Source organism: Balaenoptera acutorostrata, chromosome 2 (assembly GCF_949987535.1).
Source record: "Balaenoptera acutorostrata chromosome 2, mBalAcu1.1, whole genome shotgun sequence".
NCBI lineage: Eukaryota > Metazoa > Chordata > Mammalia > Artiodactyla > Balaenopteridae > Balaenoptera > Balaenoptera acutorostrata.
In genome coordinates this window covers 109762564-109906742 of record NC_080065.1, presented here as the reverse complement: position 1 = coordinate 109906742, position 144179 = coordinate 109762564, and the positions used below count along the sequence as shown (strand labels likewise).

The following is a 144179-nucleotide window of genomic DNA, read 5'->3' as shown; positions in this document are numbered from 1 at the left end:
CAAAAGAAACTATCTCTAGCCTAAAACCTTCAGTGATCACACCCTTATTTCCCACATAATGATATGAGATTAAGCAGATAGATAAAAAGGCCATAATTTATAGACAAGTATAGATGTAGGATTTGCGAACAGACAGCAGAGAGGAAAGTGCTCAGTCTTGGAATCACCTGGAATTGAGCATGTGGTCGTGGGCAAGAAACAACCTCAGTTACTTAGTTTTGGTTTCCTCAGCTGTGAAACAGCAGTAATACTAATAGGAGTTTAAAGAGACCAAGTATTGGGCTGGCCAAAAAGTTCGTTCGGGTTTTCCCTACGATGTTACAGAAAAGCCCGAATGAACTTTTTGGCCAACCCAGTACGTTAAGGGCCTAGAAAATGGGAGTTCGTGTCCTCTAAACTATAAGGTTCAGAGTGCGTTGAGGGCATCTGTCCTAGATCCCTGCCCCCTCTTTCAACACTATGAGGCGTGAGGAGTTCTGTGATGCAATGTAGCTCCCAGGGTACTCTGAGGTGGACGTGAAAGGCACGGGCTCCAAAGTCAAGCACACTTGTGTTTGAGTCCAAGGTCTACCTCTTGTTAGCTGGTAGACCTTAGGCAGGGTACTCAACATCTCTGGCCTCAGTATTAGTGTCTGTCAGCAGGGTTAATAATAGTATCCACGTCTCTGTCGAGAGTCTTAGCTTCAGCAACAGATGCCACTGTGGCTAATGTAAGCAGAAAGGGATCATGTTAAGGGTAGTGAGGAGTTGGAGACGGCCCAGGCTGCAAAGCCAGGAGCCATGTCCAAAGTCATGCCTCAAAGTGGTCCCGTGGAGATGCCACTGTGACAGCAGTGCTCACTGGCTGCTGATGCTGGAAACTTTTGCTGTTGGAACCTGGTTATGGCTCTCCTGCCCAGGACATGCCCCAGCCAATCCCTGCTCCTTTGTGGCATTAGTTCTCTGGTGGCGGTCCAGAACAGGTCCGTCTGACTGATGGAGCCTCAGGGACCCGTCCCCATCCCAGCTACACGGGAGGCTGAGAAAGTACGTTTTCAGCTTCCATAAAGGGAGGAAGGGAGTCTCTGACTCCACTTAGACCTCAGGCTGGGAAATCCTCCAAGAGAAAGGGAGTTCAGATGCTGGTTGGCCACGAAGAATGTCCACTACACCTGTCTGAAAGATTACTGTGAGGATAAAATGAGCTCATGAATATGAAACGCTCAGCATAGCACATAACAGAGTTTCAGAGCCCAGCGGGGAGGTTTAATGGCAGAAAACAGGGGTCACGCAAGCATTTGTGGAAGAAAAACAGAGCATATTCTGACCAGGAAATGGGGTAGATGTGTTAGAAAGTTCTTGTGTTCCTATTAGCCAAGTTAACAAATGTTTCCAGAGATTCTGAATTCTAAATTCACACATAAAATATGAAGGACCTTGAACAACATTGAACGAATGGAAGATTAGGGAAGAAGACAGAAAATCCTGTGTTTGGCTTTGTTTTGAAGGGGACTCACCCGTGATGAGCCAACAGAGAGAAAACCTGTTTCCCTCTGTTCCCAGGCGGATATGACGCTATGGCCTTTTTCAGCACAAGAAGCAAACCTTCTTCTTATTCCTGGGAGTTTAATTTTTAAAACGTAACTTACAAGATTTTTATGGAGCTACCTTAAGCAGAAACATGAAAACACCTGTAATTGCTCTTTTTTTTTTTTTTTTGGCGAAAGAATTGAGTTCACAGAAAAAGCCACTTTTCCTACGTCATAATGAGGCAGCAATCACAGAAGGCTTGAAGACTCATAGTGAATAATCAGGTGGAGTTTTGCAATCTTTATTAAAATCCTTCCTGCCTCGACCTATTTCTTCAGCTCTGGCCTTATTTTCTGCAAATTCTGGGACTAAGCTTTATATCAGACCATAAGCAGGTTTCAGGGAGAGGAACACAAGTTCAGTTTTCCTGTTACTTCCCACAAAAGCTGGGCAGGATCGCACTACTCCCCCAGCATTCAGCAAACATCATTAACTACAAGCAGTCCATACGCTGTATCTGGTGGGCCACCACCAGCCCCCTGTTCCCTGGGGCACAGGGAGAGCACCCTCGCCTCGTGCTATGAGAGTGGTCAGCATTGAACAGTGTTTATTAAATAGTCCTATGCATGGGGCACCGGGCTACACAAGTAAGTAGGGCCGTCGCAGTCCACACCCTTTGGGAGCTTACAGTATCCAACAGGAAATTTCTCAGAGCCTGGAGGTGCACTGGTGAGGCGCAGCACTAAAGCATTCATTCACATCACAGGGCCCGGTTTTCTCCCAGCCAGCGGTTCACTCCATCTGGCTCCCCAGGCTCTAGGCTATCATTTAGAGGCAGCTAAGCCTCAGCTCACTTAAAAGTTTCATTATTAGGAGAATTCACTGTAAATGCCTGTACTAAATCAGCCCTTGTACCAGAACCTCCTCAAGCCCGGTCACTTCCCTTCCACAAGACCCACCAAGCCCCACGTGGGTTACAAGGTGAATGTCATGCTCTCTCCTCCGTCCAGCCTGTTGCTGATCCAGAGGTGTGAGGCACCCCCAGTAACCCTGGATTATGGCAGAGGCCAGCAGGCATGATACAGCTCCCACTACACATGTCCTAATACACAATACAGAAAATGCAGATAATCACACGGAAGAGAAAACTGATCCTTCTGACTTGTGGTCATCAGAGAAGGATTCTGGAGAAGAGGGCATTTGAATTACATCTTGAAATCAGGTGAGATTCTGATGGGCAAAGACCAGGGGGGCAGGCATTGCAAACTTTGGATGGGTCCTGGAAGAGTTGGGGGAAATGATGGATTTATGGTCTGGCTGTCAAATAATTCTCTCCCACGTAAGGCGTATTTCACTTACTTTAAAAAATCCTTGGGTCTATAGGTTGGAAGCAGGATTGGGACATATGGGGCTAGGAGTCACCCCTGTTCCCCTTCTTCCTCCTGCTACCACCCATCCCCCTGTTTCAGCTAGAGACACTCCACCCCAGGAGCACAAGAATGACAAGTGGAAGAACAGCCACGACCCAAACTGCAGCAATGCCAGATGAAGGAAGACTTTGGGGATCGTCCAGAAATACAGACGCATCCAGCCATCCCTGCCATTCTAGGTCACAGTCAGAGGACTGAAGACAAGGCACTCTCATGCACTGCTGGACACGTGTGATCGTTTTCTCCCATCCCGGGAGTCAACAAAAGCATTTTGTCTGCCAGGTGTTTGGCAGTGGCTCTGACAGGGAGAGAAGCCAGTGCCAGCCTTATAGCCTTAGAGGCAAAGGGAGCTCCACAGTACCTAGCTCAGCCCGCTGCCTTTAGTCTGGGGAACACGCAAGTCATAAGGCAGAGTTGAAAATGAAATGGTTGTTTCTAACTCAGAGAGTTTCTTGAGGAGATGAGGCTTAGAAATTGATGTGTCCGGCCTGATACTGGATGCTTCCCTCTCTTGAGCGTCCTCCTACCCAGGCTACCCACTCTACTCTTCTCACTGATTTGGGGTCACACATTCAAGAGGCACCTGCCTGTCCTTCCACCCCACAATGCCACAGTTCGCAAGGAAAAAGATGGTCCTTAACCAAGGGTCATCTTCTCAGGACAGGAGGTTTCTGCTTTGCATCAAATTCCTGTTCAGTTATATCCTACAATTTCCTCTGCCTTTAGTGATCGCAAATGAAAGCATACAATCATGGATACCAAAAGAAAGTTATTATTGCCCTTTGTTTTCAAAAGAAGAAGGAAAATGATGCCTTAGTCATTTCACATCCTCATATAGAAAACCAGCCAAGTTTGAAAAAGAACATTTCAGCTACACAAACTGAGACTCCTACACAAACTTCTCCTGACATGAGAAAGGATTCATCCTTCATGTGGATGAATTACTCGAGATTCTCTCTGATTTTGCTGGAAGCTTGCAGTTTTCCCATGTACCCCTATATCTTCATCAATCTGACTCATAATTCTTTTTTAATGTGGTCACTTATTAAAACCAAATATGTTCTGCTTCTATCATGTAGTAACAGTGTGTGTTTGGATTACATTCATGCATGTTATTGAGAAAAAACTGGATAGCGTCATTACAAATGAAATTCCTCTGGAAGCTGATAACTTGTACACTGTGATTTCATCTTTCCACCTACAAATGGGACCAGTTCTAAAGATCTGTGACATTAAGTGAGGCGTTGTACAGAAATTGCTTGGGGATCATCTGGTTAATAGCAACTAGCATTTGGGGGTTTGTTTCTTTTTTTTTGTTATGATTTTATTATAATTATTTTGGCTGAATTTGTTTCTTCAGTTTATAAACTAGACACTAGATAAAGCAACCCAGACAGGAAATTCTCCACCAGTGAATGTGCAATTCAGATTCATTACCCTAGGTTTAAACTACCAATAAGATTTTTCTTCTTCCGAAAAATAAATGGGTATGTACTATTTCATCCAGGGCAGCAGGAAGAGAAGTTGGTCTTTCATCATTTTTATATAATTAATGTGGTACTCTCTAACTATAACTAAATAACAATATATGGCAGATGAGTAGTCAAAATCATTCATCCAATTTGCTTTAAGAGTTAAGTATGGGGCTTCCCTGGTGGTGCAGTGGTTAAGAATCCGCCTGCCAATGCAGGGGACACCGGTTCGAGCCCTGGTCCGGGAAGATCCCACATGCCGCGGAGCAACTAAGCCCGTGCGCCACAACGACTGAGCCTGCGCTCTAGAGCCCACGAGCCACGACTACTGAGCCCACGCACCACAACTACTGAAGCCTGCGCGCCTAGAGCCCGTGCTCTGAAACAAGAGAAGCCACCACAATGAGAAGCCCGTGCACCGCAACAAAGAGTAGCCCCCGCTCACCACAACTAGAGAAAGCCTGCGTGCAGCAACGAAGACCCAGTGCAGCCAAAAATTAAAAAAATTTTAAAAAGATTTTAAAAATTAAAAAATAAATTAATTAAAAGAAAGAAAAAGAGTCAAGTACATACATTGTTGGAGTGGAAGACAAGCTTAGGCTAAGATAATTCTTTGTTGGAAAAATAAAGTTTTTTTTTCCTTCACTGTAAACATTACATACTTTACATACTTATACAGGAAAGTAAAAGGAAAAACCACCCATAATCCAAACACCCAAAGAGCAACAAATCACAAGTGTTGGTAAATTATGTCCGTTCTTTTCTCTATTCATGGCTATTGAGTTGAATGTTTGTGGTCACACTGTATTTAAAATTTTACATTATAAGTTAACATGACAACATGACAACTTTCTAAGCATTTACTAATTCTTTGTACACCTTATTTTAAAAGGCTGCATAATATTGCATAGAGCAAATAATTAATTTAAAGGCATTAGATTGTTTTCCTCTTTTAAATAAAATTACATTGGACATCTTTGTGCATGAAGCTTTCTCCATCATTAGGATTAATTTTCACTGGATAAATTTTCAGAAGCGAAAGTACAATACCAGTATGTTTTTCATCTTTATTTATAAGACTGTTTGAGGTCTACAATTATTTTAGTTAAGTAGAATTTTTTCCCCTGCCCTAGGGAGCACTCACTTGTCTGCCATAAGAGAAGTGATCTCAAGTTTGCAATAAATAACTTCATAATTTCAGAGGATTCCCTTTTCAAAATGTCCCTGTTTTTAGGAAAATCATATCTTGATATGATCGCACTGTTTTTTTTCAAAGTCAGGATTTCAAAGCTCCGTTTTGCAAATATCTAGGGCTTGATTCAGTGCTTAGTATAGAGAAGGGAACTCATTAAAGATTGGAAGGAAAAAAAAGAGAGACAACTTCTTTTGGCAATATTAAAGTCTTATTTATGTGGCGGGACCAGACTAATTTTCTTTTGTTTTTGCACCATTATGTTATATAGTCCCTGGAAGGGTGTGACACCAGGGTATGGGAATGTCCCCACGCACACAATTCACATCTGCTTAGCCATGTGAATATCACTGTGCCAGGAGGCCGGGATGTCAGTTTGCAGCGCAGAAATCATGCTGTTGAGATTTAGTTCCTGAGCAACTGGAAGAGAGATTCCAGAGGGCCAAGTTCAAGAATGACTTAGAAATTATAGACCAGATCACACAACTGTCATAAAGCTATCATCAGTTAATAAAACAGGGTTTTCTTTTCATTAAAAAAAAATTGGCTTTTTTTCCCCCCTTTAAAAAAATTATTGATGTTGGAGGCTTTGGGAACTTTGTCTGACCTTCTTTCTGCTGACTTTTTCATTTCCTGTTTCTCTTTTTTTTTTTCTTTTTTGCATAGCGTGGAGATCTCTGAAACAAGCTCCCAATGTGTTAAAAACAAACATACATTCCCTAAAAATAATTGAGCTTCAATGTCCTCGCTCCCAGAGCCCTGCTATTCTAGGGTCCATTGCTTCTGTGAACAAAAATGCAGTCTCCCTCCCCTCCCTCTCTTATCCTCCCCTCCTCCCCTTTGCTCCCACAGAAACCAGGCTGTGCAGACATTTGTAGGAGGAAGTCCAAGAAAAAGTATGAGAATCTTCTGAATGAAAAGCAAATCTCTAGTAAGGATGAATATAAGTGTCTGTAAAATGTTTCATAGATGAGCTTGGTTTAAATTCAAATCCTTACTCATAGCTCCACAGGGGGAAAAGGAGGGCACAGATAAGCCAGAACAGAAAATCACAAACATACTCGCTCCAGTTCTGCAGTGCATCAAGTTAACTAGTAGTAAGATGGCATTCTAGGGCCTTCTCCAAAGCACTGAGACAGTGCTTCTCAAGTAGCCCCAGGCCCCTTGCTCAGCAATGGGAATAGAGCAGTCAATATGGCAGACACCATCAGCACCCTTGTGGGCCTTCCAGACACTGAACAAGCACACAGCCCAGCCAGGGAAGGAGCCGTAGAGGTGCTGCTGTGAGATCCCAGAACAATGGATCAAACCTTGTCAGGGCAGGGCAGCCTCCCTGAGGAACATGTGTTTTAGCCCAGACCTGGAGCTTGCTAAGCAGAGAGCCAGGTGGGGAGAGGGGCAAGCAAAGAACATTCTAAGCCCAGGACCCATGTATTTGGAGACTCCACACCTGGTTTACTGCAGGCAGAGAGGACTGTCCAGAGTGTCTGAGAAAAAGGAAGAGGGGGATTAGAGAAGTTGCAGGGGGTGGGGGCAGGGATGCTATCATGCAAAAGCCCCCAAGACTGTGAGATACATTTGAACTTGATGCCAAGGGCAGTAAGGAGCAATTAAGTGGGGATGCAACACAAACAGATTTGTACATGGGGCCAGAGAGTATTTTGAAATAGTAGTTTAGGCTTTTTTTCTTCTGTCCACCATTGTCTTCTTTATCTTTTTTGTTTTTAAACAAATATCTGACTGTGCTTTCCAGTATTTGGGGGAGGTGTGCTACTTGCAGGGTAGTAAGAAGATACACCATGCAAGAATTTCTGCTTTAATTTTTTTTTTTTTTTAAAGCAATGTCACCTTGAAACGGTGATTCTCAGCGTTGGATGCATATTAGAGTCACCTGGGGAGCTTTTTTTTTTTTTAATTACTCTATACTAGGTGTGCTTTATTTATTTATTAATGGCTGTGTTGGATCTTCGTTTCTGCGCGAGGGCTCTCCCCAGTTGCGGCAAGTGGGGGCCACTCCTCATCACGGTGCGCTGGCCTCTCACTATCGCGGCCTCTCCTGTTGCGGAGCACAGGCTCCAGACGCGCAGGCTCAGTAATTGTGGCTCACGGGCCCATCTGCTCCGCGGCATGTGGGATCCTCCCAGACCAGGGCCCTTACCCGTGTCCCCTGCATTGGCAGGCAGACTCCCAACCACTGCGCCACCAGGGAAGCCCTCTGCTTTAATTTTTAAAGCCTAAGCACTTAGGGAACTTGGAGATCTGCAAAGGAAGTAGGAAGGCATTGTAGGGTGAAGGAGGATGGAGATAGGGGCTTCCTTGCAGGTGAGAAAAATCGATTCCTTTGGACTTGGGGAAGAAGAGAGTGATTAGTAGGTTCTGGAATGGTGGGTGTATGGAGACAACCTCTTAGCAGCAGTGAGACACCAGGGAGCTCCTAAAAAAGAAACAGAGATGTGGGCGATGGTCATCCCAGAGGACATCTGTTGGCTGCCCCTAAACCTTGATCATACAAGAACCTGGAAGACTGACACAATTCCAGGGAGCCAGAGAAATCTCAAGAATGCCTGGGGATAACATTTCTATCGGCCTGGAAGGATTGGCCTTCAAAATTAAGAGAAGGGTGATCCATGAAAAATAAAGTCCCGTGATATTTCTTACACAGCTGACGTTGTGGGCCACGATTCATACCATTTATGCATATCGAAAGGCAAAAGGCTCAGTCTGGCTCCTGTGTGAAAAATGGATCGGAAGGAGGCAGGTGAAAGATAATAGCGGCCTGTCCTGGAGAGAAAAATGTGGGAATGAAAAGAAGTGGATAGATTTGCAAAATATTTAGGAAATAGAAGAGCAAGTACTTGGTGATGGGTCAGATGTGGCAGTGAGTGAGATGGGGGAGTCAAGGATAACTCCCAGGTTTCAGGCCTGAACAATTAGGTGGGTGGTAGAATAATATATGAGTCCATTTCCTTCAGTGACTAACTGTGCAGTGGGGCTGAAGAAGGTCTTTTGGAGATTTTATTGGGTCAGATGCAGCAATGAGATAGGGAGGACGTAACATTTTACCAATAGCGTATGAACAAAGACGTAGTAAATGCTCCCAAAGGCAGAAGATGCAGTTATTAGCTAAGGAGAAATAATCTCAGAGGTCAACACATTGCTGGAGATATCATCAATCAAAATCCTTTCTGTCCACTGTCTCAAATACAGAAAATGAAATATTAATGCTGAAAGAGGACTCAGGAGTCCTCTGGCTGGAAGTGTTCCCTAAAGCAGGAATCTTCTCTCGAAGGATTTTGACAGCAGTCTCTGCTTCTGCACTCCCAGTGCCCCAGCACTTGCTATCTTTCAAGCAAGACCACATTTGGGATTCATTCCTAATTATAAGAAAGTTCTCCTTACCTTACATGGAAAACTGCCTCATTCTCCTGCTGCTCCCAGTTTTGCCCTCTGGAGCTACGCTTAAGTCCAATTCCTCTTTTACATGACATTTGAAAGCTGTTATCATGTTTCCTCTAAATTTTCTTTACTCCAGGCTAAAACTATACATCATTTCCTTCATCTGTTATTTTCAACGGACGTGTAGTAACAGAAACAGCAACTAATATTTATTGTGTGTTGAGAATGTGGTAAGGGGTAGGAATGTCTTCCCTGCTGTAGCAGGATGTCTTTGTCTTCTGCCTGCTGAATGGAGAGGATTCTGAAGCCCAAGAGGTGGGTGGAGGCAAAAAAGAGCATGGGAGCCTGGGTGCCTGTTCGCGGACAGCCACTCCACCATGATACTTGCATTAGACTGTGATGTGAATACAAAATAAATTTTCCTGCATTAAGCCATTGAGAATATGAAGTTTCTCTGTTACAGCAACCAGTGTAACCTTAACTAATACAGAGATTTGTAGGGGAAGTCAGATGCCATAACAAAAACCTAAAATGTGTGGCAATGGCTTAGCGGCTAGTTCCAGAAGTTCTAGAAATCGTAGAAAGGGTCAGAGTGCTGGTGCAGGTTGGCTACTAGCTGGCTTTAGCAAGGTATCACAAGAAAGAGATGAGCTTGGGAAAGAATTGGCCAATTTTCAAGCAAGATTGGAATGAACAGAGAAAGTCTAGGGATCAAGGATCTTACAAGGTTGGAAAGATCAATCACTTCTGGACCCCAAAGGTTAAGAGATGAAATTGAAGAATGCTTTGGGGATAATGGCCCAGTAAGACTTCTCAGTTGAACAAAGTGACTCAGTCCTGGAGCAAAAACCAGATTAAAGGTATATCACCCTACATATAACGACCTCAAAGAAGCTGTCATTTAATTGAGAGAGATGGAGACAAGAAAGCAAAGAAATATGAATGCTGGAGAATAATATCTGACAAAGAACTTTGTGTATGGTTACTAGCACAAGGAATTCACAGAAGCAAATAGATCAGAAGGCTTCCAAGCTTCTGAGAATATTCTCTTGCCAGAGAAACCCTGAGCCTGAACCAAAACACAAAAACAAAAATTCTTTTGACTGTTTAAATGATAAACATCCTTCAGGTCCCTGAACTTACAGCATCAGAAAGCTGAACAGACTGAAAGGGACACTCCTCAATATCCAGCTTAGGTGTACTTACGGAGGATAACGGAGAAATTTTCAGAGGGTGGAGCCAGATCCTCAGGTGGAGGGCAATGGGCAGAGGGTTTCTCGTAGAGAGTAGGACCATGAGGAGCCTCTTCTAGACCTGATAGAAAGGGTTATATATTTCAGAGATCCTGGACTCTGAGCCAGATGCAGTAACTGGATGGGATTCAGAGCTGTCTCCTTCGGGAAAGAGGTAAGTGTAGAGGAAGAAGGAAGTGGGTAACTGGTGACCAGAATGCTGGACTGTGGCAGAGACTGCTGTGTGTTCACCAAAACTCATTTCCTTTCTTCTTGGGCACTTGCATTTAGTATACTGCCCAGAAACCCTTGCACTTAGGTATGGCCACAGGATTGAATTCTTGACAATGGAATGTGAGTGGAAATGATTTGTCACTTCCCTGCTGATGAGGTTAAGAAGAAAGTAGTCTCTCACCTCATCTGCAGGTACAACCATGAGATAGAAGGATCTTGGGTCCCTGAATGACCTCATGGAAGGCCATCTGATGAGAAGAACCCCATTGGACTGTGATATGGGCAAGAAATAAACTGTAATTACATTGGGTCACTGAGAAGTCAGAGTTTTTTCTGTTCCAGCAGTAGGTCTTACCTTAATAAATACAATGCATTATCTCACTTAATATCCATTTTATAGATGAAGAAATTAGAGAAGTTAAATGACGTGTTCAGGATGACTCATTTAATAAGAAGGACATCCAATGCTAGAACATCAGTCTGTCTGGTCCCAAAGCCTGTACTTTTAATCAATGTGCTATACTGTTTCCCAGGAGAGCAGGCTTCTAGATCCTGTACCCCCTGGCTCACAATCCCTGGATGTTCTGAGTTTGTCCACCTTTTTTCAGAACTGAGCACAATAATTTACGTAATAATTTAGGGGGATGTGATTTAAATTACTTCTCTCTTCTGGAATCATCATCTATGAATGAAGCCCAGGAGCCCTCTAGTTATGTTAGTGGCCAAGCCTCATCCTAGGACCACTGACTTTAATCAACCAACACTCCTAGACCTTCTCACCACTGCTAAGCCCCTGCCCCAGGTGGAACTTAAATAATTACTTTTAATCTAAGGGCAGATTTTAGAATCCATCCTGTTTAATTTCTTCTTGATAATTTCAACCCAGTGTTCTAGCCTGTCCACATTTTCCTTCAATCATCCAGATGACTATCCCATCTGGGACTATCCCATACTGGGATGGAATCAGCCCCGTGGGAGGAACAGTGTCTTAGGATTCATACTATGATGAGTCATTGTACTAAGGACTTTATGTGCTTATTTCCTTTAATTTTTTCCTCCTGTCCATTTTAGAGATGAGAAAAGCAAGTTTTAGAGAGGTTAAGGTTTCACAGTTAGTAAGTGGAGCCCATCATCAGCCCTGATCACTGAGCGATCTGAACTGGTAGTTAATATACTATAATGACTTTTTCCCCTGAAAGGGGAAGAGAACAAACATTTACTAAGCACAAACTTTGTGTAAGGTGCTTTACTCACCCTACCACACTTAATCCTCACAATGATCCATGGCATGGTGGAACTTGGAATAATTTTAAGAGATTTTAAACACAAAATAGAATTATTTGGGGAGGTTCCCTATGTAGTAAAAGAGTCTATATAAATAAATAATGGCAGCAGAAAGAAGTCACCAAGTAGATACCTTGGGACCAAGCTAGCTAGAGTGGAATTCTGTGAAAGCAGAGATTTTTTTTTCTCCTGAACACTGCCTGGCACAAAGTAAGTGCCCAATAATGTTTGTTAAAATGAATACATGAATGTGGACCTTAGTGGGCACATATAAAATTCTTCCTGAGACAAAAGCTTCACTCATACAACAATTATTTATCAGGCAGCTACTATATATGAGACAGTTTGTGGGGCGGGGGATGGCTTAGGGAAAAAAGAAATAATCCAAATACACACACACACACACACACACTCACCCTGACGCTACATAGATATTGATTATCCCTGACTAATTTCCTTGGAGGTTGTGGAGCTGAGCTATACCCAGGCCAGCAGCGTCGTGAAGTAGATATGCAGATTACTGTTCAAGAAGCCCTGCATTTAAACCCAATACAAACACCCAGACTTAGCATGGTGTTGGGTGTTGATCCTCTTAAATCAACATTGGCAGATGTTCCGTTGGATTGGAATAATGTAAGCATAACCATACCAGGGAGTGGGTCAGAAGACAATCCAGCTAGCCAGGCTTTCTCAATGCCATGGAATGTTTGAGCTCTCCAAAGTTCCCCTGAAACAGACACTAGGGGATGGATTCCACATACACCAGGCCTTGTTTGACTCTCCTAAGTGTCAGCCCTTGTCTGCAGGGGTTTTCCTCCATCCTGCTCCTATCTGTGTCCTTTCTTGTTCTGCTCCAGTCTCCTCCTCCCCACCCCCACCCCTGCTACCATTCTATTTCCTTCTTTCTGAGTCTCTTTTTCTCTTTTCTTCCTTCCCCCTTCTCCCTCCCTCTCTTCCCCACTTCCTTCCCTCCTTCCTTATTTCTTTTCTATATCTTCTTTTTTAGTCTCTTCTCTTTTCTATCACACTATTCTTTACCAGTCTCTCTCTGGAAGACACTGGAATTTAGAAGCTCCAAAGAGGAGTTAAGAACCTCCTTGTCCTTGCTTTGGAGGCTGAGATTAAAGCTGGCAGGGAACAATCAGAATGCGATTTTAGCAGCAGCCATTCACAGGCTACATCATACTTCCTGCTGAAAATCTACCAGCTGAGCTATTCACATGCTGTCATTTCAGGCAAAATTGTTTATGCATCGCATAGTGCTGGTCTATGTTGTGTCTGTTCAAGCCCTGGCCAGGGCTCTGTCCTGGATTGGGTAGTTGGACCGAGACACATGGTCCACACAAAACATGAGCGATCCATATTTGGTCATGAGTATGCCTTAAACACAAATGGAGTTTGGCACGACCGTGGCTCTGCAAATCCAGCCCACAGATCAAGTCACACATCAGGGAAAATCAAAACAGAATTAAGTTGGCCACTTTTTCTTTGCACAGACACGAGAGGTATTTTGAGTTAAGTCTGTGAAACCTTGTTTTTCATGTTCAAGTCAGCCTTTGGGCATGGCCAAATGTTATCAGTGCCCTTTCTTTATACAACTTTTTCCCATACATAGATGAAGGAGGCCTAGACCCAGACTCATAGCATGGATTCAAAAGCAGCCCATGATCAAATGGTAGTTTCTTTCTGAAAGAGTTTTGAGATAACCGGATAAACACCCATTTGCCCAGGACAGTTTGCATATGTTCCTGCTCAAGGATGGGGAATAAACAGGGTCTGGCCCATGATCCTCAGAAGTGAAAACACTTCTCAGAATAGAACACAGGTTATGGACTCTCCATTGTCCTTGGCCTAGCCTTCCATGGACCTTGACTGACATTTGGAAAATTTTTGGACTTACCTTCCATAATTCTTTTCTAGGCACTCAAAATTTCAGTCACATTGGGTAACTCTTTGTTCGCCTGATTCTCTTTCCTTCCAGGTCTTAGCTAATGTGATCCTTTCTCTTTGCACTTTCAACATTTCCAAACTGTAGTCATCCTTCAAGTCCCAGATCAAATGTTAGTTCCAAATGGAAGTAATTACTCCTCTCTGTAACCTTGTAGCACCTTATGCCTCTTTAAAGATGCTTCTCATTTTCTATGTCCAATTGTAACCTCAGAGAATTCTGGTGTCACTAGAGGGAGTGCTAGGCAAAAAGAATGGACAACTCCAGGACCTGCTGGTGACTCTGATTCCAGGGATAGGAGTTTGTGTTTCTTGGTGCTCCCAACACCCCACTCCACTCCAGCATCTACTCTGTACCTCTCTTTCGTAAAACATACATTTTTTCCTTCTTAGTATTTTGGAAGGTGGGAGAGACAAATTGCCTGAACTGCAAAGGAAAAAAAATAGCAGCAGCTCAGGAATGAAGCTACAACAGAGTTTTCCCCCTACCGTACGTTCAACGTGAGGGCTTGCCTAGTAACCAATTTAGAAAATTAAAAGATCAAGGTCACCAGTGAGGGAGAGAAGTACAGATATTAGATGAGACCAACACTGAGTCTTTAAGCATTCCAGGCAACCTAGAAAACTGGGAACTCGGCTACCCAACCACTAGTCACAGTCAATACACTGGAGGTGGTCTTGAACGAGAACCCTGGATGGGAAGACTCCCCCTCCCCGCCCCCCCCCCACCCCGCCCAGATATGGGGAACAAGGCTGATGGACACAAAGTACGAGATCTCCGGCTTCTCATGAAATCCAAAGACGTGGTGTCAGTTAAATGCATTTCTTTACCCAGTGTTAAAAGTTCACTTTGGAGGTACAGGCATGGTGATAGGAAAAAAATAGTACTCGTGCAGGTCCAATATAATAAGGAATTTGGCTAACTTTCGTTCCTGGTTCCTGGGAGGAAGCCTCTAATCCCTTAGACTTTCTGGAGTGACAGTGGTATCTTTGTTATTCACGGTGCCCCCCTTTCCCATCACAACCCTGTTTATGCCAGTGGGATGACTCAGGATGGGGCTGCTGCTGTCAGAAAGACCAACCATGTGATTCAAGGGCTGGGGCTTTGAGCCATGGGATGTCAGCACCGTCTATGAGGACGGGGACTGTGGACAGAGATTCACTCACTCATACCTGCATAACCAAACCCCAGTAACAACTCTGAACGTTGGCGCTGGGGTGAACTTCCCTGGTTGTCCTGCATCGATGCGCCAGGAAGGTGATGCTCACTGAGAGCTCAGAAGCTTTGTGTCTGGGAACCTCCCAGACCTCCTCCTGTGTGGCTTTCCTTTCTGATTCTGATGTGTATCCTTTCACCCTATGAAACTGTAATCATAAGTAAAGCAGCTTTCTCAGTTCTGTGAGTCATCCTAGTAAATTATCACACCTGAGGGGGTAGTGGGAACCCTCAAATTTGTAACCAGTTGGTCAGAAGTGCAGGTGGCCCCGGGGGCCCTGCGTTTGTGGCTGGTGTTTGAAGTGAAGGTGGTCTTGTGGAGGACTAACTGTGCCCTCAACCTGCGAAATCTAACTCTGGGGAGTTGGTGCCAGAAGTCTTTGCAGCAAGGGAGTAAATATCCACAGAACAAGATTTGTGACAGAAAGATACTATTCCTAAATCTAGAGACCTGAGTTTCCCATGCAGGAATCAGGACCCAAATAAGATCTCTATGTTAATGCATGCAAGAGGCAGGGCTGTGCCTAAACAGCCCTGTGGTTCCCTAAATAACCAGAGCAAAGTCTTAATCTGTTTGCTGAATGAAGTAAAGAAGTCTCAAAAGAATAGACTAATTCTATCACTTTCACCAATTTTAATGGGATCAAAGTTTTGTAAAAAGTCATATGCCTTCTATGCCCAGGTTAAAAACAGAGAGTGGAAGTATATGCATCAAAATGTTAACCATAGTTATTTCTGAGTAGAGGAGAGGGAATTTTCCAAAATATATATTACTTTCTGCTTGCTGGTTTGTTTGTTTACATTACGTTTTGCTTTTATAACCTATTAAATAATGTGGGTTGGGGGGTGTGTGTGGCAAGCTTCTGAGAATAGAAGGATGTCTTCCAAGGGCTAGATAAAACATTGGGTTCTTTCTAGCACTGCTGATGCAGAACCTATGTAATAACAATTTTTTCCTGTTGGTGTCACTTTGGCTCTGTGATCTTGGACAAGTCATTTCACCTCAGCTTCACCATATGTTAAATTGGGGCTTAAATAAGATGGTGGCTAATATTTCTTCCCATTCTAAAATTCGAAGTGTACATCTAAAGACTTAAGGTTATGTGCCCATAGCTCCAAAACATCCACAGATGCTGGAGATGAGGAAGAGGAGTTTCTGAATAGGTGAGCTCCACTAGGGGAATGAATATTTGCATAAAGCTGATTTAGCAAGTGAAAAATGGACTGTGACAGATTAATGCTGGGAGGCTTGATCTGCCCAGTGTCTGGCCCACACAGCCTGGGTCTGATCAGATCTTCAAAGTCACATGGTCCCTACTGGGTTTTACAATAAATAACTCAGACTTATGAGTTAGACACCAATTAATGAAATCGTCCAAGTCAGAGGAGAGCAATCCTCTTGGGCAGTCATTTTGGAAGCACAGACCATCCACTCGGTTTGCCAAGCCTGGGGCTTTTATTCCTGCCGGTGATAGAAGTGGTAGGATTCCTCTTAATTCCAGATGATCTTTGCTCTGAAATACACCATTGGTTACCATGGAGGTCCATGAGGGACTGACTCCCACAGGCTTTACTGATGATGAAAAGCCATTCTAATTCTACTCGGAGTTTGGACTCATTACTGGGAAGTACTGGGGGTCTGTATAAGAAGGACAAGAAACTTCTGATAAAACTATGTTTACTTACTTTTTTGTTTATATCCATCCTGAAAGGATATAGGAAAGACTCCAGGTAGCGTTGTCTTGGAAAGTACTGGACGCAGCGTCTTGAGGCATCATGTTTCTGGTTGAGAAAGAAAACTATTGACGTGCTCATATATATCGAGAACTAAACCCACCACGGGTCCTCAATAAATATCAAGCAATCAATCAATTCTCCAGCACAGAGAAGCTTTCTGTTCCAAACATGCAGTCATGGAAGGGAGCTTGGCCCAAGACCTATCTCTCTTTTCCAAATGATGTGGCTTCCATCTCCAGGAAAAGTTCTGGGTGTTTTTTGTTTGTTTGTTTGTTTGTTTGTTTGTTTTCGTCCCACAGCAACTGACAGCACAATCCTTGGCAGCCCTGGAAACAGTGATTTCCAGATCAAGACACCAAAGGAGTGAGATTCTGCTGTGTGTTGGTCAAACTTTTACAGCTTAATGGAAAGAGAATCTTAAATTATCACCAGGCAGCTGATTGGAAGTGGCTGTACTTGTTTTCAGAAATGTTCTAAGTAAAAATTGATGTGATTTTTATAATGGAAATCTATTGTATGGAACTCTTTAGCATGGAAAGCACTTGCTGGAAGATAGCCATAAGCTACATTTATTTGATTCAATTTTGCATCAATCAGTATGCCTCAAAGATGACATTCTGCATTTTTTATTTAATGATATGTATATTATATTATAAATTTTACCTCTAAGTGTGGGGCAAGAGAATGTTAAAAATCCACTGTAATGTTTGACAAGCTCCTAACAATTGTTAAACACTGCTACTGCAAAAACGATTACCAGTGAAGCTTGAACATTTGCAGTTACCCACTTTTCGACTTATAATACTGAGGTTTCACCAAATGTGAAATTCACTTCTGAGGGTTCCGCTTTTACATTGCCCTTTAAAATGATGCATGTTTTAATGGTTCCTTGGGCACATATGATTTGCAAGACTGTTTCAGCTGTAACTTTAGAGACCTTTTGATGGACCATTTGTCTTTGCCTTTTGGAGAAGAGAACTAAAGTTATGTGTTCATGTATGTTTTCTATTTAATAGCCATGTATCAAATCCCTACATACTTTTTAGTGTGGTGGGATAATAATTTGATATATTAACCATGTGAGACTTTTTTTGTTTGCATTTTTTTAGCACTGTGACCCCGTGAGCATCTCCCATTAGGGCCATTAGCCATATGGCCTCGACTGGAGGGCAATTTCAGAGGGGATAGGTGAACAAAGGGGTAAATCATGAGTTTTTAAATTCAAAAGCTGCTTATCCTTGAGTCTGACAGAGGAAGCGATGAGACCTAATTAATCTCTGTGGGGTTCCACAACTCACCCTCACCCAAAATAGCGATCCTGAGAGCTGGTGAGCAAAACAGAGCTGAGAGGATTTGTGATTGGCCATAAGATGGGGTGGACACTTTGCCCAGGTTGGGGGGTGAGTAATTAGATATAGAGAATTGGGCATGTTTTCCATTGTGGGTACTGAGAGGTGGCCAAGCCCCTTAGAATTCCTTTGTCATCGTGCCCCTGGAAAGCAAGCTAATGGCGTGCAGCAGTGGGAACACAGGGAAGAGAAAGGCAGTGTTCAGGAGGCCCTGAGGCCAGGGTAAGCAGCACCTGCAAAAGGAGATACGGCCTGGGGCTTCCAGCCAGGGCTCTGATGAAGCATCATTCACTGTAGCAGATGCCAGCATGGAGAGGTGAAGACCAGCTAAGACCCAAAATACATGGCATCTCTTAGCAGAAGCCAGATCTTTTGCACAGCTATGAAGAAGCCCGTGCACTTTTCACCCTCACAATCTCATGCACCCCCCTAAACTCACCCCAGACACCCTATCGCTAAGGAAGACTCTCTCAAATCAACTGAGATGATTCGTTGCTAAGGAAGACCTTCTGAACCCATAATCCCTCACAGGACAAGGAAAGAAAAAGGAAACCTTTAAGTGACTGAATCTGCCCTTAAAATTACGGATCAAATGTTAGAATGGACTAGATTGTATTCCGGCTGTCAGATGAAGGCAGAAATGAAATGTAAGGAATGGAGTCACAATTCTTATAAGTTTGTGGCCTGAGAACTCTATCTTCCACAAGTGTAGTGTGAAACAAATATTCTCCTTATCGCCTGCACGAACAGCAACAACGTACTGCGCAGAAAACAGAGAGGCCAAGTAAACTTTGACTTAGTAAGATCATAAATGAAAGTTTCCCTGGTGAGTGGAAAGTCACCAGAAGACTGGAGTTCCAGTCTCAGCCCTGCCACTCACTAGCCGTGTAAGCTTCAGTGAGTCATCTGGTCTTTCCCAGACTCTGTTTTCTCATCTGTAGAGTGGGGATAACACTGCTGTATCTCACAATGACTTGCACAGGGTCATGGTGAAGGTCAAATAAGAAAGTATGTGCCTCTTAGGCTACAAAACACTGCGTAAATGTAAGGTATCTCAACTATTTCTTTCTGAGGAACAGAAACACGGGGAGATCAGTTCCAAGAGGCAACAAGAGCATTCGGCTGCGTGTATGTAGGTCATTCAAATGGTCTGCCCTCAAGATCTAAGAAGCAAAAGCTTACTTGAGATTTTAAATAATTCTTCTTAACTGGTATATTAGGAGAATGATTGGTAGTCTGACTATTTTTCAACACTATGATTTTAATCACATCTCTATCAGGTAAGTGTGGAAAGCATTACATCTCCCTACCTGACCTTCATCCAACATGCAGGGGGAAAGCCCTTGAAATTGATTTGGTCCAAACATGTATTCCTCCTTCTTTTACAAGGCTGATTTCTGACTCCCCCTATCAGACTAGTTCTTCATATCAGAAGAATGTATTATAAAGTTAACAACTAATATGAATAAGAAACATCAATCCTCTCATGCTTCATCTCAAGGAAAGTAAATCAGATGCCAAGAAGCTACGAGATACTGCAAAGAAATGGGACCATAAAAAACAGGACTGGGTGATGGATAAACAAAGTCAGGGAGTGGCGGTCGGTGAATACAGAGGAATTATTCAGCGATGGCCCCAGTGCCTGTGTGGCCCCCACACACGGATGCCCGCGAAAGGCCATATACACACCAGGTTAACTTACAATAGCACGCCCACACATACTCAGGTGGGTCTGTCTTTTTGTGCAATTAAAAATAGTATAAAATTATTTCTTGCACAAGTAATATTTATTATATATTGCTTTACTATATAATGAAACTTTTATACATATACACTTCTGTACTTTACGTGCATTATAAGGGGTTTTCAAGGATGACTGGACTACGCACATTTCTTGCCTTAAATAATACCGACTTTGGAGTCAAATCTCCATATAAAATGGAACTTCTTTACATAGCTTAGTAGTCAATTCTTGCTAAGTTGACAAAATTTTAAACACAAAAGAATCATGCAACTCTCTAAGGCAGAGTCATCTTATCCATATTTACCTACCTTTGGAGAAACAAACTGATTCCAAATTTATTTAGAAGTGAATATCCTTACTAGATTTACAGACCTCTAGATAAGATTTGCACCTCCTCTGCTAACCTGTTTATTTCACTCCTAGCTAACCCAATTCCAGGGCTGACAATGTATTTTCAAAATCCTCAGGAATCTGGCTCCCAGAAGCACTGACTTCACAAGTGGAACAGAAGGTAGGGTGAGTAAGGCATCACATGCACAACCAAGGCTTGAGGTAGGGCAGAGATATCTGATTTGAAAACCAATCCATTTAATCACATCCCAAATTAAGAAGATGGACTTGCAATCCTCAGGAAGGGATAGTACAGGCAGGAAGTCAGAAAACAATCTTCAATGTCCTCTTTTGCTTTTGTTAACAGTCTCTGGAGATCTACATGAATTTTTGGTGAGAATATTTCTGCAGTACAATGATAGGAAATTATTATTGACCTTTTCAATAGGCAAAGTTGTGATAAAATCTGTTTTTCTGATGCCTTTCAGACTGGTTACTTCTAAACACCAGCAAAATCCAGAAGTAGAGCGTGACTGTAACAGGTATTGCCAGCCCAGGAAAGACTCAAGAGGATGGATACCCTACGTTTTTCATATCCAAGGGAGGCAAGTGGAAAATAATGGCAGCAAGCAGCATTAATTCTGTCCCTAACAGCATCATTCATGGCAAAACTAAGCCTAGAAGCTTCAGCTCCAGAAATAATGGGGCTATAAGCTTTGCCAGCCATTGCCGCTAGGGAACTGGTTTGTTGAGGATACCTGGGTCAATGCTTGCCCACTGGTTAGGTTTTAAAAATAATCACCTAAAACGCAAAATTTCACACTCTTTTCTATGGAGCCATGAGTATTTCAAGGGACAAAGAAGAGGCCAGTGGGTCCTCCTCCACCCAAAACATCTCCACTGTTTTATATTTTGGGAGTTTGTTTAAGATTTCATTTTTTTAAAGTTCCACTGTTTTTAAAAAAAAAAAAAGCTTAAAAATTACTGATCTAAACTGCGCTTCCAACTAGTAATCTTTTCTACTTCACTTGGACAGAAATGATACCCCCAGGTGATGACTTTCATAGGTTGCTGATGCATAGATGTAAAGAGTGTATCCTTGAATCAATTTTCAATGGAAGCCTTTTGACTTAATTTTAATTGAATACTGTCTGGGCCTTGAATTATGAGAGAACAAACCAGAAACACCTGTGTGACCATGCATTATTTCAATGTCTGTCATTTTTCCCCTGATATGCATCATTCTGTCCAAATACTATATACCAGTGACTTCCGATTGGTTTTCTGCATCATTTCCATAACTTTATATTTTAGTTTCCTTCTAATAAATCTTGGTAAAATGCAAAGTCAGCCTCCTACTGCTCTCCAACCCAAGAATTTCTTAGCCTTCCCTCCTCTTCTCGCTGGTCAGTCTTGCTGGTTGCAAACTTCTTTGTCAGCCCATTTCGAGATTTGAGAACAATCTTCACAGTTTTTCTAACTAAGAGTGAAACCAAAGTGTCCTCCCAAAGTCAGAGTAAAGTCCCACAGTTTTGCACTTTCCCTGGCAGCAGGAAAAGATAAAGGTTTTCCATGCATGCATACATCACTCTGACACGTGGTTACTGGAGCTCATCAATTGCTGGCCAATTTTTACACCACTTTTGGCCTTCAGCTCCTAACACATAGCTCTTTGCATATGAGGACTCATGTTCAATGCAGAGAGACTTATTGTTCTACTGAGTGACCCCATAAGAGGCAAAAATTTCATGCTTGTTTTGAGGGAAGAGCTTCATTTGGAGGAGACCAGTTCTCATCAAGGAAATGCTCTTCGGCTTTAGTGAGGGATATTTGCAGTCCCCTTGGAGCCAAGTCATTTACAAGATCCCCCACCAGCCCTGTGTGAGAAGTTTCCATGCCAACCACCACACACCTGGGCAAAGAGGCATATATAACTCCACAGCAGGTCATTCTGAAGACCCATTTTCTGAAGAGGAAAATGTAGTCGGGCAGAGAAGGAGGGGCATCTCCTTATCACAAAGCCTCCTTTGATAGAATCAAGCACACTTGACTGGCTGATGAACCCCAGGCCTCCCAGGGTAACCCTCAGCACAGACCAGCACTGATTCCCGCTCTCTGTGCATTCCTGCGCTCTGAGGAATGGTTGTCTGAGACAGCTTCACGAAGCTGGAGCTTGTAACTTCCCTCTGGAACATTCTTCTGGGGCTCTGCCAGCTAGAGCATTGCTTAGGGCCCCTGGCTCTGCAAGGGCCACAGAAGACAGGCCTCTAGAATAGCAAAGCCTCAAACAACAACAAAAAAAGGCCCCCAAGACCCAGCTTCTGACCCTGTCAGTGATGGAGCCAACCAAGCTGTTTCCACCCACCAGGCCAAACCCAGAAGAAAGGGTTTGGCTGGACATGGTATTGAGTTTTTCTGTTGGCTTCTCAGGTTGACCCACTGACCAAATATGATACCCTACCACTGCTTGGGATTTTGCAAGTTTATAATCCACATAGAAGAAACATTGTTATGTAAACCTTGCCAAGACTCTAGGCCCTTTAAATTCCCAACTAAGAAGCCGAGGAAATTTATGGCAGTGTTGCTAGATGGGGAGGCCAAGTAAACGCACAATGTTGATCTTAGGTCTGTTTAAATTTCTCTTGCCTCTGGCACTTTAAGAAGTAGTGGAAAGAAATCATTTACTCATAGGTGCATTAAGCGTTTGGAAACACAGGGGTACCGGGGAAGAGCATTAGGAATGTAACTGATGGGACACATGTGGTCCTGGCCTGCGGAGGGCAGGATTTCACTCCAACACTGTAGCCATTCCTGTCCCGGGTGGCACAAAAACCTAACAGTACCTTCATGCAATAAATAGAGTGAATTATGTGGACGCTCGGTTTTCCTACCAGTGATGTCTTGGTAATTAACCAGCCCTCCCCTGCGTCCCCATAAAAGGACACGCTGCTTGGAAATGGAGCTAGTCATCATACAAGGAAGATCCAGTTGGCCTCAAAATATAAGGTCGTGGCTTTTTCATGCAGGTTTCCTCTGCTCCTTTGTAATTAGTTCTGGGTCTCTCCTCTGTCTTTTGGGTCTGTAATGATTGCAGGATTAGTAACAGGAGTCACTCAATTTCAGGTCCTTTTAGGACTGTAGGTGGAGGAGAGTGAGTTGAACCCTAAAGAGAAAAATCAGCATTTAGCACACACGGTTCGGCCTTCATTTGCGCATTGCACGTCTTTGTGGGAGAATCTGGGATTCAATCAACAATGAATGCTTTCGGCAAAAGGCTGTGCTTCTTTCTGCATGTCTCATGGAGGAGGGTGAGGCAAAATGCCACGGAATCTCCAAGTCTTGTCCAGAGTTGGAAGTGACATGAAGGAGGCTATTTTTACATGCCAGATTACCTTGATTTAATACAAGATGAAATGCAATCTGATATGAGAACTGGTAATGGACTAACAAATGACTCAAGTAAAAAGTCATTTTAATGTAAAGTCCTGGACATGATGTATAACCTTCCCGGGAAGCCTGCTAATTGTGCGCCCCTAAGGTTCATGGCTATAGGAATTTTCTGGATGTGACGCCTAACCCTTATCTACCCTCCTCCCGCAGTCTCCACTTTAGTGCTCACTTGTGTGTAATCTGAGGATTTTATACTGGGAAAACTTGCTGGAGTTGAAAGTGGAAGAAAATATGCCTTAATAGAATTTATAATTTAACAACCCAATAAGTCAGACTAGAATTTATTGGAACAACATCTCCTAAGAATCTTCCATATCCCAACTTCCACAATCAGTGACCTAGATCTTTAAAAGAAAGAGAAAAGAAAAGCATGCCTTAGAATTTTTTTTTTCCAGCTGAAGAAAGCTGAACTTAAGTCCATAGGGTTATTTATAGATGGAGGGGATAGTGAAAGAAAGAAAGAGAAAGAAAGGAAGAAAGAAAAGAAAACAAAAGAAAACAAAACAAAACAAAGGTCTTGGTTTCTAATTTCCCTGCAGCAGGAATGACTTACTTCTGTTTTCATTCCCTCTAGTCTCCACCCTCCTCCCATTAAGTTCTCGGATTTGTGTATCTTTAGATGCAGGCACTCGAATGCTTTCTTCACTCAGGAAGTTATTCTCCTCACGCCTTGTGAGGTCTTGGAATAAAAATTAGTCGAGAGAGAAACAACCGCTGCTTCACTGTTCAGAAAAAAAAAAAAATTACATTGCATCATGTAGCTCAAAAAAGTGTGGTGGGTTGTGTTTTTTTTTTTTCTTGGTTGGGGAGGGGAGGGTGGGAAGGGGATAGCATTGAGTGGGGGGCAGGGAGGAAGGCAGAGGGGAGGAGAAGCTCATTTCCCACATGTGTAATTTTCTACTCAGGGGAACACATGAGCCAACAGTCACTGTCTGCAAACATGGTTTGTAGGGGAACAAAACGAAGAGCGTTTGGATATAACCACCTAAGTCAGAATGTGTGGTGTTTGTGCCTGTGAGGATTTGGAGTCTCTGTTTTGTCTAATTTCTTCACGTACCCCTCACTCTCGCTCCCACTAATCCCCTACCCCACCCCCAATACTAAGGCTTTTCTCAATAACAAACAAAAATATTTTACGAAAACTAGGCTTTATACTCAAAACGTTCATTGCTTGCTCCCTTAAAGGAGGAGAAACATGGTTTGGAGAGGCTTTGTTTATTGGTCTATAAATCATGATCACCATGTCTGACCCAGCTGCTGGGGTGCCTGGGGTCACCGGACCCTTTCAGAACTTAGAAGCTCTAAAGCTCCTCTTTTTGCTGGGCTCTTAATCAACCCTCCAAAGGCAGAAAGAACATCAAACAACTAAGACCTTGGAGAAGGATTGGTGATTTAAGTGACTCAGCCTCTGCTGAGAGAAAGAATTTCTTAGCGATTCGACCCCATCGTAAGTGTGTTTTCTGATTATTTGGAGGCAGATGAGGGATGGACAAGGGAGAAAGAAGAGATCATTCCAAATAATAAAAATGATTTAAAACCAAGAGCAAAGACAAAAAATATCAACCCCTCTGACTGAGTTCCCTCCTCTTGATACTAAAGATAATAGTAACTGCTTCCCAGTGACACTGAGAGGACTCAGGGGTGATGCTTGGTCCCCCAGGCAGTGTGCCCAGGTCAGATTCTGGCTCTTTGTGCCTAGATTTTTCTCATCTGTAAAATGGTGATAATTATAGTGTCTACCTTATACGGCTGTTGTGAGAATTCAGTGAGAAAAGACAGGCAATGTGTTTAGTAATAGGCTGGTATATAGTAAGTGCTCAGTGAAAGTTAGCTATTATCAGAAGACAGTCAAGCTCCTCGCGTGATATCTAGGCCCTCAACGAAAGCTGGTTTCCCTACCCACAATTCTGAATTACCGGGGCAAAATGAAGCAGCACGAAGTAATTACAAGTCATATCTGGGTTCACATCTTGATTTCTTTCACTAGCCATGTGACCTTGGACAAATTACTTTCTATGAGCCTTGGTTTTCTTCTCTAAACCAGATAACAATGCCTATCTCACTAGGTAGCTATGAGGACAAAATCAGAGGCTCCACACAGGAAAATGTTTCATTTGATGGTGAGATCTGGCTTAGAAGCTGTCAGAAACCACAGATACACGCTCAGTGTTCATGGGTCTGATGAAATAAGCACGTACTGAACTCCCACTGTGGGCAGGTGCTTCAACAATACATACTGAAGATACAAAGGTGAATATCACACAGTCCTCCCTCAAGGAACTTCAAGTCTAGGGAAGGAGACACATAAGGAAACATCATTTTAATTCTCTGTGGCTCTTGGTCTTGTCAAAGCATATTCAGAAGACCAGAAAAGACTTGATAACATACTGTTCCCTTGCCTGAGACATCTTTCTCCAACTCTTCACTGAAGTGACTCCTATTGTCCTACACTTTTAAAAAAAATATATTTATTTATTTATTTTTTATACAGCAGGTTCTTATTAGTTATCTATTTTATACATATTAGTATATATATATGTCAATCCCAACCTCCCACTGTCCTTCACTTTTAAGACTGAACTTCACTTGGTCAAGGAAGCTTTCCCGAACTCCAAGCTGCTACACAATACAAAGGCACCGCATGTTTCCCACTTTCTACACTCATCACATACATAGTGGCTTGTTCATTACACTCCCTACTACCTCAGCCTACTAGCATTTTCAGGGCTGTGTTAAACTCATTCACTTGGAAAATGCACTATAAATCTTTTACACACAAAGAACTGATATGCCCCCCCAAAGTGGCTCATGGATGAATGAACTAATTATGAGGTGAATCAACTTTCTAGGACATCCAGGGGGCCTCAGTGTCTAGCATCTGGTCTGAAGGACCTGGAAGCAATTCTGTGATCATTAACAGAATCCAATGAGTCAAGAATTACTTTGAGAATCCAGAAATAAATCCTCCCATAGATGGTCAAATAATTTTCAGCAAGGGTACCAAGACCATTCAGTGGGGAAAGGACTGTCTTTTCAACAGATGGTGTTGAGAAAACTGAATATCCCCATGTGAAAGTGTGAAGTTGGACCCTCACCTTATACCCTATATCAAAATTAAATCAAAATGGATCAAAGACCGAAATGTAAGAGCTAAAACTATAAACCTCTTAGGAGAAAATACAGGGAAAGCTTCATGACATTAGATTTGGCAATCATTTCTTGGATATGACACCAAAGGCACAGGCAACAAAGGGAAAAAATAGATAAATTGGACTTCAATGAAAATTTAAAAATTTTGTGCATCAAAACACACTATCAACAGAGTGAAAAGGCAACTCAAGGAATGGGAAAAAATATTTGCAAATCATATAATCCCTGGCTAAAGGGTTAATATCCAGAATATATTAAACCCTACAACTCAGTAACAACAACAAAAACTAACCTGATTTTAAAATGGGCAAAGACTTGAACAGACATTTCTTCAAAGAAGGTATAACAAATGGCCAATAAGCACATGAAAAGATACTCAACATCACTAATCATTAGGGAAATAAATGCAAATCAGAACCATGAGGTACTACTTCACACCACTAAGATGGCCATTATTAAACAAACAAACAAACAAAAAACAGAATATAACAACTGTTGAAGAGGATGTGAAAAATTGGAAAGCTTGTGTATTGTTGGTAGGAGTGAAAATGGTACAGCCACTACGGAAAACAGTATGACAGTTTCTCAAAAAGTTCAAACTAGAACTGCCATATGATCCAGCAATTCCAACTCTAGGAATATGCCCAAAAGAATTCAAAGCAGGATCTTGAAGAGATATTTGTACACCCATGTTCATATCAGCATTATTCACAATAGCCAAAAGGTGGAAGCAACCAAAATGTCCACTGGTGGATGAATGGATAAAGAGAACATAGTATGTACATACAGTGAATATTATTAGTCTTAAAAAGGAAGGAAATTCTGACATGATACAACATGAATGAAACTTGAAGACACTAAGCTAAGTGAAATAAGCCAGTCACAAAAGGACAAATACTGCATGATTCTATTCATGTGGGTACCGAGAACAGTCAAATTCATAGAGATAGAAAGTGGAAGAGTCTTTGCCAGGGTCCAGGGGGAGAGGAATATGGGGAGTTATTGTTTAAGGGGTATAGGGTTCCAGTTTTATTGTTTAAGGGGTATAGAGTTCCAGTTTGGGAAGATGAAAAAAGTTCTCGAGATGGATGGTAGTGATGGACGCACAACAATGTGAATGTACCTAATGCCTCTGAACTGTACAGTTAAAAATGGTTAAAATGGTAGAATACTATGTTATGTATTTTTTACGACAATTTAAAAAATAAAACATTTACTTTGAACTAAAAGCATTTTGGTAATGAAAGGAATCTGAGAATCCTACCCAAGGTTTGAAGTCTGAGGTTTTTCTCCTTATGGGTTAAGTCAGTTTCCTTTGAAAGGCTGAAGGGCAGTGTCAATTCAAGTAGACAGGTGAGAAGAGAAGGCAGGATGCAGCTTGATGGTATTTGGAAGGAGGCTGGAGTTTGGAAAATCCAAAAAACACTGATCATCCCAAGCTTCACTTCCTGCTTCTTTAGATATTCTTGTCTTTTTCAGGGAAATGGACTCCATTTGGTCTGAGTCATTAGCACTTCTTGAAATATTGCTTTGAAGAGCTTGTTGATGTGCAAGAAAACCTTAGCCTCTTCTTATCTCCTTTGTTTTTAATGAAAGAGGCTCTGTGATTGGCCAGAAGATCATAAAACCAGTAAGACTCAAATTCATATCCAAAGCTGTGGCCTGTGGAGTTTGAGCACTTCCAAAACTTGGCTCAAAGGGAAACGGTTGGAAGGAAATCCTGCAGAATGAAAGTTGCAGTAGGCTGGGTACCTGAAGAATGAGCTGGGGATGGACCCTAGCTCCTTAAGCAGGGGGAGGGCAGGAGGCCAGGACCCAGGTCTTGCCTCTTGGTTGCCTGGCTCATGTAGGCACAGCTGACAGAAGGGTAACCCACCAGGCTAACGCTCAGGAAGCACATGAAAACAACTCAATCTAGGAAAGCCATCTTAAACTGAAAAAAGGCTGGAAAGGAGGAGAAAGACCAGGGTGCTGGCAGGAAGCTCTTAACTGTGGGAAATGGTCTTTTAAAGGAAAATGAGCCAAACCTATCAGTGATTCTTCAAACCTCACCTTGTGAGACTCAAGGAACGTCCACACTGAATCCAGTGTATTTGCCTCATCAGAGGGACTGTGGCCTTTTGTTATCTGGCCTAAAGTAAATGTATCAAAGTTGCCCCCAGTGAGTAGCAATGGGAGATACTAAATATATTTGTCCCATGGACAATGTCAACTTTTAGAAAGCAAACTATTTCTAAACCTGAAAACAGAATTCATCCAGCTGTGGCTTTTGGCCTATTTCCATTAAGGATTCACCTAAGAATAATTTCTCCTAGAGCAGTTACTTTTGGGTCTGTTTTACGCGGGTGCTGCCCTCATATCTGGGACTCAGTGGATCAGGTCCCTTCCTGCTCCTAAAGAGGAGGGCCTAGTCAAGAGGCTTTTTTAAGACTCAGAGCCAGGGAAACTCTTCACGTAGGAGATGCCCATGGTGGAGTGGGCAGTGCGTGAAGGGGGACAAATGGAGCGCAGTGTGAAAAAGGGATTTTTTTTTTTTTCCAGAGTCATGTCCAAAATTTGCTTGGAGAAGCAGCAGGGCCAGGAAATAGTGATTCACTTCCCAAGCCTCAGGAAAAGTGACTTTTAGACACTGCTGAGTCAGTGTGACTTGGCCCATAAAGAGAGCTATTTAAATGCCCGTTGGTTGCAGAATAGTGAGATCTCCAAGCTCTGAGAGAGATGAGCATTGCTATGAATGACCTTCAAGGAACTTCACAGGATTCTCCTCACTCTTTCAAAGTTTTAGCTGATTTCCAAGTTCTCTTTGTCCTGGTCCTGGGCTATTTCTGTTATGAAAGTCCCAGAATCAATCTCTGTGAATGGCTCAAAGATGAAAACATTAGACCTTTAAGAAAAAATAAACTGGTATTGAATAATCTAGATATACACACTGCAGACGAATGGATCTGCAGATCTTTGATAGCTACTAGAATTCTGTTAAGTGGTCTTTTAGCAGTTTAAAATCATGGCCCGGAACTTCCCTGGTGGTGCAGTGGTTAAGAATCTGCCTGCCAGTGCAGGGGACACAGGTTCGAGCCCTGGTCCTGGAAGATCTCACATGCTGCAGAGCAACTAAGCCCGTGTGCTGCAACTACTGATCCTGAGCTCTAGAGCCCACGAGCCACAACTACCGAGCCCATGTGCCACAACTACTGAAGCCCGCGTGCCTAGACCCCATGCTCCGCAACAAGAGAAGCCACTGCAATGAGAAGCCCACACACTGCAACAAAGAGTAGCCCACGCTCGGCACAACTAGAGAAAGCCCGCACGCAGCAACGAAGATCCAACACAGCCAAAGATAAATTAATTAATTAATCTATTTATTTATAAAAAAAGAAAAAATCATGGTCCTCAAATTCTTTGGTATTCCTTGCGTAGAGAAGTGGGGGTCAATGTCTCCTCTTTTGAATCTGGGCAGGTTTGTGACAGCTTCACCCAATGGAACATGATAGAAGTGATGCTATGTGACTTCCAAGCCTGGTCCTCTTGGGATGTTCACTCTGGGGGAAGCCAGCCACCATGTAACACATTAAACTCCCCTAAGACTGCCATGCTAGGGAGGCCATGTCCAGGCACTCTTGTCAACCGCCCCAGCTGAGCTCCCAGCTGACAGCCAGCATCAACTGCCAGCCACACAAGAGAGCCATCTTGGATTGCAGCCCAGTAGAGCTCTTCACAAATGATCCAGCCCCATCCAACTGCTGGCTTGAGAGTTTCTAAACAAGAATCACCCAGCTGAGCCCTTCCTGGATTCCTTAACCACAAAATTGTGAGCAAAATAAAAAGGCTGTTTTAAGTTACTAAATTTTGGGGTAACTAGTTATGCAGCAATGGTAGTCTGAATGTGTCCCTTGGTAGTCTTAGTGGTTTCAGTGGGAACGGTGAGGAGGCAAGTTTATTTACACACATGTAACACATTTGCAATGTATGGTTGAGTAGGGTTTTTACAAAAATCCCATTCTGTTCTCAGTAACCATTATATTCTTAAGTTATACATGCACTATTAGGATTACATGGAGTCAGTTTTTCATGGCTAACTTTCAATTAACAGGCTACAGTTCTTCATTATATTTGCATGTTATTATCAACAACAGTTAAATTTGTATTTTTCATTCTTGTTATCCATACATTTTTTTGCTAGATGGAAGATATATACAAACCACTTATCTGTGCCAGATACTGTTTCAAGTGAACACATTTAATCTTCAGAATGATCCCATATGGTAGTTATTATTATTACTATTCCCATTTTATAGATGAGAGAACTGAGTCACAGAGACATTAAGTACCTAGCTCATGGTCACATAATTTTTAAGTGTTGGATTTGAAACATGACCCCAGGCAATCTAGCTTGAGTTAATAAATTTTGACCCTCTGCTGCCTCTCAATTATCAATCATTTTATTCCCAATTCACACACACATACACACACACACACACGAATTCCAAAGTGATACACTGAAATGCAAAAGAAGTAATAAAAATAGTACTAAAAATATACATCTCAGGATGATGTCATAAATGTAAATGATCACCAGAACTCAAATGCAAATATATAAAATACGTATCTACATAGGCTGGGATGAGTGAATTCTAGTATATGATATCTGAAAAATAGATTTTATAAGACCCCCTCTCCATTTACCCCTGGTCTCTAGTATGTTTTCTGTTAAAAAACTTTGTCCTGTAGTGTCATAAAGCAACTTGAGTCTTCCCCTTATTTTTAAACACAACACAACAACCTTCCTGATAAACCAACAGTTTTTCTAGAACAAGCTCAAAATAATACTTTTCAGCAAGAAATTTACAAATTATGCTGCTAAGGCATACAAGAAACCAAAAGTACAGAGGCATCATTTAAAGTGACATTCTCTACAGCAAAACAAGCCACGCTATTGCCCATAAGCTTGAAAAGCCAGCTAAATATTTACTGATTGATATCATGGTTGGCAAGAAAGCGGAACAAGCTACTGGAGAAGCTCCCTTTTCAGATGGCACTGTGGGTGCCACTTCATGACAATGACATAAAGAGGAGCAATTTCCATCATGTGTAGTGATTAAGAACATGGACTCCAGAGCCAGAATACCTCAATCCCCATAGCTACTCTGCCACTTGTTAACAGTGTGACCTTGGACAAGTTCCTTACCCCCCCCCCCCGAGCCTCAACGTCCTTGTGTATAAAACAGGACAACAATAGTACCGCCTCAGAGCTGCTAGGAGGATGAAGTAAATCAATAATGTAAAGCACTTAGGACAGTGCCTGGCACAGAGTACCTGCTATATAAATGTTTGTCAAACAAGTAAATAAAACATGTGCTAACAGACATTCCACCCTGGAGCTGGACAAAACCACTGATGTACAGTGTACACGTTCAGCATACATGAATATGAGGGAGAAACGTGTGATGACTCTTGTTCTAATTAACACTGAAATCTAATACTACAGAAGAAGAGACTTTTGGGGTTACCTTAATAATTATTTTGTGAGCTATAATAGAAAAGGTGAGTCAGTTTGAGTATTGTTGGGGTACTTAATATGCATGTACTAAGAATAAAAGAATAAAATAATTGTCAATTATTAAATAAGTGTCAATCCATAGCCAGCTTTATTCACAAAGAACAGTGGGTGGCCAAAAATCTGCCTCCAAATCTTAATTAGATGTTGAAGGAAATACTGAAAATTGTAAATATAATGGACTCACAGCCACTGATCGTCTTTTTGATGTGCTGTATGAAAAAGCAGCGGGAACACGAGCTCTCAGATCCTTTACACTGAGCTATGTTGGTTATTGTATTGATTATCTATTGCCACAGTTATTCCATGTAACTAAGAATCACCAGATCTTTGTGGCATGCAACGGTACTGCTCATGTCGTCAGAATCATTTGGGAATTCGCTTGGCAGTGCTGTTGAATTTGGTGGGGCTCACACACATCCAGGGGTTGGCTGGCTCTCAGCTTGGGGCTACTGGGGCAACGAGGCTCAGTTCCAAGGGCCTGGCATCCTCCAGCAGACAACCCCAGACATGTTCTCTTGGTAACGAAGAAATACAAGAGCGCAAGCAGAAACACACAAAACCTCTTGAGGGCTAGGCTCAGAGCTAGCCACAGTCACTTCTACAAACACTACTGACCAACAAGCTAAAAGCCAGCCCCTATTTGAGGTGTGGGGAAATAGACTCCACCTCTTCGGTAACCAAAACTACAAGCTCAACTTGGCAAAGGGAATGAATCCACAGAAGCAAAGGGAAAGACCATTTCAATGATTCAAAATGTTCTCCCCTCAAGATTTATTTTTCAGTGGAGGTATTTTTAAATTTTACCTAAAATCGGTGGGCTGTGTGTCTATGAACTGCTGACAATGTGCTCTACAGTTTGAGAGCACGCTGATTCTACAATCAGCCCTAAGATATCATGATTTTAAGTTAAAATTGTACTTTCTTATAAGACCAAACTGGAATACAAATGTCTAACTGCTAAGGGCTTTTTGATACTTGATTATTTTTATTATTTGTTGGAAAGAAATCAGTGATTTTGGACACTTTTTAAAACCATAAACAAACACTACAACAGAACTGGAAGAAATACTTTCCACAGCCATATGCAATCAGAGTGGTTTAGGAAACCATTTGCCTTTAACTCTCAGGTTGAAATTTCAAATTTCCAGCTTTGAAACAGTGTATGTTCTTCAGGGTAGACTCTGACACACAGCTGAAAGTAATTTTCAGTGATAAAATTCTCCTTAATTCCTGGGCTTGTGGCTAACCTGAATGTTGACCACTCTGAATGGACCATCAAATACCTGCTGCCATTGCCAATAATATAATTGGGAATTGTGTTTCTAAATTAAAAGAAATAAAGAAAAAGAAAAGAAACTGCCAAGCCATGGAAACAGACCTATGGCTCAAGCTGTCCCTCATGGAACCAGACCAGATTACTTTTCAGGAAGACAATTTGGGGAAAGATAATGGACGCTATCATTCCTACTGTTTACATGAAAAAAATTATGATTTATTTTTAAATGTTTTATTATTTAAAAACTTATGACAACTCTTTATACCTAAAATTGGTGGACTACACATATGTTCTTTGCCATTATATGTTCTGTAGACGATAAAAGTTTGAAAAACAAACAATGGTCAGCAAATTATAAGAAAGAGCTTGCCAACCCTGAGAATCAGCAGAATAGATTCTGTATAGATCCAGGCACTTGGAGTTAGATTCAAGAATACTTATCATTAGAGAATGTTGTCATTCTGCATTGCAAAAGTGACATGGTAAGCCTCATTGACCAACGAGGAAAAGAGCAAATGAAATCACCTTAATGGAGAAAATTTCCCAAAAGTGAATTTGACTGCCACTCACTAGTTGCAAGATGTTGGGTTATGAACTACAACGGTGCATTAGTTTCCTATAGCTGCTATAACAAATTACCACAAACTTGGAGGCTTAAAACAACAGAAGTTTATTCTCTCTCAAATCTGGAGTCTCTAGGGGTCTGAAATCATGGCGTCAGCAGGGCCATGTTCCCTCCAACGGCTCTAGGGGAAAGTCTTTTCCTCTTTCCACTTCTGATGGCTCCAGGCATTCCTTGGCTTGTGGCTGCAGCACTCCAATCTCTGTCTCCATCTTCACATGGCCTTCTCCTGTGTGTGTCTTCTCTTCTTTTGTCTCTTATAAAGACGCATCACTGGATTTAGGACCCACCTGGATAATCCAGGATCATCTCAAGATCCTTAGCTTAATTACATCTGCAATGACCGTTTCGCAAAATAAGGCATATCTACCTAGATATGCAAAATATTCTTGCATATCTGGGTGGATATGTCTACCCAGAAAGATATGTTCTGGGTAGATATATCTTTGTGTGTGTGTTGGGGGGGTGTACCATTCAACCTGCTACAAATAGGAAAGAGGATGGTAAAACTCAGAAGAGAATACAAATGGAAGCTTGAAAGTCTTGTTAAGGATGTTCAAGATAAAATGGATTGTTATCTCTTATAAAATGTGTGTGTATGTATGTGTGTGTACTAGTTACCTGAAAGCAGGGAAAATTGACAGAAAGGCCCTGTAAGATCACTCCCCATTTTATTATATGGTGAGTTTGGGACTAAAAGTTCAATTTTACCTGCTCTGATAGGTACTAAAGAATTGATTTTGGTTGTGACTGGGATTCTAAATAATTAGTATTCCCTCACAATTGTATGCATGTCATGCATAATTTCTGTACACGCAGATTTGCTTTCAATTTGGGGGTCAGAAAGGGGAATAATCCGGGATAACAGATGGGAAAAATCTCTGCCTGGCTGTGAGTTCCCCTTTTAATGAATAAGAAAATGACCTCTCTGACTTGTTGATTTGGGCTGGCTTCCTTTCTGGGTCTGTGTGGGCCTCATACTACATCATAAACAGGGAGAGAAGTTCTTGGTCTCAGAAGCAGGCACCCAGGCCTCTTGTCACTCTTGCTAGAAGAGGGAGCCAATCCACCCTGCTTGTTCTTCCTCATTGCTTAGAATCTTCATGTAGAGAATGAAGAAATGCACATCTTTTGATTAACTACTATATCTACTATTACCTATTATTTTCATTTCCATTCAAACTTTTGAAGCTCTAACTGACAACTGAAGGGCACCATTCGAAATGCAAGATCTTAGAGAGTCAGGGTTCTTTTTTTTTTTTTTAACATCTTTATTGGAGTATAATTGCTTTACAATGGTGTGTTAGTTTCTGCTGTATAACAAAGTGAATCAGCTATACGTATACATATATGCCCATATCCCCTCCCTCTTGCGCCTCCCTCCCACCCTCCCTATCCCACCCCTCTAGGTGGTCACAAAGCACGGAGCTGATCTCCCTGTGCTATGCAGCTGCTTCCCACTAGCTATCTATTTTACATTTGGTAGTGCATATATGTCAATGCCACTCTCTCACTTCGTCCCAGCTTATCCTTCGTGCTCCCTGTGTCCTCAAGTCCATTCTCTAGTAGGTCTGCGTCTTTATTCCTGTCCTGCTCCTAGGTTCTTCAGAACCATGTTTTTTTGTTTTTGTTTTTTAGATTCCATATATATGTGTTAGCATACGGTATTTGTTTTTCTCTTTCTGACTTACTTCACTCTATATGACAGACTCTAGGTCCATCCATCTCACTACAAATAACTCAATTTCATTTCTTTTTATGGCTGAGTAATATTCCATTGTATATATGTGCCACACCTTCTTTATCCATTCATCTGTCGATGGACACTTAGGTTGCTTCCATGTCCTGGCTATTGTAAATAGAGCTGCAATGAACATTGTGGTACACGACTCTTGAATCAGGGGTTCTTAAGTTGAAATCCAGGATCCCTCCCTGAAGTTCAATGTAAAGTTGGGTGTGTTTGTAAATTTTTCTGTGGAGCAGTCACATTCTCAAAGAAGTCCATCACCCCCAAAAGGTAAGAATATCTACAGCTTGACTCAATGCTATGAACCATCAGTTGGTTACTGACCTTTGGCAAGTTCTTTAGTTTCCATGTGCAAACTTATTATCCACATGGGGATGACAGCAATGATAAAATTTCAATAAAACAAAAAAACTTTGATTCAAATATAATACAAATTTCCTAGGGAAGGGCATACTGGGTAGCCTTCAACACAGGTGGCAAATTCTTCCAAAAGAGCCCACATGGACAGTTCACTGTGGTATCTATTTAGTAGGGAATACAAACACTTGTCTCTGTTCATTTCGACTCACATCTCAGAAGGCAACTCTGTGGATTTGCCTGAACTCTGCCTGCAGGGAGAACTGACTAGTCTCTCAAATCTGTCCCCACTGCTTCTTGTACAGTCTCCTACAACCTCTATATTTTACTTGATTACATGTCTTTCTCTTGCTTCCAAATTTCATCACCCACCATGTCCTAGTGATTTTTGTATTAAGCAAAATGGAATCTTAGCACATAGATTTTAAAAAATATTTGTTAAGTGGATGTATGAATGAATGGATGAATGACAAACACGAGTTGTCTAAGGACTAGACGTCTCATTAAACCTGCTTAGAACTGTACCAACCAGGAGGCTGAAAACCACAAATACCCTTCTGGCTGGCCCTGCCTTCCCTCCACCCAAGCATGGAGCCTGACCAGAGAAACAAGCTACACAGGAAAACAGTCTCATGTGTATTCCCAGAGCACCCTTTCCTTAAAGAATCTCCAGAATGAAACTCAGGTGCCTGGTGGCTGCTGAGTACTACTATTTTGAAAGTAGATCCTCACTTCTGATGTAATCTTTTACTTGAGAAATTTTTGCATGTTGTTCCTGGACAATGGGATATCCATTTGGTATGACAGGAGAAGCAACCTGAAAATTCCTTGTTTCCAGATTGGGGTTCGCTGCTGAGCTTGGCCACTCAGGAGAGTCAACAACCTTGTCAGGCAGCTGCCTGTTGGCAGGATCGTTTTCACATTTATCACGCTGGAATCATCCTGGTGCTTATGGAAAGGACAAGCAACCGAAAAATGGAGTGTCAACTCCCAAACAGAAACAGTGCATCTTCCAGTTGCTTAGACCAAAATACCTTGGAGTCATCCTCGACTCCTCCCTTTATCTAACAGCCCGCATCCGACCCATTAGCAAATCCTGACAATCTTCAAACTATGCCCAGAAGTTAACCACTTCGGGCCACCTTGACCACTTCCACCCTAGCAGAAGACATTATCATCTACATCTGTATTGAGATACCCTCCTAACCATCTCCCATCTTCAGCCCGCATTCCCCTACAGTCTATTCTCAACAAATCAGCCAGAATGAGCTTTTTCAGTCAGCCCATGCCCCATCTCTGCTCAGAGCCAGTTTTTCCCCACCTCACTCAGAGGAAACAGCCAAGTTCTCACAATGGCCACCCAGGCTCTAAATGGTCCACCCCACATAATGGACCTTGGACCATTTCCTTGGACCTTTCCATACCTCTCCAACCTCACCTCCTACAATCTCTGCGTCTTTCCACCCACTCCAGCCTCAGTGTTCTTGCTAATCCTTGATGCTCATATATTTATTTCTCAGATACAAGTGGAATTTTATTTCCTAACAGAATAAGAGATAAATCAAACAGCTGACTTTAGCTTTCCGACTGAGAGCCCCACGGCCTTGGACATTGAGAAGAGTCACAGACCCAGGTTACTCACAGAGCAAGTAAACTTCTTGAAGTTTTATGAAGGCCAGAGATCAAATATCAAATCCATTCTGCCACAGAATTGTGGCTGGGCCTCTGTGTATGAGTTTCGTTGAGAGGGGACCCAACTTGGTTTAGCAAACGAGCATGAGAGCACAGGAGTGAAGAAAAGAGCAATCTTGAATATATCTAATAAACCACAGGCATGAATTTTAACAACCTTTCTGCTAGCAAGTTCTACAAGCTTTCTCATTCCATTTTCTAGGTAATACTTTCCCCCAACGAGTTTGTTGACTGCCTGCTAGGTCCCTAAGCTGCATGCTAGAATTGAACAGTTTGCACTTGGGAAAAGGACCAATGTGGGACTAGAAAGAAACCAAGGGCAGATCAAGTCATCATAGGGATGTTTTATTAATCAAATATATTTACACTTCTTGGCCAATTATCTCTAAATGTGTGCCTGTTTTTCATTTAAACACAATCGAATCCTGGTAGATTCTATCATAAGAGTACAGCTGCATGCATCATCACATTGGTTCTTTGTGGTTTTTTTAAGATGTGAGTTTAATAAGTTAAAAAAACATAAGCAAGTTGTTTACCATTCTAATTGCAGAATACTTGTTCTTGTCACATCAGTGGTCTTTACAGCAAGGGATCCTCACTACCCACGGTGAGATTCTCCTCATTCTCTTGACTGACTTATTTAAACTTTCCAAACCTCAAAAATCAAGAACAGAAACTGAGCCCTAACTCTAGCCATTTTCTTTGTGGGGAAGTTGAAGAGAGACATATTTCTATTTCAATGGGGAACATTTACAGTAAATTTTAAATTAGCATATGAGGGAAATTTATACAGTGCCTTGATAGCATCTAAATATCACATTTCTATTAGCATATTACAAAGCTGGATGCCCTCCCCTTGATATAACAAAATAAATTAAGGGGACATCAGGTTTCCAAACTAATTTTGCTGATCTAAGCCAAAGTTTTCCTCGATATCTGAGTCACCAACTTGGCATTTGCATTCGTACCAGGGGAAACCTCTTTCATAGAGTACTTAGAACTTCCCAGGAGAGAAATTTTGCCTGTTCTTTGCTATTTTATTCTCTCCAAGTTGGGAGAAGCTTGAGTATGTGTACTATTCAGAGAAAGTGAGTCTACCAGGGTTGATTTTTAGCGCTAGACAACGCTTGAATGGGGATCAACAGGGACGGTACGCTGGTGGACACTTGGTCTGAAACGGCCGCTCTCCCCAACATGCGGGGATCACCTATCATCTGTGGTGATAGGAGCTTTTAAAAACATGAATGAGTCGTGCTATAGAAAAATATCTCCAAGTTGTTGAAGTCTATATCAAGATTGTTTTCAGTCAGGAGTGAGGTGCCAAGCTTTGGGGAGAAAAGCAGCAACAGGGATGTTTTGCAAGGCAGGAAACAGGAAATACCAACTGGAGCCCACCGTGTTTGACTGACGGGGAAAACACGTTCATCGTTTTGACAACCATTGCGCCTGTTAGAATCCATATTTGGAAAAAAGTAACATAGATTGTAATTTCAGGACCATGGTAAAGAACTGCCCTGTAATTAAGTCAGTTTATGAAGAAGTTTTGTAAACTTCCTTCTTGAATACCTCTCACAAATAGTCTCATCTAGATTGTTTCTAAGAACTTGAACTGGTTCCTTGAGTACCTCACGCATAGAACTACATTATCTGTGCCTTTGACAAACCAAACCTGTAATGACGCCAGTCTTTCTACCTCAGTGCTTTAAATCAACAGCCTAACCACAGAAGCTCATATTCTTAATGGACACAAGTGCATAATTACTCCATTGACGCCTGAAAAGTAACTCACTTAGCATTTAGTCGGAACAAAGAAAGAAAACTAGATTTCACTTAGCCCCGTTCAGGATGTGCTTTCACTTGTCAATAGTGTTCAAGCCTAGTTCTTTTTTGGCCAGTGTCCAACATAACCTGCCTTCCTGCCCGTTGCCATTTGTCCTAATGTGTATCACACACTTGAGAGGATTTTTTTTCTTTTACTGTGGAATTTTAGTTGCATGTTTAGGAAAATAAAACAATACCTGCCAGCAGCGGGATATTTGAAATTCTGCTGTCCAGAGGCACAGATTTAGAGATACAAAGTCAGCAACTATAATAATGCATATTTTGAGAATATTTTAGCATTGTTTCCACAAATGCATTTGATAAATAAACTATACTTGTGTTTGCTTATTTTAAAAAGCTCATATGCTTAAAAAGAGTTTGAATTAAGAGATATTTTCCCTTTTAAAAAATTACTGTCATGTGGTTTTGGAGGGTGAAAATGTAAAGCTGCTAAGATAAGATTAAGTATATAGGAGAAAAGGATAATGATAGTATCTATGTTACAAGGATTAAATCAGATAATCCATGTTGAGCAGTTAGAACAGTGCCTGACAGTGATTGCACAATATAAATTGTTATCATTATTATTATTCCCGTCGACATCTGAGGGAATAAGCTCAGATTTTATTTTTCCATTAAAATATACACAGCAGATTCTTTCGTAATCCTAAGTACAATGGTACCATCTCAGTATACAGGGCAGACAATTCAATGGTTTTATGTCTTTGCCCTGTTTTATGGCATATTTTTGGTTTTTTTTATCATTTTTCATATTGATTTGATGAAACATCTGACATACATTACTTAAAAGAATAAATCAAATAAATATTTTAAATGTTAAACACAACCGTGGATTACAGGCTTCCATAGATAAAGCAATATTCTTTTCAGTTTGGCTCTCTTTGGCCAGTTGTATGTGACAGGTGATTGCTGGGTTTGTAGAATTTAATCTTGAGAAGGCTTGAAATATGTGGCTTTTCCTGGGACTCTGTTGTTATTTTGTGGTAGTTCAGATAAGTGCTAGTGATGGGGAAAGCCTCAAACTCTTGGGTGGATAAGGACCTAAACATCTTGTCACTTCATAAAATGTCCCCGAACCTCTTCACCTTGCAAGGAACTTGACAAATGAGTGACATTTCTGAAACCTATTGTTATCACTTAAAGAAGCATATCTCTTAGTATCTTTCAGGATTTGGTGTCAGGAATTGGTAAAGGCTATGGGAAATAAAATTAAATTCACGTCAAGGAAGGAAAATTGAAACCAACTTTTTTGAAAATGTGTTTATTTAGTTTATTTGTTGTTCCTGGCCTGGTTTCTGTAGACATATGTAGCCTTAATATGAGAATGATGGATTTGCTTCTCAACACAGGCTCCTGGGCCTGCTCGGAGGACCCATGACCCCATGCTGTTCCGGAAATGCCCTGCTTTGTGAGCTGCGCCACGTTTCCCATTTTAAACGACTCAACAGACACTTGCATTTGATTTTTAAAATCAGTGCAGAACAAATAACAGTAATGATGCTACTTCTGCTATGAAAAGCAATGAAACATCAGTTTCTTAAATGCACAACTCAGAGCCAATTATTAGCAATTAGTTCTGCGATGATGTGCCAGGTACCTGGGGCCTTGGAGGCGGCGCCACTGAAGAGGGAGACCCTCCAGCTTTAGCGCATAAAGAGCTCGACAGTGAGGTTCGAAAACAAACTTAACCAAGCAACTGCTACCTTTCAACCAGCAGTGAATATCCACCCTGATGGTGCTCTCTGAAACCTCTCAGAGCGCCACAGCCCACACACTGGGGACAAGGGCTGCATTGCCAAGGCTTGACACTCACAAGGCCACTCAGACCCACACAGGGTCTGCAGAGCTCCTGCCCTGAGTAACTCCAGCCCTGTCCCCATTTGTTACCTTATCACTGGAATAGGGTCATAAAAATCTTAAGACCCAGACCCTAATCCTGGTATCTGGAGATTGTTGCTAAGAACCAACAGCCGGGTTGATCAGCCAAAGACATCCAAGTTGTGTATCTTAATTTGTTTTGAAATTTGCTACCTTCTGGTCCCCAGCTGAGTTTACATCTCTCTGATTCTCCCAGTTGTAGCAATCGCTGTAACTTCACTGAGACAATGGTCTAAAGGCCTAAAAGGCCCATGCTATTAGCCAGACGCTTAGGAGGAGAATATTATTTTCTCACCAATATTCAATTAAGTAAAACTCCTTACGGTGAACACCTAAAATGGGGTCTTTATACAAAATAAGAGTTCAATAAATACTTGATGAATAAATGAATGAAACAATGAACCAATCAATTGACACAAAAATTTGATGACTTGGTAAATGTTAGTAAATCTTTGTTTATCTCGACTAGAATGAACTTTTCCCAAAGTACGATCCGATAAATTGTAAGCCCTGTGAGGACACTAGTGTACCATAAGCCTTCTCTATTATACACAGTTTTCCCCCATAAGGCTACACGTGAATGGATGTTCAATAAATATTCACTAATTGAATCAAATTATATAAATTACACAAGATTTAGTTTTATAGTTTTAACTATCCACACAACTCTATAAAAGCATATCTCTTCCAAAAAAAAGTCATTTTAAAAGATAAAGACAACCAAAACGCAAAGCTTATCTTAAAAATATTTATGCACATTTCCTGGGGAAAATATTCAGCTTTACCTAAAGTTACTGAGATTTTTCTAGAAATATGATGTCTGCACACCCACCTGGAATCACTCCCATTAGCTTAGGCTCTTAGCTAGACAACGGGCATGTGCTAGGATGGCATGTCTTATTCTGGGAAAAAAAAAAAAAAAAAAATTCAGTCCCCACTGATAGAAAGGGGCAAAAAAGGATTGCTCCAAAAGCCAAACACTGATTCAGCTCTTAGAGTCTCCCTTTCTCATCTTAGATATCCTCCCCTCTCCTCAATGACTCAAGAGTTTTTCTTTTTTTCTTTTTATACCATGATTAATTAGGAAGTTGCTAATAAAGAAAACTGACAGATCATTTTTTTTTTTTTTAACTGACAGATCTTGATGACTGCAGTGTTTACCACCCATTTGCAGTGTCCCTAGGAAATATCTGTCAATTTTAAATAGAAAAGGCTAAAGCAATTGTTGGGAGGTTTTAAGGAGAACCGCCCCCCCCCCCCCACCTCCAGCTTCAGTTAAGAGCATTTGGGACCCAAGCGATGGCGGTACCCGCTTCAGGGCTCCAAGTCAATTGGCAGGTATAGGCCTATCTTACCAGTAGACTGATGGCCAAGGCCGGTCTGCTGTAAGTCAGCAATGGCTCAGCAATGTGAAAATTTTGAATGTCCCCAATTTTCTATTTGTTCAGTAGCAAATATTTTCAGACCAAATTTGGTAGAAAAGACATGCTAAAAGTTTCCCTTACAAATAAAGGAGAAAAAGGGACTTAAATGAGCAGAAGACTAGAAGAATCTTTCAGTATAGAGGTTACCGCCATATTAAGTGGGACTTTGTGATCAGCTGGCAAAGCCACTAGAGTGGTAGAGACCATTGTTACGGAGACTCTGCCCACGCGGGGTATCAAGGGAGGAGTGAAGGCTTCTCATACTCGTGTGGGAGCTCATGAGCACAGGGTGGGATGTGCTGTGTAAAACTGTGAAATGAGGCAAAAGGCAGAACTGGTTTTTCTCACTGAAAACAGTATTAGAAACATACAGATGAGTCCCTTATCATTTTGAAAAAGTACAACCAAATGTTTCAACTTGAATAAATGCAGCAGCTTGCTCATCTGTATAGCCAGTCTGTCACTTTCGTGCAGATTTGGGCAGCTACATATTCTTTCCACCCTTCTTGGGCAGATTTTTGCAGCTACATATTCTTTCCACCCTTCCCAATGGCTCACACTTTTGTCAAACGTCTCTATCACTTAGGGCAAGAAACTATAAAAGCACAACACATTCCAGTCTACCAAAGAAAATATTTTCCATCAGAAACAGTTACACAGCAGCACAGATTGCTTACTACTTCCATGACAAGGAGACAGCAAGAAATGGGGGAAAATCCGAACGACTTCAGATTGGGCAACGGAGGTCAGAATTAGCCAGATTCCTCTGTGAGACATTATTTTGAGACATATATAAATAAGTTACAAACACAGTTAGTGAGGCCCCGTTTCACTCCATTTTAAATGTGGCAGATGGGTGCTAAGGGATGAGGAAGTGAAATGAAAAGAAGAGGAAGATTTCTGAGAACAAAATACATGATGGTAGATTAAACCAAACCATGGCTATCCTTGCCTTTCAGCGGCCAGTTCAGTTACGTGTCTCACATTTTTGCTAAGAGAAGACAATGGCAAGGCTAAAAAGACAAGGAGTTCCTTAAAGGGCTGTGTCCTGCTATCAGGTGACCAAGAAATCTACAAACAAGAGATGGCTGCTGGTAAGTGCTCTAAACTGTTCAGATTTACACCGGCCATCAAGGTAGACTCGGTCTTCGTGATGCTGCTGGGAGTTACCGGCTAATATGCAAGAGCCGTCAGTTCTTCCTGATGTGGGATTATTGTGTGGAATGCGACACAATTTGATTGAGCACCATTGCTGAATTGCCCAAAGGGTAGCTGAAGTGACACCCATTTTCCTGGCACTCAATCAAAGATCAGTGAAACTGTGTACATACTCCTTTCTCTTTCAGTGGATCAGTGTTGAAAGAAGAATATTATCAAGGGCCAGAGGGGATGAGAAGGTAACTCCTCTTGATAAAATTAGCTGTTCAGGGCGGTCTTTTCTAACCACAACCTCTCCGTGGCCCCTCCTCTCAAGGTTTCCTTGTCTGGGCTATTTTCACCTATTTTTGCAGAAATGCCCCACACTCAGGAGGGCCTCCCAGGCTTCCCCTGGAGGTACGAGGAAGGAAGATGAAAGTGCCTAGAATGGTCTTGACAGTGGGGCTTGGCACTGTTTTTGCTCACATATTCAACACTTTCATAGACACAACAAAAAATTACTGGAAGCCTAATACCTTATATTCAGCCTCATACTGAAGAACTTTATTTTCGTGTTTGTTTTTTTTTTTAAGCTAAAATGTTATTGAAAACAAAACTTTCTCACTAGCTGCTTCAGAACAATATACTGTATTATGAAGCTCCGCACATTTTAAATGTTTTTGAAATCTTGACAGGACACAGTAAGTCCCCATTTTTTTTTTCCCCCTTGAATTTTGAATTTTAAACCATCTTCTTCCACTTCCAGGCTCTTCTGCATCAAGACCAGGCTGCTGGACGGAAGGAGCCGTGAGAAAAGTGCATGAGAAATAGTAAGTGTGGAAAACACAGAAATGGAGCACCCGTGGGGCTGAAGATGTCCTGGACTCAGCGAAGGCTCTGGCTCCCGAATCTGTGGTCCCTGCTGGGCAGCCTGAGGCAGGCCAGGCCAAACTGAAACAGCAGGAAGAGGGCTGTACAATGGGTCCCCTTGAATCATGCTACTAAAAAAGGTGCAACGAGAAACAAGTCCCTGTGCATTCTTAGTCACAACTGTGGGTAGAAGAACTCATCTGATTCCTCCCTTTGGTATTAAATAACAGTTTAAAAAAGCTTTTTAGAAACAAAGCAAATACACGGTGGGACTGGAAATGTGAGCCATCCCAGGTGAGTTGTCCACTGAAATGAGTCTCATCCCTAGTCATAAATAAATAATCTCTCTCCTGGTCTGACTTCCATGCCAGGATCAATAGCTCTTAACATCTTACTTATTTTATTACTGCTTTTGGTTTTCCGGGACTGATTGAAAGTTGCTCAGAGGAAATCTTTGGTTTTGCTTAAGTGTCCGTGACATTTAATCATGACTTTCCTTGAAGTTTAATTCCAACCAGTCAATCAGTTAATCCACTTCGATTGATTCTGGGCTCTCGGTTATTGGCTTGCACTCATTGGGCATCCGCTGGTGTCGGCTCAGCTGGGTGGCCTGCGTGAAGCTCCTCTCACACCTCTCGCACCTGGTGGAGGCAAGAGAGAAAATTGAGACCAGGGAGCGGGGCCTGCAGGTTGATGGACTTCCTCTCATCCTGCCTAATCAGAACAGACACTCCAAAGTGGCTTCAGATTTTACCGGCTCAAGAGGTTTAATTGGTGGCTCCTTCCAAGGCCTGGATGCCTGCGATGGGACAAAGCCCGGCTGACGCAGAACAGAGGGATCTGTCAATAGGCAGAGGGAAGGTGATTTCTCCAGAGAGCCCTGTCCTGCTGCAGCTCTGATCACTGTCAGTTCAAATAGATGAAGAACAAAAAGAGATTTTTAGGAGTGAGCCATCAAAGCAGCAGCTTGTCTGCAGTTTTCTGCTCCGTAACCCCAAAGAGAAATTGATGACAAATAGAATTTCACCTGCTGCTAATTTAAGATCGGGAATTCTACTCCCCTCAGCACAGCAGCCAGAGAGCCATCGTCTTTGAATTTGGAAACTGGAAGAAGCAGTGCATTCGTTTTCAGTGACTGTGGCGGGTGGGTGTGGGTGACCGCTTTGGGGCAAAAGCTAGAGTATCACAGCTCCACCAAAGTTAGGGTTAAAAAACGTTTGCATTGGGATAGGGGACTCGGAAAAACCTGAAATCAACCAATGTTTTGTGTGCTTCAAATTCACCTCTACAAGGTACAGCAGGAAGAATGTACCCGTGGGCCGTAATTAAGGGTTGGTGTGTCTGATAAGGAGAAAACTGGCATCGCACTTCAGGAATATCTCCTCCTCTCCTTAACTTAAAAAAAAATGCTAACCTAGAGACCCTGGGCCTAAGCCATCTTCCCTGTAACACACACCGACTAGCTTGATGGCTACACAACCTTCAAAACACACACACACACACACACACACACACGCACACACGCACACGCACATTGCTGCAGCAGGCTGGGCATGGACAGTGGCTTCCCTGTCACTATGCCACTTGTCTGGGCCGCCTGGAGCACTGGCCAAACACCCATCAGGGCACGGCAGTCACCTCAGCGCTCCCCCTAATGTCCTCTCCTGAAACCTTAAAAGGAAAAGATATTCAGGAGAGCTGCAGACAGTTGTTCTTCTTTTAAATAGTGCAACCTTCGGTCTCAGGTCCCTGCACTAGTAGGGCTGTGGTAAAGCCATCTGAAGAAAATCCGCACACGCCCAATCCGATGCCACGTGCCCCACTACCCGGTAGGCAGCCTTGTCTTTTTCCTTTTGAGTAAATTATACAAAGTGCCTCACCAGGGAAATAATTACCTATAAAAATAAAACACATCTATCCCAACTAGGGAGTCTTGCGTATGTTTTATCGTTGGGAGGCTGGAGCTTGACTATCACGCTTGGACTTTTCAGGGCTCCTGCACCAGCTGAATGTGTCAGCATGAGGCAGTTGTGTTTCTCTCACTGTCTTTCGGGGGATATTTTTAGCAGCCTGTTCCACTGTTAAAAACTGCACTGTGATCTTGACAAATGTATAATGTCAGCTTTAATGTATCAGACCTATCAGCTCAATGAAAATAACTCAGAAGTATTGATCAGCTAATGATTTTTGGTGTATTCATTAACATCCATGGGCAGCTCATCCCCTCTCCAGAGCTCCTGAAGTGCTGATGACATGCTAGTGAATTGCTGATTGTTTATTAGAAACTGATTAGTTCCTAGATTAGTGTGTCAAAATATACTACCTTTCACTGCTTGACAAACTTTCAAATTATTATATTCCTTTTTTAAAATTTTGAAGCTCTAGTATCAATTTCAACGACAGCAGAATAGTTCCAAAAATTGTAAGTTAAGACTAGTTACCTAGGTCATGTTTTTGCACCTTTGATCTTGTGTATCAGAATATAAAGAATTCAGAAGTGGGAAGTGTAGTGCTTCGTATAAGGCAAATGTGTATGTCTACATGTAATATTAAACACCCAGATTGGGCAGAGACAGTAAGAGGGAAGTTAACATTTTTCTCCTGTGTTTGCCTAACTGCCTCACAGATATTTACACTCGTGGAACCATGTGCTGTCATAGTCAGGAAATGTACTAAGTCTATAGGGCTCTCCTGAGATCATCACTGAAAAATCATCTCTAGGGCCATCTGCTCACCAAGTGTGAGTAAAAACACATGCAGATGTGTAGAAAATTACCTTAACTTGGATCGTTTTCCTAGGAATCTCCCCTTCTTGAGGAAAGTGGGCTACTAGAAATAATACCTACGTGTGTTAGTAATTATAAGAATGTAATTTGTATAATTAAGGATGTAAAGAGAACATGACATAAAAATATTTTTAAATAAGGGGAGAGCCTCAGTTTTATGTTCATCATCTTTAATTTTAGAACAAAAATCCCTTCACAAATCATTTACATGGCTTAATGGAACACATCAGAAGGACAGACTCAATGCAAATACTTAGGTTCTGGCAGGTCAGAGTTGGACTTCAGCTGTGTTGGCACTGAATTAACCCTGAACTACAATCCCAGCCAAGTGACTGGCCATGGGCACCTCCAAGCCTGGATTTCATGTGGTTTAGCAGAATAAGAAAGAAAGAAAGATGCGGGTAATGATCCAGGAGACTAAAACTGCTCTGGCACCCAGGGTCTTCCTCTCAGTGCTGACGTCACAGCCTTTAAGGAAACATTGCAGGAACAGTGAAGTGGAAAGCCATCCAAATATCTCAGCAAAGAGAAATTCCCCAACTTTCTGCCAGTGTGGGCACCTTAATTAGACTTGAGTTCCTTTTAGATTTGAGATCATTCTTTACTTAATGTGATAGTTGACTGGCTTATAGGTACAGAGGGAGCTTAACAATTGTCATCTGAAACTGACAGATGTGCAAAACGATGTCAAGTTCTGTTCACAGAAAACCTACAGGAAGCTTTCTTTCTGGTCCTCTATAGCCTGTCACCAAATATTTCCTGAATTAAACCAAATTGCTTCGTACGTATGATGTGCTTAATGCATTTTACTGATGTGTTTTTTTTTGGTTTGCTTTGATTTTGCCTAGATCTTGTTAAAATATCAGATGCTCTTTGGAATATCCTTTGATTATATTTTATACTAAGCCAAACTGTCTTCACTTAAGGCAAAAACTTAGTGGTATTTTCCCCTGCTTCTAATGAAGAGGAAGAAAAGAAACTCTCCTATGGAAAGTCCTGGTCTTCCCAGGCGCAGGGCCCAGGCATCAAGCAGCTCACATGGACCCCGGGCAGAGTGGCCTCTCTGAGATCTTGAGAGATTATGTTTAGTAACAGAGAAGGAGGAGGGGTTCTCACTGTAAAGAGTAAGTTTGAGACTGACAACTTCCTTCCTTCCCTCCTTCCTTCTTTCCTCTTTTCGATAAAGTGCTTGGCAATTGCTGTAAGATGAAATGATGTCTTGATTTTGTTCCTTGTTCTCCACAACTTCCAGTCTCACAGTACAAACGGAAAGTACAAACTTCAATATGATCCTTTCATATGTGCTTTTCCTATGATCTCCTTCACCTTATAAATTCTGCATCCACAGCCTAGGTTAGCTGCTGACAAACCCATGATCTACCTAGAGCATGGGGGATGGAGTCTTTCAGTGGCATTTCAGCCAATCAGATTGTGAGACAAAGCCTGGAGTGAAACTCTCATCTCTTACTGCCAAATCTTCTCCAGGCTTCTTGTATGGCAATAATCTTGATCTGTCTTGAAAAATCACTTTTCAGCAGAAGATTTTAGAAGCTAGAAAAGGCTTTCCCCTGTTGTGGCCTGGGCCCTAAGAATCTTGCGAAGGCATCCCAGGCCCTGGGTGGGTAGGACAATGTGGGGACTGAGCCATTTGGGGCATGGGTTGTGTATCTTTACAAGATTCTTTTCTTTCTTTGCAACATTGTTTCAGCCAATACCCATTAGTTGAAGTAGTAAAATTAACCATTGTGGCAAAATCCATTTTATTGACTAATCTGCAACAAACTTTTTTTGAATGTTTGTTTTATAGGCTTGTAAAAGGATATCCTCATAATATTTACAAACGTCCATGGGATGGATATCCATGAGCTATGGTTGGAAGATTCCCAAAATTCCCCTGGGGTAGTTCAATCCTGAATGATCTGCTTGTATACACTGAAGGATTTAGCTTTCCATTTCCTAGAAGACGTTTAAATCTTGCACTTATAAAATAAGCGTACACTCAGTTCTCCCCTGGCAATATGTTTAACATTTGATAAATTAAAAAAACAAACCCTACAGCATATGGCTATCTTAATATGAGAAGAAGCAGGAGGAACTAAAACAGGCGCAGTGAATCTAATCCAACCAACTCTGGTGTTTCCTTTTTTGTTTTTCCAGATGAAATTAGGTTATGGTCCCCAAAAATACTTTGAGAAAGGAAAAACATGCAAGTACCAAAGCCCTTCAAATATTAATCTGATGAATTAAAATTAAGTTAAAATGGCACCTCTATTGGAAACAGGACAAAAACAGGATGTTAAAGAAAAAAAAAATGACTGGGGTCAACGAGGTTATACTTAAGTAACACCTTAACATTAATAGAAATCTATTTCCCATTCTGACCCTGAAACCTCTTCAATTAATTACTAAAATCTATTCACACAGCAACAAGATAAAAATCAATCTGATTCCTGGCACTGTATCCATCTGGCTACCCTCTCTCATATAAGGGGCCAGGAGGATTGTCAGTCCTCCTGCATCTCTGATTTTGAAGAGCTCTCTTGCTCAAAGGCACAGGGAATGTGCCACTGCCATCTTCTACATCTAGAACAGTGGTGAAGCCAGAATCTGTGACCCCCCGAGGGCCTGGGGGAAATGACAGAGCCCACTGTGCAGACACAGACACCTGCCATAGGGAACTCGAGGACTGTGCTAACCTACCCGGCCCTTAAGGGTGGATTTAGAAAAAGGGCCCCTTGGGGCTATGGCAGCCCCAGAGGGCACAGCTTGGCTGGCGTAGTGCAGGCTGGATTTTTAGACCCCATCCAGTGCCCTCAGCCAGATGCCTTTATGCAGTAAATAAGCCCCACCTGTGTACACAGACAAAAATTAAAACTTTTCATTATTAGTTAATATCATAAATTAAACCACAATGGAAAACAGTTAAGAATAATGAATAAAGGTAACTAATTCATGGGGAGGTGGGTAAAGATGACAGCCTTTTGTGAGCCTCTCCCTCGCCTGGCAGACACCGAGGCAGGCAGGGCCCAGACCAGCAGGACTCTGCCACCCCAAGCTGAGCCCAGCCTCAGGCCGAGCACCATGGCAACTGCATGCTACGCCGGCAGGTCCAGAGGGAAAAGCATGGGTAATGAGACTCTGGGAAGACTCCTTGGCTGAGACCAAGAAAGGGGATTCATCTCCTACTGCCTGAATCATTTCCTTTCTTGCTTGATCTTGTCCTACAGAAGGTAAATAGGCCATTCATCCATGCCCTTTTCATGTTCCTCCTTAATCAAGGAAAGTCATTATGGCAAATGAGGAAAGAGAGATATAAGAGGGTTGAACCAAAAAGAGTCTATCACACAGACAGTAAAATCTGCTCTGAGATGACCAACCACTCACACAAGCTGGCTCACCCTCCCAAGCCTTTCCATGTCCCACATGGGCTACCAGAAAGCCTCCTTTCCTTTGTATGTCTGGAAAACTCCTACTCATCATTCAAAACACATCTTAAACATCATCTTCTCCAGATAGCATTGATTACTCCACTTTCGTGCTACCCCGAAACACTGTACATACATGCCTTATTGTTTTTCACTTTTGCACCCTTCACCCTATGTGGTAATACTTGCTTATTAATTGGGCTTCCCCATAAACTATGAGGTCTTCAAAGACTAGGGGGCTGAGTTTCATTCACCTTTATATCTCTTGTGCCTAGCAGGGTGCCTAGTACAAAAGAAGGTGTTCAATAAATATTTGCTGAATGAATGAACACATATATACATGAATGAATGAATGAGTGAGCGAGTGAATGAATAGCCCATCTTGCAGGATTCAGATGTCCACCGTTTTCATGACTGTGCTATATCTAGAAAACATAGTCTCTCGCTCAGGTGCCCTTACCTTGCCAAAGCCCTTGGAATTCCGTTCTCTTTCCACATTCCCTGAATCCTCAAGGACTCAGACATGCCCTATGTTTGGTTTGGTTTTTCTTTTTTTCATTAACATGATAAGTCTGAGATCCAAAGGGCATGCTGAAAAGCTACCAATTGGCTGCTATAATAGATTCAACCCCCCCTTAACAAATATAAAAGTGGAGGAAATCGTTCATCAGAATCCTAAAGGGTTCACATTTCCCAAGAGACGATTCACTCAGCTGTCCTCGATTGTGGCCACCTTGCTGATGGTCAGGGGACTTGCTTGCTGATGGCCAGAGATGGCATTCTGCATGCCTCCTAGCTCAAATTCTAGAAGCACAGACCCTCAGAAACCAGAAAGAATCTTAAAATTACTTACTCCTACTTCCTGATTTTACTGGTGAGAAAACAGACCACGAAGAACGTCTCACGTCCAAGGTTGCACAGCTCAACACAGGATCAGTGTGTACATTTCCTGACTTCATTTTCCCAGCATCGACCACTAAACAAGCGGGGCCCTTCTGCAGCCTGGACGCTGACTTTCTAAACAGCTTTCTCCACCAGCGGGCTGAGCCAGGCAGTGCTGGGGCCACCTTGTCTGCCGGCTCTCGGGAAAGGCTCAGAGAGAGAAGGGGTACAGTGCGAGCCGCTACTTACTTGAAGGGCTTTTCTCCAGTGTGGGTTCGGATGTGGTTGTTGAGTGTGGTGGCCCCGGCAAAGGCACGACCACAGTAGCCACATTTGAAAGGCCGGTCACTGGAGTGAGTGACCACGTGGTTCCTCAGTTCTGAAGGCTGGGAAAAGGACTGGGAGCAGTGGCCGCATTGGTATGGTCTGAAACAAACGAAGACACTGCCTGGTCATTACGTTCCATGTCAGTCAGTAGACGTCAGCATCATGAGGCAAGGGCCAAAACGTTTTGGTGACGTTCTCTCAGTTTCTGGAACAAAGCATAGCGCTGGGGCTGCTAGGTTCTCATTACTATACGTGTTGCCACACGAACAAACTTACAGAGCTGATGAGACCCGTTCATATTCCCCAAAGAATATTCCTTTCCGGTATCAGCCATACCATTTCAAGAACTCCTATTTCTTGTTTTGAGCCACCCCCGGGCAAATACTGGAGCGTTGAGAGTACAGACTTGATGAAGCAGAATAGTACAAGAGAAGATATGTAATTGTCTCTCGTAATTCTGTGGCCCTTTAACTTTTCAAAGGGCTTTAACATCAATTATCTAGTTTAATCTTTACAATAATCCTCTCAGGGAAAGCAGATGTTATGATCTCTGTCAGTTCAGAAAAGTGAGGATAAACTGTCCTCCAAGGAAATAAGCTCTTGATGCCAAGATCACTCTAGGGTGACTGGACCTTATTCTAAGTCCCAGGTAAAGATGCAGGCAAGCCAGCAAGCTGCATGTGTGTTTTAATAGATACTAGACTGTCCTGGGGTCTGTCTATAGCACATCCCCAACTTGGGGTTGTCTGATAGTGCACAGACCAACACAGGCATGCACCCAGGTTTGTTTCTTTGTAAAAGAAATCCTGACTTCTACTTACTCTCTCCCCGCCCCAACCTATCCACTGGGTCTTTTTTCGTGAACTTCGGCTCCCCAGTTTAATCTGGTAGCAAGCAATGATTTATAGCAGCACAGAAATGACAGGATGTCACTATGTTTGCAGGAGGAGTACTGGGATGCAAAAGCAAATGGAAGGAAGTTGTGACAAATACCTGATAATTAGCAAGATTATCAGAGAGCATTCTTTTCAGCTCATGAGAAGGAAATCAATTTTTGGTTTTCATAAAATAAATTAAAATTCTGTCCTCTCTACAGAAGTTCTTCTGCTTACTTAAGCAGAATCTGGTGAGTGATATAAAACCTGGGGAGTTTTCCCTATTCGAGGCTATTTCATATCATTCCTTGACAGGGCTCTAATTTGTTTATCAAAATTTTTCTTGAGAAAATTAATAATCTGTCATGAGCGATATCAACAGAGCTCAGGAAGCCTTGGTTTGTGGCTCAGACATTTCTGGCTGCGTTTAGAAAGCCAATGACAAAAGCAGACTTAATTGCTCTACCTTTAGCAAATGCATAAGCTCCAATGACCAGAAACCAAAATGAAGGGCTAGGAAACAATGGTGACCGAGCATGTACAACAATTCAATTACGTGCAAAATAAAGTGTACCCTCTCATTTGTCAAGTGAAGTGCTTAATTGTGGCTACTTGCCTCACTGAACACAAATACGATTATTTTACCAGGCTTCAGCGCACTGAGCACTGATTGTAGAATTTTTTAGCTTGATTAATAGTCTGGGATTGGTCAATAACTCAATACTATACAATTTTAATTACTTACATTTAGAAATCTATCTAACTGCTCTCAAACAAGTTTCAAAGAAATATATAAGAGTCCTTGGTAAGGACTTTATCAAACTTGACAAATTGCACATGCATTCTATTACAATCATGAAATAAAGCTTTGAAGCCATTAAAATCATATGTAGATGAAAATATCCTTTTGCCAAATTTATTCTTTGTAGTAACCATTAACCTTAAAGGGGTCCTCAAGAAATCATTCTCTCAGGGGTGAATTTTTTAAATGTATTGAAGATTATAAACAAAATAATATATTAATATATGCTATATCCACTGACAATTGATTTTTCTAATAGTGAAGGACCATTAACATTTATTAGCCTCTGGTTATCTATTTTTAATAGCTATCACAATAAACAATAAGCCACTAAATAAAACCAATTAATCTTTTTTTTTTCCTAACTCTGCTGTCAAAAGTTGGGGTGATTTATTTCCTATAGTCAGAAGTCATTCCATCCTTTTTATGCTAATAGTCAAGGTGGCAAAGATTTACACACAAAAGAGATGACCACAAAGAGGCTTATGCTGAATTCTTATATCAAGGTAACACCAATGAAAGGCAAATCAGATTATAAAAAATCACCTTGGCCAGTACCAGTCTGAGCGGTATTTGCTAGGTATCCCGTGACCTACGGCACAGCTTTTAAAACTTTGCAGAATTCAGCTGACTGAATGGAACAGCCTCGAATGGGCAAGATGGGAGAGGTGAGTTCTGCTTCAGCCTCTGACCCCAATCAGCTGTGGGACTTGACAAGTCGCCCAACGTCCCTGACTCTCCATCTCCTCATCTCTCTGGTAAGCAGGATGGACTGAACTAGATGCCCTCTCGCATCCCATCATGTTCTGCTCCTGCTTTCAGATAATCAACAAGCACATGCCACCTAAGGATCTGTCCAAGGCACGGCCTCACAGTAGACAGCATTGACGATGCGACCTCCCTCCTCCATCGTGTGTACCAGCCAGTGCCCTGCAGGGAGAGCTTTCCACGGTTTTGTGTGTCTAGTCATGCTAACTAGAATATAGACCATTTAAACTTACTTGGTAAACAGTTGAGAATTCAGAGCAAGAAGAAAATCTAGTACCAAAATATAGGACCCAACTTTAGTTGATCTCAAAAAACAAAGTGATATCCCTTTAAGTCTGGTACCTTAAAGAGTAAGATTTTAGAGCATATGGTCATATTCACCATTGCAGAAACTGATTTCATGTAGAATTTAGAACTAAAATGTGTACTCTATTTGCCACTGTGTTAACAGATTCTCTCTCTCAGCCTAGAAATATATGGAAAGTTAGCCGTCAGAAAATACAGACAAGATACTGCTTTCCCTAGATTTTCAATATTTCCTAAAAATGAATAAAAGGAAATGATCAAAAAGTAATTTTAACATTAATTGTATCCTAGAGTTCATCTAAGGGCATAGGAATACATTCAAGACAGAATGAAATCTTCAAGCCCAAGAGCAGGGCTTACTTAGAAATCATCATCATCACCACAGAATCTCAGACATCACACCTTCTTTTGGGACAACTGACCACAGGATTTAAGACTCTGTATGGATGCTTTTAGTAGCACACCCTGACTCCTCACCTCTCAGATTACAGCTAAAGGGTTTTGGGGGCACAGAATCAGTTGCCATTACTCAGCTTTTTATTGTGATGACTAACATTCCCATTAACTTTTCAAGGTCTGGTCAAAGGGGCAATACCGTGGTGGGGGAGTGGCAGGTACAAACTACTGGGTGTGAGATAGGCTCCAGGATGCACTGTACAACACGGGGAACAGAGCCAATATTTTGTAATAACTGTAAACGGAGTGTAACCTTTAAAAATTGGATATTAAAAAAAAGACTCATAGAATAAAGGGTGGGGTTTGAAAAGTTCTACAAATACTAAAGGGATAAAAAAGTGAAAAAAAGAAAAGAAAAGAAAATATCATCATCGACCAAAAATAATTAAAAGGTAAGCCTTAACTTATTAAACTTTTGGATACAATCAGTTTCGAATCCCAAGTTCTGCTCCCTTTGATGTGTCATACCAGAAGCGGCCCAGGAGGACTGGCATAGTCAAGTGCTGTGTTCAGCTTCACTCTTCGTAGGATCTCCTGTCATTCAGCAGCTAAATGGGACTCTCCTTTCTAAGGCACTTTGATTCTTTCCAAGTCATCATACACACACAGCATTTTATTATTCTCAAAACAAATGCAATGAGCATTCTTCACAAAGAGATAACATTTCGTAACCAGTAAAAGCTGTTGGCGGTTTTTTTTTTTTTTTTTTTTTTTTTTTTTTTTTTTTTTAACACTACTTGAGACATCCAGCAGTGCTGTCAATGACGGAAGTGTTCTATATCTACGCTATCCAATACGGGAACCACTAGCCACAAGCAGCTACTGAGCACTGGAAATGCGGCTAGGGTGACTGAGAAACTGAAGTATTATTTTACTTAACTTTGATTAATTTAAATTTAAATAGCCTTGTGTGGCTTGTTCCAACACAGAAATATCAAGCTTCATGAAAAACTAGAATGTGCTCTGTCCTCAACAATGAAATATTTAAAAGACAGACAAAGCCTGGGTCGATTTAGTTAGCGTATATCAATGCCGGTAGATTTTTAAGCAAAAAGAAAGCAGCAAGACAATTTTGTATGTCCCCTGGCATTCTCTGCAACTGGCGGCTCCTCTGCTAAAGATGACTCCAGTAAAATGTGCAATTCATTTACTTTGAGTCTGTAATTGGTTTGTTGCACACATAGGAAAAGGATGAAACATTTAACAAAATTAAGTGTGGTTTGGTTTAGAATATTATTAATCCTTCTTTGATTTTTCTTTCATGGCATGAAAGCCTCCAGGACAAAAGTTGTTCAGTTGGGCCCACAACTGAACAACAAGCAAGGAATGTCTCCTTGCTCCCCGTCAGTCAAGCCCAAGTGCACATCGCCCAAGACTTCATACGGGGCGCTACTTAGGTCACTGCTAGCTGTGTGGAGTGAGAAAAGAACTAAGCTCTATGTAAGGAGAAAAAGATTTCAGGAAAGTGGCTTAAGTATGGAGCCGAAACCCTGGGAGAACATGGAAAGAAGGTAACCTTCACACTTGGGGGAGGGGGAAACAATGGAACACGAGAACACTGACACATTCCAAAGAAACTATTATGGTGATGGATTATCTCCAGGCTCCTCCCACCAAACAGCTCCTCCTAGAGTTATCTTCCCCTCTGGTACCACCACACCCAATTATAAACAAGGATACTCAAAACATAAATGTGAACGGCTGACGGTATGCCCAGGAGGCTAAAGGCAAACTTTCCCCAGGTAGCACAATCAGAAAGTAAGGAAAAGGATGCAAAATAAAGATAAGCACTAAAAAGACATTCTGCAGAAAATAAAAGAGAACATATTAATCAGAAAATAATCCACTATGATTGAAGGCATTGCTTACCCCTTTCTGGACTCCCCCTGCCCCCAAATGGGACTGTTGAAACTTTCTGTAGTGGAAAAACAGAAGAGAAAACGGATTTCTAATTCCTGTTTCAGGCACAAGTCAGTCAAGCTGCCCTGGCCCAGGTAATAAGCTTATGCCAAACCTCAAATGTTTATGAGGTCCCTAAGTCCCTAGTCCTTAGTCTAGATCTAGATTCCCACAGCTTCTTCCCTTTGAATTCACTCAGGAAAGAAAAAGTCAGTAGCTTGAGAAAAAAGAAGAAGAGACTTTTGGTTTTGTATGTTTAATATTAACAGAATAAAATAAAGAAATAACAATTCTGTGGCTCCTGGGCCCTCATACGGGTGTATTTTTATCTTGAATGCTAATTCCTACTATGAAAGGTCAAACGGAATTTTTTTCTGCGTTCAATGTAAATAACACGGTAGTGAAAAATGGTAATGCTGACAGCCCCGGGTATCCTCGGATCTCCTTCCTTTATATCAAGGCATAGACTTACTGATGGTCCCTCACATGAAAAAGCTCACAAATAAAGACACACACAGTCTCTTTCATGAAGGTTCAAATGTCTTGGGTTTCATGGCCAAATATTCAGTGTGTTGAGTGAAAAATCTTTTGGACCTAAGATTTGGGGGCCTGTTTCAAATTTGGACGTGTTTGAAACTCTAACCTGTTTACTTTCTGACTTTGTCTTCTGTGTCTCCCTTTCTTGCCTCTAGTTCTAGCAAGATTTTCCTATCAAAATAAAACGTTTGAGTTTTTCAAATAGAAGGGAAATGGTTTCTCACTGGCACATTCTAAGCTTTTTCACTGTATATGGCTGAACGGGCACAAACTGCCAAAGACTAAAAGCCACCTAATTTACGGAGTCAATCACTAAAGAAAATATGTATATTCAGCAGTTGTAAGTCTCCACATGGAAAATAAGAGGAAAGACTCCAAATTTCACAACCGTGCACAAATTGATGTTCCATTTTAGTTCTGCATATTTCTCCTCTTTAGCAATTCACCTGTGTGGTTAAGAATTAGGGAGAGTATCTTCTACTTCAAAACTTGCCGGTACCAGGAGAGCATGCTAGGTTCTAGAACACCATACAGAACCTATATGCTGAAAGCAAATTATGTACCTCAATGAAATTATGTATCTCAGTGAAACTAGTGGGTCAAAGAGACTGGGCATCTCTATTTCCCTTATCTCCAATAATCATCTCAGATGTGATGGAGTAATTCAAGCATCTCCCCATTACTAGTAAGAAACATTGTACTTTCTTACTTTGCCTATAAAGGGACTAATTCTTTGAACTCATAATTCTTAGTTTTAACTTATTCATGAATGATGGTGAATCATACCACCTCTCAAGTCTTCACCAACAAAGCACAGGGAAGAGAGAAGTAGGAACCCACTGCTTTAATAATTTGATTTCCACCCTGGTGATCTACCTGAATATCAAGCACATTACTTCACCTTATCTGGGAACCCGGCCCAACGACACCTGGGCATCTGCATCAAATAAGCCCACCAGGGTCTCGCACTGGATGGGAGTCTCAAGCCACCTGGATTTTTGCCAGTAACTCTAGATTAGCTTGGAATCAGCAATGACCTAACAGTCTCTCGTGGAAGTCTATTTTGTACATGTAAGTTTTCTAATTTGTAGGGCACTTTTCTGACAGATTACATAGATGCCTTACAAATTCTGACACTATTATTTGACAGAACAGACTTCATAGGGACTTAAACCATAATCCACATACGGTTTTCAAAGCGTAACTGGCGTCAGACAAAACAGTCTGTTTTGCTAACTTTCTATTTACCAAGACATATTTTCATTGTTTTATATGACATTCAGCATGAAAACTGTATCATACCCAAAGCTAAGCTTTCAGTTCCTGTATCCAGAAACTTTCAACTATCATTTCATCTTACCTTGTATGTTCAGTTATTACGACCACAATGAACCTGTGCATATAACAGATCCATACACCTAAACTCATTCAATTCAAAAAGCAAGTTTATAATAACAAGATTTTAATGCATTTTTATATTTAAAAAAATAAAATGCTTTGCAAACTCTGAATAGATGTATCTTGAGGCTATCTGTATACTTGCAAGGAAGGCAGACTTTAAAAAAAAACCCTGTTGGAGTAAGGAAAACATTTTCAAAACTTTTGTGTCCCCTCTAAAGCCAGTAGTACTAAGATATGCAGAAGTCTGTGGATATTTTCACCAGGGGGCTCTCCTATTGAAGGTAAAAGATTATAAAGACACAGCCGCCTTAACAGCTGTAATACAAATGCTTCAACATCAGTCGGTCACAGCAATGCTTGATGCCAAGCAAGTGGTTTCTAGAATGGCGCAAATAAAAATATATACACATGTAAATGTGCACATGTACCCTAAAATGGATCATTATTATTTCTGAAAAGATTCACCCCCTCTCCACCACACTTCTATCCTCCCTGCCTGCTTGGGTTCGAGTACACTGTCGTATCCTGCAGAGCTGGGAGGGGAGAGTTGGGTGTGTATCATAAGGCAAGGAGAGCTGAGTGGCTTAAGGTTAATCATCGGTGGCCAAATTAAGAAAATAATTCCGGAGTCCTGCTTTCGAGTCTCCTATCCTACTTCCAAAATTTACTTTCTGCTTTTATATTCAAAATATTCTTAGATATTTGGGGTTTAATCAAATTTTCATAGGATGTGAAGGGGAGATAAAACACTGTCCTTTCTTACTGAATTAATTTGATTTCTGTCTTTTGCACTCCCAGCTATCAAGACTGTCGAATAAACCAGTTTTGATTCATAAATAATAGTTCCATTATATCTACTGTGCCACTCGTCAGAGTACCTGAAATTTTAATTCACTTGTTCAGCTAAATTTCATCCTCAGTTCATGGCCATAAAATTCTTTATTGACAAACTTTCAAAGCAACTTTGACTCTGAGGTATCTAGTCAACATTTTTCTTCTGTGTGGATATTAGTTTATTGAATAAGTGGCATCTGTTTTCCTCCACATCACTAGCAGAGTAGGTATTTCCTTTTGACAGCTTTGCAGGATTTATGGGTTTGCATGCTCTGAAGAAAAATAGTACTAAGCAAAAAATTCCAATTCATTACCTCTTAGTACTTAATTAAGTTCATACCCACGGCACACTGGAGGTGAACCCTGAGACGACTGAACAGCAGCAGAGCGGCCAGCTATATTATCTTTGGAAGACAGAGAGGATTCTAATTATCCTGACCTCATTTTTCCATCTATGATATTCATCAATGTGCCTTCTATTTTGCCTCCCGTTAGACCCGGGCAGAGCTGTTTGGAAAGCGACAGCAGATCCCTTTCTGCAGCCACTGTTCATGCAGCCCTTCTACACAATAAAGCCAAAGAGGGGCCCAACATTACTCTCTGACCTTCCAGAATGCAGACCTCTGATCACAGAGTTTTCCCCGAGGTGTGACTGGAGGAGGCGACAGGAAGGCAAGCAGTGAGTCTCAGAAGCAAACACAGCCGGCGAGCAACGAGAGGTGGGGTTACCTGTCGGGGTTCTGTGTGCACACGTGCATCTGTAACAGGATCCTCTGTGTGAAAGTCTTAAAGCACTGCCCGCACTTCCAAAGATGCCAGTCACTGAACTCCGAGTGCAGCTGGCTGGTGGAGGTCGGGCTTGCAAGGACTCGCTGGTTTTTCACGTTGATTTGATTAAATCCTGATTCCATGGGCCCAGACTTATCCAGGAGGGAGAAGTTCCTGCCGCACGGAGTCTGTGGGAAGACGACGGAGCGCTGCTGGGTGGCAGGGGAGAGTTTGCTGCTCTTGTTGAAGGGCTGCAGGGGGTCCTGTCTGCACATGGCTTCCATGACCGTCGAGGGGACATTTACTGGGAGAACAGCAAGGGGTTGAGAAGATCAGTTTTATTAGCCCTTCAAATAAGCATGATAACACACACTTCTAAAAAATTCCTATAAGTCAACAGTTTAAAAATTGGTTTTTCTGGACTCAGAATGGACATAGAGCAGACAATTTGATTTAAGGGGGCAAGCACAATTACCACAAATGAACTCATTCAATGCCTGTATTTATTAAGCACCTATTTTCTGCTTGAGATTTTTCATACATGGTCTTTGCCCTCACAGAGCTCACTTATGACTTGAGATAAAATGACTCCATAACGAGGCTCCACGCTGCAGCCTAGATTTGGGGGTTCTCAGATGGGAGGTACAGCAAGAGACAGGGAGAGAAAGGTGGAGCTCCCCAGAGAGGGTGGCCTTGAGCAGAGAAGGTAGATTCAGGCCTTCAGGATTTCAGGCCTTCCATCCAACCCTGTCAGCACAAAACAGGTTTTCAAGAAAAACTGGCTGAAGAGATGAAGGCAACCCTATGAAAGATGCCTGGAGACAGAAGTCTGGCACGCTGGTGGGATGGCACGGGAATTGAGCTGACTGAGCACAGCATGGGCTTTCGGGGAGCAGATCTCAGAGGGCCTTTAATGTCCAAATAAATAAACAGAAGACTTCAGGCCTAAGAAATAGACACTGACCGTTTCTGACCAGAGGAACAGCAAGAAAAGAATCAGTGTTCAGGAAGGGCCCGAGTGAGGCACGATGCACAGACAGGGTGTGGTGTGTAAGGTAAGAGTGGGAGGCGACAGAGTGTGCAATCTTGGAGCGTGGTGCTTGACACTTGGGCTTTGGAATCAGAAAGATCTATGTTCAAATCCTGACTCTGCCTTTTATCAGCTTGGTGACCTCAGGCAAGTTATGCAATCTCCCTGTGCCTTTGTTTCCTCACCTGTAAAATGAGGACAATGGAAGTAATCATCTTAACAGTAATAGCAGCATGGCTTAGCGGTCGAGATGGCCTAAATTTAAACTCCACTATTCACAGCTGTCCCTTCGTATCCAATGGGGGTTGGTTCCAGGACCCTCGCAGATACCAAAATCTGTAGATGCTCAAGTCCCCTATATAAAATGGCACGGTATTTGCATATAATCTACTCATATCTTGCCAGATACTTTAAATCATCTCTAGATCAGTTATAATACCTAATACCACGTAAATGCTATGTAAATAGTTGCCAGCATGCAGCAAATTCAAGTTTTGCTTTGTGGCACTTTCTGGAATTTTTTTCCCAAATATTTTCCATCTGTGGTTGGTTGAATCTGCGGATGCAGACCCTTGCATACAGAAGGCTGACTGTAATACCTTTGTGACTGTGGGCAAATATAGAACATCTGAATCCACAATTTAGTCCTTGGTAAAATGTAAAGTGGTTACTGGAAGGATTGGGTGCGATAATGCATAGACAGCTGCTTGTAAATGCTATGGTTGCCACTCGGTAGATGTTGAGCTCTAGGAGCCCTGGCTTCCTTATCTTTAAACCCCCTTTTATGAGGTTTAAATGAGATACGGAAAGTACTCATCACAGGGCCTACCATCAACAACAGCCACCATTCTTATTCTAGAAGAAGAGTCTGGAATGAAGGGAGATGGATTCAAGCACGGGTGGTGGCAGTGGGAGTGGGGAAAGAATTAAAAGAAACATTTTTGAGGAGGGAAACCTAATATACTTGAAGTTTTTCTTTCTTTCTTTTTTTTAAGTTGTCCTTGTGTTAATAATATATATCATGTATTCACTGGTCAACCCACAGGTTCAGAGGTAATTAGAACCTAATATGCTTAAAAACTGTTATTCTTTTTTTAAGTAACCACTCTGTCAATAAAATGTATTTCTTGGTATTTCAGAGATCACAGAGATGAAAGGTTACAGGGTGGTCAAGAGAAGGAAATTAGAGACCAAAAAGTTTAAAAAGGATGACTGGCAAAAAGGTTAGTGATGGGAAGTAAACTATGGCTGTTGGCCACTAGTTCAAGGCCACGTGGAGGAAATACATGAACTGGGAGCTCTCATTCGCCCGACACGGACCATCTCTGAGAGTCCTACGAAGTACGAAGACTCAGGCGTCCTCAACTATAAAAAGAGAGTGGTAGGGGACCGTGACTGCCAGGAGGCTCCACGCTTGAGTGGACAGGTAGACACCACGTGTGGAGGTTAATGGGTCACCACTAAGGACTCTTCAACTCTGAGTGTTCTACATAATCACATGTATTTGATGAATCCAGCAAAAGGAATAGCTCATCCTACAGGGTTCTGTTGGCCTGGCCCATCCTGTCTTAGGAAGGAGAAATAAAACAAGAGACTCACAGACCAGGGGAGAGCCTAGAGTTTGTCTAGTTGGCAGTTCTTTACCCTGAATGCATATTAGACTCACAGGGAAGATTTTTTTTTAGATACCAGAATCTCTTGGTAGGGCCTGGGCATCTGAATTTTTTTAAAATTCCCCAAGTACTTCTAATACACAATCAGAGATGAGAACCACTGATCTAATCCTACCCACTCTTATTACCAAAAAAAGAAAGAAGGAAAAAAATGCTACAGACCAAGCAGGTCTAATAATTTGCCCATGGTCATACATTCGGTTAAGGATACAGCTAAGCTGGAAGCTTTAGCTTTCTGATTTCCAAGGCACTTTTTTCTGACCACACTCCTATTCTGTGTCTGCTCAATAGCTGTGTTGCAAAAATAAAAAGGACATTTTACAGCTAGTACAGAGTTCTGTGGGTGTGTATATATATACCCATGCATAAACATATGTTATATATGTACCTATATACACATGCATAGACATATTTATGTATATATTTCATATATAAAATTTATGTATAATTTCAACTTCTGGGGCAAAAGTGTATAACCAATATGAAATGTGTGCACACATTTCAGACTCTCAAAAAATCTTTGATTGTACACAGACTGTGACTTTTAAAATACATACTGAAAGAAAAGGAGAAATGTTTTATGTTTTGGCTCTTTCTTAATTAAAAAAAAAAAAACCAGCAGCATTGTCAGAGATTAGGGTAAAATTCATCTTATTTAGCCTGTTTATAACTAATCCAGAAGAGACAAAGCACAGGGAAACCCGCAAGTCTTCAGGCAACACTAAGCTCTTGCGGATTGGGAAGGCCAGACTAGCAGGAAGGAAGGCGGGGTGCGGAGACTGTGGAATGAAGATGTCATCAACATGCAAGAGAGCAGGAAAACCAGCCAGAAGCTCACTGCTGGAAAGAGGAATATGATGCCTCTGGGGGAAATCATACAAATAATACTCTAAGTATAGATTATAAATGCTGACTTCTCGCTTAAGCTCCTAGAAAGTAACCCAATAAATTCATTTTGAAAAATTGTTAAGGTCGCACCACCTTTCTATTAAACAAAAGAATGTGTGGGCCAATGGATTTTTCTAAGTTTAATAATCAATGTCAAAATAGTAATAAAGAAAAGTTTATACCAGTTTGTGTAATGATGTGGGATAAACGGGATCTGAGTTAATGATAATAATAGCATTTGGGTAATAAGAGTTGGGATGGTTACTCTCTGTCTTATTTCATCCTATGGGACACCTCAAAACAAACATACTATGTTTTCAAGATATAGAAGCAACACCTGCACTCTATATTCTGCTTTTGGCATGATCTTTTCTTGTACTTGTGAATAAATTCAATCCTGCTGAATGAAATGAGCATATAATTTAGAGAGGAAATAAAAAAAGTAAGGCTAGGAATGGATAAGTTTCATGAAAGCAACCATATTTGCTCTCGAAGCTGTCCTGCAGAGCTCCTGCACACTTCCACAGGACCCTAGAGGTCTAGATACAAAGCACACTTTTTAAAGCAGGACTTAAAAGGACACAGAGGATCATTCTTCCTAATACCAGTCTGACTGGCCCAACAAACAAAAGTATTAACAAAACACAGGGAATTATAAGATGACAAGAAATGAATCGGAAAACACTGTTATCCCAAGCCATGACAGTCCAGACCACTGCAAAAGGCCCAGAAACGACTAAGGCAATTCCCCAAAAGGATGAAGGGGTTTCTACATGAAGACATAGTGAGCAAGTAAAATCTCTTCGGTCTATAAGACAAAGGTTAAGGGAAAGAGGGCAAACTTTCAAAGCCCTAAAGGATTTAGTCAGGAAAGAACATGAACGCATCAAATCCTGCAAAGTTAAACCCCTGAGAGGATGCAATGCAGGATCTATACAACAAAGTCCTACTTTACACCCTCATCCATTCATTCAGTCCACAAGTGCTTACAGAGCATCAGTGACAAGCCTGACACGGCTGGCACTGAGGATACAGGGGAACAAGAGAGCCACAGCCCCGGCTCTCAGGCCACGTAAACTGTAGTGACAGAGACAGATATCATACAAATGTCCTTACAGGTGAATATTTACTTGGTTTCATCAAATCTAAAATTCCATTGATTGCAAGCCACACCGTTAACTGTAAGTCACTGATCATTATAACACACTTACCAGGTTCAGAAAGATTAAAATGTGAAAAATATATGAATTTTAGAATTGATGATATACAGTTGCTACAAGTGTAATAAGTGCTATGACAGAGAAGAAAGGAGGCCAAGAAAATGTCTAACAGGGATGGCTAAACTTAGGGTGGGAATGATGGCTTCCCTGAGGCAGTGACCTTGAATGTGAGTCCTGAAGGGTACACAGCATCAGACAGGTGCAACGGGAGGAAAAAGGTGATGAGAGGAGATGACACGTTGGCAGCTGTGCCACTGAGTCTGCATGACATGCTGAGGTGAGGAGCTCAGGGCATGGAAGGAATGGAAAGCAGACTCATGTGGCCAGAGAACGAGGCAGAGATGGGCTGTAGCTGAGGCTGGAGAAGAAGGCAGCACAATTCCCAATGCCCATGGCGGCAGGGCACATAGCAGAAATAAGTGCTGGGAGGCAGGTTAACACAACAGAGGATGGTGGGGTCTTCAGCAAACTAAATAGGGCATGGCCAGCGTAAAGATGTTTGAATTCGAATTTTGCAAAACACTATGTGAGCCATAAAAAACATTTCTGGAAACTATATGTAGCCCATGGGCTATCATATTAAAGAACCAGGGATTGATTATAAGAGTAATGGCTAGCCAAAAAAGGGTTTTAAGCTAGGGTATAAGGTTATTAGATTTATGCTTTAAATGCATCATCACTCTGTATCATTAAATGAAAAAGCGAGGTGCAGAACAAAGAATATATAGTATGCTGCTATTTGCATACAAGGGGAGGGGTAGAGTGAGAGCCAGAGAAAGAGAGGGAGAATATGCCCAAATGAGAGAATGGGCAAAAAATACATCTGGAAGGACACCTAAGAATGTTTCAACTGATTGCCTTTTGGAAGAAGAATTATATGCCCGTATTACTTTCTGGATTTTGATCTATGGACCCGAGCTACCTATTAACAAAACAAGTGAATAAGCCGAAACAATAAAATCAACAAATCAGTGAATTTTCACTTTGGCTGCTGTGATACTATAAGGGAAAATGTGACATGCAGGTGGCTACCGCAGGGGTCCAGGCCAAAGCTGATGGTGAGGCTGATCGGGATGTGGCAGCAGAAATGAAAAGAAACTCATTTAAGAATACACAATCAACAGGGATTTATGAATGACTGGATAGAAGGGGTAAGAAAGAACAAGGTGTCAAGGTTTCTAGAAAGAACAATTGGATGAATGGGAGAGAGAGGTACTGAACTGGGGGAGAGGCAGCTTGCAGGACAGAGTAGGATGGTTTCACTTTACCATGTTTAGTTTGAGACGCCTGTGAGACAGGCAAGTGCAGGTGGGAATTCGACGGGTGGACAAGAGCCTGGGCTCCGGTGAGAGGTCTGGGTTGGCAGTATAAATCTGGGAGCACCTTTCAGCCCTCTACACCCCCAGAAATGGGGGAATGAGGGCCTGAATCCTAAAGCAAGGCTGGGATCAAGGAGCCCAAGAGGTCAAATCTCTCATGACAACAGGTTTCCTTGTGTCTTTTGCCACTTCCTTCTGTGAAGGTGTTTTCAGTGGCTGTTGCTTTGACTCCTGTGCAGATACCAAGACATCCCTCTGGGGTGACTTCTCCTCTGTTTGTTCTAGGACCCTACAGGTTCCTCCAGTTCTGAGCCAAGTTTTATATTACTTCTTGGCCCAGGGTTTCCACAGCTGGCAGGTAATGCAAAATCCAACCCTGTACCCTCCCATAGCTGGGGCTGGTTTTTTGGAGCATGACATACAGTTTTTTTCACCAATGGCCTATTGGCTTGAGGGTAGCACTTTTCTAGTCCCATTAAGGGACAAGACAGTGACTTCTGGTTCTTGGATTTACGTGAGGATCCAGTCCCAGCTGCTCACTGTGTACAAGGAGCCTAGAACCGGGCCCCTCCCAACTGCAGTAAGACTGGGCCTAACACCCACCTAGCCCAGGCTTGCTGCTACGGCCATCTCACATGGCACCTGTGTTAGGTTTGGTGTTGTAGTTTTTGCTTACGTGCCTTCTCCTACACGGAGTTCCTTGAGGACAGGGTCTGAGGTTTTGTACCCCATCACAATGCTTCCCACAGGGCCTTGCACACAGATGTTCTCATTGGACTGAACTATACTGTAATCGCCTCAATGTTCATAAGTAGAAGGCTTGAGCAGGGCCTTTCTATCCGGGGCCTAGTTCCTTATTGTTGGTGGGATGGTGGGGTCAGGGCGCCGTGCAGAGGTGCCCATTTTTATTTTCTGCTCATTAAAATCAAAGGAAAAAGGCAGGCCTCTTGCGGGCAGAGTTTACTCCAGTGCAGCGAACCTCTGCGCTGCCATCAAGTGTCACATTCTGCTACCTCAGCTTCACATGCCAAGACAGAAAAAGCAGCAGGAAGACGTGTTTAACATTTATTCCCAGGTTTCTTTTTTCAATTTCCTCTGAAATGAATATGAATACACTATGGTCTTTACACTCTGCAGGAGCTAATCCCCCACTGGAAGCTTTGGGGAACCTCATTCCTTCTTGCGGATACAATCTGTCGACACAGGCGTTCCTTCAGGCTCTTCTGAAAGGCCCATAGTGGACAGAGCTGTGCTCTCTTTGGAGCTCTATTACACTTATAACTATGGGGTTTTTTTTGTTTTTTTTTTAAGAAAATAACATAGGAATTGCTTCCAGAACCCAAATGCCTGTGTGAAACGCTGCCTTCTCTTTGAGGCAAGGCTGCTTTCAATGGCTCCTCCAGGCAGTGAGTGTGTCCCACTGCTTCGTGGCCGCTGCCAGAGGGCCCAGTGACTGAAGCCTGAACCCGCCCACATGCTCAATAGGAAATGTGTACTTTCGACGTTGAAAGAACCATGAGAAGAAAATGATATTTTTATAAATGAAAGTGCTTAATAAGTATTATTCACTAAGTAAAATCATATTTTCCTTGAATGTCTTGGACCATGTATCAATTTCATTAACCAAGAAAAAAATCTAGCTGAACTATGTACCCCTTCTAGTAATGGCAACAAAATTCTCAATATGTATCCAGTGAGCACGTATTAATTGTTTACTGTGTGCATAGCACTATAAGGAGGCTCTGTGGAAGCATTCTGTCAAATAAGTCTTTGATCTCAAGAAGCTTCTTTTTAGGGTACCTAATTTATTTTGTGGCTAACTCGGTAGGATAAAAATTGCCTTCAAACTGCTAATCCCATTGAGATGATTTCAATTACTCAGGGTTGCAGAAGGCTATCTGTTAAATTATCTGTCCATGCCCTTTCACACATTTGTGCTTTTAAATCACACAGAGTATTTTCTCAGTACAGAATAAGGATCCCTCATTATAAAGTATCCCTAGGTCTCTCCGTGAATCATATGGAATGACAATCCATCTTCGAGTTAGAGTCAAAGTCATATATCTCCCCCCATGCCATCTGATGAAGCTTTCCGCTGGTTTCCTGGGTGGCCAATCACATGACAGATATATGACTTTGAGACAAGAACTGAAATAAAATTCCTGTAATACCCTTAGGGGGGAGGGGGATGGTCACTGTTGAGCACTTTAGTCAATGACTTAATTCCCTTTAAACTTCCCTCCACCCTTACTTAGAGTTCTGAACTCAACCCAAAAGAGCTGCATAGTTTACCTACTGAATCCATAATACTTCGAGGTGCGTTAGCTTTGTGAATTTTTTTCCAAGGATTTCAGGTGCTAAATGATACATAACATGTGCCCCGGGAGAGTTTATTCAAAACTCTAATCAGCAACCTCAAGAATGCTTCACACAGGTTGGACAATGGGAGAAAGAAGGCCTCAGAAGCAAAGCACCTGGTGTTGCCAGAAAGTACATTTTTGATGGCACTATCACACTGAAACTGGAGACCAGCTGGTACACTCTTAGACACCATCGTCAGGTGGCTGTGAATGGCACATACAACCCCCAATCCTCCAGCCCAGCCCCTAAATCCCTGTCGTCCATGTAATAGCATCATGAGGTGGAAGCAATGTCGTACATGTGAGACTTCCACCCCAGAGATACACATTCCCTGAGCAGTCGTTCCACAGTTCCCATGTCTGACTCATAACTCAGTAAATGGCTATTCCATCCATCCAGTTCCTCACACCAAAGCCCTGGAGTTATCTTTGACTCCTTTCTCTCACTCAGCATCCAATGTGTCAGCAAATGCTGTTGACTTTACTTTCAAAATATATCCAGAATCCAACCACTTCTCACCACCTCCACCACTTTTACACTGGTCCAAACCACAATTCCCTCCCCCCACTGAATTCCAGCAAGAGCCTCTAACTGGATCCTGCTCCATCCTCACCCTCACTGTCAGGTCCCCACTCAGTAGCCAGAGTAATCCTGTTACAACTTCACTCAGATCATATCACTCTTCCGCTCAAAACTCTGCAATACCCCCTTTGTCCAATGCACACAGAGTAAAAGCCAGGGTCCTGACAGTGACCTCCTGGGCCCTACAAGATTCCTGCCCCCAAATCTAAGGTAACTCCTCCCCACTTCAACCAATACACTCCAACCAACACACCTATGTCAATCTTTGTGATGCTCTTCCGACAGTCCAGTAGCATTTCCATCTTGGGTCTTTACACTTGGAGTCCAGCTGCCTGCGACACTCTGTTCCCAAAGAACACATGGCCTGTTCCTTCATCTCCTTAAGTCTTTGCCCAAAGGCCACCTTCCTAGTAGGGCCCACCCCAATCATCTCTAAAATTGCAACTCCCAACTCCTGGCACTCCTCACCCCTTCTCTGCTTTGTTAACGCTATGACACTTATCATCACCTGACAAACTATTTATTTACTCATATACAGGTTGATAATCCATCTCCCTCTACTAGACTCTATGCTCTAGGAGGGCAGGAATTCTTGTCTGTTTTGTTCACTGCTGTATTGGTAGCACCCAGCAATGATGCTGGTCCTTAGTAAGTATTCAACAAATATCAATGAATGAATGAATGAATGAATTTATTTTTGGACTGTGTGCTGTGTACTTTACAACTCTAGACTTTCATATGTTTACTCCCAGACATTCCTTGATACACATACCGCAATATTTTCAGAGTCTGGAGCAGGCTATACTAAAGGAGGAAACAGAAGGCCTTGTAAGATTTCTGGAATCTTTTTGGATCAGATTCCATCCTTTAGAAGGTGAAGTTACACCAAGGTTCTAATGTATAGACAGGCCCATGTCAGCAGATCAGGGGAGTTGATACTGGTGCTTTTCCGTGTGTGGATCTACATCTAGTTTTAGGGGAGCTGGGCATGGAGCCGTTGTGGGAAGACAAAGCACACTGGCCGCCATGGCCATTTCTGCCTGTAATACCAACCACACACTCATGTCCAACACTGAGATTTTCTCCTATGAAACAGACACTCCCTCAAACAGGAGTATGACTGCAGAAAAGAAACTTTCCAATGGAAACTTGGGAAGTAAGAAGAATGTACTTACATGTCCAAAGATTCATTTTTTGATTTGAGATTGGTTTGGGGTTAGGGTAAAGTAGAAAAGGAAAGTTGAGAGTAATATGCTTTTTGAGGATTCTATTTTTTACAAAGAAAATAAGGATAACATGGAAAAGAAATATCTGATGAGCATTTCGATCAGTAGTATTATAAACATTTTTTTGGAGTTTATATGTGTGTGAGAGAAAGTAAGTAGAGAAGGAAAAATTAAAATAACACATTTTTTTTTCCAAAATGAAGTTTCTTAAATAGATCTGTTCTCTGTGCTTCTTTTTCTACTGTATAATCCCAAATTATCAGTTCACAGATTAGTCAATTTGATGACAAGAAAAAACAGTGTCATTAAAACCAGTGTTTCTCACTGAAGCACATCAGAATCACTTAATTCTGTTCCAAATACTGGAAATCACTTTATAACATTTTCCCAAAGAACTGATAAAAACAAATATATAAAGTTTAGGTGAAAATTGCTGCAAAAGTTTGCATCTGCCTAGACATTAGATTATTTTTTAAACATAATGATTGCCATGGTAAGAAAGAGAGAGAAAATTACATGGTTCACTTTTAGACTAAGTTGTTTAGAGAGAGACAAATTCCTCAATCATACATCTATGATTTTTCCTACCATTTCTCATTCCAATGACTACTTAAGAGGAAGCAAAGCCAATCGACTGGAGGGGTGTTACTCCTGATTAAACAGCAGTGTTTTCTCATTATTTCATTTTTGCAAATAATGAGACTCCAGCAAGACTGTGCATCCCTTCAGAGGAGAAGTTGTATCTTATGCTGCTCTTGTAAACAAGCACATAGTAGGTGCTCAGTAAATACCAACTGCCTTAACATTTCTGCTGGCAATGATTTAAAACCAGGACAAAGGTTATAAAATCATAAGCAGGCGAAGAAAAATTGGCCTGTACAAGTCAAGACTCCCTGTGAAAAAGCAAAGGACATACAAGGAAAAGAAAATGATGGAACAGAGTTGTGCACATTTGTGTTACACAGCAGAGTGAACCGCATTTCAGGAGTTTCAAACAACACTCTTAAAAAGTTAGCTTTGAAATAGGTATTTGGAAATGTGAATTCAGAGCTAAAATAAATTCTTACAGTTTTCATCCTGGGCAATGCATTGTAAAGGGATCCCAAAGAAAGACGTATAGCTGTCATTGTACCACACCAGAAGCTCGGTACCCCTGGGAATATCTATACAGGCTCGGTAGAATATATTCGACCTATTCAAAACAAAAGAAAACCCAGCTTAGTAATCGGTAGGACTCATGTGCCCCATCCACACTTTTATTGCCCCGAAAAAGTTCTGCCCGGCTTTCCACCTAAACAGTTTCTGTTTGTAATAAAATCTGCACCCACCTTATCGTTCCCAACAACCAATTAGAGCCTGTAACCTGGTATGATAAATAGCTCACAGTTTATTTCCACAGTGTCCCTCCACAGAACCTCTTGGCTGAAGAGACAGATATTTGGCCCGGGAGACAGCAGAAAGGAAGAGTTCATTAAAAAAAAAAAAAAAAAAAAAAAAATTCCATCTCATACTAATGAGAAAATTCTCTCTATTGGCAAACTGCAGACTCCGGTACCTTAACCTCACATATAAATTAATACTATTGATTTCTTATTTGAAGGGAAAGCATTGCGTATATTCTTACAACTTGGCATTGGGAGTTCTCAAATTTGTAATAAAATTAAGCAGCTTTGTGATATAAGGACTGAAAGAAATAAAAATCTTCCCCATTGCCTTTTTTCTAAAGTTTGATACAGGAGAAGAGAAAAACCCTCTTATGTGAAATGGATGGAAATTCAGTAAATACAAGAGGAGCACTTTACTCGGGCTGAAAGATTACACTCTGAAATGATGGAGTGAAGGTACCAAGAAATAACCATTTTTTTATAACAGCTGTGGCACTGTAAAGAAAAATCTACAGATTAAAAGAAAGAGGAGCCTGCCACCGGTTTTCTCAATGAAGAATTGCTACAAATATTAGCCTCAAGTTCAAGATAAAAGTGTTTAGGGTTGGTGGACCTTAAATTTAGCCTTTCTGTGAGGAATTGGCCATAGCAGGGCAATTTGTTCCTTGTATAACACTGCAGACATAAGGCGAAGCCTTCACCACATTTTTCATGGCAGTGAGATATGCACTTGTCAACATATTTTGTCACCACAAAGTGGCTCTTGGCAATAGTATCATAAAGATCAATAAAAAAAGTGCAGATTCTCAATATTTTACTTGCAGCTGCAAAAATTTCATTTATCTTGTTATTTTCCTTACTTGCTGCCATTCTGTCTCACGAGGGCACTGCTAGCTAAGCAGAATGTTTTTTCCCAACATTCTATGAATATCTGACAAAAACTCCAGCCAGCTGTCCGGACCTCTCTCCCCTTCCTCCCTCCGCACCTCCAAGAGCTGTGCATTTTATTAATTCTTTCCACTGCTACATAAAAAAATCAAAATTGGAGCCGGGCTATAAATCACTGGCATCTCCTAACTTGAGAAAAATTGAGTCGACTTTGTACTTCACCCTTGTAACATTTCATCTCTCGGTTTGGCTTCCCTTAATATAAACACAGCGCCCGGCAAATGAATGTGCTAAAACCAAATGACACACTTTGCCGCTGAAAGAGCAGAACTGTTTTCGAGCAATGGGTGGTCTTTTGAGGCACAGAGTAGGCCGAAAGGGGGAAAAAAATGTGTAAGCGTACACCGTTCCTTACAAGCGGGCAGAGCTTCCAAAACTCGCAGAAATCTCTGCATGTTGAAGCACATCAAAGGGATTTTTCCCTTTTCAGATAATATTTCCTTTGCTGACATGTATTTAGTATTGTGGTTGGATGACTCATAAAGATAGCTTCATGGCGTCCCAACGCAGCTGAAGCAGAACACACGCCAACAAACATTATTGTCAGCCTCAAAATAAAAACAAAACGTTCAGCTAAGGGTCAATCAATCAAGGGCGCTTTGAAGAAAATTCCATTTAGATATTACAAATCATAACAGAATGAATCTAAACCAGCTGACTTTCTGTGAAGAGGACATTCATGTACAATAAAAATTAGGCTGGCTCTTCGGGGTCCAACTTTTCTATTTTCTTACTCTTGGACGTGGTCACCAGTGATGGATGCCAGTTTTTAAATTGTGTTTTTGTAGTTCATTTTATAAAGATCTGAAGTAATCGAAAACAGATCGGCAGAGAGAACTTGATGTGTAAGTGCCATCAGGAAAGGGAGCAATAAAACCCACTTAATATTGACAGAAAGGTAACGACTTGCTCATACCCACCTTCCTCGTAGGGGTTTCTTATTTTCCCAAAGTCAGAATTTGCCTCAAGAGCTCCCTGGGTGCCCATGACAGAACCAGCCAATCTATCTCTTGCCAAATGGACAAGCAGAACCTTTACTAATTTTCTAGCTCCGAGGTTTATAAAAACTTCATGACAGAGATGCAGCTGCAGGGAAGGTGGGTGAAGCCCATATACAGACTGTAACCAGATCCCGTCGTGCACAAGTTCGTTTAAACCCTTATGTAATGAAAGATAACTGCCTAGGAAACCAAGGCAGTGAGTCACATGCTGCCCAAATATGTTCCTTTTGAATTTGGAGGCCTTTGGAGAGCAAGCCAGATTTGTGCAGCCTTTAACCTATAAGGGGAATGAAGCTTTTTTTTTAAGTCTTCATTTAAAAAAAAAAAAGAAAGAAAATGAAAATAAATCGTCATAGGCAGGACTCCAAGTTGCCGAGCAAGGGCCCTTCTGCTTTGATGTGTCTGTGGTGCCTGGTAAAGCTAAACAGTTGCTTCTGATTCGAAAGGGAACACGGCTGTTTATAACTGAGGTCATATATTTACATGGCACATGTTTTCGAGGGATTTTGAGAAAAGAAGGCTTAGTGGCAGGGCTTTTTTTCCTATGGGATCTGTCTTTGCCTTTTTGTCTCCACTCCAGCTTTTAGCAGTAAATGGAAATGCCTGACCAACAGGTGCACTGGGCAGGTGTGGCTTAGGATCTGGGAATCCACCTTGCTTCTATGCCCCTACCCCACCCCAGGCCTCCCTATGAGACTCTGGGCAATGGGGGTAGCTCCACCTCATCTTTGTTACCCTTTGGGCTTTGCCCAAATATCTCAGGAGACCAGAGCCTTCTCTATGCTCTGGAACCACCTCATCCCCTGAAACGTACTCTGAATTGTCTCAGGACCAAAGCCAAACGCTTTGGCACCTTTCAAGGGATCAGAAGAGGTTGCTCTGACTCAGCCAAGGCTGCCGAGCATAACGGTTTTAGACAAGCAGCTTTGGGAGGGTTGAGAGTTCCTGATTTCCCATGTCTTCGTACAAATCAAACTGTTCTCTCTAGGAGACAGCCAGACTGAAGGGGACTGAAGGCAAGCGACCTGGGGCTGAATCTCTAAACTCCCGTTTACGTGTGGACACGTCTGCTGGGGGGGAAATCCCTCCGAGTCAGTGAGTTCGCTGGGCTCACTCAGGCCATTATGACAGTTCAGGTGATGATGCGGAAGTAACTTTATCACATGCAGTGAGCGAAAAAGGCCTTCTCCTAGCATCTTTCTTCCTGAATTCTCAAGAAATTACTGTTACGAGAACTAAGGAGATATCACAAACCTAGCAAAAAAATTCCTGCCAGTCCTTGTAGAGTTCTTCAGGACTCGGCAGGATTTTTTCAAAACTAGCAGCAAGCCTGAATTTATATATGCAAGGCAAAGGGCTTCGGCTTTGTAAGCGGTAAATCAAGGTATACTTTACCTGTACTGAACTACTGTTAGATTCTGTTCTCCGCAGTGCCTTGCACATCGGATATACCTCATCCAGCTCGACTTACTAGGTTCCCCACCATCAATAAAGTGCTGTAGTGTCCCATCTTGGTCATATATCTAGAGAAGAGGTCAGAAGGTCAAGTAGTTAGAACGAATCATCAGCAATCATTTTCCCTGCTTCCCTTGGTGTCTTTATGTGTCGGCTGCAGCAATTTATCGCCCGTAGGTTTGCTAGTGCTTATGAATGCTTGTGGAAACTCAACTGGAATAACAGAAGAAAAACATTTTCTGGTGATGCAAGTTAATCAGGTTTTTCTTATCAAGCCAATCTTCCCTTTATTAAATATATTTGTGGCATCTCAAGGATGTGAGTGACCATGTTTCCCAAAGAATATTTAACCTCTTTTGACAGGCTACTCTTAAGTAATGAGCTGCTGGGTAAACAAAGCAAGCTGAGAGGCGAGGCCACGCTGATATGGCTGGAACATCCACATGAGAGGCCCTGCTCTCAAACGCATAACTGTTCGAAGGCATTCGGGAGGCAGGGACCGTCTGCTTAACAAGCTGGGTGACACCTAGCAGAGGCTGGAGCGTTATGGAGCTGTATCACACTGATAAAACAGACTCTGATTCAGATGAAATAAACGGACTCTCACCTCGCAGAAGATGTAGGACTTCAGCTGTCAGGACCTGAAACTATTAGGAGAGGAGTCATGAAAAAAGAGAGACCCTCACAAAGGGAAAGAAAAAATAATAATAACTGTTTCCTATGGATTTTTAATGTCTTAACTAAGGTTGGTCTAATAGTTATTGCCTTAGGTCACCTCAAGCAGATTTTCTTTCAAGATCACATTCAAGGAAATGAAATCTGCTTCAAACCAGGCAATAAGTGTGGGACAAAAAGTCTTCTGCGAAACAACTAGCCAGCCTAGGACATGCGGAGTCAGTGCTGACAGCAGAGACAATCGGCTCTCACTTCCAGAAACCAGGTCGGCCCTGGGTACCTTGAAGGCTGTGGTATCTAGAGGAGTGGGAGATCCGGGGTTATATATGTACGGCAATTCTCAAAGGTCATCTTCAGCCCTGGGGGCAGCCAGGAAGCAAGGGGTACAGTTCTCAGAAGGACCATGGCAAAATTGGACCTTTTCAAATAAAATCAGCAGGAAGATTCTGTTCCCCAGAGCATCCTGAGAAAATACGTTTTACCTTTGCTAATCAGCCTTTCCACTTTTCCTTTCCAAGTAGACACAGAGATAAGTCTCACAGAGAGCCTCACTGGTTACATTTCAGCCCTAAAATTAGTAGGGTCATTCATATTAATTTAGCTCAGTATTTCTATTCTGGAGGCCAAAGGGCTTAGTGATGACAGTTCTTTTTATCATCACCAGTCATTTTAAAATAGCTGATTTTTTTCTTTTTTTGGCTTTTCTTGAACTCATTTGTCTTCACCCCCAATCTTTCCACTAACCCCCAGAAACAGAAGAGAGACACCAATCTAACCAATACAATTGTTGGAGAAGTTATAACTGGGTAGCAGGCCAGAGTGATCACAGCTGATAATCAATGTAGCCTGAGAAGAATGAAGAGATTCCTGGATTATATTATATTTAAGATTAATGACTTTAAATTCCTAGTTCAGGGATGATGGCAGAGAATGGAAACATTTCATGCAGTGGATACATCTGCTCTGTGAGCAACCTAATGACAAATTTCATATTTAGGTTAGGTTATTACACTGTACTTATTTTGTTGTTGTTGCCTTTGTTTTCGTTTTAGGAAACTGGTTCAAAGGCTCAAAGTCTCAACCCTGAGTCTGCTGTTGACAACCCATGCGACACTGAACAAAGCCATCAGTTCTTTGAATGCCACTGTTTGTCTATAATGGAGCTCAAAATGTTGATGATCCAGCCCCCTGCCCTGTCCTTCCCCATGAACAAACCACCCATGACAACTGCTAGTGAAAATAATGACACATTTGGAGAAGCGCAGTTCTCCTTTGTGCTTGTAGCTAATGTCCTCAACAGCAAGTAAAACTCTCTAACGTCTGTATGTAGTCGTGGGTGTTGTCTTGAGCGTTAGCTCATTTGAACACCAGACACTAGCCAGTCAGTCTTGAAAATGAGTATAAAAAAGTGTTTCCTTCTTTATCCATTCATGTATATGTAGAGCTGATTCACTTTGTTATAAAGCAGAAACTAACACACCATTGTAAACAATTATACTCCAATAAAGATGTTAAAAAAAAACAAGTGTTTCCTCCCACACTGTTTCAACAATAGTCTCCTTAAACTAAGTATATTGTGATTACAGGAATCCTACAATTTTTGCCTACCTGGTGAAACTCCTCTCACCTTGAGGAAAGTAGATGGTTATTTGTCAGGCTTTCCCCAAATATCACACAATGAGCGCATAGCACGAGGTTGAGCCTCCCTGGCTTCAGCCTGATACCGATATCACACGATTTCACATGAAACTGATGAAAATCCCATGTAGCTAGTTGGATCGCACAAGAGTGCATCCAGCCAGAGTTGAGGAAACTCATTCAACCTTGACACTGTTCTTTCCCTCAACCCCCCAGAGCCCAGCTATCACCAGATCCAGCTGAATCTGCCTCCTAAACATCTCTCCCTCTCCACTGTCACCATCCTGCCCAAACCAGTTTCCTCTCTTGCCTGAAGGACTACAAAAGTCCCTTAACTGATCTTCCTGCAGCTTCTTCAGGCCCTTCCAACCTAGTCTCTAAAGTATAGCCAGAGTGATCTTTCAAAACACGAATCTGATGATATGTTTTTCAACCCCCGCCCCAAAATAAAAGCTTCATAAATGTCATAAAATGTCAAGTCATAACAACATATATTCACAGCATGTGAAATTTCCTCAAGGGTGCCCATCACGCTAATACGAACAGCACCTCCAACCTAAGTTATTTAGGGAGGTGGGTCGAAAACACGTGCCTTTGCAGTTGGCTCAAGACCATCCTGGAGCACTTTCTGGCTTCTGCTGTTAGGAGTTAACATTTAAACTGTGTTTCTTGAAAGAGAAACAATGGGCCAGAAGGCAGTGATGCCTATTTCTGTTCATTTTCCTAATAGAAGTAGATAAAATTGGGAGAACCAAGATACCCACATGTGCACGCTAAAGAGGAACTAAAGACGACTTCTCGGAAAAGCTCTGGGTCCTAATTTGAGTCTTATTATTACTCTCCATCATTAGCTCAAGTTTGCTTCCATTTAAGAGCTTAGTTAAAAAAAAATTTTTTTAAAGATGGCGATAAAATTCTGCATGTATCCGAACTATACAAGAACACTGTCCCTGTATCCAGATGGGCTGACATTATTCCTTCTAGGAGAGGAGGAACCACGAGTGGGGAAATGTTTCAGCAGATTTCAGTCTAGAGCAGCTGCAACAATTTCAAGGTCGGGACGTTGTTCTTGGAAGCCGCATTAACATCTACATTTGTGTGACGCTAAAATGTAATTTTAAGCTAGATACCTAATAGGTCTAAAAATTTTAAGGAATCTAAGGAGATGTATTAATGCCAAGACCAAGAGTTATTTTGTTTTTATTACCTTTCAAAAGATTTAAAATAAGCAGAAAAATATCAAAAATCATGCATAAAGTGTTTAGACAATCTCCTCAGGACTGATGACAATGCCGAAAAGGTCAGAAATTGTATTCATTCAAATGGTGAGAACGAAGGTAAGAGTTAAATTTAGATTAGGAAAAAAATTCCTTGAAAGAACCCTTGAATCAAGCACAGTTTTGCTGGAAACTGTGCACTTTATTCTGAATGAATATGAACCACCAAAGTTTTAATATTTGCTCTGTTTTTTCTAAGGAAGCTGAACAAATGACCCTCTGGAGGTAGGGGAAACACATGTAAAGAAACACACAGGATACTTGGTAGGAAAAGGGTTAAATTTTGTAATGGAAACTCCTCAAAGCTGTAGAAAGTATATTCGTTTTACAAAGCTAATCCTAGCATTGCTGAAAGGGAATATAAAATGGCACAGTCACATTGGAGAACATTTTGGCAATATTGAAATAAAGTTGACAATGCATATTTCCTGTGACTCAGCAATTTCACTTCTAGGAAATTACTCCAGTGAAACTCTGATACATGTGCCTAAGGAGATGAGTTCAAGGGCATTCACTGTGGCACAGCTTATAACAGTAAATAATTAGAAATAAGAGAAATATCCATCATCAGAAGAATAAATTCATTGTGGTTTATTTATTCAACAAAAAAGTACAAAACACTTAAAATGAATGAACTAGACCTGTTTGCATTAAGATCTAGTTGATATAAACATCAAAAACATAATGTTGATTGAGAAAATCAGGTTGCAGATTAAAGTATATGATATCATTTGTCAACACTTCAAAATATACAAAATAACACCCTAATAGTATCTTTTATAAGAGTGTATATTGTAATATACATATAGCAATATGCCTATCTATATGTATCTATACATATAGTACAATTCTGAACAGACACATAGGAAGGATTCATGATAACTTCATCAGAGTCCTGGCTTTGGAAAGAAAGGGATGGAAGGAAAACAAAGGGAACTCACATGTATCTGAAATGCTTCATTTAAAAAAAAAAAAAAAAGATTCTGAAGCAAATATGGCAAAGTGTGAACACTCACTTTTTTGGTGGTTTGTATATGGCATTTATATATTATACTTTGGACTTTTCTGATTTTTTTTTAAATCAAAGAGAGAAAAATAAATGAAAAGAAAGCCTAGCCATTTATTTCTCTGTACTTCAATTTTTGCATGTGTTGTTAAAATACAGAAGCCTACTATCTTACCCAAGGTTAAAAACTGTATCTGTGTTATCCTCCTGGGAAACTCTTGGTAATATGTATCACTACATTATCAGCCACTGATTTCCTTCCTGATTGTTTTGTTGCTATTTTAAAACCACTGGTTTTGGTCTGTACTTTTTCTTTTATCCTGTATCAGCGGGAGTAGAAAGATAAGTAGGGGGGAGAGCTCGTTCTTACCTTTTTAAGGAAATTTTTATAGTTTTCAACCCAATAATATTTACTTAAATGCCACACATGTGGTTGAGATAATGATCACACAAATTGTCGCTCATTATAAACCACGCGTAGATTAACTGAAAACCACCATGTGAAAGGCATTTCATGCAATCCCGAAGATCAGGAAACTGCATTCTCTCCTATGATCTTATTTTCCTAGAACAAGAATCTATTTTAAATGAGAACAACATGAGTAAAAACTGCACCAGTGTTGTGTCCTAAAAACACTGGTCGTGAGTGGCTTGTCCACAGCTTTGTCATTTATGAATGCTGCCAACTAACATTAACAATAATAATAATCATAGAAACAATGTAAGCCAGTGACTGACTTGGGCCCATTTTAACATAATAGCAAGAAAACCATCTTCTGAATGATAAGAATTTGTGTATATTGGTGGCTCTGAGCAATCTGTTTCTCTAAAGCAACATTTGCAAACTGGTGGCCCTCCGGCTGAATTCACGTAATTGACCGATTTTGTTTTCTCTCCGGTGTTTTAAAATTTTGGAAATTTTATCTAATTTCTAATTTTTCTTGAGAAAAAAAAATCAAAAGATAGGTCCCCAATCTCTGGCACTAATCCACAGAAACTGAGGCCCCTTCAAAGTGGCCCCTTTAGATTAGCCATGGGCTTTTCTCCTTCTCCATACTCCCTACTACTCCCTATCCTTAAGTGTTCCTTACTTCACTCATTTACTTAGCTGCTTGGCCTCATAAAGCATTTAAGTTGGTAATTCCAGCTGTAAAGGAATTATTGCTACCCCGTGAAAATCAGTCTGCTACCACTGCGGGCACTTTCAAGAAAACCTGTTTGAACTGACAGCCTGGAAACATTGCAAACATTGATCCCTTGGGTGCTGCCCAGAAGCCATCATCTGACCAAGATCCAAGCATCTGTGCTGTAGTTTTCCAGGGAGTGGGAGTGCAGAGAAGAGAGTTCATTTCTTTTATTTTTACCAGAAGAGGCTTTCAATAATCTTTTTAAGCAAGGGGTCCGTTTTAAGTCAAAGAAGTCATAAATGTAATTACACTATAAAAACAGACAAAAGTTGCTGTGGTCTACTATAAGAACAGATAAAAAGCAAGTCCACCAGGAAGCACCCCACCAGCTCAGCGAACCTCACCTTTGCTGTCTGCCGCAGTCACTGGGACATCACCAAGGGCCCACAGTGAAGCGGGGACCCTGTTTGAAAAATCACAGGCAGAGCACTTCCTCCACTAGATAGGCTTCAGTCACCAACTCTGCTAGACAGCTGAGTACCTTGGCTAAGTTTAGAGGCCAGGGAAATGAGATTTGGAAGAAATCTCAGAGATGGCCTGTTCTAACCTGATCAGTTTGCAGTCAGCCCTTGGTTCTCGTGCAAGTTCCGCATCCGCATATTCAGCCAATCGCGGAGGGCGCACAGACACAAGGGCAGAGGGCCGAATGCACCATGCTGGCTTATACAGGGCAGCGGTCCCCAACCTTTTTGGCACCGGGACCAGTTTCATAGAAGACAATTTTTCCACGGATCGGGATAGGGGGTGGGAATGGTTTCGGGATGATTCAAGCGCATTACATGAATTGTGCACTTTGTTTCTATTATTATTACACTGTAATATATAATGAAATAATTATACAACTCACCATAACTACTCACTCACATGCAGAATCAGTGGGAGCCCTGAGCTTGTTTTCACTTGCCACTCACTGATAGAGTTTTGATATGAGTCTGCAAGCAATTGATTTATTATGGTCTCTGTGCAGTCAAACCTCTCTGCTAATGATAATCTGTATTTGCAGCTGCTCCCCAGCGCCCAGCCTCAGCTCTACCTCAGATCATCAGGCATTAGATTCTCTTAAGGAGCGTGCAACCTAGATCCCTCGCATGCGCAGTTCACAGTAGGGTTCGTGCTCCTCTGAGAATCTAACGCCACCACTGATCTGACAGGAGGCGGAGCTCAGGCGGTAATGCGAGCGATGGGGTGCAGCTGTAAATACGGATGAAGCTCGCTCGCTCGCTCACCCACCACTCACTTCCTGCTGCGCGGCCCGGTTCCTAACAGGCCACAGACCAGTCCCGGTCTGTGGCCCAGGGGTTGGGGACCCCCGATATAGGGGACTTGAGCATCCACAGAATGGGGTATCCGTGGTGGGTCCTGGAACTGATCCCCTACAGATACCAAGGGACGACTATATACATAAGGGAAAGGGGTCTCCAAAAGTGAGTGACTTAGACAAACTGAGACTCTAGTCCATGGCAGAATGAGGCCTCCTCACACCTCATTTAATCCTACAGATAGTCTAAAGAGAGCCACGGACCTTAAACAAAAGGAACTTGAATTATAACTTAAACATTAATCTGCTCCTCCCAGAACTGGGGTCTCTGAATTTTGGCATGGAGAAAAGGAAATAGAAAACGTCCGAAGGTTTTATTTGATAGTATTAGCCAATTTTCAGAGAGTAGGGAGACATCTCAAGCTCCCTCTCATACGATTCCACACCGTGGCATGTCCCCGTGCCTAGGCCCAAGCAGCAGCATTGGGTCATGTGCGGAAACACCAGTCTCCTTCAGTTTTCCCCCAGAATTTGAGGTGAGGGTGCATATTTTATGTCCAAACATCTAACACAAGGCCTAACACGTTGGCGGAACTCAAAACATGCTGAAGTGAACTGAAATGAATCCTCACAATAATTCTATAGCTTCTTAAAGATCTCAGGTTTTATTCAAAGCTTGAGAAGAAATCGCCACTAAATGCAATTAAAACTTCATTCTAAGCGCTAACGACCAGGGCTTTTTAAAGAAAATATTACATCCTTTTTGAACCTAACTTCTTTCAATTCTATGAAATGCAAAGGTGGTTTTCATATGATGATTAAAATGTAAGAAACAATTACCATAGAAATGGGTCAAGAAGAGGTCTTGGGGAGTTTTCCAGTTTAGACCTGAGAACCCAGCACTGTTTTAAGTCCCTTCACAGCACATGGAAGATCCAGGGAAGAACAGATACAAGGAGGGTTTCTCAGATCTCCTCCACCTATTCTCTACACACTACCTTTAGACGACCCCATCTTTCTGTAAAATTCAGAAAACAAGGGCTTCAATAATCAAGTGTATTAGTCATTTGAGAAACTGAATTGAAAACTATACTGTTTGGCAAGATGGATAAAAATGTTTTACTGTGAGATTCCTTTGTATCAGAAGATAGAGGTGCAATATTTTGTTATACAACTGTTTACACAAAAGAATAATTCTTGACTGTTTGGACTGAAAAGGTAAAAAACACAATACCTTTGTTGCTCAATAAAATATTTTACTTTTAATCGTATGGTTGTTAGAGGAGAATTTCTAAAGTATTACCAATGAAAACATGCAATAGGAGCCACCCCAGTCAGGAGGAACTGGAGAGGGTAGAGGGCAGAGGTTAAGAGCACGCGTGTGGGTGTCAGCTCCAATGTGTGTGAGTTACAATCACAGCTTCACCTCGGATGGCCAAGTGACTTTGGGCAGTTACTTAACCTCCTGAGGAAGCTGAGACCTTCTTTGAAAAAAAGGGTGTTAATGACAGTCCCAGTCAAAGGGCTGATATGAAAATCAAATGAGCTAGTATATGTAAAGGACTTAAATCAGCGCTGGCCACACGGTAAGAGTCCAAAAAGCATTAGCTATCCTTAGGCCATCACTATAATTAGATGGGAAATGTCAGCCTGGACTTCATCTACTAACCTGCTCGTGGACACTGACCACAAGATAATACATGTGGCATTTGCAAACTCATTACTGCTAAGATTACAAGACCGGAACATTACAAGCTCATTGAGGGCAGGAATGCATTTTAAATATTTTAAGATTTTAACCATCAGTACCTTACACAAAGCTTTGTGCATACCAGGAAATCAACTTTTGTTCAAAGAGAGAGAAGGAAAAATTGGGAATAACATAAAGGGGGTATAGGAATAAACCAGTCATTCTAGTTTATGTTTTTGCCCCCCCAATGAGTCTATCCAAAAATAAAACAAAATATAAAAAATGCTGGATGAATGTGAATACTATCTAGAAAACAGTAAGGAAGCATTTCTTCAGTTCTACATTTTCCATTTCTTAAAGTTAACACAGTGTTACAAACATGTAATCCAAAAGACACAGGCACCCACCACACCTTTAAGAGCATTCCTGGAGTATCTCTGTAACTAACAGGTTGTTACAAGCATTTTAATTAACTGTGGCTTCAGCCCTCTTACTGAACGTCCCCTACCATGTAGGACTGCTTCACCTCTGAAGACACTGACATTTCTGGCCAGAGGAGGCTCCAACTCACAGTGCCTCATGTCTACATGAGCACTGAACACGGTCAAGGTAGGTGAGCTGTCTGTGCAGTCAAATGCACCTGGGTGAGGAGCAGGGGACATTTGTGGATGGCAGCCTTGAGCATCAGGTCGACAGGGAGCACTGCCAGCCATGGTTTCTGGGCACTGCTTCCCAATCTAGAGAGGAAGACAGCAAGAACCACACCACTGTGGTCTCCTAAAAGCTTTTCTTGTAGACTTTCAACTCAAGCTAAGTCAAACCTTGAGAAGAGAGACCACAAAACAATACTTTAGAAATGAGTTAAGCAGGAACTCTCTGGCGGTCCGGTGGAAGGACTCTGTGTTTTCACTGCCAAGGGTACGGGTCTGATCCCTGGTCAGGGAACTAAGATCCTGCAAGCTGTGTGTCTCCACCAAAAAAAAAAAAAAATGAGTGAAGCATCTGCCTCCACCCTAACACAAAGAAAGAACAGCAGCTAATAAGCAGGTCATACACATCTGAGCGGGATTTTAGTTTATAAAATACTTTCCCAAGCTTAATTGATCCTTACAACTGACCTAGAAGGTAGGCTGGAACATTTATTCCATTTTACAGATCAGAAAGTTTGGGCTGAGAAAGGTGAAGTGACTTGCCCACAGTCATATAGTGGGTCTGTGAGTGTGACAAGGATGAAACCCTCCTGAATCATGGGCCACCATGTGACTGTTGTTTTTATCACATCCCATTTGTCTTATCAGAGAGAACTAGCCGAGCTTTTTCATTAAAAGCACCTGAAACTCTTCAAAGGAAGGACTGAGGGCCATGAAAATGTCCATAATGATTAATAATGTCATTATCAAATTCCTATGTTCAGAGCAAATGAAAATTTAGTGAGAATTACTTAACCTCTTAGTCAAATTTACACAAAGCAACCATGCAATGGACAAAGACACCACTCCCCCACTCTGTAAAACCCACTCTCCTTCCACTGGCAATGTGTCATAATGACCAGGACCACCAAAAAAACAGCCAGAGCGTAAGTCTGTGGATGAAGATGCATATTCTAAAATGAAAGTTCCTTCATTAAAGCAAATACTCGTTAGTGTGGCCAGATTTATTTGTGTTCAGTTTTTCCACTTTTTTCTCAAATATATAATACTATACATGTTTTTTCATTTCAAAAATTTCTCCCTCCATTAGAATTAACTTATTTTGTTGTGATTTTTCATAAGAAAACTCTTCCCTCTCATTTTGGTTTGGAGTATTTTGGAATATCTGGAATGCCAAGGTTTTGAGTTGAGGCTTCAAAGGTCAAGAAATGAGTAATGGTTATATACACCGTTGCCGTATTTTCAGTAATGCTGATATAAAGCTATATACTGTACTTTGTCAATTCACATTCATCAAGTTCCAGAAATATTAGAAAATCATTAGAGGTTTATGTTGACTTTGCAGATAATACTAACACATAAGTCAAGACTGAAATATGGTAATCAGAAAAACAGTTGAAAAGTGTCAATAAACCGTAAAACACTGGTGGTGGTATCCGTGAAGCCTGCCTCAGAGAGCCAGGCGTGGGAAGAGATGAGATGGGTGTTTTGGTCACACTGTGGGGCAGCAGCTGTGAGGCTGCAGGCTGGCAGAGGAGAGTGGGTGACTGAGGATTCCAGCATGGAGATCGGGAGCTCCCGAGAGCCTCTGAGCATTTGGTGAATCCCTTTATCTCCGAGGATGGCAGTGGTCATCCATACAAAGCCTGCCATCCATCGATCCAGATTCTTCTTCAGACATCCTCTGTCTGTTGATCAGAGGGAAGACTTTGGGGATCAGGCCTGCATTATCAGGACTTTGTCTGTGATCCGAACAAGCCACTGAACCTTTAACTTTTCACTTGGCAGAAGCATATATGCTGAAAAAGTCCTGACAGTTCATTCATTTTGCTCCATCCTGGAGCCCGCTGATGCCTGACTGGGGAGACCCACCCTCTTTGATGTTGTCCTCTTTTGAGAGTGCCCTGCTGTGAAAAAAAGTTTTATCCATCCAAATTAAAGAGAAATATTTCTGCATCCAGCTGTGAGCTGTGACACGTTTGCCATTTTTCAGGGCACTGGCTTGGTGCCATCCGCAGGCTCGGCTGCAAACTTATCTTTTCCCCTTTCCTCTGTCACAACAGTAATACCCACAGTGCACAACTGTCTCCAGTATCCATACAACAACTACACTGAAAAGGAAAATACCGCTAATCCTATATTGCTAAGAACAGCCTTGGAAATATTTTCATGCAGCAATTTACCTTTCATTTCTTTCCTTTTTTTTTTTTTTTTGTATCAGCACTAATGTCTTTCACAAACTGTAAAATCTTTGATGTAAGCCACCCATTCAAAGACTGCTTTTACTCTTTTTTTAAAAAATCCAGTTTTAATTAAAGTAACCAGCAAGAAGTCCTGACCAAATGAAATGAATTTGAATCCTGTGAAAACTTGTTTCATATGTACTGGGTCCACACTTAAAAATGGACATTTGTTCAGTGGAGAGAGCTCTGTGTAAATGAAGAAAAACTCTCATGAAAGCTTGAATAAACATTCAGATCTAAGTAATCAAGAAAGCCTGTATCTTCTCATATTTGTTAAATGCCACTGGGGCTTATAAAGACTGCTGCCACGAACTGTATGTATTATAAACAAAGGGCAGCTCACAGTATTACCACGTTTTCCTCTATCTACTGAGATGAACGAGCGAAACACCACAGCTTCCAGCCACCCTCCCATTCTGGCCCTTCTTGATCTTCTCTCATTTTCACTTTGGCTGAGGTGGAAAGGGATCCGTGGAACCAGATCTCAGCACTGAGCCTCAGAGAATCCCGCCTTATGACTGATCTCAGACTCTGACTAGTGAACACGCACAGCTACGCTCCATCCTTTCTCAAATCAGTGAGAGGTGGGTTTTGAAAAAATTAAACAACAACGTGCTCCTTGTGAGAAAGCATCAATTTCGGAAAATTAAACCACAGGGAAATTTGAATGAACATACTCCTACAGTTGGAAAAACAAAGCCTTAGTTTTCTACCAAATAGGAAAGGGGACCATTATTTTGTTAAAATAATCCTAGAAATATTACCAGTGTGAACTGCTGGGATTTGCACATTATCTATGATAGTGTAGCAAATAGTTCCACACTTGAAAGCTACGAAAGAACACAGTAAAGTGAGTGCATTGTGGTAAGCACTTGAATTCTCCATATGGTTCATGCACTGTATCTCATGGGGTACTATTTAACCCTTACTGTAGTAGAAATTACTGGTTTATAAATTCCACGGGGTATGATACTATACAGACCTTTAGACCTTGATGAAAATGATTAGTGATTTTATACTTCAGCATGGTAGCTATAATTTCCAAGAAGCAGCTTGGACCAAAGCCTAGGTGCAAACTGCTATGTTAGTGATAATATTAAAAAACTTACAAGGTACTAAGTGGGGAATGTTTGCAAAGAGAATGTCCCTAAAAAATCAGAGCGAGGCTACTTCCATGTATGTGTAGACACACACACACCATGCCCTAGAGGTCACCCTCCTTTTTTTAGTAAGAACTTTCTGAAGACACAGAACGTTTGTTCCAATGAAATCATGGTTTCCTATGGTTTTACTTCTTTTCAAAGTAGTCTACAGCTTTATTTCTTCACTGCAATGTGTCACTCTCTAAATTATTATGTTTTCTCAAGTCTACGACATTCTTTTCCTAACCACACCAATAAAGTGTGATTGTCAGACACGCTTTATTAAGGGGAAAGTGACCATCTGTTGAGCGTAGAAAACATATTTTCAGATCTTAAATAATTTAGGAGACATTCCTTACATCAAGTTGGGACAGTACCAAGCATGCCCTCAATTCCCAATTTACACCATCATGCCTTGGATCACAGGAGAATGGAAGAAACAAAATAAATCCTAGATTCAGGGTGCTCAAGAAAGTGAGAGTGTGGAGGCTAAAGCAGGCCTAAACCAGGTGGTCTCAAGGGAGAGCCCCCTGAGCTTGCTGTCCTCCCAAGATAACTGCTTACAGGCAAAACCGAGTGAAATTCCAAGTTTGTCTTGGAGCAAGAAACATGGGAGAGGGATGAAATTTGGCTTCTCAGAACCATTCTTCTCGAAGGAAGGTTTGCACAGTTGTGCAGAGGACTGAATGATCACATTGGTTTGCCATAGATCTCCTCCCCATCAAGATCCAGGAGACGAGGCAGCAAGGACAGAAGGTCATGGCAGTAATGGTGAGCCTTGAATGGAGACTTCTGACTTCCCAGACAGCATTCTTTCAACAAACATTTAGAAAGCAGCTACTATGTGCCAGCCACCGTGCTTAGTGCAGGGCATTAAAAACTTAAGACCCGGTCCCAACCCTCAAGCAATTTACAGTTCAATAGGAGAGATACACACTTAAACAAATCAGAAGACATTTATTCTGGCATGACCATCTGTAGATTTTCCCATCCAATCTTTGAACATTTGTCTAGAATGGGGTTCCTAGGTGTAGGAAGGGTAATCCATTACAATTCTGTAAAAAGGACATCGGGACTTGAAGAGTTAAAGCTAACTATCTAAACAAATTGTAGACTGTGAAGGCAGCATTAAACAAACATTTAATTAAAATCTGCCAGACTATAACCTCAATGAGGGCAAAGATAAAATGTCTTGTTTGCTATAGTTTCCCTAACGGTTAACAGAGAGCTCAGCATACTGTAGTGCTTGGTGTTCAATAAATGTCTGTTGGTTAGTTGGTTTAGTGGGTGGATGGGTGGATGAGTAGATGGGTGGATGGGTGGGTGAATGGGTGGATGGGTGGGTGGATGGGTGGGTAGATGGATGGGAGGGTGGATGGGAGGCTGGATGGGAGGGTGGATGGGTGGATGGGTGGATGGGTGGATGGGTGGGTGGATGGGAAGGTGGGTGGGTGGGTGGGTGGGTGGCTGGGTAGATAGATGAATGAATGGAGAGTCAGAAGGATACAGGTGATAGGATAAGGTGCCTTCTAGGTACCCAAGCACTAAAGGCTGGACCATGTCTTTCTGCCCTCTGGGCAGGCCAACACATCTAAGGCAGAATTGAATATCCAAGTGGGAAAATTTTAAGGAATGCGACATTGCCGAAAAAGTGTACTTTTCCTTACTAACTAAAATTAACAGTACTTTTATTATTTTCCCCCTAGTTCTTTGTTTCTTTTTTAAATTTCAGTTTTACTGAAGTATAACTGACAAATAAAATTGTAAGACATTTAAAGTGTACATGGTGATAATTTGATATACATGGTAAAAGGATTTCCTCCCCTTCTAGTTACTTAACACATCCATCACTTCACAGACTTATCTTTTTTTTTTTTTTTTTTTTTTTTGGTAAGAACATTTAAGTTCCTTTAAAAATGTTCAATTGTCTCTGCAGAGCAGAGGTCACTGCAAAGCAGCTGGATGGAGACTTCAGTCAACGGCAAGGCCAGAGCCTGGCACATACCTGCCTCTCTGCAGTTGTCCCCTCTCATCCCCCCACCCCCCACCAAATCTGCCCCCTGCTGTGGTCACTGTTACTATCTCTAGTCTTCTCTTTAGGTGGCTCATTTTCTACCTTCCATCATCCTTCCAGCCCTCTCTTCTGGGCCCAGTGCTTGCCCTCATCAGGCTCCCAGTAACTGAGACTTACACCCAGTTTTGAGTGTAGGTCAACATGCTGCTCCTGGAAAGAATTTTTGCATTTAGAGCTTTATCTTCAAGTGAGGCTTGAAAGGGGGTCTGCCTTTTGAAAGGAATTTGAAGTACCATAATAAGGGCTGAAGTCATCCTGGGGAGGACAAATGACCATCCCTGGGACCCTTCTATTGCACAGATAGATGGTCCGTTTTGGTCCTCAGTAGAGGTGCAGGGTGAGGCCACTGACTGTGCCGCTACAGCTCCAGGTCAAGGACACAGGTATCTTTGGAAGTGTTGGGGGCCTGGAGGAGAAGGTCAGGGACTCTGGGCAACCCCAGCTCCTCCTGCAGAAGCATTTTCTGCAGATCCTCTCCAGGGGGTGCCGGCAGTGCCACTCAGCCTCACTTACATAAAGAGCCTCAAATTTAGACCTTTGAAGTCATTTCCAAATGAGGTTATACCTACAATCAGGAGACAGACTGACAGGATTAAAAGAAGGCAGCCTTTGCAAACTCTGAACTTGGGTCCTTTGACCAGACCACACTGCCTGAAGTAAACCATAAATTAACATTTTTATGAATCCTGTAATTAACTTATGAATAGTGCAATTATATGTTTCTGGTATTAAAAGCATTAAGTTGTTAAAGATAAACATTTAAAGTATACCACTGTTTTTGTAACCCTGTTTCGGCATTTTTTCATTTTTCCATATATCAAGGACCTCAAAAACTGGAAGTTGCCCAGGTCTCTAAACAGCCCTGGTTAGGGCTTGTTAATAAAGCTCCTTTTACACAGTCAGGCCAGAGGGCTGGCCAGTGTGTAGCCGACATGGTATTTTCCCACAGAGAGACAGTCCTGTGTTCCTGGATCCGCAGTCAAGTCCTCAAGGCATGATTCCCCAGAAATCCAACCAAGAAAAGTAGTAAACCTGAACGTCTGAGGCACAAGGTATGCAAATCTCTGGCTAGCGGAGGTGTGACTAATGTCAACACCCAAAGAAAACCAACACCTAGTTATCACATTGTTAGAACATGCATGCTTCCTAACTTTTAGACAAGACTTAGGATTCCTTTCTTTCCACAGGAAGCATCTGTGGGCTGAAAGGAAAGAATGGAAAGAGATCTCTCACACCAGGGTCCATAGCGAGGTTTCAGGCAAGGCTCCAAATACCTTGAATCTCAAGAAAATGACATATGTGCATATGGGTAATCTTCTGGGAAGAAGTTCTGTAGATTTAGTGGATTCTCAAAGGGGGTGTGTTTACACACACACACACACACACATGAAACTACTGCCAGATTCTACACATTCAGATAGGAGAAAGTACTGAATGAAGAAATGGAAATGAGACCATCTGTGGATGAGCTAGAATCCTTGAAGTGTTTTATGTACTTTTGGTGAGGTTCTCTTTAAGGACTGATAAGCTTCTTTGGGTCTCTGAATTATCTGATCTCATTCTCATTTCCTCTTCTCTGAAGCTAGGGACTCTGAGCTTTCCGTGATCCCTTTACTGGATCATTTTGTATTTGATTACAATTGTGTTTTGTTGTACTGGTTTTGTCTAAAACTCTGACCACATTTTCATGACCATTAGAAAAGTAAACTGGAATAGTAAACCTTTGGTTGGTTTATTTCATAAGACATATTTTTAGTTTAGAGATCATGTGAGTGGGCCAGATTGCACTGGATGGCTCAGTGTTTCAGCTCGGTGGACGTTAAGCATTCTGGATTTAGTGAGTCAATGGTTATTAATACTCCAAAGCATTCCCTTTCAACTTTGATCAAACCCTTTGATGCCACCATTTTTTCCTACTAAAAAGAAAGTATATAGTCACACTAAATCAGCCCACCCAATAGAACTGCTTGCTTTGTAAACTGTAAAGTTTTTCTAAATTAAGGCATTATTTACCTTCTTCGGCCTTATGCCTTTATATTTCCTAATTAATTCATTGGTAGATGAGCTACAAAATAGGAATCCTGGGTTCTAATTCTGACCTGGTCAGTACTAACTTTGTGATGTAGATAAGTCACTTAACCTGACTTTTCAAGTCCTCCAATGTGAAGTATGGGTGTTAAATTAGATGATTTTCAGGATCTTCCAGCTCAACTTCCATGATCCTATGAATTGATGACTATGTAAATATGTCTTAAATATAAGTACTTGGTTGCTGGAACTCGGAAGGATAAAAGCTATAACAACCATTTCGAGTACATATAAAAATATTTTGATGTCCAATAAGGGGGGGGAGAATAACAACCTTAAGTCACATACTTTTTCATTAGATCTGTGCCAATTTAATTATAATTCATACCTTCCAAGCTGTAGAGTATATCTAAGTCAAAAATAAACTCTTCAACAGTTATATATTTTTAAATTCCATGTAATTGAAAGTGAATTCAATTATGCAAATATGTAATGGATACATTCAGATTTCAGTGAAAAGTAGACACAGTCATGGAATAGAATCAGACAGCCTGGGTCTGAATCTTGGATTCAGCAATTAGGAGCTGTGTCATCTTGGGCAAAACACTTATCTCATTTGTAAGATGAGGAAGATGTTAGTGCAACTTCAAAAGGGTTTGGTTAGGATGAAATGAGATGATCCATATAAGTGCCTGACACATAGTAAGTGCTCAATAAATAGCACCAATTATCATTGCTTTTTACTGGTGGGTTTGAGTTTTCCTTTCCAAAACAAATTTCCCTTTACTTCAATATTTCTGAAAAACTAAGTACAGAAGAAAATGACAGAGAATTTTCATCCCTTGGGTGTTGTGTGTTCAATGGAATTGGGCAGAATAGGAATCAAATCTCAGCTGTGTGACTTTGAGTTGTGGGTGACTTTGAGCAAATTGCTTAATATTTCCAAGTTCATTTTTTCATGTGTAAAAAGAGAATAATAGGCTGTGCTAGGAATGAGAAAAATAAGACACATAACAAAGGCTGAGAATAGTGGCGGACACACAGCTACAAAAAAGAATTACTAGAAAAATTAAAAATTTTTCTGTATTTTTCTCCATTATCTAAAATACTAAGAGAGCCAAATAATAACAAATTCTGAAAAAAAAACTCTATACAAAAAAAAAAAAAAAAACTCTATACAATTATTTTTAATTAAAAACATAAATGCCACGGTACTCAATGTTTAAAATATTAACTGAGGCACATTCCAACTTGAAAATAAATTTCCACGTCATTTCAGTTTTATCTCATTTTATTGTAACACATCGTATTTCTTTTTAGGTTAAAATAATAGTTTAGAGGGGGAAAATAATACTACTTCTATGTCCTCAAAAGAATTAGAATTTGATATATTTATTTTACAGAACAATTCTGAGCTTGGGATATAATTACTCAAAACTGGGTTATAAGACCAAGGAAGTATAATCACAAGAAGCTTCACAGAATTTATATTTTTCTGTGGTGAACTAAATGGGAAGGAAATCCAAAAAAGAGGGGATATATTTGTACATATAGCTGATTCGCTTTGTTGTATGGTAGAAACTGATACAACATTGTAAAACAACTATACTCCAATAAAAATTAATTTTTTAAAAAATTGTATTTTTCTCTATCTCAATAGAAATATTTAGTTTCTATAATCACCCTTGCAACAACTACCATAATTAACCCTAAAAAATAACTGACTTCATTTAAAAAATTTTTTTACCTTAGAACCTGAGGTTCAATTTAAATGGGAGGACATGACTGATGAAATAATAGGTCAATAAAAAAAGTTAAAAACAGTAATACCTATAATTTATTTAAGAATTAACAACTTACCTTCTCTTGATCAGTAAACCATTTACAAACCAGCAACAAGAGTAAATACGTATAACAATTTCACGCACCAGAGGGAAGACTGAATACAAAGATTCTCTCATTCATAACACCCATTTCTCAGACCTCTGCTTTCATTAGAAAGCAAAATAATATAGTCTTACCAAGATATGTTAAATTATATAGTCTTACCAAGTCATTATTTAATTGATTTTTTTTCCTATAACCGTCTTTACATTTCTTTTGTCATAAATTAAATACATGTCAAATTCTAAATGGCATAATTAAAATCCAACAAATATACATTTTTCCTTTAAGTTGAATAATTTTGTCCTGCTAAGAAGCTGCATAAATCTTGACTAGTTTGTACATTTTTGCTTTCAAGGATGTAATGTGACCATTGGAGCTGTTACATCATATAAATAAATTTCAAAGATGGTATTAATATAAGAACTATATCACATAACCCTAAAAATTTAATATAGCTGCCATGGCAATAACCAGATCATTTTTCCAAACAAATATATATTTCATCATGTCATTTTGAACTTTTTCTGACCTTTTTTTTTTTAAAGAAAGAAATCTACAATTGAGACCAAATGTTTTGTGAAAGAAAATACAGGCAAGCTGATCTGGCCAAGCACGGATAATTTCAGATTAAAGATGTTCTTATATCTTAGAACTTAACCCATTTTTTTCATAAGCATGGTAATTATGATATAATTATGATCTGAAATTATGATGTCACTTAGGAAATCTATGACCTTGCAGTTGTGCTTAGAGTATTTTTTGAATGGTTTGATACAAAATGTGACTATCAAATACACAGCTCTTTTTTTAAAAAAAATCAAATGCAGGGCTTACTACGGTTTGAAATAAATTATACAATTATGTCAACATCTTTTTACAAACAAATTACAAAAACATTTGCATCAAATAGAGGCCATTCCTGCAGCATCCTTTTTGCCACCCATCCTTCCCTGTTCCTGGTCATCCTCCCCCGTCACTCAGCCCAACCTTCGTACTCCTCCCTCCCCTATTTAGTTCAACTCAATGAGCAAGAGGTTCTGCCCTCTTTCAATTCAACTCCACCTCTGTAATAAACCCAAAGTCCCCAAATTCCCACATTTTAAGCATTGGTTGGATCAGTCAATGGAATCAAAACAGTAGGTGCAGTGACTTTATAGAAATAAGGCACCAGGGTCCAGCACAGCCTGCACACACCAAGGGAAGACTGTGACCTCAAGGATGGGCTCAGCATATACCAGTAAGGAAATGACTCTCCAAAGATCCCTTCAAGAACGGCAAAGACCCTGTGGCCCACACTGTCCTGTATCCTCCTCTCTCTCAAGCGCACTATCCCAAACTACACACAAAAGAAATTACCCAAAAAATGGGTGCTAACTTTAACACAACAGCAAGACCTCACTTTCACTAAATATTACCTGTAAATGACCAGCTGTGCTTCTGAATCATCCATATGAGGAGATTAGTTCACAAACCACCTAAAAAAGAACTGGCTTTCAGAATCTACCAAGATTTCAAGTTATACTTTAAAGTTGATTTGAGCCAGGCTAGCTCCCTAGTTGGAGGGATAATAAGCAACTTCTCCTTTTTCTTATTTGTCAAAGAACAGCCAATTTAATATTAGAATTTCATTCATTTAAAAAATGACCTAGTGCACTTTCCTGGAGGGAGAGATAGAGAAATGGTGCTTAACAAGGGTGGTTGAAGCAACATGGATGGAGCTAGAGATTGTCATACCGAGTAAAGTAAGTCAGACTGAGAAAGAAATATCGTATGATATGGCTTATATGCAGAATCTTAAAAAAAAATTATACAAATGAACTTATTTATAAAACACAAACAGACTCACAGACTTAGAGAACGAACTTACGGTTACCAGGGGGAGAGGGATAGTTAGGGAGTTTGGGATTGACACAGACACACTGCTATATTTAAAATAGATAACCAACAAGGACCTACTGTATAGCACAGGGAACTCTGCTCAATATTATAACAACCTAAACGGGAAAAGAATTTGAAAAAGAATAGATATATATGTAAAACATCACCTGAACTATCACAACACTGTTAATCAACTGTACTCCAATATCAAATAAAAAGTTAAAAAAAAAAAAACAAGGGTGGGTGAGAGCCCTGTCACTCCTCTCCATGAACCCGGCTGACATTTCCCAGGGTTTCCCTCCATGTCTTCAAAAACAATCAACAAACAGCACAAATAACTGAAACAAAACCAAGTATTTGTTACCTAATATGCTCAAATCTTGAACATTCTAATTATGTCTGCTTTGCTTTAAAAAAAAATGTGATATATAAATATCCAAATTTATACGAGATAAAGGGGTGATTTTGTTTGACAAAAAGCTTTACTAGTTTTCCTTAGAATATTCGACTTCTGCAGAGCCCTAAGGGATAACCCAAATAAAGCAAATTCAAAGTATTTATAACATTTCAAAAATATAGCTACTGTGTGAAAGAGCGTTTACCTGTGTGTGCACATACAGCTACAGAGAAGGGAAGATATGGGCGCTTCACAATCTTTGTGGAACGTGAATGAGTAAATATGCATCTGTGTGTGATAAGATAACCCACTATCAGAACCATTCCTGACATTTGGGTTTTCATATCTGCCTTTTCCCTCTAAAGTGCATCTCACACTTCCCTCAGCTTGGTGCCAGTGCCAACAACTACTGCTTCCCTTTGCACTTAGGATTCCAGAACAGGATGTCATACGGTTAACCAATATCCATTTATCCGTTTTTTAAGTTACTAGAACAGGAAATACTCCTCGGGCCAAAGAAGTCTCTTTGGGCATATAATCATGAATTAAAAAAAGATCTTAAATCATAGAAAACTGTGTGGGCTGTCACATAGTTCTGGCCTCTGTCAGTATCTGAAGGGACAGGGGTGAACCTGGAATAGCAGGATTTCCCATACCTCAGCGTTGGCATTAATGATTTTTGCTTTATCTTTACACTATCTATACCATTACCTACTTGATGCCCTTTTTTAAATGACTTTAATTCAATTTGTTCACATAACTTAGCCTTGACGTAATCAACACTATTTATAAAATTGTGGGTTTGCTGTATACTACTGATGCTACTACTTTAATACTACTAATCCTGTAGTAAGTTTAATACTACTTTAACACCACTAATACGGTAGTAGTGAAAACATTTTTCTATATACTACCTAAAATTATTTTAACTACAACAACATACACACTTTGGCAAACACTGACTTCAGAAATAAGAACACTGCATTGGCTTCCAAGGCCAGCTCTGCCCTAGTTATACGTGGCACGCAGGGAGTAATTACAGGCTCTGTGGATCTCCTGGTTTGCTTGGCCATAAGTAATGTCAGGGTAACCTTAAGTCTCTTCTAAATTCTAAAATGTGATGATCCCAGGACTCCTAGAATGATCTGCACCGTCACCGCCCACAGAAAGCCAGAGCAGAACCAGATCCAGACCTCGGGTTTCTTGACTCCCGATTTAGTGCTCCTTCATCCTCATCTTACCTTGCACACAAATTTGCAAGTGGCTTGGAAATGAGCATATTGGGAAACGACAGCAAACATCTACCTAGTGCTTACCTTGTTTCAGGGGTGGTACCATGGATACACCATATATTATCTCACTTAATCCTCACAACCATTCTTTAGCCTATTTCACAGATAGGAAATTGAGGCATGAAGAGAAGGAACTTGCACAAGATTATAGGGTTAGGTAGGAGGTGATGTAGCTGGGAACTGGAGCCCCAGAAGCCTGCCGGCAGTGTGGACTTTTAGGTTCCCATGCACACTGTGCTGACAGAACTCTAAGGACGTGAGGAGAGCAGTAGGAGAGGCAGAGAGAGAACCAAAAAGTAATATGGAGAGCGAATGACAGCTGGAAGATGAAAAGGAAACTGAAAAGAAATACACTGCAACATATATTCTTTAGACTAAATTTAGCTTAAATGACATCAGTAATATTAAACCTTTTAATAGCACTACAATCAACTGAAAAGTAAAAAACCCAAATAATCCATACCCATCAACTCCCTGCCCCTCCCCCGCAAAAGGATTCATATTAAAAAGAAAAATTGTGGCCTAAAATGTACTTGCAGTCTCTTAGATTTACTGGCTAATTAAATAATTTGTAATTAGGTTTTTTTTTCTTTTTACATGTTCATTCTTTCTACAAAAGAGCAGAAAATAATAACGATTGGAAACACTTTGGCCTCTTGGGTATCTACTTTGTGAAACAGTCTACTGTATTGGGCAAATAACGTCATATATCTCACTGCCATTCTTGGCCAACACGAACCCTATAAACACATTAAAACAATTAGAGCAGAAATAAACTAGAAGTGGTGTGGCTCGTCTTAGGCCTACATAGTTCACATTACACCATGCAACATGCCACAGAATACATTCAGAGTTGCAGTCATATGATCACAGCTCTAAAACTTAAATGGAACGATTTCCAAAAGGAGATAAAGGTCTGACTTCATAGTATGATGAGGCTTAAAATACAGCCTTATAATTTAACTCTTCCCCAAAAGTTCTCATAAGAAACCTGGTCGCTCTCTAGTCACAGAGACCTCTGAAAACCCATGAACGTCAGCAGAACAGCGAGACTTGGCCTAACAAGAAAGTTTCATTTTTATTGTAAGATCTTAGACCATCTGCAAATATAATTTTAATACTTTCCTTCACTTAGTGAGAGTGAAAAAGTAATAAAAAATTGAAAAAAATATCCCAGGGCAATGTGACAGTTAACAAAACAAACTAATGAAATTCTTAAATAATTATGTTGTACTCTGCTGTCCAAATAGATTGGTCTGGTTATTTTAATATTTGTGTAACATGGATAAATATGTGTGTGTGTGTGTGTGTGTGTTGGGGGGTGATGGTGCATGAATAGATTCTAAGGAATTCAGAAATTCATCCAAAATCCAGCAGTTTGAGATGACTTAATGAGTTTGATAATAGGCTACAGAAACTTTAATTCTTAAATCATTTGTCTTATTTCAAAGCAGTCAGGGGTAATTAATCAGCTTTAGTAATAGTTTAGTGGCTTAGATATAGTTCCTGGGGCTCTGGGCTAGGAAGATGAGGGTGATTTGGGGTAATGTTGCATTACCAACATCTTATCTATAGTGACCATTCAAGGACACACCCTCAAGTTTTATTAAATCCACAGGTCTTTAATACGAAGGTGAAATACAGCCTTCAGACATGAACACAGAGTCGAGCCACATCAGTGGAGAAACTCCTGCATTCACTCTTGGAGCCAGGGATGGCGTTCTGGTTTGCTGTGTTTTGTTTGGGGGAATGGCCTTAGCTTTTTCAGTGTGGTGAGTTTCACAATCCTACATTGCCTTAAAGATGTTCCACGAACACTTTTATCTGAACTGCTGACTTCTAACCCTCCCTCTGTTAGGATGAGTAAAACGTTTTCAATGCTTATAGTTTCATCCAAGTTTATCCGACATCACGGTGCATTTGTGTAGAACTTTATTGTTCTCAAAACACTCTCATACATTTTACCTCACTATAGTTTCCAGCCTGTGTAAACCATCCAATAATTGCTAATTCTGGGATGACCATGATCTTTTAAATCAAGACAGCCATAGAGATTGATTTTCAGCAAAAGTTTCTAATTACTTAAGGAGAACAGGGATCCATGAGCTTTTCTTAAAGAATATTTTGCCTCTTTTTATGCATTTATTTGGTACGATCTGGGTGTCCTCATATCCTGCAGAGGCTGAATGTGTCAACCACTGCAGGTTAAACGTTCCTGCACTGCAATGTGATCAGTTTCTTAAAACACTGACATCTTCTCTAACGTTCTATTACACATCTCTGCATGCTGAGCAGTAACTGGAGATGAACCAGTCTATTGAAATGTACTCAAAGAACTAATTCCTGCAAGCTAAACCACATAGACTGTTTAGCAGAAATCTTAACTAAAAATGATTGGTGGAGATGTGAGGTTAATAATTTTTATATGTCTGTTTACAGTTATTCCGTCTTAATTTCATTTAATGACTCCATTTTATGACAAACACATGAACAAGTTCAGGTCCTTCCAAAAATAAATTAAAATATGCCCGTAAATTAGCTTTCTGTGTGCTACTATAATTTAAAATACATAAAAATTAAAAAGCTTTCTAAATAGATGGAGGGGATCGAACATCTAAATCTATTTCCTTATACCAATTCATATTTTGTTAACAGACTGTACCAACCCTCTTCATTAAAGTAAGCTTAATCTATTACTTTGAAATTAACATGTACAATTTTTACTATGTTTCTTCTAGATGCTCATTTGAAGTACCAAAATAAGATCTCTTTAAAAACTTACTGATTTTGAATGCATCTGCATTCTTTTTGGTGTTACATTTTAGAGTTAACGTTTCCAATAATTAAAGCCATTACAACTGTTAAGAAAAAGAAAACAAGGAACCCAAATGCAGTGGTAAAATCATGCTAGGAAAATATTATGTAAACCTCACATTTATTTTTCAGATACATTCTGAGTTTTTTACAAGGGGAAAAGAACTACAACTTGGCTGACAATTAGAGAAAACTCTTTGTAAAAAGACAAAGTGACTCCGTTGCTGGAACTATTTATACAGAAGTAACCCAAAAGTTTATAAAGTGATCCTTAACTGGTTTGATTAAAAGAGGGTAATTAATAAATGACAAGACAGAATTAAAAGTTCAGTGTGGCATTTGATAAACCACCCAAGAAGTTAAATCAATGCTTTTCTGTTTAATTTCACTATTTGTTTTTCCATTTGAGCTGCCAATTTTTTAACATGCTACAGAAGGAAGAGAAACTTTCCATTTTATTTTTTTGATTGATAAACATCACAGATTTTTGTTTCAAATCAATTGAACTTCTTCAAGATGATCCTTGTATTTGCTGTCACACTTCTGGTGAAGCCATTATTCCATCAAAACTCTTTAAATAGCCCCCCTTTCTTAGCTACTTTGACAAGAACACCATAACAGTTCACATCACCCTTGACCTTCAGGGTGTATATCATCTTGTCAACATATAAACAAACATACTATTGGTTGTGTTTTAATAGATTCTGTAAATATCAAGATTCAATTTATCAAAAGGTTCACCCTATGTGACAGCGCTGAAGTTCTGGCTTGTATCTGCAATGCTAATTATGACTTTTAATGAAAAAAGATATTTTGGTTGTGTTTTGTTCTTTTGTCTTTTTTTTCTTCTTTTTAAGAAGGTGTAATAAGCTACCAGAACATTTTTCTTTTTTTTTGTCCTTTTCTATGATGGAAGCTTTGACTCTGATTCCACTTCAAAAGGAGAAAACTACCAGTACTATCAAAGGTGGTTATTTCTCTCAGTTATAGGAGGAACATACATGTTTGAACAGGAAGAATTTATATGAGATTCCTACTCTCTCCTCAGTTTGGCAAAATGCATAACCTATAAGAATACTTTGTTTTAAATGGAAAAGGAGATTATAACAAAGGTAATTAACACCATTTCTGCAATCAAGTCATTCTTCTCTTTTTACTTCCATATTTATAGCCATCTCACACTAGGTGTCGCTGACTTTGTATCTTCTTTCCAAAACTTAAAATGTGTTATCAATATCAATGTGTCCTTTCTCCTTACAAGGCCCTTCACTAGGAGATACTGTACATTTCCAGGGCTTGGAGAATTGGATGGACAATATGTCCTGTTCGTCAGAAAATAGCCTTCTAGATACTATTTGCCAAAGATAATATGTAGGAGTTTATCAAAGTTCAATTGTAAAGATATAATATCTACATGCTGGAAAAATAGAAAAAAATTAACAAAACCTAACACATCTGAGAGAGTAAATGTTTAATAAATAATTAAAACCTCTAAAATAATGACGATAAGAGAAAGGCAGCGGTCTGGAAGAGATATCAACCTGTATAATACATATGTGTGTACAACCAAAATTCTACCATGTTAGAAATCATCTTGGAAACTATCTTGTGTAGGCACATTTCTCTGGGTCTGGGCCAACCACTCAGCCCAAAACACCGATGCATTTAGAAACATTCAAAGCTTCCTGAAATGTCAACACACTTTAAGAGTGCTCCACCAGAGATATGGGGATGTTATACCTGCTCTTGTGGAAAACTAAACAAGGAAACCCATTAGAAAGTACTTACAGAACATCCAGGATTTGGAAACTTCTCTTTGATATGTTAGGAAGAGGAAACAAAAAACCCCGCATAACTCGTTGTTACTTGGACAGAGGAATGTGTTTATCCCGCTATGTGAAGGTTGAGCCAGCAATAATTCTAATTTTGAAAGGCCTGAGGTGTTTCTCCACATTTATGTATCCTGTGTGTTAACAGATGGGCTTCTCAGTGCTGAAAAGACCACAATGTAGGAATTTAGCTTGCGTAATAGACAAAGGAAGTCTGGATCTCTCTACATGAACATTTCTAAGTGTAACAGCAAGAAAGCTAATGTACAGGCATGATAACTATACTTAATAACACCATACTGAACAGTAGAAATATGCTAAAATATAGATTTCAAGTGCACGACCACATACCAAAAAACAGTAACTATGCGAGGAGATGATTTGTTAATTAGCTTGACTATGTAATCATTTCACTATATCTATATTATATATATATATATCTCAAAATCCTCAAGCTGTCACCTTACATATACATGATTTTTATTTAAAGATATGTAAATAATTTTTTAAAAAGAAATATAGGTGTTTTTATAAAAAGAGCACATACTTTGGAATGAGACATGCCCGGGTTGGAAATAATAATGATAGTTAATATTTACAGGCTGCTTGCTCTGTCCCAGGCACTAAAAGCTTTATATGTTAACCCATTCACTCCTCAAGCTGCATTACAGAAAAGATACTATTATTATGCCCAGTTTGCCTTTGATGCACCTGAGGCACAGAAAGGCTAAGCAACCTACCCAAGGACACACTCCTATTAGAGGACTAAGCTGAGACACAAACCTAGATCATTCTAGATGCAAAACATCTCGGCACAGAGTAAGCACTCAAAATGATAACTCTTATCATCATTGTTCATCCACCAAATATTTAGCAAAACTGAAAATATACAGTCGACCCTTGAACAACATCAGTTTGAATTGAGCAGGTCCCCATTATACACAAATTTGTTCGATAGTAAATACTATAGTACCACAGATCTGAGGTTGGTTGAAATCTCTGTGCAGAACCGCGATGGGGAGGAACCACAGATACAGAGGAGCGAATGGAAGTTATATGTGGATTTTCAACTGGGCAGAGGGTTGGCACCCCTAACACCCCGCGATGTTCAAGAGTTCAGCTGGACACTTGAGTCAGACATGACCTTTGACTTCAAGTTGCTTTTATTCAGTCTACTGAGAAATACAGACATTAAACTTTATGACTACAATGCACCATGATGTTATGATAGATATAGCTTCCCAAGACCTCAGCTCTTGATGTATAATATGGGCATAATTAAACCACCCTCAGAGGGATGATTCAAGGATTAAGGTGGATAACGTGTGCAAAGTGCACAGAACAATGCCTGGCACATGGTAAACGCTGTTAATATTAATAACGATAACTTTTAACATAATGAACAGAATGTAGTAGCCTGGAATACTGTGCGCTGTCAAGAATATAAGTGGAATTGCAGCTGTATTAACTTCTCAGACCATCTCTTGAGAGAATTCATAACTGCTTATTGACTATCATTTGGCTCAAATGCAATGTTTAATCTCTTAATACTGGAAACACTTTAATGGAACACATGGACTTTATCATGTAAAAAAAAAATCCCTAAATAAATGAGAGTATTTAAATAAAGTCATTACAAAAGAGATCCTCTGTGTCTGATCCTAATCCAAAAATATAAGTGCATTGTTGCATGTATTAAGAAATGAGTTATTCCCCACGGTTGAAGATTTCCTGATTCTTCAAGATGTGTTTCAGGGCTAACCGCTGTTGAGAAAAAGATAAAGAGAGAAGGGAAGGAAGGAAGGAGGGAGGGAGAAAGGGAGGGAGGAAGGAAAGAGGGAAGGAGGGAGGGAAGGAGGGAGGGAGGGAGGGAGGAAGAAAGGGTGCCAGCCCTTTCAGACGCTATTTTTATAAACAGGAATTGCTTAGGTCTGACATAGTAGATTTGCTGATTCTCTCTGGCTTAGATGTTAAATGGAGCAGAACTTCATACTCTAGATGTTTTTTGAAAATGCAGTGAAGGGAAGGAAACATTTACTGAGAACTGACTATATGACAAGCAGCATGCTTCATTTATATAACTTAGTTGTATTTAATTCTTATCAAAGTTAGATAAGACTGGTATTCCTCATTTGACAAATGAGAAACCTGAGGCTAAGAAAAGTTAAAAGTGACTTGTCCCAAATCACATGAAGTGGGGTCAGGGTTTGAACAACCTGCATGATTAGCAAGGCCTTGTTCGTTACATCACCCCACGTAGCTCCTTTCACATAAAGGCTCATTCTTCATACAGCACTGGAAGGAAGGAAGATGCTTGGGAAGATCACACAACAACCTTTACTTAACGTCCTCAAATGGTGTTGTGCTTGTTTACAATGCAAAGTGTTTTTTAGACACTTTGAATCAGTATATTCAGGGTAGAACTAAAGCTTAATGAACACCCAGGAGTTTCTTACTATGCTTAGATTTTGGAGATGTTGTTTGTTAATAATAATCCATATACTAAGTCCTGAATTCCATATAATCTTAAATGACTTCAAAATACTAACATATTATCCCAGAAATCCCTTAGAATATCATTCCTCTAAAAGTTCTGTTTTAGGCTCAAAATGCTTTGCTTTATTTTCATCCACAGATCTTGCCAAGGCATGGATTTAAAAGTTAACAAACCTTGAAAAGGGTTAAGACTCATTACTAACAGTGTTTTCATTTTTTTCAACCCCAAATATGTAGTCACTTCTCCATTTACTTCTCTCAATGGTGCTGCATACAGAGACCACATCTTTTACCCTCAAACTTACAATTCTAAGGATTAGAAATGAGAAATTTTTCCCAACCTCTTGATTTTTTTTCCCCTTCCACCTCAACTATCAGATTTTCCCAGTGCTTCTGATTAATAGGAGTAAAAGGAAGTAAGTGTTGGGAGTGGGGTGCGGTCTTTGTCTAAGTTTTGGGAGTCTGGCTTTTCAGTTAAATTTACTGCTAAGTCATTTGTACCAAAACAACAAAAACATTTATCAACTTTCCTTACACCAACAGAAGAAACCACTTTGTATCACATTATAAGACAAAAAGTCTTATTAATAATTATGATTATGATAAAAAAAAATCTTTGGAGACTAGGATCAGGTGAGTATCTGGAAGATTTCTTTTGTGTAAAACCTTTGGATATTCCTGTCATTGGCAAGGAATGGTCTCCTTAAAATTAATCTTATTTCCTACATTCTAAGAAAATGTAGGAATATATATGACCTGTTGTCTAGGAAATATATCTTGCTTAAACAAACAAAACTTGGTTAAAACAGAATCTAAGAAATCGGTAATGTTTTAAAAAGAACTGGACTGGTTCTGAGAATGTTTCAGAACCCGGGTATGGTGGTGGCTGGTATGAGACCATTTCCATAACTAATTAGCTAAGCCCAGAGAAAATGCTCTTCCCAAACAGAACTAGTTCACTGGTCACTGCCAGGGGTCTCAGATCTACAGAGATCCACTACAGAGAAGCTACATTCGAAACTTCACTACGAAAATCATCATCAATTATAGTCAACAATCCCTACTGGACCTAGAGTCTGTCACACAGAGTGAAGTAAGTCAGAAAGAGAAAACAAATACCGTATGCTAACACATATATATGGAATCTAAAAAAAAAGGTTCTGAAGAACCTAGGGGCAGGACAGGAATAAAGACGCAGAGGTAGAGAATGGACTTGAGGACACGGGGAGGGGGAAGGGTAAGCTGGGATGAAGGGAGAGAGTAACACCGACATATATACACTACCAAATGTAAAATAGCTAGTAGGAAGCAGCTGCATAGCACAGGGAGATCACCTGGTGCTTTGTGACCACCTAGAGGGGTGGGATAGGGATGGTGGGAGGGAGATGCAAGAGGGAGGAGAAATGAGGATATACGTATATGTATGGCTGATTCGCTTTGTTATAGGGCAGAAACTAACACACCGTTGTAAAGCAATTATACTCCAATAAAGATGTTAAAAAAAACAAAAAAAACAATCCCTTCTTTCAGACTTCAAAGCAGTCACCTAAGGACAAAGGAGGTGTCCTTTGACATTTCATTCCAAGCATGAGATATAGTGATTGTTACGAATGTGACATAACTCATGGACTCCTACTCCCTTCTCTTTGCCTTTATTGATACGACCCAATACCCTCTCAGATTAATGAGGGATTGGGCCTAGTTAGGCATGAACAAGAGTGAGAAGCTGAAATGAATTGGGGAGAATTCCTGACAGGTTGGTTCCTCATTCCCAGAACTTGTCTGCTGTGCCAACTTAGTCCCTATTTCCTAACTGTTAAAAAGTAAGTAATTACAACCTTAAAGTAACATCTGTAAAGCCATAAATGAACGACTATATCTCTATCCCTCCCTCCATTCACATAAGCACAACAGAATGAACGTAGAGAGAGAAGGACAGGACCCTATATGGGCTTGACAAGGACTTGGAAAAGAGAGCGTGCACACTGTTCTCCATGATCTCTGAGAAAGGACATTCTATGATTTCTCTCCAAAAGCCTGAATGTTAGGGCTCAGTGTCCTTCAGACCACGAAACTCTTCAATGAGAACACTTTGGGAAACGGCCTCTTTTTCAGACATCTGAAACCAAAAATATTTTTTTTTCTAACTTTCAAGTCTCTCCCACTACAAGTCACCAAAAACGCCAAAGAAATGCAGGAGGAAGTGTTCCATTTTGAATATCAGGTAGTTTCTTTCCTAAGCCTAATTTCAATGTCCCCCACCCAAGAGTATTCATCTAGCTTACATTCTGCTGTAAACTTATCAAGCACACAGGAGGAGTAAGATTGGAGGAGGGACCATGTCAAGTCGACTTTGAATTTCTGGCAAATGGCTCACTGCATATTTCATTTCAAAGGCCCAATTATGTCTGCATAAATAAACTGTGCTACGCAGCTTGATGCATGGCCATTTGTCATATTAAAACAATAGCAGCCAAAGTAAATCCCCATTAACATTGTTTAATTTTAATGCTTTGGGGTGTCTGCTACTCAAATGATTTTTTAAAAATGGAGTGATTTATGACACCGCAATTTAAATGAGGCAAAAAAAAAACCCAAATAGACTGTGAGTCACCAGACTTAAAATGTACTACAAGTCTAGCTGGGTTAGCAGCACGAAAGGCACCCACAGCTGAAGAGTCCCTGGGTGTGTGTGTGTGTGTGTGTATGTGTGTTTATGTGCACTGAGCAGGGTACTACTGGGAGAGTTTTCAGGAAAACGCAACACAAGGTTCAAAAAAAAATGTTTTATAAGTTGCCCACACTATACGTCTCCAGGGAAATATCTGTAATGATGAGGTCCTAGCATCAAATCTTTGGGGTACACAATATGTGACTAGAGAGAAAGCAGTTTTTTCACAGATCTGGATGCGAAAGCATGGATGGTTTTCCCCTTTATTTTACTTTTTTAGAAAACTCTAAGTAGAGTATCTTTATTTTATATGAAGAGAAAAAATACAGAGGTAGAAGACATATCCTTTCAGAGGCCATAGATGAGTCTTCTAAAGTAAAGCATGATGCAAAGGCTAATAAATTAATAAATGACAGAGTTGTCTAGCTTTCCAGACTTCCCTGGTCTTAACCATAAATATTCCGGATGTGGCAATGTCTTAGTTTTCACTGCTGTCAAACTTGGCCACTTTGCTCCTGGGTGGAGTCATTTTATTCCCTGATCCCTGTCCCACCTAAATCAAGGCAGTGTGATTGCCAAAAACAGCAGAGTTTCTGAATTAGACACTGTATCTGTGAAAGACCAGAATCATTCCATTTAATGCCAGCTCTATTAGGCTATTGTCTTAAAAAGCAGATTTGGATAAATACATTTACCAATGAAGTAATAATATTTTTGCCTTAGCCCTTGAGAACCAAAGTTCCTGTAAATACTTCCATAAAAATACTCTGAGGTCTTTTAAAACAAAGCACCATATGAAGTGTGTATAAACAGCACAAAAGTAAGCTAAAATTTGGCAACATTCATTGTACCAATGTGAGTGGCTACACTGGACAATTTAAGATAAAATCATTTCCATTGGAGTCTAAGTTATCCCGCTAGCCATCTAGACTAAAATAATTATTCAGAAAATCACCAGATTGACTCTTCCTGTTGTGCTGCATAAAAAGTCACAAATGCGAAGTATTTTGGTGTGGCTGCTCAGGACAGTTGCTGCACACAACAGAGATGCACAACCAACTTGCCTTCAACACAAAAGTAACAGCAGCTCAGCCTGTCTGGTCAGGCTCCAAAGTTGGCCCACCCTGGGCCAAGTTGAAATTTACAAGGGATCCTGTCTTCCCTGACTTTGCTCATTCCACGCTGATGAGCTTTGTTTAAGGACTGTCATCTACTCTAAACCATGGTTTTCAACAGTTTTTAAAAAATATTCAAAGACCCCACGTCTCCCTTTCCCCATCCAAACCTTAGCTGTCTTTCCATGGTATTCCTTTTTCAGTCACCCTGTAATGACAGCCCCTAGAGCTCCCATCAGACACAAGAGACTGGACTGAAGGGGAGCCAGAAAAGCTAGATAAGAAATCAGGTACATTAAGGGTCTATGTCACCCAGGGCTAACGTTTCAAACTGTATCAGAGTGGTATCAGAGTTTGCATGGGAGGAGAGACAGAACATATGCCTATTATGGCATCAGTATAAATGTCAAAAGGAATGAAGGGTAATAAAAATGGAAACTATACAACCAATTGTAAAATATTTTGTCTGCAAATTTGGTCTCTAAGGTTACTAGAGATAATTGACAAAGTTCATTTATTTTGGATTCATTTTGCTTATCCACAAAACGCAGCTACCTCTAGAACTAGGACATTTCATTATCTATGCCACAATGCAATATTTAAAATGATCAAACTACACAAAAAAACTCAATAGCAGCTACATGATTCTACCATCCTTTATCCCTGTAATGAGAGCTGAGGGTTTTGAACTGACCACAGGTGGAATCCCTGACCCCTGAAGTGTGTTTCCTAATACTCCAAGAGTCAAAAGGATCAAATACTGAATCATCAGGTATCATGTGCTTCAGAAAGCATAACTGAGTGTAAGTGAGGTCCTATATTAAAAACCACTAATATGAAAGAGGGAATGACAAATAAGTGGTTTATAATAGAAGAAGAGCACAATGTAGATATGGGGTCAGGGAAACAAATAGTTTCTCATCCACTCAGAAGAATGTAAACTGATACAACCCTTCCGAAGGCAAATTAGGCAAGATTAAAAGCCTTTAAAGTGTAAAAACATTTTAGCTTAGAAATATAAAAAGTTAAACCAGGAAAACAATCATACATACGTAAAAAAATCTATAATGATTCTATTAGAGTATTATCCATACCACGGAAAAAAATTAACAAGACAAATACCCAACATTAGGCCATACCCATATGCTGGAATACTAGGCAGCCATTAAATTTATAGTAAAGAATGTTTAGTCACCGAAAAAAACATTTACAATATATCATGTTAGAAAGTTACCAAAATGCTCATAATAGAACTTAAAACCTTGTTTTTTAAAAAGTTGACTGTCATAGGAAATGACTAGAATGAAATACAGTGAAAATACTATCAGTGATTACTTCTAAACAGAGAGTATAGATAATTTTTATTTTCTTATTTCCCTACACATTCTCATTTAAAAAAATTTTTACAAAGATAGATAACTACATATATGATGCAAATAGACTGAGAAATTTTAGTACTGATTTCTTAACAGGAAACAGTAAAAACACCTATCAGAAGGAACAATCATCAAGAGAAAAAGAAGTTATTGTGAAAAGAAACCATAAATCACCTCAATCATCACCCATACAGGAAGTAATTCTCATTTTGGGAAAATCCAATAAATAAAGGGTTCACATTTATAAAATAAATAAAGCGGGGAATTAGGGGGTAATTATTTTAATATTTCAAAAAGTTTACTCCTCTACTAAAAAATTCACTCCAAAGGTGTCTTAACTATGCTCCTTGATACAGAGATTCTCTAAGCTGTTTCTCCATCAGAATCACTGCTAGAGCTTCTACAAAATGCAGACCGTCAGACTACCTCCCTGATGATTCTGATTCAGTAGGTTAGAGGGGAAGACTCAAGAATTCTCATAAAAGAAAAAAAAAAAAAAAAAGCTCCACAACTATTCAACAGTTATAGATTAAAAGAGACCTAAGAGAAATTTCAACAAAGTGCAATGTGACGATCTTGTTTTGATCGTTATTCAAACAAACCAACTGTAAAAACAATACTTGGGAGGAAATTATGGAATATGCAAATTAGATAATATTAAGAAATTATTGTTAATATTGCTGAGTGTGATAATGGTATTATGGTTATGTGGGTTTTTAAAATCTGTATCTTTTAGAGAAAGTATCTGTAGGTAAGATGCTATGGTGCCTGGGATTTACTTTAAAATATTCGAACAATAACAAAAAATACAAAACAAAATTAAAACAAGCAAAAAAAAAAAAAAAAAAGGCAGGATAGAACAGAAGGAAGAGAATGGAAAGAAAAATTATTCAAAACAGATGCTGGGTACAAGAGGACTTATACTAGCTCTCCCTTCCTTTGGGTAGATTTTAAATTTCTATAGAAAGTTAGGGAAAAAGCTTCCCAGTGGCTTGGGAACCACTGCCCTAGTGATTTAAAAATATTCAGTTTGCAAAACTGAACCTAAAGCAACTTTTCAGAACTCTCTCTTGTATAAAGTTAGGAATTTTACATTTTTGTAATTATCATTTTCAAAATATCAGTAAGTTAATGTTTATAAACATCAACTCACAGATCTTAAGACAGCCCTATTCAGGCCAAAGGTAAAGAAAATGGGGGCCCATATTTAATAAGAACCTACTATTTGTCATATATTACCTTATTCATTATTATCAATAACCCTGTAAGAGAGAAATAATTCCCAATATACAGAGGTCAAAAGCATGGTAAGTAACATGTCTAAATATGTTCATAAAAATAATGAAAGCCTGTAAACAACACAGATGCTAAATATCTAACAATAAGGAAACAGTTAAGCTAATTCTGACTTATCCATTTGCTGGACAATATATTAAATAAAGTGATTACAAGAATATTAATTATACTCCAACACACTTAGGCAATAATTTTAAGTAAAATTTTTTTCAACATAATACACACACACATGTATATATCTTTCTTTAAAAATACATTTAAAATTTAGAGTTTATAAAATAAAATAAAATTTAGAGTTTGTTGCCAGGTGGTGGGCTATGAGAATTTAATTTTTTTTTAAATTTTTGATAATAAACATCAATTCCTTGTTTTATAAGCAAAAAAAAAAAAAAATTTAATAAAGAAACACAGCATTGCACAGCTATAGTCAGCTACACCCCACAGACAGATTTCAGCCTGCCCAACTCTGCATGTGTTGCTCTGTTGCCTCCAGATGATGGTAACATCATACCCATTCTACAAGCAAATAAACAACAGAACACTTGGAGGGGGAGTAAATCAGGTAACCATGTCAAGACAACACTATTTGGATATAACACATTCTAGCACCAAAACAATACCTAGAATATTTTTAAGCTATGCACATTTGTTGCTATTTTCCATTTTCATATCCCTAAAATATTTATCAGTCTCTAAATGTAGACTTTCTAAGAGCCATTTTAAATCTTTTTGGAACAAGGTAAAATGAGAATAAATAAACACCTTGAAAAAATGAAAGATGTTAAAAACTAAGCAATAACTCTTTACAAAATAGCTAATGTATACTGGGCACTGTAGAAGACATGATGAAGGAAAAACCTGTAAAAATAATTTTTAACTTAAAATGTTCAGATTAAAGAAATTTAAAAATATAAATTAAAATATAAATTTTCAACCTTGTTTAAAGCTCTGGAATAAAACTGACCTGACTTAACTTGGTAGTATAAGCAGAGACATATTTTAATTTAAAATGTCTTTATTTAGCTTGCCCCCTTGAAGTCCTTTCTGTTGCTTAATTTCCAAACAAGAGATATTACTGCTAGTCTTAAATGGATGAATCATCTGAGAAGGGTCTCTCTGACATCGCTGACAATGTAGTTCTAAAAACAGAAAATTATAGATTATCAGAGAAGGAAGTTTAGAAGTATCAGCTTCGGGTCTGAAGCATGTCTTGTGAGGCCACCCAAAAAGACAGCTTTCCTTGTAGTCCCCCACCCGAAACTCTAATCTCCAGCCCACAAACAGATGCATTCCTCTAATTCCAAGAGGGGGCAGGGCTAGGCATCACAGGCAGAAGCTGCCGGTCACTGTAGCAGGAATGGAGAGGAGCAGTTATAGCCAAGCTATAACAGTTTCTGCCTGGTCATCGAAGAAACATGTGCTCTTCCGTTATCCTAATGGAAGATTATGTGTTTTCTGTTGACTAATTCCGGACGCTTTTCGTCGAGTGCTGCTTTCAGTTGGTCTAATTGGGAGCAGTACTTGTTGGAATTAATCATTCGGCTTTCCAGAAGGAGCTCATAATAGAGGACTCCCTTCCAATTGCACCATATACACAACATCACCTTCTTTGGATGAAGACCGGCCTTTGGTGTGGTTGGTGGTGGTTCATTTCACCTGCCCCACAATCTCTTCCGTTCCACATTATTGTACAGCATCCACTTTTCATCGCCCGTCACAATTTGTTTTAAAAACGGAACATTTTCATTACGTTTAAGTAGAGAATCACATGCAGAAATACGATCAAGAAGGTTTTTTTTTCCGCTTAACTTGTGTAGAACCCAAACATCAGAGTGATGAACATAACCAAGCTGGTGCAAATGATTTTCAACTCTTGATTTGGATATTTGGAGTATGTCGGTTATCTCCCGGGTGGTATAATGCTGATTGTTCTCAATTAATGTCTCGATTTGGTCGCTATCAACTTCAACTGGTCCACCCAACCGTGGAGCATTGCCCAACGAGAAGTCTCCAGCACAAAACTTCGCAAACCACTTTTGACACGTTCAATCAGTCACAACACTTTCTCCATATACTGCACAAATCTTCTTTTGTGTTTCAGTTGCATTTTTACCTTTCTTGAAATAATAAAGCATAATATGCCAAAAATGTTGCTTTTTTCCTTCCATCTTCAATATTAAAATGGCTACACAAAAATTCACCGATTTTGATAAGTTTTTTTTTACTTCCACGCTGATATGACAGCTGTCACAACACAACCTAACAAGATTGTTTTGAATGAAGTTAAAGACAACTAAGTGCTACTAGAGCCATCTTACGGAAAAAAACGAACGAACATTTTTGGCCAGCCCCAGTATATAGACTGACTGGTTGAGCGGCTCTCCTCGGTCACAGTGTGAACTCTTCCAGATCTGGGACTGCCTCTGTTAACACTTCACACATCTCCACAACTTCTGCTCCAGTTTTCAGCGTGCTAGTCAACACGCATGCAAAGCAACTGCTACTTGGATTTTACATTCATTCCTATGTGACACTCTCCACAGTTGCTTTGAGTGATGCTCTCTGCTCTGGTAACTTCAGCAAGATTTAAATAGAACTTCCATCATTAGACATCTTATGCCAGTGGGGTAAATCTGAGCAAAACCCATCGGTGACTCTAGCCAAACAGGAGAGGTGATAAGACACCAAAATGAAACCCACCTTATTTCCTACTGGTTACCTAGTCCTTTAGAATGTGTTCCTAAAACAGCCATTTTAAACTTTCCAGACACAAACTTGCTGCGATCCAAAGTTAAGAGCGTGAAAATTTCCATCATGCCAGGCTACTAAACAGTTTTCAGAAGTCACTACCGTTCCTCTTCCTTGGCCAGGAAAAAAAAAAAAAAGCCAAAAACCCAACGTACCTCAAATGACCCACTGCCTTCTAGGGCAGTCCAACCTTGGCTGTGACCACTTAGCCATAAGCCCCCTAGCAGAGACTGCTGGGTGTGTTCACTGCCCTCTCCCAGTACCCACACTCCTTATTAGGAGCCCTAAGACTGTTAAAAGTTGCATAACTCTAGAATTACTCTGGACCTGGGTCCAAAATTAAATGAACTGTTGGGATATCGGGCATCCTTGGAAGCCCCATGGGGAAAGTCATCAGAAAGCCCAGAGCTTTCAGGGCTCCATAGCTCCCTGGCAGGGTGGCGGGAACCAGTTTGTGCATAAAAGCAGGAGGTAACACAAGAGTCTCACAACAGAACTTGGTAGCTGGAAAGTCGGTTTATTTGAGATACAGAACACAGGAATTTGTCAGCTACAGAAAAGTGAAGTAAATTAGGGAGAACAAGGAAATTACTGGCTGGGAGACAGAGTTATTATGAAAAGCTGATTTCACTGTCCAAAAATGTTAGCCTGCATTTATTCTCAAAATTATCCAAATATTTCAGCAATTACCTATTTATATGGCTGTTTTCTGAATATATCCTTACTGTTTCTCTCCAGTCTTTTATACAGTGTGAAAGTGATTTGCTTTTGAAACCATTTCCCCACTTTTCGTCACAACCTATAAGGCCTAATCTATCCACCCCTCTAGATCCCAGAAGGTCCGGACTTGGAAAAGGGTTTCAACTGGCCTGAAACGAAATGTCCTGAAATAAAGAATTTTCATTTTGCTACACAGTTAAGTTTGATTTGCATATTTAGCCCCTCCAAGAGCCACTGTGGACAGTGATCCAAGTGTGCTTTTAAAAGATATTTCTGGAGGGGATGTGGGGATACATGTATATGTATGGCTGATTCACTTTGTTATACAGCAGAAATTAACACAGCATTGTAGAGCAATTATACTCCAATAAAGATGTTAAAAAAAATTAAATTAAATTAAAAAATAAAAGATATTTCTGTTTTCTTGTAGAACTCCAGGCCTGGAATACAAGATGTGCAAAGACGTAGAACAATTTTCTCAGTTGGAAACCAGTTCAATACTACCTTGGCAATGCAGACTTTGCAAACCAACTTCTCCTGTTTTGTACATTTTCAAAAACAAAGCTCATAATAATGAGTGCGTGAGTCATTCACGTGGAGGTGACTTATAATTCAAATTGAATTAACGGTAAATGCAAGCAATTTGAAAAAAATGAAGCCCTTATGTTCAGTGTTGTCACTACATTTGTTAGGGATTTCATCACTGTATGGAGGCGTTTAGTTCCAGGCTAACATTTGGACAGATGGAAAGCTCCCCTGGAGCAGTCGGGTCAAAAGAGCCAGCTCCACCCGCCAGGCCTTCTGAAGCGCAGAGCAGGCAGCCCCCAGGACCCAGCTTCCCCATCTCACTCGTACCAGGCAGGACAGAGCACTCCCTGCATTTGAGAGGCTGCAGCAGCAACAAAAATCAGTGAGCCGGTTGTGAAATCTCGAATAAATTAGAAAGTGCAGGACAAATGTCTCCTGTTGTTCTTAATGTTATTTTTGTTAGTATAAACAGAGTTTTTCTGTGTGTGTTTTTTCCTGCAGGTATTTTGGCAAGCATGATCCAATACACTCAGAATATCAAATGATTAGTAATACTTTCAAAGTAAGGAGAGAGGGTGGAAGGAAGGAAGGGAGGAAAGGAGGTAGGGAAGGAGGGAGGGAGGGAGGGAGGGCCAACACAAGTACTCAACAACTGGATTCAACCATATTAAGAGTATATAGCCAATCAACATCACTGGCTATATACTCAAAGAATTTTCAGAATGGAGAAAAATGCTTATTGATTTTATGATAAAAGGCAAACAGCATGTTTCTGTCTGTATAGTAAATGAAAAAAACTAACTGCAATAAGAATGACACCAAATTAATTATAGCTCATTTTTCTTTTCTTTTAAAAATATTTTTCTGCATTTTCCAAATTCCCTTTCATAAATATGTTTAGCACTTATAATCGTAAAAATAAAATAAAATAAAGACCTCGCAAGAAGTATGGTGAAAAATGCAAGAGAACATGGGGATGACTCACTACGAATAGAGGACATGCATGAGATTTTCCACAGAACGTGTAGGTGAGTCAGATCAAGCAGCCTCTCCTTGGGGAAGGATCCTGGTATAGACCGCATCTAGGACATATAATGGCTTCATGGTTCACAGATGCCAACACATTTCAGAGCGGCAGCATCATTCTAAGTCGCTGTATTACTGCCTCACTGCCATTCAACCACAGAGGCAAGAATGAGGACAGTTCCCATTACTGGCACAGGAGGGAAATGAGGTGAGGCATCCACAGCTATACCTAACTACATGGTCCTTCATCCACATTCAACCTGCAGATCCAATTCACAGAGGTTTCTAGAACTAGAGACATCGTAGCTCTCCTCTAGTCAAAGCTCTGCCTACCCACACTGCCCAGCTGACCTCAAGTAGTCCTATGGATTTAAATAACAGCCAAATGCTCACAACTCCTATTTCTTTCTCCAGTCACATCCTGTCCTCTGAGTTCCTTCTACCAGCATCCACCCTTGTCCCGCCACAGACTTGTTCTCCACACAGCACCCCAGAGTGATCCTTTTAAAACAGAGGTTGGGACTTCCCTGGTGGCGCAGTGGTTAAGAATCCACCTGCCAATACCAGGGTTCGAGCCCTGGTCCGGGAAGATCCCACATGCCGCGGAGCAGCTGAGGCCATGCACTGCAACTACTGAGCCTGCGCTCTAGAGCCACGAGCCACAACTATTGAGCCCACATGCTGCAACTACTGAAGCCCGCACACCTAGAGCCCACGCTCCGCAACAAGAGAAGCTGCCACGAGAAGCCTGCACACCACAACAGAGTAGACCCCGCTCACTGTAACTAGAGAAAGCCTGCACACAGCAATGAAGACCCAACGCAGCCAAAAATAAATTAATTAATTTTAAAAAAAAAACAAAAAACATAAGTTGGCCTGTGCTACTCCTCTCTCAAGATCTACTTCGCTCAGGATAAAATGCAGTCTTTCCCATGGTCTAATTTACCTGATCCCAGATACCTCTGACCTTCTCTCCCACCAAGCTCCTCTGAACTCACTGGGCTACCAGCACACTGGCCTCCCTGACAGTTCATTCCTTTTTTCATCAGGTCTCTCCTCAACTGTCACCTTAATAGGACTGCACATTTCACACATAAAAATACAGGACACTCAGTCAAAGCTGAATCACAGACAAACAACAAGCAATTTTTTAGTCAAAGTACGTCCCCAAAATGAGCTTACCAAACCGAGGCTGCAAGCAATATCAGGCGAAAGAGCAAAACTTTAACAACTGTCAAGGACAGGGTTGAAGGAAAGAGAATGTGGAAAGGGCGGTGGAGACCTGGGATTAACCCCCAATGAATTCTTGGAAGATATGACTCTAAAAAAGTAAAAGATATAGGTTGACCAGAATAAGAAGCAAAAACCTTCTAGGTGAAGTAATAGCTTAGGCAAAAGCACAGCAGTGGAAATTAGCAAGACATTGACAAAGAACAGGAAGCAGTTCACTTAGAATGAAGGAGCAGAGGGAGAAAGCTGGGCTTCTAAGGACTATGAGGGGATGGCTGAGCTTCCTCTAGAAGCATCTTTCCTCCCAATCCCTGACTCTCTGAGTATTAACTATCTATGTCCCGAGGTCAAACTCCTCCTCCTTCCCTGATCTCAGCAGGAACCTCTTCCCTCTGTGCACCTCAAAAAGCACTTTCTGGACACTGTTTTCAACTGGAATTACTTGCAATCCTACTACTCTACAGTACTTGAGGGCAGAGTTGGTCTTGCCCATCTCTGTGACATGCACAACACCTCATGCACAGTAGTTTCTCCATAAATGTGCTTCTCTGAATGCTGGGGAGTTTACATTTTCTGGGATGATAAATGTGGAGCCCATGATCCTGGAACACAAGGTGGACTAATCTCAAGGGCCTGAGCTATGGGGTCTCTGTGAAGCTGGCTGGGCTGTGTCTGAGAAACCAAAGCAGTGCCCACCAAGGAGGGAGTGTTCCCAGCCAGGTCCAGAGACCAGGTTGGATGCACAGAGAAGTCTGTGGCAGAGACTGGAGCCCTGTAATATGATGGGAGTTCAGGTTTGAGAGTGCAAAGGGCAGGCAGCACAGCAACAGATGGGTTCAGAGCAAAAACTCTGCAGCTCACACAACTCAGTGGAAATCCTACCTTTACTACCTACTACCTTGGGCAAGTTACTTAAGTTCTCTCTGCCTTCACCCAAAAACTTGCTTCATCTGAAAAATACTGTGGTAGTCTTTACCTTATTGGGTTATTCTGAGGGTGAATTAAGATAACTCCTATAAAGCTCTCAGCAGAACGCCTGGCACAAAGTCTCAGCTTAAATGTATTAGTTGTTATTACTGCTGTCAGATCAACAGCGTTTCCAGTGTCAGATTATTACCTCCTTACTTTTTACAGAAGTAGGCTCTGAAAGTGGATCTTAGCACCAATTGCAGCTTGTGTCTAAGATGTCCCACTGCAATTTTTAATACCTTGTTTATAAAAGTGTCACAGATAAGATTTCTTTAGACATCTTTAGTAATGTCAAATGAGTTCTCAAATTACAAGAATAAAAAGAAATCTTCTTTTATTTTTTTATTAGCAACAGAGGATATTTGCCTTTCAGTAATGGATACTTCTGGCCAGAAGCAAGGATGTAATTTAGGATTCATATTTGGACTTTGATTATTTTTTTTTACAAAATAATTTATATGCACTATTAACTTTTACTTGAGTGATCCTCAGATTTATTTTTTTTTCAAATTTGTTCATATAACAACTCCAACTCTAAAAAAAAAAAAGATCAACAGTGTTTATTAAGTGCTTTTTGTGTGCTAGATACTCTGTTAGTTGCCAGAAATACAAATATTTTTAAAAGCCATTACAGTAACGCCAAAAATGTTAGGCTCATAGGCCAAAAAGGAGAATGAGAGAACGGTAAGTTAAGGATAAGTGGATTCCTATTTGAGGAGGTGTGAGGTGGCTGCCATTAGTGAACTCAATTTGAAACAATGTCAGGATACCTAAATGGAGATGTCCCACAGACAAGCGAGGATAGAGGACTTCAGACCCAGTGTGGGAAACGGAGTCTGAGAGCCACCTCTCACAGGGAACAACTGAAACAGTAAGAGCAGGTACGGTACACTGTGATCAGAATACAGGCTGCATGCTCCCTCAACGGGTAGAAATGGGAACCCGAAGAGGAAGACAGAAAACAACCAGCGCATTTGCAGATAAAGTTAGCATATGGAAAATTTACAGACCGCAAATCACAAATATCATGCAAGGAATATATGGCCTCTCTACGATACAGGGTTGCACAGAAGGGGCTGGCAGGAGACATGGAAAGGACAGTGCCGTCAGATGTAGTGCTGGTAAGAGCCGAGGGAGTGAAGGTGTCTGCTTGCAGTCACACAGCTCACACCCAGTGAGGGCTGGAACTCAGGCCCTGTGAACGCCACCAAATGCCTTCCAGAGGGCCACCTCCTCCTGAAGCACACCTTGATTGCTAAGGGGCTAATTACACACTGCAGCTGACACGCAGTGGAAAGCTTTCTGCCTTTTTGGCTGCTTCCTTATACCTGGCCAGATGGACTTCAGAAAGACAGAAAATATGAAAGTCAGGGAAGTCCATTTTGCTATCTGTTAGTAGTTCTTTAATATTTGTATCTATTTTTATCTGTCTATTTACCTATCTTGGGGTGTGGGTGGTAAGGGAGGAGATTGGAAATGCCCAGAGATTAGCAAGGTGTAGCAGGAATGAAAGCAAGGGGTGAGACTAGAATTAACATAGGAACAGACGAGACCAGATATAGAAGGGAAACCGAAGAGATGCCAGGTTTGCTCAAGATCAGCCAAGACAAGGGAAGAAGCACGAAGGGAAGTTGACAACCTCAGGGGTAAGGCCGAGAAAGGTGGAGCTTGGCATTTCGGTTCTCAAAGTGTAGTTCCAGCCCCACGTGGGACACTGGTTCAGAAAACTGATTCCTGGGTCGCAATGCAGGACCACTGAATCAGAATCTTTTGGGGGCAGGTCTCCAGATTGAATTTTGCTGGGCTCCCTGCACCTGGAGATTCTTGTCTCCAGGATGTGAGAGTTTAAGAATCACTGAGCTAGAAGAAAAATCACTGAAAATATAGTTATTATTCTTTTCTTATTGTGGTAAAATACACATAAAAGTTACCATATAGTTTAGTAGTGTTAAGAATATCCACAATATTGTACAATCAATCTCCAGAACTTTTTCATCTTGCAAAACTGAAACTTATACCCATTACAGACTATTTGTTTAATGGCTTTGCTAAACCTCTGCTAACTATCCTAGCTTTGGAGCTGATATGTAGCCCATGGAGCACAGATACAACTGTAGGCATCCAGGTTTATGAGGCAGGGTCTAAGCTGGATTGGTTGTCAAATATTTTGACTATCACCTCTGATTAGATTATCATCAAAGTAAAAACTCCAGATAACATAAGAGATATGGTTAATACTCAATAAATATATATTAGAAAAATATTAATTTCAGTTTAATTTTTGTTCTCTATGACAAGTTTTGGTATTTATGTTTATTTTTTCATTTAAAATTTTCTGTCACTTGGAATTCTTGCTTTGCATATGATCAACACTGACTCATATTCATAAGTTGTATAATGTACTATTATGTAGGTATTCACTGGTACACACATAGCTGCACACACATTTTTATGGACAGTGGCAAAAGTGCCACTATGTTGATTTGTTGTTATTTAATATTTATTGACAAGTCACGATATGCTGGGCATTGAGATGTTTTTCTATTCAGAATTCAATATCCAGGGTCAAACCTACCTAATGAATTGCTCCTGATTCAAGGTCCATGGTCAAAAGACCTTCAGGTTTAGGGCTGCTTGGTGATTTTACTAAGTCCTTCCCCTTGCATGTTCATATTGCAAGTCAGTTCTCTGTTGTGAGGATTATGAGTGACCATTTCACTTACTGAAATCATGTACCTCTAGGAAATGTTCTTTATGTGTCTAATATTTGTAGCTACCCTGCTGCCCTCCATTAGAAATGTTCTTTTAAAAACTAAAGCCAGCGATGATTTTTTGTACATCCATGTTGTATGGTATCCCCTTAATACATAATCCTTTCTTACTTGTAAGCAGTGCTAAATAAATTTGCATTTAACTATTAAGCCTGATTTTGTAGTAAGTAATTAAATCCAAACTGTGTATCATGGGCTACCATGTACAATCTTTTGTTTCCACAGACAAATAATGAGATTCTTTATTACTATATGCAAGTCCACTACAGAGTTAAAAATTATTATTAAAACCCCAATTGAAAAAGGGAAAATCTCTTTTGTTAAACAAGCATCATAAATATTGTCACTCTAATTTGTGTAATAGTACAATATGGCTCTCTTTTACATATGGAGAAATAAGAGGTACAAAGAAATTAAGTAGTTTCCCTCAAGTCTCACACACAGCTACATAAATCAAGGAGTCTTCTTACTTAGAAAAACATTTCAAAGAGATTTGATTCTTTTTTGTTAATACCTTGATGTATTAAAAGAAACACAAAAATTTTTTCCTTCCTCCCTGAGGACTATGAAAATCTCCCTATAGATCTCAGAAAGGCTCTGGTCTTATTAAAGATGTGCTATAAAACATGAAAATATCAGTAGAAATGCTTCTATAGTATCAGTAGGGTCTGAAGACTGTTAATGAAATTTCCCACCAGGAAAGATACAGAGAGCGGAGGGTGGGACTAGACACAAAATCAAAATCTATTCATGGGTGAGCCAAATTTAAACATCTGCAGGAGATCCTATGAAAACAGTGTCATTAGTTGCTGCTTTTAAAATGTGTTTTGCAGTATCAAGGAGATAGCACAAGTATCTTTTAGCAAAACTGTGATTCAATGTATATACAACGCATATACAAACAAAGGTATATTACATTACATAGTCATCTCTCAAAAGACCATTATAAAAATTGCCAATAATGGTTACCACTGGTTTATACTTTCATATAGTTTAAATTTCTTATGTTAAGAATTATTTTTAATAGAAAAGTTCATTTCTACCATTTTAAAGTTTAGCAATTAGATTTTCTACTTTGTAGATTATCCAGGTCACATTTTAAATTGTAATTAATTGCAATAAATTGAAATTAAGTGTTTTCCTCAGTAGACCAATATTTTTCAGGACTCTCTCTCCCAGGAACTATTTGTGCATTTTGTATATCAAAAATAAATTTTAATATTAGTGTGGGACAAACACAACAGGTTCTAAAAACATTCTATTCTAACCTAGAATTTATTTATGGGTTATCTACCATTTTGGAGTTTGCAAGGATATCTAGGAATTTAGTACTGTTGCTTTTGCGATAAACGTTAATATTCCCAAGTGTGCTAACAACACTTGAGGCCCTGGTTTTTTACAAGATACTGAAAACATGACTTGATTACATTTAATTTGATTCCAATTATAAAAAGCACTTAAGAACTTTCTACTGAATTAGATTACACCGAATGTTTCTACAGACACTTCATTATCTGAGGCAGGTTTAATTTAAAATGATCACAGAGAGTGAAAAACACTGTTCATTTTAATAAAATGGGCTTAATCCCATATCATTATTTCATAATTGCGTGCGGTAGGTGTTGGTTTATTAAATAAATTTACAAGCGGACTGGCAAGAACACCTATAAAACTGAGTGCTTCGTTCAGAGTTCCCCCGAGACAGATCTAGTCACACGGCTTTTAAGTCTTAACGGAAACCAGAATACTGTGTAAAAAAAAATTTAAATAAAAATGAAGAGATCATATCAAGACACTGAACTGAAACACTGCCTTTTTTACTCAATTTTTAAGTAGTGAATTTTACAACTAATCAAAAATGAAAATGAACTTCTGACTTACAGTATTAAATAACAGTAGCCAAATAAGTGCAAAGTGCCCCCAAGCCACAGGACTTCCCAAAAAATATATATTCAATTTAAAACAAAGAACTACCTTGAGATCAAATTATTACATATTCAAATCAGGACAAACTGAAAATTTTTTGCCTTCCCAACAGTGTTAAACAATTTTCTAAAGTGTTATTGTTTTACAAGCCCCAGTTTGTGTTAGAGTTCCAAAAGGGGAAAATTATGATTAAAAACAAAATGATGATTGAAAACAAATGTCTAAAGTTAGTTATTCTGTACTAAGCATAAACTGCACGGCCAGCTTTCATTGGATAGAGCTCTGCAGACATATTTGGCATGCCCATCTCTGATATTTCAGAAATAAAGACAACTTTGTGGTTTGTGGTTAATGATTAAACACCAAGTGAACTTGTGTGCATTCTTATATAGGAAAATCTGCACCATTTTGAGCATTTCACACTTGTAACAATGTCTTTATTAGGCTTTCCAGAATTAATTGACCTAAAATCCAGTGACTCTCTGATATATCTATTGGGTAATTAGAACTCTAAGGACCAACAAATAAAACACATTATTGACTTTTAGATCTTCAATCAAACAAATATTTACAGATGCAATTTGCAAAAATTATTTCCTTTTAAGTTGGAAACATCTCAAAATCTGTGCTACTGATCTGAAGCATATCGGGATCATCAATACCCTCCCCACAAAGTATGATTAAAATATAAAAACAGTGCTCCAACCTTTTTTTTTTTTTCCTTAACATTTTTATTGGAGTATAATTGCTTAACAATGGTGTGTTAGTTTCTGCTTTATAATAAAGTGAATCAGTTATACATATACATATATCCCCATATCTCTTCCCTCTTGCATCTCCCTCCCTCCCACCCTCCCTATCCCACCCTTCTAGGTGGTCACAAAGCAGTGAGCTGATCTCCCTGTGCTACGCGGCTGCTTCCCACTAGCTATCTCTTTTACATTTGGTAGTGTATATATGTCCATATATACACTACCACTCTCTCTTTGTCCCAACTTACCCTTCCCCCTCCCCGTGTCCTCAAGTCCATTCTCTAGTAGGTCTGCGTCTTTATTCCCGTCTTGCCCCTAGGTTCTTCATGACCTTTTTTTTTTTTTAGATTCCATATATATATGTTTGCATACGGTATTTGTTTTTCTCTTTCTGACCTACTTCACTCTGTATGACAGACTCTAGGTCCATCCACCTCACTACAAATAACTCAATTTTGTTTCTTTTTATGGCTGAGTAATATTCCATTGTATATATGTGCCACATCTTCTTTATCCATTCATCTGTCGATGGACACTTAGGTTGCTTCCATGTCCTGGCTATTGTAAATAGAATGCTACAACCTTTAAGAGCAACCCACACCTACCCTCACAGCCTAGGTGAGTCTCCTCTGAAGACAAATGAAACTTCATAATTATAAGCTTCTTTGAAATCAGTCTGCCTGACCTTGAGACCAAGAACAGAAGGGGGTTGAGGAATACTGACCTGGTTTAGTGACCAGTAGCTACAGATATCAGAATGTGCTTGTTGTCAATGATCGTTGCTGAAATCTGCCTATACCACACTGGAACAATCAATTTTGTAAATGACTGCAATAATCAAGGAAATTGCCTAATTTATAAATCCTTGTATACAGCATTTTAATGGATTCTTCCATTTTAATGCTGATGCCTTCAGAGTTAAATGAATTGTTGTCCAGGCTGTCATTACACAAAATGATAAAAACATTTGTCTGGTGGGGAAACCACATTTCATGGATATTCAGACCCTCAACCCATAATCACTCATTAGTGACTTCCATGAAAGTTTCACCCTGCTGAGCCCCAGGAAGAGCAAAAGAATAGGCTTATCTGTCTCTCTGCCTTGGTAGAAAGCCCTGTTACAGTTTTGCAATTTAAACAAATTACCTTTCACTGAACTGTAACGCGCTGGATGTGTCTCCCAGTTCCGACAGCCCCATATTTTAATAGTTTTTTTCTCTCTCTCTCCTTTCTAATGCTAGGGGCATTTTTTACCACCCAACTCAGAATCAGCAGGCTCTGCCGCTCTGAACTCCCAGATCATGAAGCATATCGACACGATGATGCTGGATGCACCGCAGCTAATGGGTGGCATCCCAACCCTTACAGGTAAATCTACAGACTCCACCTGGAAACCCAGACTGCACACTTAGCTCTTTCCCTAAGCCCACCACACAGAGATTGCTCTTCTCAGTTAAACCTTGGCCAATTGATTCCAGCCAATAGTGTGCTGTCAGTACTTTACTTACTGCTCAATCTCACTAACCTGACATTTATGGTGCACTGATTGGCCTCTGTCAGTGGTGCTGGTTGTAAATTCACTTTGAAAAGCTTTGTGTTAACAGCCTTCAACCAGGCTCCAAGAAGAGTACGAACAGGCAGCCTGACAATTGCTCGACCTCCTGCCCTTATTACAGTGAGTAAATCAGGGTTTGAGCCATTAGGCTGGAGCCTGGGGCCTACACAAAAAGGATTGACATGACGAAAGGTCAACCTCTGTCACACATGTGTAACAATTTGGATAATGGAATTCTGTAACTTATCTGAGCGAGGTGGCAAATGCTTACAAGGAAAAGTATACACTGTTCTGGCTGCTCTGGCTTTTATGCTAAGTAGTTATACCGGAGTCTGTATTTCTTGTGTAAATACACAAGGAATGTCTGAACTCATGAAATTGTGGCGTATATATGATTCTAAAAAAGAAAAAGAAAAAAGGAGAGCAAGGCAGTCTCATAGTGGTCCCATGCACAGCACTTTTTAGAAAAGCCAAACACCAATGTATCACATCCACCCTCTGAGAAAAGAGGATTTTGATACTGTGGACATGATTCCTCAGCTGAGTAACAGGCAGTTTTCCATATTCAACCAAAAACGTTTAAAACTCATAATATTATACGACAACTACAAGTGGTTTCTGGGTAACACAGTAGATTTCCTTGAATAATTAAAACTGCCTTAATTGACACAGTGAAATTAAAAGGCTCCCCTGCAGGTTTCTCTGACCCAGTGTTACCAAAATCACATTTTCATCAGATCACTTGCTGCCACGCAGTGACTGGGGACAGCAGATTTCATCTGTCCAGTAACCTCTGCAATTCTGATTTTAATTTCCATACCCTATTTTTAAGGCAGTGTGGAAAAAGGAAAAAAATTATACAATGTAAGAAAATATGCAGTTATGGACCAAGAAATACTTGTGAATTACTTTCTTCACATGGACAAAATGCTATCAAAAGAAGCAATCTGTAAACAATAGATAAACTGAACTGACCAATGAGAAAAATAGTCCTGCAGACACAGAACACATCATTCTTTATAAAGTATTTGCAACTAAAATACTGTAGTGTCACAGGCATATTTGGATTAAACTTCACTAACGAGAATTTCCAAATGGCTGTTATAATTTTTTTTAAAGCAGAGTCATTTTTGGACTTAGAAAACCAAGGGTGGCATTTGGTACATAAACCAAGAGGACCAGGACTTTAAATGGACCTTTTCAAAGCCAACTTTAAGTACTAAGTTTTGATTTTTAACACAATTCTGGAAACCATTTCAAGAGGCGGCAGATGGTTTTACAGTTTATGTAAAACTACAAAATGCTCACACTCGATCAAGTGGGCACCACTATAAAAGATATCTTCAAATCAAATGAGCCAAAGCCAAAGAGATGCACCAGCTGTTACTCTGCATAATTAAAAACATAATAGTAACATGACTATGGTTTATTTTGAAGGAGACATTATTTGGATTTCATGGAGTCGATATATTCAAAACTAAAATGACAAGCACTCTGCTATATTAAACGATAAATTGCTAAGAAACACAATTTTTACTTCAATATAGCTGTGACAGCCACATAATTCTGTCCCCTGGTGTTTTGGTGAACAAGGCCAAAATGAGCCCAGGTCTATAAAGCAAAATATGGAGTATACAGTTACAGCACTATCACTGGAACAATTTTTAAGTGATTTTAATTGAATTTAAAAATGATTTTTGTTGAATTTAAAATTATTATTTTCAAGTGATTTTTTTCAACATCTAAATATATACAAATGGGTACAGTACTATAGATGGAGTTGGGTCGCTTATGGAAACATATAGAATACACTTAAAATATGAAATCAATTCATTTCCTTCTAGCACCAATTACCTGTGATGGCTTTGAAATATAAACATTTAGCAGCATGTAATATATTTTTAAAATTGGTTTTCATTAATGTCTTTTGACCTAAGCTAAATAGTAATGATGAAAAATAGACCATTTGCTTCAAAGTAAAACTCTTATTAAATCTAAAATATTATGGCACAAAATCAAACCACAAAAAGGACCACATTATGTTATACCCCTTGATTTTCTGAAGAAAAATAATGAAGCTTTCTACGTAGTGCAATTGAAAATGAGACACTCAAATTTTACTCAGGCAAAGAGAAATTCTGTAAAATTAGTACCTTGACTGTAATCCTAACAAGTTACTGCATTATTTCAATTAACAGAAAAACTTTCCTAGGGTGAAAATAAGTGCAATTTATTTTGTCAATGTTGGTAAAATTTCTTGTCAAATCAGACTTTGAGTTGAAAGGTTTGAGTAATTCTAGGCTATCTTAAACTGTAACGTAATTTTAAATTTCCATATTTTCTTCCAGTAGAATTTAAAGTATACACCGTGTACATTCCTCACATCCAGTCGTATTAAATCCTGATGTTAAGCAGAAAGGGGAAACCATGTACGACTAGATTAATTTATCTCAAGGGAAAAGGGGCACATTAATAATTGAGATAATGTTTTCATAAATGTTGGAATCAAACGTGCCTTTTCACTTCTTTATTAGAAAACACATTAGGACAAAATTATCTCACTCTCATCAATAAGACCTAATTGCTGAGAAAGACTATGTTTTCTTTGCAAAACATTCAGAAAGATCTTTCCCGTTATGGCCAAATAGCTAGAAATATATCATGCATTCAAGTCTTGCTGGAATACAGGTATATAAGCAAGGCAAGTGATTGCTTAACCCATCCTGTAATATTTCTGTTTTAAAGTATCTGAACTTATTATTTTTTTGTAGAACACATTAGAATTCTGATTCTAAAAGAAATTGGCCCAAAAAAGGACTAATAATTTGGCTTTTAGCTTGTTAACCTCCTTAAACTACAAATACCCAAAAGAGTCAAAACATAATGAAGGTAGTGGAATGATATTTAACTTTCTTTAAATGGTATTTTTATGAACCAGGATTTTACATAAAGAAAATATTAACTAAAAGATGATAGCACACTTACAAACCAATCAAACAAGCTCTCCGTAAATGATATATGTTAAATATTTAAAAAGTCATTTTTCTACAAAAAAAAAAAAAAGAGCTTTTAATGATTCAACAAAAGGAGTAACTAAAGTGAATCTGATTGTTTCTGTAATAAGCCTTCATGTGTATAATAAAGTACAACCTTACTAAAAACAATGAACTGTAAACTGAAACAAAAATCCATCATCTACTTGGAAACAGTGACGGGATTAGCAATCCATTTATTGTACTGAAATAAAGATAAGTAACCTTGGTAAGATCCATCAGGACCTGAGTATTGAACTCTAAATATAAAGACATTTCTTCACCTGCAAGTGACTTGAAAAAAAATGTGAGAAAGAGAAACAATTCCAGTTGACTTTTTAAATGAAATAGTCATGATCGATTGCTTTTAATTTTTTCAAGATCTGCTTTATGTCGATCTGATAGTCTGGAAGATATCTTTAAAAGTATGTTTTCAAAATGGATAATTATTACATGAGTCATTAAACAATTATTGCCAAAAGTTTCCTATAGACCTACAGTGTATTCCAATTACTGATTCTTTCTAATATAAAAAATATAATAATTAAAAATTTTTCACAATAAAATTTAGATTTGAAAGGAAAGACTAAAATCTGAGGAACAATCCAACATTTAGAATTTTCCGTTATAAATGTAACAATTCAAATAGTCACATTTTATAAAAATAATAAATCATAATGCTTAAAAATTAAAAATAAACTTACACTTCATATCTTAAAAATAATTATACTAGTAAAACTCTGAAACCTATTAAATAAGTATTTTATCTTACACATGGACATTGGCACTAAGTTACCTGACCCTGGTCGGTCACATTTATATGATCTCCCAGGAGTCTGAAACATATTACATGGCCTCAGTTTTAATATCCCTTCAATCCCCTAAATGCATGTTATTGTAACTATTCTTACAGATGATAAAAATAAATAGATTATGTCCTTTTTAGAAGCAGATCATTCAAGCATAAACTCAGCAAGTCTTTTTTTGTAACACAGAACCAAGTCTATGTACCACCCCCCAACACACTCAACTCACATACCCTAAACAGCAGGTAAAACTCACTTTATATCCACCAAAGTATCATCAACAACAACAAACTAATTAAATTCCCCAGTCTCTTTGCTACAACAGAATTTTAACTTCATCAAGTACAAGTAAAGGTGCAGAAAAAAGGCTCCATAGTTTTCAGTATTGATATACAGCATCATATTCTATCTGTATAGTGGTCTCCTGCCAACATCCCAATCATTCAAAGCCTTTTAGGAAAACAAAAACCAACAACTACAATAAGCTATGGGATTTTTTTCATATTTATGGCTTTGTCCCCTGGCACTCTAAAAATAGACAGGCACTAAACCCAAGGCATCAGAGGGCAATGTAATAGTGCTCAGTTTTAACATTTTCAGATAGAACAAATCTGTACCACTAAGCAATTGCTTTACGATTTCCTCAGAAAAGTATTGGCAGATCTTTAACTGTATGGTATAGAGTTCCTAATATCACTGGAACACGAAAAGTGACTGGAATTGTTTTATAAACTTGAAACCACAGTGGAGGTAACAACTAATTAGTCAAAAACAAAAACCAACTAGAAAATATTTCAAAACCAGATGCTTTATTTCCCACATGTCAGTTTTTCCTATCCAAAAGCTCTGAAGTCTAACTTGACTCAATGTATTGACCATTTTCTCCTGCCCCATTTCCCTATATAAAATTTCTGTTTAAAAAAAAAAAGCACTATTTGGCAACATAAATATGCCTCTTTTTTTCCTCATTCAAGAATTCTATTCTGAAAGATTAAAAATGTATAATTGTTTTCCAGTAATAATTTCACAATAGTTTGGGTGTGAAATGGAACCTGGGAGCCTGGGCACAGTGCAGTGCACCAGTGGATAACTGTAGGGTACACAGCCCACTGGCCACCATGTGGTCATCTTGGGCTGCTTGGCTATGAGCTCATAGATTTAGTTCCTCCCCTTTAATCAAAGGCAGCTCTGCAGACACAGGCCTTAGTACCCCACTGCCAATAGTCATACAAGCGTTCTGGAGACCAAGTCATAGTGCTGGCCAGAGTGGGTGCTCAGCAAAAATCTGAGTGGATTATTGAATCGCATGAGTTTAGTTAGTGACTATAAGGCAACTTGCAGTGGAAAATGATCATCTTGCAGGCTACTGAGCCAAGAGTGGGGGGCAAGCTGTTGCAGAAATGAGCCATTAATGGAGCCTTAAGGCCCATGCCAACTTGGCCCCTGGCATTTAAAAAAGTTTGTCTTCTGGCAAATCCCACTCCATTATATTGCCTGGCCTCAGTCAGATGTACATATTGCTTAAGAGTAAGACTTCTGGCACCTTATTTTCATAAATAACTCTCCATGGTGGGAGTATCTAAAACTGGTGTGGGGAAAACCTACATTAAGGGTCTGTCTCTTCCAGAATGGACCTCAGTAATCAACCAAGAAGCTTTGAGACAAATCTCAGGTTAATAGTTTTCAAATACGTTGCTGACTTTTAAGTAATAGCATCAGGTAAGATTGTACCATTGAAGTACTATCAATTGGGTTACACCAAACTGCTCAGAGTTTTCCTACAGTACCTTGTTGAAGACTGAATAACTGTACTTTGTCAGAAAAAGCATAATTTGTGGTATCTGATTCACAGTATGATTTTGCTTTACTTTGGGCACTGTGAAAGTTGTGAAAGATGTTACAGTCTCTCACATTCAGCGTTTACCAAATTGTTTTTATCTGAGAAAATGAACCTCACTCTCCTTCCTCCTGTTGATGCTTATGTTCTTTCTTGCCCAGTGGGCAAAAACAAAAACAACATGTTGGAAGAGCTTAAAATAGGGCACAAAATTCACCCAGCTGACATCCCAATGCCCAATCTCCTCTGTTCTATCTCCCCAGGTGTTTTCTCTTTTTCTCAAGATCAAGGGAGACAACAGTCAAATCTATCACAGCTAGAATGGAAGCTTGTTATGGTGATTCCGTCTTCAGAAACCTGTAAGCCCTGTCTTCCTGGCTGGGTTGCTGTAGTGCGGGGCCTGGCTCTGCACCTCTTCACTGCAGGTGCTGCAAATACCAGGCATCTGCGTGACCAGAGAAATCGAGCCTCCACTACCCTCTGGGGAACAAGGGAGGCTCTCTGCCGGTCAAACCTCCGGCTGGGTGGCAAGGTTCTCGGTGGGGGCCGACTTACCTCCCAGAGATGCTGCGTGCTCCTCACGGCGCCGGCCTGCACCTTCTCCGGGGGCAGGAGCACGCCCTGGAAGGGCCCAATCCAGGTGCCCTGCTGGATCCTCTGCGCCGCGCAGATGCCGTAGGCCAGGCCGGGCACGGTGCTGGTGCACAGACACACCTCCCGTGGCAGGTCCCGAAGCCACTCGGGCAGCTCCGGAGGGGGCGCGGCGGCCGCGGCGCTGCTGGTACCCACGAGCCGGCGCAGCGAGTGCAGCGGCCCGTGCATGGGGCACTCGCCGTTGCGGTTGTCCGCGCACATGTCGCAACCTGCCAGAGACACGCGAGAGGGAGGGAGGAAAGGGAGAGGGTTAACCCCGGGTAAACCCCGCGCCAACAGCATCCCCGCCCGGGTGAGCCACCTGCGAGGGAGGTGACGCCGGAGGGCGCCGAGGCCACTGGGAGCAGGGGGAGAGGTGACCCGACGCGCTCCCTTGGAATTCGTCGCACCCAAATCCACCTGGCACAGGGTCGAGGCCCCGGGCGCCTCCAAAAGCCTCCCTAGTTGGGTGCGGACGGCGTTGTCGTCTCCAAGGAACCGATGGCTCTCGGCTTTCCTCCCCGGCCTCTGCCCCTTTCTCTCCCTCTTCCCTTCTGCCTCTGGCTCCCTCTGACCCTCTCCCCTGTTCCCTCGGGTTCTCTCTCTCAGCGGTGTTTCAAAGTGTATTTATCGTTGTACCAAGAGAAAAGGCGGTCTCTCGACCAATCTGATATCTCGGAGAGATTCTACCTTGGTCGCCAGGGTATGTCTGGTTTTCCTTCCTTTACAGTTATAGAAGAGACTTTCAAAATCACCAGAGCAGGTGGGCGACCGGTCCGGCGCGGCACGCCACCCCCACTCCTCGACCCACGCTCCCCTCCCGCGAGAACGTCCACGCGAGTGGGCGGAGCCGGCCTTGGCCTCGCGGAGCCCCAGTTCTAGACCCCGGCCACAGAGGGCGCACTGGCGCTAGGGTCTCTCGAGCGCCCCGGCAGCGCCCGCTCCGGGCACTCCAGCCAGGTGGGGACGGGTAGGGAAAGGGGGGGGCTGTTCTGTCGGGTTTGGGGTGCCCTGTGCTTGCGTGCAAGCTCTTCCCGGAAGCCCGCCCCCCAAAAAACCAACAGCAAATTTAACGATCAAGATAATGGGTCTTCAATGATGAGGATAAAGGTTCAATGGAGAGGGCCCCAAATCCTGCCCAGACGGTTGAGCCCGAGGCTAAATGCGATTATTTTGCGTTATAAATTAAGTGAGAGCTGTAGTAAAGCCTACTCTCTCCTATGTTCCTCAGAGCAGCCGGCGCGCGAGGGGACCCCCACCCTCTTGGGCGGCCGGCCGTGGACCTCCAGTGTCCCTCGACTCAAACTGGGCAGGAACAGGTCAAGCAGCCGCGGGAAGCAGGCCTGCGGCGACCATGCTGTCGGATCGCAGCGCCCTCCGGGTTATTAATGGGCCTGGCGGAGCCGCCGTGTCTGCGCCCTGGCCTGGCGGACCTGCCTCTGGAAGGCGGCCTCGGCGCCCGCCGGCGAAACTGGCCTCCCTGGCCCAGCTTCCCTGGGGAGCCACGGCGCCCCTGCGCAACAGAGCCCTGTGGCACTGGGCCTGATATCGGGCGAGCCCCGACTGGCAGAGATGGCAAGAGGTGGGCACCAGCGGATGCGCCAGCGCTAGGCGGCGGGTCGCCCTCTGGGCACCTACACCCAGCCTTGGTCACAGCCAGTCATGGTGCATCGCCCTGGGTGTGCCCTATCCGTGCTTGAACAATTGAAATGCCCAAAGAACTTGTGACAAGTGAGTCACTGAGGAACCTTCGAGGAATACCTAATCGCAACCCAGCATGGTGTGCGATCCCATTTTGCCATTCGCTTCACGGCCGAACTGAAGGTTGACTAGGTGAGTATCCTATTTCATTGAAGAAGGGCTGCAGCCTACGGCGCCTTCCCCTCCAGCAGCTACTCCTCCACTTCCCCCAAAAGAGCCCAGGGAATGAGCGGACCTTTGACCTCAGCTTCTTGAGGGTGTCCCCAGGCCTCTCAAGTGAAAAGTAGCAACCTGTTTCTGCAGGTAGTGAAGTGGCCATGCCTCCTGGACCTCCATCACACAAAGGACCCCTCTTTCAGCAACACAAACTAATGTCAAAACTGTGCCAGGCTCTGCTTTTGACCCTAGAGCTAGATGGAGGGAGGGGGAGGTAGTCTCGCCCTTACCCTAAGTCAACTCCTCCAGAATGCAGACACTTCACACACCCTCTCAAGCTTCTGATTGTGAAAACAAAAACTTTAAGATAAAGGGGGGATAGAAGGAAAGACAATAAAAACTCACAATTGCCAAGTGCCTACTATTGCCAGACACCTACCTTCAACCAAACAACCACCATATTATCTAAATACCACAATTCCCATTTTGCAGATGAGGCAACTGAGGCTTCATAAGCAATGTAACTTGACCAAGGACCAGAAACTAGAAAGTGGCTGAGAAGGATTCACAATCAAGTCTGCCTGACTCCAAAGCCTCCAAACCTAGAGATCTAAGATTAATGAAAACTAGGAGAATTTTATATCCAAACTCATAACTCAATCAATATAATTGAAATATTTCACTGAAGTCACTATTTTGGGGCTGCAAAACTGTTGTAGCATGATTGAATTAAAGAGATTTCTCTCTTTTTCCCACACTCTTGGGTTTGGGGAGGTTAACGTAAGAGGATGATTTGAAAAGTAAGTAGATAATGTCCATAATTTTGAATTTTAGTGCCGAACTTCAGAAATGGGCTTTCAGCACCTTAGCAAAAATAGCTTAAAACAAATGACAATAAGCAAAGGCAATATGCCCATAAAAATAAAAATAAATCACCCCAGGGAGTTAACAGACTTTCCCTTTCTGGTTGGCTCAGTGAAACAAAGGGTGAGAAGAAAGAGCATTTGGTATTTCCTCCCTAACAGTCCATACCAGAGATTCCGTCAACTTACAAGATCTCCACAACCTGTAACATCACACCCACTACATCAGCAATAAAATAAGGAGGAAAGGTGCCAACTCCGGCCACCACCCACACAGACAACAAGCACACTCCTGTTATTTGTTATGCATGATAGAGTATGGCTAGTCCTTTCTCTAAGAAGTCCTCTAAAGTACTTCTTCAACTTATTAAATTTCATTTGTCTCCATGAAGTGCTGAAATACTTAATAGTAGCATTCTGCAGAGTGACAAGCTGAGGCTCTCCCAATATGTAGAAGAATACCTGCAGGGTAGGCAAGGCCAACCCACCATCATTTGTCCATCCAGTATGTTTTCTTCATTTATAAACCATTTCATGCTATTTCAAAATACTCTACCTGAAAGGCTACGTCAAAATACATGTTATATCCTAATGTTACTGTTTCTTAATACACAAAACTTCCACCACTGAAAACATGTGGCTTCTGACTTATGTCTTGGAGTCCCAAAGGAGCTTGAGGATGACTAAAACAAGTAACTGATTAGCTGGGGTTGACAAATGTGGCCCAAGTGGACAAACATTCTAGCAGAGTGTTTTCTAGACAGCAAGCCACTAACACCTACATGAAAAGATTTGAGGAAAAAAGTGGGCTAGATGCCTAAACTACACATAAAAAATATATATGTATTATATATATGATACAGCATTCCAGGCCAAACAATACATAGTACGTCTATTTGTATTCATAAAGAATAGGCAAATAAATGTTCCTATTTTCTCTTAAAATCAGGGTAAGTTTTTCCACAACTTCATAATTATTATTCATAAAATGTTGTCTGTATCTGTGAGAGATATTATATTCCCCAAGCAAGATACTTCAAAATGCCATTTTAGCATTAGGGAATGTAAGAGATCATGGTCTCTTCTCTCTCTTGAATAGATCTGTTAATACTCTTGTTTATGGGTCTCTAAGTAAGAGAAGGAGGTATCATTAAGTTATAGACTTGTTCACCCACTGGCTTCAGAAGGCCAGGCCAAGTGGAGTGAAGACCAGGCTTTCACTCTTCCCTCCTTATCCTTCTGTATTGTTTGAATGTTTTTACAAGGGCACGTGCGACTTGTGTAATTGAAAATGGATCTATTTTAAGGTAAAAGAGGCAAAGCAAGCCAGAGTTCTCTGGTATCTCATTTCTCGTTCTAGGAAAGGTGAAATATAAAACGTCTCAGGGCTCTTTCGCCTTCTCGAGAGGTGGGCAGGAGCGCGTGGGCGCAGGCGGAGCGAGGACCCTCGGGACGCGCCTGCCGCGCTGGGCCTTCGCTCCCCAAAGCCTCTCCGCCGCTTTCGCCTGCCCTCACGTGTCCTCCGGGAAGGGAACCGAGGAGCAGCTGAAAAGCCTGCCTCCCCGCCTGGGCGGCGGTAACCGCCCGGCTATAAATTCTCTGCGACCGCCGCCGAGGTCGCGGCCCTCTGTCCCGCAGGCCGAGCCCGGTGGGGGCCGGCGCTCATCGATCGCCGCCCGGTGACGGCGACGCGGCCCCGGGAGTGCCGCCTGCTGGCAGCTCCGCGTGCTTCGTGGTGGGGGCACTGGGCCTTGGGGTCGCCGAGGGCGCCGGCCGACGGGGCCGAGGGCAGGCGGAGCGCTGTGGCTGGGAGTCTCTCGCGCCACAGTTCCACGTCCCCCTCCAGCCCGCACTCCCTGCTTAGCCCTCCCCGCGCCAAGCCACTGGCTGGCTGGGATGGCGATGGACCGTGCACGGGGTGGGCGCCAGGCCCCCCAGCACTTAATCTGTATGTTGAAGGCCTTGCCCCTTTCCTGCCAGCGGGAGGGGTCTTCTAGGCTCCCGGGAGCGGGTCTAGGAGCAGATCCAGAGGCGAGGCAGGCCCGCTAGGGGAACCGATTGTGGTCTCGCCCCCGCGGGGCGGCCCAGCTCCCAGGAACCTTCTGGGAGCCTCTCTCTAGGCGAGTTTAAGGCTTCCCTACGAATTGCCTACGCGCTGGGCTTTCCCTGCTCTGCCTGGCTGCCGGCTTGGCCCTGGGATCAAGAGGGAGAGACAAAAGGGGGAGGGAAAGAAAGAGGGAGGAAATGTGGGTTTTATTTGTCTCCTGATGACTGTATTAATAAATTAAATGGCAGCGCCAGTGTGTGAGGGTGAGAGAATATTGCGCCGAGATAAACCTCGCCGGCCCCTGCCCCTGCGAGGCCGCCATATACATTGCGGAGATGATGAATAGGAGACGCGAGAGGAGATCGAAGCGGGTCTGGGCTGGCTCCACTCTCTCCCACAAAACTATAGGGCAATTAATTGTGGCTTGTCCCCTCATCCTTCATCTTCTGGTGGCACATATCGATGGAGATTACTGCTGATGAACCGTTTTATCACCTTAAATAAACAGTCGCCACCTCTTCTAACCTCAATCTAATATATGGCTCTATGTTCAGTTTCAGGGCGCTAGATAACGAATGATGTAAAATAGCTAAATTATGTGTGTTACGGGATGGGGCTGGGCGTGCACACAAAAAGAGAGCAAAGAGAAGAAGAAAAAGAGGACAACACAAAAGCCCACACAGTGAGGCCGAGCCTCCCTCCCACCGGGGACCAGGTCTGAAATCTAAGTCGCTTGCTGGCCATTGACAGCGGGGAGTAGTGCAGCGAGTGTGCCTTGGCGTCAGGAGAATCCCACTGGTGGGTTACTGGGCTCGGGAGCTTCCCAAACAGGACCTGCGTTTTCCAACTGGGTGGGAAGAGATTAGGGAGGGTCAGAAAACACTCGCCCTCCTTTTCTCTCTTTCCCTAACCTCTCAACCAAACAAACCCCAGAGTTCCTTCTCTCCCCAGTATCTCTCCTCAAACCCTTGGAAAGGATGGCGCTACCAACAGGGGAGCCTCGGGCCCAACTCCAACACCTGCGCACACGCCGGTGCTGTTCCCTGCGCAGCAGGCCTCCCCGAAATACGGAGGAGATAGAGACCTGCAGCTGGGGAAGTTGCGGACTGCCCCGACTCAATTCTCCGCAGAGAGACCCAGGGCGGGATTAGTCCCCTGCTCTCTCCCAGGTACGAGGGAGGAATGTCTTAACCAAAAAAAAAAAGGTATGAAAAGCTAACTGGCTCGGCCGGCTGTCTCCGAACAAACACAAACGTCCAGCGCCCCTCTTGGCCGCTGCTCAATACCTTCCAAGAGTAGTGACAGGGTCTCAAACAACGCACCAACTCCCGGAACCCGAGAAGAGGCCACCGCAACGGAGCCTGACGGAATCAATGGCTTCAGGCAAACCGGCAGCAAATGAGGGCAGTAATACAGGAGGAAGAAAGGTCCCCATCCCCCATTTACATTACACAAGCTCCACCTGACTTTAGAGATAAAGGAAGAGGCAACTAAGCATTGAGAGCCTCAGTGGAAAGTGTACTTCAATCATAGAACAACTTCATACACAGAGTTAGTTAGATATATACTGGAAGAGCTCACCCGGGCCAGCTTGTATAGTTTCTGCTGGTTTTAAATCTTTTTATGTGTGAAAGAGAGCTACAACACCCTTCACTTATGGCATTTGCCATAGGTGGCAATAAAGTTTCAAGGTGAAGGTGATACTGATTCACAGGTGTTACTGGGTTGCTGGTCTCAGGCAAAAAGTTACTCTTCTAAAAGGAGAAGTATGGAGGCCCCTTTCTTTGCCTTGTAAGAAAAAGAGAATACGACTCAATACGTTTTATAAATACAAAGTAATAAAACGAAGCAATGCTGAGTGGTCACTTCACAGAATTCTTTTGGAAAGGGCAATAGACTAAAAGGAAAACTAGGAAGATCTGTGACTGATAAATTAATAGGTGCTTCCCTTCTGCCCGCCTCTCACCCCACCCCCGGCCCACATACAACCTGGGAATGGGGAGAAGCTGTTATTCACCATCTTTCAAGTGATATATCAACTTTCCCTGCCAAGGGAAAAAACAGTTTCGCACTGTTTGCATTTCTGAGTTGTTCTGATCCCCTAGTTAGATTAAACTCAATCGCTTCTCACTTCATCTTTGTAAAACACATCTCATGGTTTCAGATGAGTGCCTACTCTTGCCCAGAGAAGTTCCTGGAAGCATGGCAGACCTAGTCTCCCAGCATTACATGGAGAGCCACCTCAGCTTTCTATTTTCTTTCTCAGTTGCCCTTTAATTAGAGAGCAATGTGAAGTGTAACTCTAATGGGACAATCTGACTTCCCTTCTCTCCTGTCCTTGCCCCTGCACTTTGCACACTGAAGCAGTCCAGTCGACTCAAAAGGAGATATCAGAAGGTTAACACAATAGGAAGAATTTGAATAAATCATAATTCATTTCCTCCAGCCACGGAAAAAGGGTACCTAGACAATAAACTAGTTCAATAGCCAAATATTAATTAGGAATCTGTCCCAATTCTTTCTCTGATTAGTCTAGGTTTTTCTCTGGTGAAAATGTATTGAACCTCAAGATTGCACTGTAAACAACACATTTAGCTCAGCGCACAGCCAGGGCTTTGGGGTGCACTGCTGGTGTCTTTTCCAGCACTAATTTAATTCAGAAGAAAGACTGCAAGTCTGCTGAAGCACTCTCAGTCCACAGTGACTATATTTCACTTAGGGGTAAGAAATACCTTTTATGAAAGCATTTCTTATTTTTTTATTTTACATTTTTAAAGAACTGCTTTGAAAACAACACAATCAAGAAATTCAATAGGAGATAAGTATTTTTTGAAATCCATTAAGACAACATAGTTTTATAAAATTTTCTGGAGCTCTGAAATATAGGAATTTTCTTAACTGCAGAGCAAATCTGAGTTGAAACCCTCATTTTAAACCAAATACTTTACCCTCAGACTCTAGAAAGGAAAAAAGTAAATACAACTACTCTTTTTATTAATAATAATTATCTCCATTAGAACAATTATCTCCAACCATTACGAAAAGATTAATACACCTCAATCACTAGGGTCATGCTCAGTGTTTTTAATCAAAGTAATAAATTTGGGAGTCCTTTAAATAACTACAACCTGTAGTTATTTTGCTTTTACAACGAATTAAGAAGCTCACGGATCAGTAGACATTCTGCAAGAAGGGACTTGTTCAAAATAGAATGATCATATACATTTACAATTAACTTTCCTCATACAGAAGCTAGATGAAGGAATGAGACGAAGAAAGAAGCGGAGCGCTGTTTCAAATCCCGTATTGCTTTCAACCTAACTCTTGACCTGCTTTAATGTTCTCTCCTGGGGTCTCTGGAAGTATACTTAGCATTTATTTCAACACATTAAGTGTAAACATAGCATAACTTCTGAAATTACCAAAAAGAATTGGATATAAAAAATAAATAACACATCCTTGATCTTCATTTAGAGTTTTGGTTCAAAACCTGAAAATGGAACTACACTTGGGATCAAGAGTTTGAAATTGTGAATACAGGAACGGAAGCTAGAAGAAAACTGATGTTAATTTAGGCATTTTGTCATTTATTTCGGGAAAAGAAGAGCAAGCTTCTTATACTAAATTACTGTTACCCTCATTAAAAACAATACGTAAGCCGACATGCTTGGCTACGGACTGTAAACGTTTGCAGGGTCAAGGGTGCACGGAGAATGCGGGATCCGCAGGGAACGACCCTGCCCTGAAGTCGGAAATGTTTTCTCACTAAGCAACTGGCATTCTTTTTTTCCTTCTTCTCTAAAATAAATGGTAAACCTAAGAATAATGCCTGCCTGCAGGGAGAGACTGACCCAGTGTCATCCAAAACTCCTACTCCAGCGAGGCCGGGCCAGCCTGCAGCTCCCGGCCGGTCCCCCGACAACCCCGCGGTCCGAAAATGAGCTGACGCAGTTAACCCCAGAAGTAAGATAGCGAGAAGGAGAAATCAGCTCTGGAATCCACGCTCCCCAGGACCGCTAACAGTCCCTGCCCTGTCCCCTCTATAGGCCAGGCCGGGCCGGTCCCCGGACACTCCCATCGCGCGCCGCAAGTACCCGCCCCGCGCGAGGCGCAGTATGCCGCGGGAGGGATGTGATCTGTACTCCCCGGTCCGCGAGCAACTCGGGTCTTAAAGATTCGGGGCTGGGAAGCAGGGAATGAGCGGAGGGGGAAAAGGTAACCCAGAGGTGTCACCCGGCCGTCCCAACCGTTCTCGTTCCTTCTCTAACCCAGAAAACTTTGGCTACAGTGGTCTGAGAGGTGCGGGCCCGCGGCCTGGAAAACCCACAAGCCGGTGTCCCCCTCATCCGACCTGCCTCCCGGACCGGCGCCCGCGCTCGACGGAGCCAGCGCCCCGAAAGAGAGCACGCGGGCTGCTGCTACGTACGGTTGTTGGGGTCGCTGGTGTGCTGGTTGAGCGGGATGATCTCCATGCGCTGCTGGCCGTACAGATAATAGTCCAGCTCCTCCGCGCTGCAGCGGAAGCGCGGGGCGCCCCGGACATCCCCGACGCCGCCGCCGCCGCCGCCTCCTCCGCCTCCGCACTTGGAGGGCCCCGGGCCCGAGGCGGCGCCGAGGCACAGGTCCTTGGGGGGCAGCGGCTCCGAGGCGACGGCGGCGGCGGCCAGAGGCGCGAACACTGGCAGCTGCGCCACGGGCAGGGTCGAGAGACCGGCCAGCGCGGCGGCGGCGGCCGCCGCGGCGGCAGCGGCGCAGGAGGAGGCAGAGGAGGCCGAGGTGGAGGAGGAAGCCGGAGTGGAGGAGGCGGAGGAGAGCGAGGCGGGCCGCGGGCGCAGGCTGTCCGGCTGGGGCTCAGTGCGCTCCGGGGGGGGCGGTGGCTGGAGAGGCTGCGGTGCGCCCAGGGGACCCGCGGCACCGCCGCCCTTGAGCGGGCCGCCGCCGCCGTGCGGGAAGAGTTGCTGCCAGTGCTGCAGATAAGCTGGGTCCACTTTGAGGAATGCCGAGCCGCCGGGGTCTCCGGGCTTCAGCATGTCCGACGCTTCAAGCTGGGGGCAGAGGGCAAAGAGGAGGGTGCGCGTGAGCCGGACTCAGGGCCTGGTGCGAGAGGGGCGGGGAGGACCGCCGCCAAGACCCTGGAGCGAGAGTTTGAGTCCTTGGCTCCACCGGCGGCAACCCGGTTGGGAGGCTTCCTCCTCCCAATTCGGCTGGGGCGCAAAGTTTACTCTGAAGTCGCAGCGCCGCGCGGGGGGAGCTGTGTGCACCCTGCCTTGCCTCCCAGCCCGAGGCGCCCAGCGCCCAGCCGGCACTGTTGAAGCCCAGAGAGAGGGCGCTTCCCAGCAGAACTCGGCGGCAGGACGCAGCCCCCACCCTCTGCCCCCGCCCGGAGCCGACCCGAACTGGAGTGGCGCAGCGCCTGAGCCGCGCTGGCCTCCGGCGCCAGGAGGCGGGACAGTCTCGCCCCCCGCCCCCAGCGCAGGACCTCCAGCCTCCTATTCCCCGGGTCCAAGACCCTCAGCCACAGCCAAGCCACGCTTACCTGAAAACTCGGAGCCGCCGGCGGGTGCGTGCGTGCGTGTCTCGGTGAGCGTGCGGGAGAGTGTGCGCCCCGGGTACGCTACATGCCCCTGGGCAGCGCGGGATCAGAGCCCTAGAGATCCGCCCGCCCGGGACCCTCCGGGGCCGCAAGCCAGGGATGTGGAGGCCTGCGGTGGGCGTGAGAACAGTTACGCTGAACGCGGGAGTGCGGGCGGACCCGGGCGCCGGAGCCGCGGCGGGCTGCTGCGCTCGGCCGCTGCCGCGTCCCGGCTCCTCCGCTCCACGCTCTGGCAGGCTCCCCGCTGGACACGTGGGTTTTACGACAGCACAAAATACAAGAGTGTGTGTGTGTGTGTGTGTGTGTGTGTGTGAGAGAGAGAGAGAGAGTGGGAGGGAGAGAGAGAGAGAGAGAGAGAGCGCGCGCGATGGGGGTGGGGGTGGGGGGTGGGGGGAGGCGGGAGGCAGGCCAGAAGAACGGAGGGGAGGGGAGAGGGGAGAAGGAAGTTCTAACTCGGCTGTATCCACACACAGCTCGTGCGCCTCTCCTGCACAAAAACCTCCTCCGCCCTCCCACCCCCCACTTTTTTTTTGGCGTGACGTCTCCCGTTCGCCTGTTGTCTCTTTCTGCCCATGATATGTCTTTTCTAGGTGCCGGCTCACCGCCCTGGTCCTGAAAGCAGTGGAAACGCGGAAACCGGAACGCATCTCGGCACGCGCTCGGGTGTCCGCATCCGGGCGGGCGCGCGCGGCCAGGCGAGAGGACCGAGTCCCCGCAGCGGGTTTGCGCTTTTCCCGGGCTCCGTTCTTCCAGGAGTACTGCTGGGTGCCAGAGTCGACTAGCCCTCCACGCAATCTCTCACATAAATCCTGGTGGAGGTGGGGGTGAAGGGGGAGTCGGGGGCGGGGCGGGGCGCGCTCTGGAATGAAACCCTCAGTCGGCGGCGGAGGAGGCAGGCTTTGCGAGCTGGGAGGCGTGAGACCGAGGGTCTCTAAAGGGCGCTGGTCCTGGCGGGACTCAGGCCTGGCCGCGGGGCTGGAAGGCGTCTGCAATGGAGTCTCACACCGCCCAGCGCTGAGCCCACCCACTCTCGAGTTGTCTTCCTGGGGGGCTGGCTCCTTCACCCTTTTGACATACAAGGCAAATATCCAGAGCTACGTCTGGTGGTACAACTGCTCCCGGACACAGACGAGGCTTAT

At 41.4% G+C, this 144179-nt stretch overlaps 1 protein-coding gene across 3 annotated transcripts; it reads right to left on the bottom strand.

Annotated features, from left to right (window-relative positions):
- Positions 1-44377: 44377 nt before the first annotated feature.
- PRDM6 (PR/SET domain 6) lies at positions 44378-143341 on the bottom strand. Of its 3 annotated transcripts, XM_057538765.1 has the most exons (8): positions 142984-143341; positions 141874-142492; positions 132603-132910; positions 76169-76296; positions 72507-72631; positions 61102-61444; positions 52417-52593; positions 44378-45715 (listed from the first exon to the last, which is right to left on the bottom strand). In XM_057538765.1, the coding sequence occupies exons 2-8, from the start codon at positions 142475-142477 to the stop codon at positions 45601-45603; spliced, it is 1800 nt and encodes a 599-aa protein (XP_057394748.1). In that variant the 5' UTR covers positions 142478-142492; positions 142984-143341; the 3' UTR covers positions 44378-45600. The 3 variants fall into 3 exon arrangements, with proteins under 3 accessions (XP_057394748.1, XP_057394760.1, XP_007188640.2); XM_057538777.1 differs by lacking the exon at positions 52417-52593; XM_007188578.3 differs by lacking the exon at positions 142984-143341 and having other exon boundaries at positions 141874-142750.
- Between the last annotated feature and the right edge of the window lie 838 nt (positions 143342-144179).

What these genes read in the sequence shown, in the direction of transcription:
- PRDM6 (XM_057538765.1), bottom strand. Translation starts at nt 142,477, where the DNA reads ATGCTGAAGCCCGGAGACCCCGGCGGCTCGGCATTCCTCAAAGTGGAC. An exon ending in CACCAGCGACCCCAACAACC is followed by an intron (nt 132,911 to 141,873) that starts GTACGTAGCAGC and finishes TGTCTCTGGCAG; the next exon opens with GTTGCGACATGTGCGCGGAC. An exon ending in GCACGCAGCATCTCTGGGAG is followed by an intron (nt 76,297 to 132,602) that starts GTAAGTCGGCCC and finishes CCTCTTCTCTAG; the next exon opens with ATATATGACCAAGATGGGAC.